Source organism: Rhipicephalus microplus, chromosome X (genome assembly GCF_043290135.1).
Source record: "Rhipicephalus microplus isolate Deutch F79 chromosome X, USDA_Rmic, whole genome shotgun sequence".
NCBI lineage: Eukaryota > Metazoa > Arthropoda > Arachnida > Ixodida > Ixodidae > Rhipicephalus > Rhipicephalus microplus.
Window position 1 is genome coordinate 441,790,656 of NC_134710.1, and position 144,179 is coordinate 441,934,834.

The following is a 144,179-nucleotide window of genomic DNA, read 5'->3' on the forward strand; positions in this document are numbered from 1 at the left end:
AAAGACTCATGACATCTACTCGAAAGATTCGTCACGTCACCGGCTACGAACAGTCATCGATTTACAAATGCCACCTGCCCACAAATGCCACCTGCCTATCATCGTTATAGACAGTACTAGTAGAGCGGGCTGAGCGGGATAGCGGGCCCATTGTGATAGCAGGATCAAAGTGCGCATGCGCACATACCTACAATGCCCGCACCGCTTGCCATACGAGCATAATCTTCACATTTATGTTACCGTGTTAGTGTGGTATACGTAGTGTACGTAACCACGGTGGCGCTTTCGGACAACCGCTTCTAAATGATTTTGGCATAGTTGTTTTTCGTTCTCGGCAAAGAACTGTTTAAAATGGCTTCGCTTGCCTTCAGTTAGCTTCGATGACGGAGTATTACGGATAAGCTAGCGCAGTTTATGGGATAGCTTCCTATTTCGAACGTCTCTAGACCTAAGTCGGCAACAAAAATGTTTTCTCGTCTGGTGCGTGGTTCATATTTATTTACTTTTATAATTACCGAAATAAACTTTTAGCAATGCGTAGCGCGGTGACAGAGGTAAACATTTTCGTTTTTTTCCTTTTTTCCCTGCTCTCTAACTTATCAACCTTCGGATAGGTGGCACGACTATCGCAGCTGGCGCACGTAAACCACGTAAACGCTATCCGGCTCAATCGTAAGTTGTTGTCCGAAACGAACGTTTGCTGCGTAGTAACGTCATTCCCATAACCCTTGCTATTACCCTAATGGCACGTTTTAAGTGTCTGATGGCGAACTCTGTTGATCACAGTGACGTGCTAGTCGCCCCATCAGCCCGCTGTCTATCCAGAGGTATTGCATTAGCATCGAGGCCCCGCCGTGGTGGTCTAGAGGCTAAGGTACTGGGCTCCTGACCCGCAGGTCGCGGGTTCGAATCCCGGCTGTGGCGGCTGCATTTCCAATAGAGGCGGAAATGTTGTAGGCCCGTGTGCTCAGATTTGGGTGCACGTTTAAAAACCCCAGGTGGTCAAAATTTCCGGAGTCCTCCACTACGGCGTCTCTCATATACATATGGTGGTTTTGGGACGCTAAACCCTACATATCAATCAATGCATTAGCATCGAGTCTTTTCCGATTCACCAACGGCACCAAGTTTCTCGCTGTACTTAACATTACAAATTAGCCGATTCTGCTTCCCAAGGGCACTGTTATAGTATGCAGCGTGGATAGACAAGCTGTCGCTGTAGTGGATACGAATTCGAGTGTGCTTCAATCGTGCTCATCAACATGTGCGCCGACTACTGAGCCCCTCGACAACGCAATCAGCACGGTTGGGACTCCACCACAAGCAGACGAACTACTGGCGCTGTTATCGAAGCATAAATCCTCTTTCGACGTACCTTCACACGCCCTAGAGCAGACTTCGGCAGCAGCTTATTGCACACACGCATACCAACGAAACTTCTATTGTTCGGCGCCGACCATACCGTGTCTTTGTTAGCGCACGCGAGACCATTGACAAACACCTTCCTGTTGTGCTCAAGCAAAACGTCATCCGCCCCTCCACAAGCCCTTTGTTGTCACCTGCCGTTCTCGTGCGCCAGAAAAATGGCTTGTTGCGATTCTGCGTCGACTACCACACATTGAACAAAACCGGAAAGACCGTATACCCCTGTTCTTGCATTCATGATGGCTTATATATTTTTCAGGTGAACAGTTTTTCTTCGTAAAAAAAGCTCGAAACTATTGTTCGGTCGCTATTGCCTAAATCCACAGTATATTTCGCCAAAATTGTGTGCAATCTTATCTGAACACACCCTACTACAGAAACAGCCACGAATTGACCTACGCCGGCTTTTAAATACTGAAAACAGCACAAATCTGGATTTCATCAGTTACACGGAGTTGCGTCATGGCAAAGGGCTACAAAAAATAACTGCTCTTGCGGGTTTTTGTTCTGTACTCTATTGTCTACATTTTAGCTTCGGAAAGAAACTAACTACCATGTAGTAAGAGTAAAGGGCCTGTGCAGTACTCTGTACATATCTCCGCGGCGTATTAGCAGTGATTATGGTGCTCGGCTGCTGATTCAAAGGTTGCGGGCTCAATACTGGTCACGCCGGTCACATTTTGATGGGAATGAAATGCTCAAATTTCGCGTAGTGGTGTCACTTTACAATGAAACTAAATTGCATAGCAATTTACCTCAGAGTGAAGGATGAATTTATGACATCTACAACTACAATATTATCAACGGTGGTGCCCTACATACCAAGAAATTAAGGTAAATGCACCAGAATACATGCGCAGCACTAGCACATTCTGAAAATTATACCGATGACGTCAGACGAACCACCTACAAATAATATCTAGTATTCGATCTAGCTGCACTAAATAAAGAACATTCCGTGCATCAAGAGACGCAATTAAATGCTGCTTGTTCGCTTATGATCTTACAAAAAAAAACCCTGGCCTGCGCGGAAGGCGCTGCACAGTCACAACGGAAGCTAAAAGAGCGGCCTTTCAGAGACTTTCCAAAACACTCATTGGGTCACTACTGAAAGAACACTTGCTTGATACCCGCTAAGGCATTAATAATCATGTTTTCAAATAGTAGGGCAGATTTCGCTGTGCTATTCCTCGTCATTCTTCTGACAAGCGCGGTATCAACTAAACACTTGCAAGAAACTTTGTGCCAATTGTTCATGAAGTGGCAGACGACGATGAGGCATCATGGCTGAAGTGGGTAGGCGGCAAAGTTAATAGCGGAACAACAACAAGCTTTTGTAATGGGTTGGATTATTGGGCGGCCCACTCGTTATGCCATTTGCATTGTGCGACGACTGGTTGTTCTTTTGCTGTTTTACTAAAACGCTTTATAAGTCGTATAACGCGAGTGCTTTCCCGAAATCAAGCGTGTCTAAGGCAAGTTTGCCAAGGTATAAGCACTGGTGTATGGCTAGTTCAGTGGTAGAATACTGGACTGGCACCCAGCGTAACCGGGCTTGAGCCCCACTGTGTGATATAAACTCTGATTGGTGCTAGGTTTTTTCTTTAATTTCGCCTGATGTGATTACGAACATCGTATTATCGTCCCATTTCATTAACAAGCATCCCATGCAAAATCATGGAACATGTCATATATTCTCATGTTATCAACTTCCTCGATTCCAATAGTTTCTTTCACACCTGTCAGCATGGCTTCCGCAAGGGACTTTCCTGTGAAACACAATTAGCACTCTTTCTTCACGACATACATACAAATCTTGACACCAACTTTCAGACTGACGCCATTTTCCTTGACTACGCAAAAGCATTTGATACAGTTCCACACAACAAACTAATACAGAAGTTATCCGGGCTAAATCTTGACCCTAACGTGTTAAGATGGATTAAATCTTTTTTAGCTAATCGTTCTCCATTCGTGCACGTAAATAATGAATCCTCTGAACCTCTCGAAGTAACGTCAGGAGTACCGCAAGGGTGCGTCCTTGGCCCCTTGCTATTTCTAATCTACATTAATGACCTACCACTAACTGTGTCTTGCAAAATCCGCATGTTCGCCGACAATTGCGTGATCTACCATACAATAACTAATGCTTCTGATCAACTAACCCTGCAACACGATCTGAACAACATTCAAGAATGGTGTGACAATTCGCTTCTCAAACTTAACCCCAACAAGTGTAAGGTTGTTTCATTCACTCGCCGCAAAAACCCTTTCCTATTCCCATACCAAATCACTAACGCCCCTCTAGAAATAGTACAGTGTTTCAAATATCTAGGTGTCACTCTGTCCGCCGATCTAACTTGGAATGCGCATGTCACAAACATTATCTCATCTTCAAACAAAATATTGGGATTCGTGAAACGTCATCTGCGTTGCGCACCTCAACACGTAAAACTTCTCGCATACACATCCCTCATCAGGCCAAAACTGGAATACGCCTCTGCTATATGGAATCCACCTCAAATTTACCTAATCAATGACCTTGAATCAATTCAAAATCGCTCAGTCCGATTCATACATTCGTCATATTCTTATGACATCAGTGTTTCATCCTTAAAAGCCCAATCTGGATTGCAGCCACTTGCCCTTCGACGCCGCATAGCCACTCTTTCCCTGTTTCATAAGCTGTTTCATTCCCCCCTCAACCATCCTCCATACGTCATCCCTCCGACGTACATTTCGCACCGCACCAGCCACCCCCTCCAAGTCTCCCGTTACCGCACTAGGACTGCTACCTTCTCCGCATCCTTCTTTCCGCGTGCTGTGAAGGACTGGAACGACCTCCCAAACCACGTCGTCACAATCACCTGCCCATCAACTTTCGCTAAAAATGTAATAACTCATCTCTGTCAGTGAAACTTTATGGCAATGTATATACCCACACCTATGTAGCATATTTTATATTTTGAATGTAGCAAAAGTTTTATATCCTGTATACCAGCCCCTTATGTGGCAAATGTTTTTTATATCCTGTACATCCACCCCTTATGTAATACCCCCTTGTGGGGTCTTTAAGGAAATAAAATATGATGATGATGATGATGACCGGCGGCGGTGGTGGCGGTGGACAACTGCGCGAGACCCGAGTTGTGAACAGCTTTCGCTGTAATTAAACCGCTGCACATTCCTGTGGGCGATGACACGAGTGGTTCTAAAAATCGATTTCCACGTCATGCGATTTAGCGGTGCTCAGTTGAAGCAGCAAAGCACGTCTGCCATCTCTGAGCCAATGGCAGGTGATTCACGGCCGTTGTTGCTGATGTGGCCCCCACTGCTTTAGTTATGTCTACTAGTGTCTGCGACCACGCAGTAAATTCGGGCAATTTTGGGCACAGCAAATGTGACGTGAGTCAGTTCACTTCTTGAGGTGGTTAATTTGAAGTAAGCTATTTCGATTCAGGCCACTAAAACTTGATTTTATTTTAAAGTAAGCCCTTCTTTAGCGCAAAAGGAACTCTCGGCGGTTCCTGAACCACCATTTGAACAATCAACGTCGACTTAAAAGTTGCTTTTAGTGTCTGTTTAAAAGGAGGAGGAGGAGGAGGAAGGGAAGAAATGAAAGGCAGGGAGGTCAACCAGACGCACGTCCGGTTTGCTACCCTGCACTGGGGGAAGGAGTGAGGGGATGAAAGGAGAAGAAAGAGAGAAGTGAAGGGCAACGTGTGTGTAGATGTGACCTTGTCCATTGCACGCTTATAAGCGGTCGCGTAGTCCGGTCGTCTTTAGAAAACTTAGCAATGCCCACGACCTTTGCTGGCCAGCGACGCGTAGAGCCATGAGCCAAGGATCTTCTCTTCGGAAAAAGGTCTACTGTCTAGTGTCTCTAATGTTTCGCGTAGCAAGTTGCGTTCGCTTGCAAAACGTTCACATGAACACAGTAGATGTTCTATTGTCTCGTCAGTGTCGCACGATTCACATCGGGAGCTATCCGCCATTCCTATGCGAAAGGAGTACGCCTTTGTAAAAGCTACCCCTAACCACAGGCGGCACAGTAAAGTTGCATTCTGGCGGGAGAGGTCCGATAGAACTTGAAGCTTTCTCGATGGGTGCAATTTGTGTAGGTGGCGGTTTCTGACACTGGGGTCACTCAGCCAAGTTTCCGACATGGTGTTAGTGAACGAGTGAAGGCCTCTTGCAGCGTCGGTTCTCGACAATGGAATTTGGGTTGTCTGGGCGTCCGCGTGAGCGGATCAGGCAGCATTATCTGCAAGGTCATTACCAACAATACCACAATGTCCTGGTAACCACTGGAACACCACGTCTTGTCCTTTCGATAAAACTTCGTGAATCACTTCTCTTATTTTATTCACTAGTTGTTGATGCTTCCTCTGTCGTAAAGCTGATTGCAAGCTCTGAAGGGATGCCTTGAAGTCGCAGAACACAGCCCATTTTTGAGGTTGGGCTTCCGTGATTTAAAGTAGAGCAGCACGTAAGGCGGCAAGCTCCGCTGCTGTGGATGTTGTCCTATGCGACAGTTTGAGCATTATAGTGACCTGGTACGCCATGATGACAAGATCACCTGTGGAGCTGTCAGCCGAGACCGATCCATCGGTGTAAATGTGGGTCCTCTGGCCGTATTTTTTGTTGAATAGCGACAATGTGACCTGTCGTAGGACCACTGTTGAATGACGGCTCTTGTTCGTTATTCCCGGAATAGTGAGGCGCACCTGTGGTTGTTGTAGGCACCACGGAGGTGACGCTGGTCTTGTTGCTAGAGTGAAGCCAAAAGGAAGCCATTCTGTATGGGCAGAAATAATCTTTGAAAACATCGCTTGTGGCCTTTGAAGTAGCACCACTGCAATGTGGTGACCAAGAACTCGGCAGAGGTGTCTTATGTGGGCTCTCAAATTGTCAGTGGTGATGTATATTTGAATTGGATGCTCTCTTGCGATCTTAATTGCCCCGTAGGTTGAGGTGCATCGCGGCAATCCTAAGCACACGCGTAGTGCTGGTCCTTGCAGACTTTCGAGAGTGCGGATGTTCGTCTTGCACGTACTTGCCAGTAACGGCAAGCTGTAGCGCAAAAATCCCAGAAACAGTGCCCTGTATAGCTGCATCATTGACCCTATCGATGTGCCCCAAGATTTTCCGCAGAGGAACCAGATTATAAGGACGATGGAAGTTAGCCTTTTCTTGAGGTAATTGCAGTGAGCACTCCACGAAAGGTCCCTGTCAATAATCACACCCAGGAAGCGATGGTTCTTCTGCTATGGAATATTTTGTGCATTGATGGTAACGGGTATTGTGTCATGGCTCTGCGAGTAAACGCAACCAAAGCAAATTTCTCCGTTGAGACGGAAAGACCTTGCTTGCGGAGATATGAGCATGTAAGGGTGGCAGCCTGCTAGACGGTTGCACGTACTTGTAGACGAGTTACAGCCGAAGTCCATAGACAAATATCGTCAGCATATATGAATATGAGGATAGTACTTGGCAAAATTTCGCGAAGTCCTACCATCACGAGGTTAAGTAAAGTGGGACTTAATACGGCGCCCTGAGGGATGCCACGGGAGGTATAGTAATTGGTGGCAGGTCCATCTGAGGTTTGTACAAAAAAGGACCTTCTCGTCAAGTAATCCTGGATCCATTGAAACATCCGACCACCGATTCCAACAGCTTCCAACGAGTCTAGGATGGCTTTATGTGTTACGTTATCATAAGCCCCTTTGACGTCGAGGAAGAGTGCCAGTGGTATGCGCTTGAGGCTCTTCTGTTGCTGGATAAATGTTGTGAGATCAATCACGTTGTCAAGAGATGACCTACCTCACCGAAAACCCGTCATGCAGTTTGGGTATACATTGTAGCGCTCGAGGTACCATTCTAGGCGTGTAAGTATCATTCTTTTCATGACTTTTCCTACGCAACTTGCGAGGGCAACAGGGCGAAATGATGTCAAATCAAATGGTGACTTTCCTGCTTTGAGTAGTGGCACAAGTCGACTTATCTTCCAATCCTGGGGAACAATGCCCGCCTGCCATGAGTGGTTGTAATAGCTTAACAACTGTCCCCTTGCCTCCTGTTGAAGGTTGGCTAGAGTGGCGTACGTGATGCCATCGGGCCCTGGTGAAGATGATCGTCGGGAAGCCGCCAAAGATGCGTCAAATTCTTCTATAGTGAAAAGATTGTCCATTTCAGAGATGCGGGGTTCAGGGATAACACTCCTAAGGGTGCCAGCAGACACGGCGGACACACCAGCGATTCGCGTACAAAACTCATTTGCCACTTCAAGTTGGGCGTGGCCTGAATGTAGGGCTAAAGCCATGAAAGGATGTCTTTGTTGGCGAGTCGAGCGCAGGCCATGAATAGTGCTCCAGATGCGTGACGACGGCTTTCGGGGATCCAATGATTCGCAGAATGATTTCCAGCGTTCCTGTTCAAGTTTGTCCAAACGTCGTTGGACTTTTTTTCTGTATGCGTCGTGCCAGCCTCAAGTCGCATATTGCTTTCGTCTGCGTGTATCTTCTTTCCGCCCTTCGGCGAAGCGCGCACAGTTTTTCCAGTTCAATGTCGAAATCTGAACGCTTGCCGGTGAACGGGAGGAGACAGGAAGCTTCCCTCATTGCCTCTTTGATGACATCCTCCAAGTTCTGGTCAGGGTCTTCACGGCATGTATTTTCTATGAGTCGCTGAAATTTGGACCGATCAATTCTTCGTATTGTGGTCTTAGGAAAGGAGTTAGTAAGCCTCCTTATTCGCATATAAGTTGGAATGTGGTCACTCCCATGCGTTTAGATGTCTCAAAACCAGTGCACTTGCGACCGGAAGTTTCTGGATACGAGAGTCAAATCGAGTGCTGTACGTAAGGCCCCGCAGGTATGTAGGACTGCCATCATTTAAGAAACATAAGTCATGCTTGGAGGCGAATGACACGAGGTTTCTTCCTTTAGCGTTGATCGTCGAACTACCCCAGATTAAGTGATGTGCGTTGAAGTCTCCAGTTATAACCCAGGGGTCCTTAGTTGACGCTAGTATGTCTCGTAGTCGGTCTTGTTCAAATCGTCCGGATGTTGATATGTAGACACCAATAAGTGTGAATGACACTTTTTGCTTTTTAACACGTAAGCAGACATATTGATTGTCATCATGCGACTGAACTCCATGATGCACATATGTGAAATCTGTGCGAATGTAAGCAACCACCTTGCTGCGTTTCTCGCACGTAGAAGAAACGAAAGATTCATACCCTAATAGTTTTGGAGGTTGTTGCAGGTTTGGTTCACATATAACTATTATAGGATTACGATTCTTGAATATATACTGACGGAATCAAGAGATGCGGGATCTCAGGCCTCTTGCGTTCCACTGCATTATCGACGCTTGTCGGAGCTCGTTGCGGAAGGAGAATATTGGTCGAGCCATGGTTGCTACTGGAGACTTGCAAATACTGGACTTAGAGCATCCAGTACTTGCAGTGCACTCTGAGCGAGTGGAGGCTTCAGGCTGCTGCACAGCTTTCGCATGGCATCCAGCAGTGTTCGAATCATTCTGATGACTTCTGTGTCCTCCTCAGGCAGCTTGTCAGCGGCTGGCTGGAGTGATGTGACTGTCGATGTGCGCTTGGGATTTGCAGGTGGCTGTGATTTCGGCAATGAAGGCCAAACTGACTCATCAGCAACAGTGCTGCTCGTTGGTTTGTTGACCGCGCTGGCCGCCTTCGGTCTGGGAGGCAAGGGCGGTGAGAGAGAAGGACGGTGGAGTGGTGCTTTCGATGCAGCGTCAACGGCATTCTTTGATGAACTGTGGTGACGATGACGCCTCTTTCGGACGGTCCTCGCAGCCTCTCAATGCGACGAACTGTCTCTGACCATTTGTTTCAATACCGCTATTTTTCTTTGGATTTTGGGGCATTCTTTTCACGAAGCTGCATGTGACCCATGACAATTCGAGAATTGAGAGTAGTTGCTTTGCAGTCATCCGCAGAATGGGCTTCCGCACAACGAGGACACACCATCCTATTTTTGCATACGCTTTTCACGTGGCCTATCTTCATGCACTTATAACACTGTAAGGGCTTCGGTATGAAAGGTCGCACAGAATGCCGAAAATGGCCCACCTTTACGTGTGAAGGAAGAGAGTTGCCCTTAAACATGATCTTCAAGCAGCGTGAGTTTCCCAAACGGACAACTTTTGCGATGACGCTGGCTTCATTTGCCGGTTTGACCAGAACATCGAAGTCGGAGATGGGAATGGCAGTATCCACATCGTAGATGACTCCAGTGACGACGTTAGAGCTCACAGGAATGTAGGAGCGAACTTTCATTCCCCCCAGCTCGTTGACGTTGCGCAGTATATTAAGTGCCGCAGCATGCAAAACGTCGATGGCCAATACGTTCTGACGCGTGTTCACTCTGATGTCTGTGATCTCATTTGGCACGAGTCCTTCCAGCATCACCGAAACCGATTGCATGTTGAGGCGCTTCATGTTACATGTTACCGTCCGGCACCTCAGGGACAAAAAGGATAGTGTTTGTCACGGGTCTCCTTGACACTCTGTCGTTCAACGTACTCGATGACAAAGATGTTCTGACGTTCCGCCTCTTCGCTTTACGGCTCAGCACCAGCTTAAAATCATCGTAGTCAGAAGGCTCTTCGCTGCTCATTGAGTAAACAAAAGTGCCCTCGCTGTCGTAGTCGCTGTAGAGTCCCGTACGCTTCCTGGATGCGGCCACCACCGACGCCGCCGTAACTGGCGGACATCCGTGGGGGTCCAGGTCCATCACCGACGGACACGGATGTGATATTCGCAAAGTTCACTTATAATTAGGTGAAAAAAGAGAGCACCTACTGAAACAGCGATCTGCTAAGCAATCACTTCGTCGTCGTCATTCCCACCAAACGCCAGATGGGCATAACTTCTGGAGCCCTTCACTGTGACATCTCTCAGAATCATATCGTGGGTTTGGAACAATTCTATTTAATTGGCATACCGACCAAGTTGAAGTGCTTTCTCATCATGTATTTAATATGAAATATTTTGCTATATATTACTAAGAAACATTATAGTATAACATGCCACTGGCCTGTGGCATGTTATCTGTTTGTCTCCTTTACTTTGTAAACGTTTACATCGTAGTTCCCTCTTCTCTCTTCTCTCTTTTTGTTCCCTTCCCTAATCTTCAAGTGTAGGGTAGCCAACCGTATGGCTTCCTGGTTAACCGCCCTGTTTTTTCCTTTTGTGTGTTCCTTCCTTCCTTGCTACACCATAATTACGAGAAGGAAAATCCCGTATGCTTTCCTTGGCTATCTTATCTTTCAGTGATAAAATATGTTGTGTGTACACTGTAAAAAAACTACTCCGAGGTCGGAGTAAAACGCCTGTCCTCTAGCGTCCCCCCTACTTGGAGCAATTTTCGCTCCGAAAATCCGGAGTAAACTTTTGCTCTGGCTCGCCGGAAGAATCGCGTGGTGTACCCGGAGTACGTTTAACAAATATTTCACTCCGCCCGACCGAAGCAATTGCGTGGCGTGGCCGGAGTACTTTTTCTTGGCAGTTTCCTCCGGCTGGCAGGAGTGATTACATGGCACCTACGGAGCATTTTTGCGGCTATCCGAAGCTTTTGTGCGGTACCTCCAGAGTATTTTGCGAATGCTATTACTTCGTCCGGAAAGAAAGAATGTCAGGAAGGTGTATCCGGACTTTTTTAAAGTGTTTGCTCCACTGTTTATTTATTGTATGCTGGTTGTTTCGCGCATTGGTTACATGAAGGAAGTCCCAATTCTTAAGCACGCACTGCAAAGTTACTGTGTATTCTTTTTCACGGAGCTCTAGCAGATAAATTCAAGAAAACACTTGAGTTTTTATAATTTCATTTATTGAAAACAAGCTGCCATTTCTGAATGACTACTCAACATTTGGGAAAAGGAGACCAGAACGAACAAACATGCAAAGAGCCACCAAAAAACATTTGGACAGATCCCATGAAATCAACAGCGCTCAAGTTTGAAGCGCAGCGCTTCAAAATAAAACGCCTAATGCTGCAAAACAATGCAAGACAAACGAAGTGCGCCCACCGAGAACAACTCTTCACCATCCCCGAAGGATCATCCATCAGGTCCATTGATGACAACGCAAGGGTTGAGCCGATTGCCTCCTGCATAATTTAGCTAAATATATAAACAGGAGAACTGCAGCTCATGCGAGAGGCACGGAAACTGAGAACACTGAAGCCAAGAACACTCAATAAATCCTATACAGTCTGGCAGTCTATAAGAAGAAAGAACTTCTAAGTCTTCCAAAGAGAGAAAAAAAAGCAGCAGCAAGGATACTAACCTCTCCCATCATCAACCCAGAAAATATGGCTAGTTTTTTTGAAAGGGTGTCTTCTTTTTTCTCTCCTTCTTTCCCTACGATATACCCTCCGTCTTTGAATGTTGAGCCAGGCTGCAATATGGGTTAGCTTTACTACCCCCCTCGTCCCCTTCATAGAAACGTCGATCTCTGCACGACTCATTCTGTGAAGCAACTCCTCTCCTTTTTTGCATTTCTCGTCTCTAGTATTGTCAGTTTCTTTAGCTGCTCTCTTCCTTTTCCTGGAAGAACCACGTCCCGCGAAGAGTCCAGTATACTTCTAGATTAATATTTCAGATACCACTTATCCAATTAAAATAACTTTTTCACAAGTATGAGTGCGTGCATTCGTTCTAAAAGTCTTTACCAAACAAATTGCCTCACCTCAAATCACTACATTTCAAAAGAATTCACACTGATTTCAGTTTTATAAGTTTTTTCTTACACGAATTATTATTACAAGATGTTTGATCTGCCGGGTATGAACTGGCTTGATTCTACGCATGATGGATAAGAATCCCGAAGTTCAGTAATATTGCTCACAATTACGTTTGACTTTCCCTTACAACTAGTCCGTGAAGCTACAAAATACGACAGCTCATCTTCTTCTATCCTTAATTTGGCACTCGATAGCAGCTCACTTGAAGGCTGTTCCGTCAGTGTAGAGAAAGGAATATCTGATCATAAGTTGCAATCTCTGTCTTGTCCTGTTTTAGCTACACGTTTTTTTGTTAAACCATCGGATAATTTCATCACAGATTACACGCATGTGGATGATAACACCATTTTAAACTATTTTGAATCGCGCTTTGAATATTTTTTTAAGGTGACGATGTCAATGAAATGTGGTCAAGCTTAAAAGAAATCGTTCTCTTTGGCGAGTAACATAATGTTCCGTTAGAAAAAAAAATACCTTAACAGAGAATATCTGTGGTTCACGAGAAAAGTAATTCAGTTAAAGCAGAAAATTAAGTGGTGGGGCAAGCGTGAAAACACGAGAGACCATTTAAGCCTTACGTCTAGCCTACGAGAGCTAATTCAAGCGGGAAAAAAGAGATTTTTTTTTAGTTACTCTACCATCATTCATGACGAAACAGCCCGAGATATTTTGGCGCTATCTCTCAAAAGATGACAGAGACATTTCAGAAATCAGGGTCGTGGGAGAAAGTATTACTGACTCGGCTGCCATTGCCAACAATTTTAACAAATTTTTCCTGTCCGTTTTTACGCGGACAGCTACGCAAGTTCAGTTGCGGTCACATGGTTACGATCGCCTTATGCCTGCAGAAGTATAAATTACTGAGGACGGAATTCTTTGCCTTTTGTGCAAATTAGATATGAAGAAATCACCAGACCCTGATGAGCTACCGAATACTTTCTTGAATAGATATGCTGAAGGGGTGGCAAAATATTTATGTCAAATTTATACTATATTGTTAAATGCAGCAGTTATTTTTGACGATTGCCGCTCCGCAACAATAGTCCCGGTACACAAAAACGGCTCCACCATAGCAATAAGGAACTACAGGCATGTCTCTTTAAGTAGCACTTGCTGAAAGTTATTCGAGCACAATATATTTAGGGCTATCATTACTTACTTAGAACATGATAAATTATTCTATGCACAACAGCATGGATTTATATCCGGTTTATCTAGAGTCACCCAACTGGCTGAAATAATTCTTGAGTTAATCAGCACGCTGAATATGAAAGGCCTGACCGATGACATAATTTTGGACTTCTCCAAGGCATTTGGCGTTCTTCCTTATCAGGACCTAGTAACGAAATTACTCGCTATTGGAATTCAACGGAAGGTTGTAACAAGAATTGAATGCTACTTGAGACACAGAAGACAGTGTGTCACCATAAATGGGTGTGTCTCAAATAAGTTGGAGGTGTACTCTGGTGTTCCGCAAGGCGCAGTCCTTGGACCTCTTTTTTTAGTTTATATAAATGACATTCATCTCTGTGTAGAGCCACATCCAGATTAAGCTATTTGCGAATGACTGCGCAATATACGCAGTCATAAATTGTGAAGAAGACCAAATTAAACTAAACAATGCTTTACACTCGATTGATGCATGATGCACAACGTGGGGATTGAAACTAAATCCTTCAAAAACTAATTTCATTGTGTTTACCAACAAAAAGAAGCCTCTACAATTTACATACTCTTTGGGAAATACTACAATCACGAGAACAGATCATGTTAAATATTTAGGCGTCACACTCACGAGTAATCTCAGCTGGGAAACACATGTCAAGAACGTCTGCAGGAGTGCACAAAAGAAATTGTCCTTTTTAAAGCAAAAACTGCGAAACGCTCCTCCTAAAGATAACAAAATGCAAAGAAAGCACTAGTGCGACTGAAGTTGGAGTATGCCGACGTTATTTGGAGCACTTGGCAGAAGTACTTCATTAAAAAAAAAATGAAAGAGTTCAAAATTTAGCTTTGCGTTTCATATATTCCGTGCACTTCCGGTATTCCAGTGTAACTTATTCACGTAACAAGGCTAACCTACAAAAACTTGAGCCGCGCAGGATTCTATCAAGACTAAAATTCATTTACCAGCTTTATCTTGGGGACTTCAAATTTTCATGGGAGCGTTACCTTCAGTATCCTAAAAAACTTTCAGCCAAAACGAATTACAGCAAAACTTTTAGGCAACCAGTTAGCCACATTAAGGTCCACAAGTTTGCTCTATTTCATCACGCGATCACTTACTGGAATTACTTGTCTGAGAATGTTTTAAACTCTGAGTCGTTGGCTTCATTAACAGTACAGAATTTATTGTAAATATTACTTTTTCTTGATGTGTGTGGCCTGCATATATATATGTATATATATATATATATATATATATATATATATATATATATATATATATATATATATATATATATATATATATATATATATATATATATATATATATATACGTATATTTATTTATATATGGCCGTTGCGTTGCATATAGTCCAGTAGTCCAGTAGATCCTCTGTGAGCGGTCACAACGTGGTTTATTTCGACGTTTCGGCCTGGAGTCTCACCTTCATCATCCTGATGAAGGCCAGACTTTAGGCCGAAACGTCGAAATAAACCACGTTTTGACCGCTCATGGAGAATCTACTGGACTATATATATATATATATATATATATATATATATATATATATATATATATATGTGTGTGTGTGTGTGTGTGTGTGTGTGTGTGTGTGTGTGTGTGTGTGTGACCCTATGATGAATGGGAGACGTGGCCTGGCTCATACGCCATGTTTATTTCATTGAGCACTTCTTCCTCATGTACTTCTAACTCCTAACCATCATTACTTTCTTAGGTTACAAAATTCCCCCTCCCCTGAAAGAATGCACGCGTTGCATAATACAATGCATGATGAACAAGCAGTCTTAGAACATACAAATAAAAGTACAAATAGGCTGTAGTTCCTCGTCAGATTGAAGTTCCGTAAAGTCGCACAAAGATTTCACAGGAGAGGGCAGCAATCCGGTGTTAGCATAGCTCTGGTGGGTGAGGCTGACTGTTGCATTCTGGAAAACACAAGTAAACCTTGAGCGTGGAAACTGATGATGACGCTGCTTGTATTCTTGCGACGAATGAACGTAATGGGAAGGCTTTGGAGCCCCAGCAGCATAACTTGCGTAGACGTCGTGATTTTTGTCTCGATTGGTACACATGTGGCGCCACCCGTTTGCGTATATCTTTACCAAGGTTGTTGCGGTGATTTTCGCATCCTTCCGGAATACAGGGTGTTGGTTTGCGCCTTTTCCGTTGTCATATGTGATGTTGTCTGAGTATTGATCTCTGCTGGAGAAAACTTACTCGACGTCTCTTGGGAAAATGTCTAGGATTTGATGCTTTCTTTGTCTCGAGTGAGACATCTTGAACATGTCGCTTTGGTTGAGTCGTTTGTAAACGTCTTTCTTGACGCCATGTGTGTTCTTCTGACGTCTCTAGAGTTTCGTGTCGAATAACAAGGTGCTTGACCTGGCCGATTTCATTGTGCTGGCCTTGCTGATGTTGCAAAAAGTGTTTAGATGGCAGCCTTTTTGAGTAGGACAATTCTTTCCTTGGCAACTTGACGTAGTTTTCAGTTGGTAGCTGTTGCAACGTTTTTTTAGGCACCGAAGTTGGTAGGACAGATTTTACTTGAGGAATATCAGAGGCGCCTGCTACAGCATTCATTACGTAGGTTTCTGGCACCTGGCAACCTGCAAGAGTTGCTTTCGAGCCTCCTGTGTTTGGGCTTTCAGATGGCTGTGCTCTCATTGGCGACACCGAAATAAGCGTGGTTTGGTCCGATTCTAGTTGAGAATGACTGTCTTTCTATGCAACGAACAATGCGAGCTCTTCTGGCACCTGAAACTAAAGTGTAGGTCCCGGGCTTGATGGAGTATGCTCCGAGCTTCTCTGCTTTATTCCGACCATAGTAAACGTGTGAGACGCGATGTGGTCGTTATGAGCGACCGAAGATCCATGCGATGAAAAAGCAGGAGGTTGGTCAATGCGGTAAGGCTGCTTTTGACTGTGACGACTGAATGCGGCGGTCTGTGGATGGTGGTTTATAAGCAAGCCTTCGTCGTAGTCATCATTGTATTCTTTAAATCGAACGATCATTTCTTGTTTGATCTTTTCCCATGGCTCGTCGTTATGAAATATGTGGGTGAGGTAGAATTTGAAGGCCTCACCGGAGACGTAGTCGGTAAAGTTGGCGACCATTTCCCGTTCCAACTATGATGCAGCAGTAGCATGGAGCTCGAACAGGTTGAACCAGTCTTGTACTGGTCCATCGTCCGCTGCTCCGGTGTACTTGGGGATGGGAAAGTCAGTCGATGATTCCGTCGTGATGCTCGTCGATGTGTACTGCTAGGTGCTGGTTCGGTAGTTCATTCATGGTCGGGGTGGCTTGCGGAGAACCTTGCCGATGATGTGCGACTGATGAAGGGGCTGGCAGGTCTCCATCCTGTCGACTCGTGTGATGCTATGATGAATGGGAGACATGACCTGGCTTATCCGCCATGTTTTTCCATCAAGCACTTCTTCCTCATCTACGTCTAACACCTATATATATATATATATATATATATATATATATATATATATATATATATATATATATATATATATATATATATATATATATATATATATATATATATATATATATATATATATATATATATATAAAGGCGTATGTGTGTCTATACTGCTGAGTGCTATGTCCTTCGACTCGGTATTTTGTTAGGTATCATTTTTAGGGGCGAAGCTCCTTAGGGCGTGGGCTGTGCGTGCCCTGTAGCCTGTATGTAGCCACCTCTAGTTTAGTTCTTGCAGTGTTCACTAGATGGCGGTACCGTCTCCTGTATGTAGCCACCTCTCGTTTAGTTCTTGTAGTGTTTACTAGATGGTGGTACTTGTAGCTGATGAGGAAAAGATGCAAGATGTTATAAACTAGAAAGCGGTACTTGTAGTTGATGAAAGACGCGAGATCTTATAAAAAAGGAATGATGTTACATACGGCGCGTGTCATTGGTTGAAGGCAATCTTTCAATTTAGTGCGGTGACGTACGCTAGGGGGAGCGATGTAATAAAATCGAGTGGGCAAAATGTACAGAGGATTCACGGTTTACAAGGTTTACCTCCGGAGCTTCGCCCACACATCATCATTCATTTCGTGGATATGGCGGAATTTTTTTTTCAGCTGTGCCGAGATATACTGTGTATTTTTATTTGTTGTCTGCATATATTATTTGTATTCACTCTTGCATGGGCCCAAAAAGGGCATGCAGTATCTGTAACTAAAATAAAAACTATGGCATTTTTTGTTGTTGCATATCTATTCAGCGCTCCAAATACTACTGTGACTTGATTCAATTTACTGAAGCTATTATGGCGTAAGTGCACCGCAAAAAAGGACGAGTACAAGGAAATTAACAACCACAAGCACTTGTGGTGTTCACTTTCTTTATTTCATCTTTCTCTGCGCTGCATTTATGCTACAATGAATCAGTATTAGATCGCTCACCTCTCCGTTTTTCTTTACTGAAGGTTTGTTACGAAGAAAAAACACGTAGTCAAAACAACTCATTATCAGAATTATGCCAATTTTTCACTGACAACTTATGAAAAGCCCAATGTTGTTCACAAGCTTATAAACTTAACATTATCCAATCTTAGCAATACGTGACAAAAATAACACAGGTAATTCAAGAAGAGCTCACTTATTGTTCTTTCGCCGCCACAGAACCACCAGGTCTCTCAACACTCGCGCGATCAGAATGTGTCGTTCGCTGCCAAGAACCATCACACAATTAGCGTTCGCATAAATACCTGCTGTTGTTGATAACCTCTATCGCTGCTTGTCGCTTAGGATATCTAGAAGGTGCTCAGAACGATTTCTTTTTCTCTAACGCGGCCGAACGTTTCGCACAATTCTCACTGCACCGGCTTGCTTGGCGCCATCTTGGTTAGTCAGGAACAGCCTCCCGATGGTGAGGCTGCCAAGGCACTCCTCGAACAGCCAATTTGTGCCGCTGAGAGACGAGCCGAAGTGATTGGGAAGCATCCACCAACGCAAAAGCGATGGGCCAGAGCATTTCCGGAGAAACACCCGGAGCATATTCAGGAGATCGGGCCCGTTTTCCTCCGGTTTTCTTCGTTCAACGCCCACCTGACGAAAACGGTGGAAAACGAATGTATTTGCTACGGTAAAATGCGGTTTGGGTGAGGCCACTGGAGCAGAGCGTGCGCATCATTCCCCTATTCCTCTCATCTGGCTATATTTTTTTTGTTTACAGTGCAGCAAAGCAAAACAAGCCCTTAAAATTTCTCTTTCTTTCATAGGAGTACAAATGCCGTTTTGTTGTTTCAAAACATGTGTTTATTTTCCGTATATGCAGCAAAGCAGAACGCATGACCCTCTTTTCCCCACCACCTCAAGCAGCCACAGCGTCCAGCGAACCTGGTGTCAACAGCAAGCAGACGACTACGACACCGAGAGTGAAGGATGATCCCACAGCGGAAGTGTGCATACTGACACCATTGTCTCAAAAACCAGGATACAGGTAGAGAGAGAATGCACGTAAAAGACCGGTGCACTAGTGCCATCCGCCGTGCTTGCTGAGCAGTCCCACGCCTCGGCTGCCGACCCCTCCGTAGAAACCAGAAGCTCCCCCTCCGTACAGGGCCCCGACGCCGTCGTAAACAACGCGCGGCCTGATGCCGCCGTACGACGACCCAGTCGGGCCGTACTTGGCTGCGAGCACGTAAGCCGGCGGGGAGGACGACCTTAGGGCCACGTCAGCTGGACTCTCACTCTGCGTGCCGGGCTCGTTGGTGTCGACCACGGCACGGAAGCCTGCTGCGTCGGCCGTGTACTTGACCTTGCGCTGGCCGCCTTCCGCCGTGGTGATGGTGTACATTCCCTGGACAGCACCATTTCCATCGCCTACCTCTTGGCGAGAGCTGGAACCGCCCAACGCCTGAGCGACGTAGCCGAAACTGTACGGCCTTGGCCGGTTGTCTTCGTAGGCTCTGTAACCCTGCACGAGACACGTATTCGCCAACTCAGGATACTTAGTGAACGTGTACGATGAACTTTTCCATCTATTTATCGTGAAGCCTATGTGCTAGATATTCACTGGAAAACAAGTAAGCTACGCTACGTGCAAATTTCAACGGAGATGTTATGGCACTCACTATGAGTGCATGGCATCCTCGTTAAGGATTTTGTTGTGTTTGTGGTTCGGCTACTAGAATCGGCTACTTACTCCACCATAATAACCGCCACCACCGCCGGCGACGTAGCCACGTCCAGCGTAGCCACCTCCTAACCCAATGCCGACTGCTCCGTGACCACCGAAGGCTTCACCACTGTATTCACCAGGGATGTTACCGGCCTTTGCCATGACGGCGAAGAGGGTGAATGAGATCACAGCCTGCATGTATTGGGGCATCAAACGCTTAAGCGAATGCCACAAAGGCATGTTTAGTGCCCCATTTACGGTATTAAAGAAATGTTCAAGTGAAGTTCTACAAACTGGCAGCTCAAGATTAGTGAGAATAATGCGAAGAATTACCCTGGGGTGGCAGGTTTAGGCAGCTTATGAGTGTGACTCCACAGCTCTGCATTACTTTAAACATGTCGCATAAAAACACCGTTGATTAGCGTATAGCGTGTCATTATTTTTTCAGAAAAGCAACATTATGATTGCAAGTGGCCTATATTGGCCATGTGCCTCGTCATGCGAGTTCAGCTTGCGCAGTCGTGAAGCTGTTATACTTCTTCCCCAACTCAAATCTGCTTAGTTATATCAAATGAATCGTATGACCGTTTAGGTCTTAAACCACGGCTTCCAGTTTATGTTTCTCTTCAATATACCTTTAGGCTCTCCCACCTGACGCGCTTCAGTTGTACCTTGCACGGACATTAGGAATTTTTGTTTGTTGATAATTTCTAAGGGGCATGCAGGGGGGGGGGGGTATCAACGCCCTGTTCCGCAAGCTGTTTAGTTGACGCAATGTTACTGATAACAAAAGTAGGTTTTCTGCGAAAGCTCTCGAGTTCATTCTAAGCCACACTTCGAATATCTATCAATTTGACTTCTCTGGTGGTTAAGTATAACGTAATAAATAGCCCCACAAACCTGAAAGGGCACAAATTTCAAATTTTATGCATGAACATGCGCCAAATTAGGCCCAACAGAACGCAGGGCATTTTATTTTTGTTATTGTATAGATCCGTCTAAAATGAAGAGAAGCCTGTTTTGATAGCGCTCTGGTCATAGCACCTATAAGCGCAGCGCATTGGGTAGAGGGCGCTACCTGTCTCTCATTTATTAATAGGCCCAGTTTCGAAAACATCGGGCACTAAGGTTATGAGAAAGTGAGATGCTAAAGAAAGACACTTTTGAAGGTTCATCAGAGCATGCAAACATCACTTTCAGACTGCGGATACTCTGGCCTCGTGATAATTGATTCGATTCCCCGGCGATTTTTCATCACGTCTGCTCAGCTGTGGCGTAGCTGTCGCAAAGAGAAGCTCCGTTGCATAGTAGCGATAAGAATACGCTTCAGTCTTCCAGCACATGATATTCTGTAATCATCAGGCCAAGAACGCACACGTGCTTCTCTCATGCCAAGGTGGTACTGCGTTTCTTCCAACGGCATTGCTACACTGAAAATGGATAAATGCAAAAATATGCGCACAGCTATAGTTCGTGAGTGATGATCCTAAACACTAAGCGTGCAAACACGAACTAATGCAAGAAGTCAGGACGCCCCCGCCGTTTGTGATGTCTTGATACTTTTTTTCTGTCCACGTTTGCACACTGCATTTGATTGAAAAGAATGATCTGCTTTCAAGAGGAATTACTTTACCTCGCTACTTACAAATAACGGACAATGTGACACGCACCGGATAACGCGGTAGAAACGTTCGCCGCATGCACGAAGATGAGACACGTGGTATATACACGCACGATAAACATGAACCGATGGCAGTGCCATAGTTCCCATAGTATTTGTCCCACAAGAGTGAATGGCGCCCCGCCATGCCCTTTCCGTGCTTCAGAGCCACTCCTCACCTTCCACATGGTTGCTCGCTTGAACCGCTGCGTGTGTTGCTGCTGCTGCTGCGGCGGTGGATCGATTGTGTCGTCGGTGGCTGGACAACAGCCGTTTTATACGATCCGCTGCGGGTGAGCGATGCAATGTGGAGAAAATGCATGCACAAATGCCGAGGAGGACGCGATACGCTGGTCACTCCCCTCTCTGTATTCTTCTCAGTTTCGGTGGCCGCCCTTGTTGAGCCGTTTCTTCCGCCTAATAGGAGCGCGCCGCTTCCACTGGTGGCTCGCCGTCACTCAGCGGCGACTCCCCGCGTGGTGCCGGAATCGCTAATCAGACTAGCACGCGCCGGCTGCATTGACAGGATTGGTTTGTGTCCTTATTGTTTGAGATCGTCTCATAACGACGCGGACACGACAACCAAGCGTCAATGGCAAGCGTCTCTCGCAGAATCCCGATTCTTCTAGGTGTCTGCGAGCAGCGCTTCTATCAAAAGTGCATATACACAAGAAAGAACTTTCGCCAAGTGCGCACATATTGCTTTTAATTAGGATGAATTAGCTGAAGTGGAGTAATACGTGCAATGGAACGACAACGGCGAATGACGAGAGATGGACGTTGCGCAGTCGAAGGGTACCAATCTGAGATTGCTCGGCATTGCTGTAGGGGACCATTGAATTACAAAATGGTAAATGTTGAAACGAGGAACAAAATGGTAGGGCAGGAAAATTGTCACTAGATTTTCTCGTCTTCGGTGAAAACTACGAAAGAACTGATTGAAGTAACAAAGCATAACTGTATTACATTGATGTGGCATATCTGTACAACAACTGTAGCGCAAAAAAGCAGGACACAAGAGTGGAACAAGTAGTGGCGATTTGTGTCTCCTTGTTGCTTTCTTGTATTATGTTACATTTCTCTGCTATCGTTATCCAATCATGCGAAACGGCTTCGATCCAAATCTTTTCACGTGCAAATGACACTTCGATATCGAACTTCCTTTTATTTCAGTATGATTCTCTGTCGAGTGGCACAACTGATATTCATTATGTATGATTGCATCCCGAGAGGTGTCTCGAAACTTTCCGCATGTAGGCTGATTTCCCATAACACGTGCGACCATCAATGTTTCTTGAAGCGAAAGTGCAGAAACTAGTGATTTTTCGGTTACTTCTATTGCTATGAATGCACATTATCACGCTGTTGTCATGAGGCTTAAAGCTCTCGTGGAAACTTTCGCTGCAACCTGCAGCCACCTCCATCGAAATCCCGTGGACCACTAAGAATCCGCAGTACACCAGATGAATGTTAAGCGCGAGACGTTAGAAGATGCAGTGGACATACTTACATATTTCGACGACCCATAGGGCGGACTCACGATCCGGTGCAAAGAAAAAAAAGTCAAGTCGAACGTGGTGGACATGTCTTTGTCGGACATTTACACACTCGCCGAAGCTGAAAATCTGGACCAAAACGTCCAAGGAACGGGTCTTACATGTGACATCTTTGATGAACCCAGAAATTCGAAATTTTCATCAAAAGGCTTACAAGCCTCATTCAGTTTCACATAAAGAAACCTAATGAATAAAAAGAGGACTACGGGGGGTAGAGAGGTCACTTCATTTGGGGATCAACTGATTCACTTCAACTAATCGTCCTTTTGGGGACTCACCGCAACGACCTCAACAGTTAATCATAGAATTATTAGTTGCGAGGGTGCTAAAGGTTGCTCTTTAAAATAGTATGGTTACTACTGTAAGAAATATTAGCTGATTTTTGGGAACAATCCCTAACAGAATAAATATTTCGGCAGTAAAGACTAACTGTTTATCCTGAGAGATGATCCTTGGGAGCGCAAATGTTACTATCGTAAGGACTTAATGTTGACCTCAAGAAATCATTCCTAGGAGCATGAATCCTACTCCTTCAGGATGAACTGTTAATACATTTGAACAATTTTTCGAGTGACTAATGATTTATCCACTGTTCATTTACCTGTAAATGCCCTGGTCATTTTCACCAGACTGCATGATTTTTTAGGTCAGCTGCACGTAACTCAGAACTACATCCATGAATGCGTGTAGGAAGGAAAAACTACAGAGTCCAATTTAAGTTTGATTGTTAGGTTTGCTTTGCATGGCTGTGCGGCATGGCTGGCGTCATGCTTTTGCTCGTAAAATGACTAAAAAGCTGCGTCTAAATCATTGCTACGCACTCGGTTGCACAGAAGGATATCCGCGTGTGCAACAAAATCACAAGTTATCTATTTTTAAGTCCCCAAATTATGAAGGTCGACGGATTCTTTGGAAGTGAAATCTCCATCGACTTCACAGGCCACTTGACGCCAATTGTGCGGTGTGTGTAAGTTGCACTTTGAACCCCCTTTTATTCTGAGAGACTACGTCCACATTTCCAATGGTGTTAAAGTGCGAATTTCCAGGGGAACGCGGACGCTTGCCCTTGATGTCGTCCCGACGATATTACCGAACCTGCCAGCATATTTGACGATAAAAAGTAAGGCTCCACGGACTCGAACAAAGCGGCGGCATCAGTGTGTGCCGGCTGAAGACGACGACAGAAAACGGCACCACAGTAGCAGTCCTTCTGCACAGCAGTTTGTAAATACCAGCTATGCAAGGTCTGCAGGCGTACAAGCAGATGGGACACACTCAAATTTCTCTCCTGTTGCGGGTGTCACTCTCATTTTCTTTTGCGGACTTGACCTGCCGTCAAAGTTATAGGTGCAGCACGAGTTTTCCGGGCTTAACGACGTGTCGTATGTAGCGTGCTCACTGAATCCTAGCACTCCAGAACTTTTCATTCAAAGAGCCGTATTCTTCAGTGCAAACAATGGAAGCGGTCAATGTGAAACATTTATGCTTGACAAACTAATTAGCAAGTCTAATTTAGAAACGTTTCGGGAAGCCTTGGATACCCTGCAGCTTGTTTCAAGCATCCCACTTTGTTGCGGAGCTGCAGAAACTTCGTTCTTGCCACCATCTAACTTTACCCTGTGTCTACACGCCCAGATGACGTCAGGAGGAAGAATCATCTACAGGGTCAAATGCATAGGAAAATTGGCAAAGATGGTCAGTGTACTACATGAAAATTTTCACGCATATAGCCTTAGCACAGAAGCGTCACACACTTAAGTAAACAAGCATTTCTGATTGTTTGGCTATCACGACAAGTTGACATCGCTTCGCGAGGTTTAGTGGTATTTCCCGAAAAAACTCGAGCTGTATATTGCAGTTGAGATTCATTTTGTGTACATGTGCCAAAAGAGGCCTTTTTGTTTTTGTTTTTCGGAAACTTCAGCTGTATGCAGTTTGGCTAAGAATACGAATACAATGATCTTTAAATTTTCTTTCAAGATCCCCATGCTTGTCGTTTAGCTACCTCCATTCAGCTCTATAGACAAGAAAATCACGCCAGAAAAAAAAAGCAGCAAAGAGGTCCTGAAACACAGTCAACAAGCTCCGAAGTGCTACCAAGCAGGTAAAGAGACTACAATCAAAGGTGCATTGTTTGGGCAACACCCTCTCCATAATGAAGGATGCTATAGCAGCAACAGCTGAACACAGCCTCGCCGCGGTAGTCTAGTGTCTAAAGTGCTCTTCTGCTGACCTACAGGTCGCGGGATTAAATCCCGGCTGTGGCGGCTGCATTTTCGATAAAGGCGGAAATGCAGGCCCGTGTGCTCAGATTTGGTTCACGTTAGAGAACCACAGGTGGTCGAAATTTCCGGCGCCCTCCACTACGGCGTCACTATAATCATACGGTGGTTCTGGGACGTTAAACTCCACATATCAATCAACAGCTAAAGACATTTTACAACAGAAGCTGCAAAGTCTGTTTCAGAAGCAACAGCAAGCGGTCAGCTAGTGTTTTGTAGCTGCGAAAAAAAAGAGCAGACATGGCATGATGTAAAATAAGGAATGAATGCTGGAGTGCATACTTAGGAAAACTCGCAGCCCCGAATTGTACAACTACATCCAAAGATCAAATGTACAACTACATCCAAAGCTTCCAGGAAAAACAGCATCCAGGAAGTATATATCAAGCTACATAACTAAGTTTGGCTTTAATGAAAACATTCTTCAAACGCTAAAAAAGACGACGTCCACAATAAACCCATTCTAGTGCCAGGGAGGTATTGTCATCGGCGAAGTGAAACATTCCGAGGACCTGTCTGTCGACACAGCTGGCAAGATCAGCGGTTTTGTTGACTTAGGTGTCTACACACCTAAAGAAAAGCAGCTGCCTTGTGGCCATGGTCTTGTGGTAATGTTTGTGCCCCTCGTTGGTAGCTGGATCCAAATACTTGGAACATTTGCCACACGAACGAACATCGAGCAGGAGCTATTTGCAAAAATACTCCTGGAGGCCACAATTTTGGCATAGAAAGTGGGGCGTTTTGCCAACTATGTCAGATGCGATGCCGCGACATGGCACAAATAGATGTAACGTATGATGAATGTAAAGGCAAGTTCAAAAGCAGGTACTGCTAAAAGGGTCTACTCTTCTGATGATAAGAGGTCCCTGTACTTCCTCTCAGATTTTCCCCACCTAGTGAAGAACATTCGAAACTGACTTCTTCAAACAAGCTGCCACCCGCCAGATGGAAAGGTGAGTTTGTTGTTCTATTGGAATACAACCTTCAGATCTCACTTGAACCTTTGGCTTTGTAAAAAGTGTCCAGCATGCAATATTTAAAAGCTAAAAAAACTATTGCCTGAAAATTTGGCAACCAATGCATAAATTTATTAATGTAACGTAAGTTAGTGTTCAAAGTGGATTGTTCTCTTCGCAAAGTAGAGTCAGACGCCTATTGTAATTTTTTGCTACAGTTTGTATGCTTTTGCCGTTAGGTAATTGGAGTGCATGCCACTTTTTTTTTCTCTTACTTCAGGTCTCTATTGGGCCACTACGAGAAGCTCTTAAGCTTGATGAGAAAAATCTCACCTTGAAAGCCATGCCTCGACTTACAAAGACCCACCTGGAGCCAAAAAACTTCGAGAAAAGGCGTGTGTGCCTCGCCTTCCAGAGTGTCAGCGCCAATTCCCTGAGAGGCCTTCAGCTTTAAAATTCGTAACTTGAGAAATATAGTGGAAACATTGAGCCTAAGCTGAAACTTTTCATGTATGTGCTTTTTTTAAACACACTTTGCCCACTCAAGCATTTCATGTAGTCTGGCAAAGCACAGGCTACGGTGAAGCTGCATAAAAATGTGAACGTGGCTGATTTTCATAGTGAACAGTTATAGCAACTCTTCAATACATATTTAACATGAACTAAAAATTATATGATGCACGTATGACCAACGACATTAACCTGTTGTGCAAACAATACATTAAGTGGATATACCACTGCGTATAGTGAAGTGTTTTTTTTTCTTTCAGACAAGTCGTGAGCATTATGACATGCATAATTCAGAGAATGCATCAAGAGCATATATTAGAAAATGCTCTTTTAGCTGTTGGGGTTATTTCTTCACTGTTGCATTTGCAGGAGGGTGAAACCTCTCATAGCTATTATGACATCACGTTTTTCGGCAGAATCTTTGAGGCCCAACTCTCCTGCAGTAACAGACCTTAAAGAATTCTTGAAATTCCTCTCGAGAGGGGAACAGACCTAATAAGCACTTCCTGAGTGAATCTACGACAGAAGAACTGAGGGTCACTATCACGAGTGTCTTGGGTCTTATTAGTTATCTGTATATATGCAGAGCTTGGCTATTCATACCTGTTCATGAGTCACTTAAGCCAAGAGAAACGTGAAAATCTTATTGGTATTGTTAGGCTATCATCTGGATGCAGCACTCATCCTACTCCGGAACAACTTCTAACTACCATTAATTGTCTAAGCTATTATAACCTCGCCAAGAGTGTTGCTGGATAAAACTTTCAAGAGAGAGTTGTGAGCGCACTTTTGACTGTCGCAGACAAGACTGCTAACATGCGCAAGCAGCATCAACTGATTGACGTGTTGCTTGATCAAGGAGACCTGTAAGATGTTGAAGGTTCGCTTCAAGAGTTCTTTTACGGCACCAGACCACCCATACGCCAATCTGCATAGAAATTCAAGGCTTACATACTATGTGGCAGGCTATATTGCAAAAAATGTGTTCTCAGAACAAAGCGCAGTGAATGTATGCATGAGCTACTGCTCTCTGCATCAGATGGCCAGTCCCTAAATGCTGCCGTTTTTAAAAAATCTTGTGACTTTGGTAGTCTTCTGTACCCTTCACTGAAACGTTTTTGTTTTTATTAGTGAACTTGAATACATTTTCATTGGATGCGTTAGTAAGAGTGACTTACACAAAGGCAGCATCTTGGATGTACTGGCAGTAATCAACAGCAGAAAAACAGGGAGTGTTGGCTGCAATGAGCATTGTAAGTGGTTAACGGCTATGTTGATTAGGTTTTACGTGGTCACACGTATGCATTTTTATGTTAAGGGTCTGAACAAGTCGCGGGATGAAAAAGGAAGAAGTACAAATCAACACCTGAAATTGAGTAGGATATGAATTGCTACAGTGGTTCAAAAATGTTATTTTTTGAACATTTTATCGCGGTTTGATGTTTGCCTGTTTCAACAGTTTTTATTTTATTTATAAATTGCTCATTCACTATTCTAAAATAATCAGTTTTTCTGTGGGAAGATACTTAAAGCTAGAAAATTCGCGTGTTGACGCCATGCAACACTTCCACACCAAATACCCTGAAGTCATAGATTTTGTTGGCTTCTACAGGGCCCTATGTAGTTCATAATCAGTAAGCATAGAGTACATTTATTCCTAAGGGCGCCATAGATCACACAACAAGCTTTAATTTTGTTGAGTGCGCAACGTCATCAGAATACGAGAAGTACTTCAATATCTGGGATTCCAAGAGTAGAGTTTCTGACTAGATCTCTAAAATAATCCTTTGAGCTTAATTTTTTTTTGTATGGATAAATAGTTGAATAAAAACATTGAAGAGTTCTCAAAGAAAACCTAACCCAAACCAATTTTCTGCCCACTTCAGTGTCGCTTGAAGCGTTTTTGCAACCATAACATAATTTTATTTAAATACATTTTTAACAAAGGTGACCTTAGCTCTGTCATTCAGTCTGCTTAGCTTTATGTTACGTTTTGTGTAAAGGCCCTAAAGTTTTATGCTTTTGAAAACTTTTTTATTGTCATTGTACTTTATAAATATGCAAACCTTGTATTTCATGGTCTCACTTATTTTTAGTAGTAGTAGTGTTGTACCTCTACAACTTGTGGTGTAGCACATATAAACTCGCACAATCGCCCACTATAGTGTTAAAAAAGACTCATTTCTTCAGTAGAAACATTTTCGTAGCTGCTACTACAATGAATGCATTCCAATCTACTGAAATAAAATATTTACAAAAGACGTTTTTCTGCAGTAGAAACGTGTTTGCATTTCTGTAGGTGCTGCTGTAATGAATGCATTCCATTTTTTTAAATAGAAAAGAGCTTGGAAAATACTCTCGTGTTATTCGGACTGCGTCAATAAGAGTTTTTTTTTTTTTGCTTCTGCCATGTGGGTACAAAACCCGAGGCAAAGCGCCTCTTATTCGATATTAGTTGTGGTGTTCTGCATGGAAAGGGCCAAGAGTCTTCCTTTGTTGTGCAAAATATTTTTTCTTTTTTTCCTTTTTTGCATTTTTATATGTACCGGCTAGCTCGTTTTGCGTAAAAAAGTGCTATGCGACAATAAAAAGCGCTCGGCACATTGTATAATCCATTGCGCCACTTATAGATGAAGTGGGGTAGGCACAAGCTTCAAAGACATTATTATTATCGAACAATTTTTGCTCAGACATATTTATGAGAAAGGAGGATCTTTCACAGAGAAGAAAAAGGAGGGAGATCGCACTATCAGCGCGACGGTGAGGTACCAACACAGAGGCGGAGCGCTTGCCAGCGACCCGCCCGGGAAGATTGCTCGACACTAGTGCCACCGCACTTTTCTACGCTGAAAGGCTCGCGCATTGGCAGCCATTTGCACTAATAAAAGTTCTAATACCCTCTGCACTGGCTCTTGTTAGCACCATTTTCAGTCACGTTAGCCAGGTGGCGAGCGCTTAGTTCGAGTCGTGAATCCAAGCACCTGTCCTGGATGTACGGACGGACTGACGGACGGATGAATGGATGGATGGATGGATGGATGGATGGATGGATGGATGGATGGATGGATGGATGGATGGATGGATGGATGGATGGATGGATGGATGGATGGATGGATGGATGGATGGATGGATCGATGGATGGATGGATCCGGCTGTGTCCTTTAGATCAGGCGGGGGCAAACGCCACATAGCCATAAGGTAAGTACTATCACTGTGTGTTTAAGTACTGAATTTCACTCACGCTTCCATTGTATCCACTAATCAGTTAGCCTCCTCCTGGTTATTTGTACCCGTTTAAAGTCTATTTTGCCTTCACTGTCCCTAAATTCTAATGCTTTGAAAACTTCGGCGCCATTACCTTCGACTATAGGGTGGTGCCTTTCACAGGACATTATCAAATGTTCAGTCGTTTCCTCCTCCTCTCCGCACGCACTACATACCGTCTATGTGCCTTCGTAGTTTGCTTGGTACGTTTTGGCCCGCAATACTCTCGTTTTAGCCTCGAAGAGCAGAGAACTACCCCGAGAATTATCGCAGATCTTTTCCCTTGGAATTTCCTGCTCAAAGGTTCGTTGGGTCTCCGGTCATTATTTCTTAAGCATTCTCATCTTACACATGTCCCTCTTTGTTTCCGTCACCTTCTTCTTAACCAATGTTTCCTTTCCGCTTGGTATTCTGCTGTTGTATAAATACTTGCTTGACCATTTTCGAGTTTGTTTCCTTCATTTAGTATCGACATTCGTCATGTACAAGTAACAGAAAAATTTCCTTGCGCAGGGCTCCTCTCCCATTTTATCCATCGCTCCTCAAATTCCATCTTGCTGCTAGCTTCCCTGCACTCATATGATGTCCATCTCATGTCTCCCTGAAGCCCCTCATTTTGGGTATTCCCGTGTGCTCCCAAAGCAAGTCTACCTATCCCACGTTGCTTAATTTCCAATATCGCTTGAACTTCTGATTTCATGCACAAGACCGCATTGCGCAACATCACATCCAGGACCATGACACCTTTTCGAATCCCTCTCACAACGTCATACCTGTTGTAGTTGCACAAAGCCCTAGTTTTCATCGCAGCTACATTTTTGGTGCACTTAGTCATTACGTATATTTCGTGCTCCCTTAGACACACAGCCCCGTTATTAATACATACACGCAAGTATTTGTATTTATCCACTATTTCTAGAATGACTTCCTGTATCTTATGCTCACTGCTTTAGTTATCATTGAGATCATGATTGCCAATTTTTCCTGCTGAACTTCAAATTTAACCTATCTCCCTCATTACCACAGATATCTATCAATCGCTGCAGATCTTCCTTGTTGCCGGCTTTTCATACTATATCATCTGCATACATCAATGCTGGTAATGACTGTTCAATGTGTTTTCCTTGCTTGGCAAAAGAGACGGTGAATCCGACTCGACTCCCCTTTAATTTGGCTTTTAGTCTCTGGAGATACAGCATAAATACCAAAGGTGACAAGGGACATCCCTGTCGAAGCCTGCGTTGTGTTTAAATGTTCAGATACCTGTTCTTCCCATTTGATAACTACCTTGTTACTTTTATAGATATCTTTTAGAAGACTAGTTATTCCATCTTCCACATTTAATGTGCCCAGTTTCCCCCACAGGTATTCTTGATTCACACTATCGTACACTCCCTTGATATATAGAAACGCGAGCCACAGGGGCCTGTGTCCTTTTTGCGCTATTTCAACACACTGCATCAAGGAAAACAGATTCTTCTCCAGCCTCCTTCGTTTACAGAACCCATTTTTTTAGTTTTCCGAGCACTTCCTCATTCTTCACCCATGTGTGTAGTTTTTTCTTTACTATCTGCATCACGGCCCCGCCACGGTGGTCTAGTGGCTAAGGTACTCGGCTGCTGACCCGCAGGTCGTGGGATCAAATCCCGGCTGTGGCGGCTGCATTTCCGATGGAGACGGAAATGCTGTGGGCCCGTGTACTCAGATTTGGGTGCACGTTAAAGAGCCCCAGGTAGTCGAAATTTCCGGAGCCCTCCACTACGGCGTCTCTGATAATCATATGGTGGTTTTGGGACGTTAAACCCCACAAATCAATCAATCAATACTATCTGCACCACCAGCCTGTACACTACTGATGTCAATGTTATACGACACTAGTAGTTTATATTGAATTTGTCCCCTTTTTCTTTGTAGATCATGCTCTCTATCTTTCATCTCCCCAATCTCCCTCCTATGCGCAGGGTAGCAAACCGGCTGCCTATTGGCTGCCTAACCTCACTGCCATTCTTTTCCTCCTGTTTTCCTTCCTTCCTCTTCCTGCTTAGTTTCCACCCATTGGGCGCTTCACCATTTATTATTCCTTTGCTTCCTGCCTCTTTTAATTTTTGCTTAGAGCTTGGTCCTAGTTTCTTTACTAGCAAGATTGCGATGCTGTCAGAGCCTGTTGATATGCTAATAAGAACTCTTTTCTCTGCCCTTTCCCACTCTCTTTGTCCCAATGGTGCCACTGAGCTAATTGGTCAATCCTCATCTCCGCTTTCTTGGTGTTTACAACTTTCTGTCATAACTCTTTTTATATATTCCATTGCCTCATACCCTTCTAGTCTGACCCCTTGAACTGTAGTTGTAAAACTCCGTTTCATCCATGTCTTATTACATAGAGTTGAGATTGTTCCAAAAACTTTGCAGCTGCCTTTGTATACTTTTTGTTTACTTCCGCCATCCATTGGGTCCCCTTCTACTAATCTTTGCACTGATCGCATTGGACCCTTGCCTTGTGCAACTCAAAAAGTTATCCCATTTTTTTTACACCATCTTCCGGTGGACCCCTCTGTTAAGCATACCTGTGTTCCCTGGACACTCCCTGACGCCTTAGCATGGCTCCCTTAACTTCCTCATCCCACCAGCTCTTCGGTTTGTGTCTGCTTTTCCTGTTTGATGTGGCTCATACCTTAGCAAGCTCTAACTCAAACAATCGATTTACATTCGTGTTCGCCCACTCTGTTTCAGCATCCTCTGCGATTATTTTCTCGCTATTTTTAGTTGCTATTTCTATTTGCCTTTCTGAATAATTATTAACTTGTGGTTGCTCGTAATGCCATCTTTCGAAAATTATTTCTCTTCCAAAACTCAGCTCGATACATTTGTGATCACTACCTGAGCTTCTGGACCCATATTCTATGTTCATCACCCTTAGCCGATCATTCAACCTATGTGACATTATTGCGTAATCTATCGTTGACTGCAGCCTTCCCACCACCCATGTTATCGGCCCTTCGCATTTCTAGGGGCTGTTGCAAATGATTAAATCATGCCTTTCACACATATTCATTAGCATTCTGGCTGTTGGGTCATGATATTCATCTATACATTCTTTGTGCACACTCATATCTGTTAATATGTTGTGTATCATATCTCTGTTGTGTATCAATATATTTACCTCGCAATCTTCTCCTAGCTCGTCAATGTCATTTCCTATGCACTGCACCATTTGTTGCTTTTCTTCTCTGGCTTTTGCCACTGTTCACAAGTACACAAAACCCAGAAGCGTCATTTGGCCTTCCACTTTCCTTTTTAGCCCTAAATATTCCTTGCACTCCTGCTTGACCCTTTGGCAGTCTGTACCTTTATGAATGAATGCCCCAATACCACTTCCGTTTCTGCTGACTTCTGTTCAATTACAATATTCCTACGCGTAGTCCGAATTGTTAGGAGGTTGTTGCGTGTCTTTAAGATGTGTTTCTACAAAACAATATACCATCGGCATCTCCTCCCTTAGCTTTTCTTATATGTCTTGCCACTTCAGCCTATTCCTGCCACCCTGCATGCTAATAACCCTACGTCTAAATTGGCACGGCCCTCGTGGCTACGTCGGTTTCCGCCCCGGACTCTACGTGTCTTAGATATTGGTGCCACTTTAGAATCTTATCTTTGTATACCACCTCTCAAAGAGTTCCCCTGGTAGTTTTTCTTGTTACTAGCTATTCTTGACCCCGAAGCACCCGCGTGCTCCCAAAAAAGCTGCTGCGCGTCCTGCAAGTCGCCAACCCACCTCATGATCTAGCCTTCTGTCGAAGTGAATTCTGTCTCGTTGAAAACCACCCTATCAATGCACCTACCTGTTTATTTCCACCACCTCAAAGCTTTTCTCTCGACTCATCTGCCATGTCTTGGTTTGCATTGACAACCACTTTTTGCAGGGTGCCGTCACGCACCGGTACCTCCAGTATTGTGCATATAACTACCTGCACCTGAGGAGAAATGGCGCGCATGTCATCGATCCCTTTCGCCAGTGTGGTCGCTAGTCCTGTGGTATCTTCATTTAAGACACCGTTTAAACAGCCTGCAATTATCACGAGTTTTCGTCCATCAGGCGTAGTTTTGAGTTTTGCGCTCACTTGCCTCATGACTGCTTGGAGCTTGAATCCTGGGAACGTTCTTACCGCAACCCTCACGTCGCCTCCTACCCTCTCTTTGATCGCTTCTGCACATTGATTTAAATTCGAGTCCCCAGCGATTATCACGTGCTGTGACTTTTCATCTGGAGCGTCCTGCACCTGGGGGTTACTTGCACATTTGACTCCGGTTGCTTCGTCCGCTTCCAGCCCCCCCCCCCCCCCCACCATTACTTCGCTGAAGCTGGGTCTTGCGACCATTGCACTGGTTGAACCTGTTTTTTCCAAACTTACTTGCTCGTTCTTCTTCGCCGTTCTGGTTGCCGGTGCCCTACCGTTCTCTCCATCGGCCGCTTCTTTGTTCACCTTCGCTAGTGCATCCTCGGTGGACTTGAGCCTTTTTCTCATAGCAGTCGTTTTCTCTTGCTCTGTCGCCAATGCAAAATCCAGCTCTGCGATTCTCATCAGCAGTTCACTCCAGGCAACCATCAATTTCTCCATTTTTTCCTCGACCTCACATCATCTAGACTTGGCGTCAGCCTCCATTCCATTCGCATCTGAACTTCGGTTTACTTTCAAGCCCACCCCACATCCTGAATATTTTACAGCCTTTTAAACCATGCCCTTTTCACACCAAAGGTCCTTATAAATTGTACAACTCAATAATTAGAAAACACGGCGTACGACAAACCCTGCCCTACGAAAAAAGAAAGTCTTAACTCTACTGCAAAAATTTGCGTGTTCGGTGTACGTGTACCTCCTCCCCTGGTGGGCAAGAGACAGGACAGGACAAACAACTTTATTTGGTCCTGAGAGGCAAGGCAGCGGGCCAACTATGTAGGTCCCCACCCAGCCGTTGGCTAGTCCCATGTCGGAACAGAGAGGCCATGCCTCTCCGCTCGTTCACGGGCCCTCTGGACAGCCTGAAGCTGGACGTCTTGTCTGGGGTCTGTGATTGCCGTCGTCCAGTCTTCTTCTGTTTTAAAATCCTGTAACGCAGGGCACTGCCAGAGCATGTGACTCAAAGAGCAAAATTCACCACAATCTGGGCAAAGTGGATCAATATCCGGATGAAGCATGCTCAGAAAGCCCCTAGAGGGGTAAGACCCCGTCTGGAGCATGCGGAGCGTGCTTGCTTGTGATCTGTGGAGCTTATGATGGGGAAAGGGAAAAGTCTGTCGCTCTCCTCTGTAATGAGATGTTATCTCGTGAAAAGAAACGAGAGGATCACTGTGGACGAGCTCTCCCGAACCCACCCGAGAGACCACCCCGTCGCGGCTTGTGAAACCTCGCGCACAGTCGTGGGCTATCTCGTTTGGGTTCAGGTGACCCGGCAGTACGTCTGGTCCCATGTGAGCGGGAAACCAGACTATGTGATGAATAACGTCTGAGGGGGGTTTGCTGTGGAGAATTCTGGCTGCCTCTGTGGCTATCAATCCCGATGCGAACGCCCTAACGGCCGCTCGGGAATCGGTGTACACCGTGGTGCGTTTCGTGTCCAGTAATGCCAGCGCTACAGCAGCCTGTTCTGCTACATCGACCAAGGAGGTCTTCACTGAAGCTGCCGAGAAAAGTTCTCCCCTGTCATTGACTACTGCCACGGAAAATCCGCTGCCGCCGGCGTGGCGCGCCGCGTCCACAAATGTCTCTGTTCCGGAGAGGTTCTTTATGAAAGCCCTAGCCCTCGCCAACCTACGACCTTTATTGTGTTGGGGATGGATGTTTCGTGGAAGAGGGTCAACAATAAAGGAATTCCTTGTTTGATAATCAAGCTGCGTAGTTTCTCCCTGATTGAAGATAGGACGGAGGCCTGCCGCATCGAACAGAGAGAACACAAATACACACACACAAACTAGTGAATACCTGGTGATTGACCCCCGAAAACTACCTGGTGACTGACCCCCTAACTTGCTCCTTCGGCGCCCTCTGGCACTCACATCGCCCAATTAGTTACTATTATGTAGTTCACAGCGATATTTTACAATTTTGCTGTGAATGCTAGAAGGACGAACGCCGCAGCTACGACGTTTACAAAAGAAATTTGGTGCCCTTTTCAAGCGAGTACCAGCGCCGCACTTTGACGCGTTGTTCCTCTATCTCCTCTCTTAGTGAAAGAGAAACAGCGTGATAAACGAGCGATCAGAGAAACAAGGGCACAGACGGAGGGCTGTATGTGTCCTCGTTTGTCTGGTCTCTCGTTTTTCGTGCTCCTTCTTTTCACTATGCCATATCAACAGACCCAAGCAACCACTTTACTTCCTGGTGCCTCGCACCTACCATCTGGTACTTTGACTTTCCACTTCCCCTCTTAGACGGGCGACCCCTGCCTGTGATTACCACTCAGAAAACTAGCAGGTGCAGTGTTTATAGGAAAGGCTCCATCACTCAAAAAAACACCAAGACCTCTAGAGAGCCTGGCCAATTTGTTATTAGTTCAGAAGGGTTGCTTATCGGGCTAGTTTGTCATCCATGAACGTAGTGTGTATTATCGCAGTACATAAAAGAAAGGGACACAACACATTAGTGTAAGACAAAAGGGGTGCCTACTTTTATTGATTGACACGGGAGCCGATATATCTGTTATTTATGCGAATTTGTGTTCTCGTCTACGTAAGGTTGCAATACTTTATACTGGCGCTAACTTAAGTAGCGCAAATGGCTTTCAGTTGTGGCCAATCATCACAGTCCGTTAGAGTTTTCATTGATGGCTTTCGGCACCATATTCAGTTCGCCCTGTTGTCCTTTTGCGCTTATATGCTTATTTTATGTTGGTACTTTCTGATGCCACTGCTTCCATCTCTTGTCAAAATTGACTCATACATATGCGAAACAGCATAGGCGTAGTCACGGGGTGGCACACCGGACGCATTGCTCCCCCCCCCCTAAATATTTCTGGCTCCGCACCTGCCAGAGACTGATGACATCTACCCAAAAGATTCGTCACATCAGCGGCTACGAAGAGTCAACAATTTTCAAGTGCCACTTGTCCACGAGCACGTTATCACCATTATAGACAGTTATAGTATAGCGGGCTTACTGTGATAGCGGGATTGTAGTGCGCATGTGCACATACGTACGTTATCTGTACCGCTTGCCATACGCGCATATCTTTCACATTTAAAGTTACTGTGTTAGTGTGGTGTACGTAGTGTACGTAAGCATGGCGGCGCTTTCGGACGCCTGCTTCTAAATGATTTTGGCGTGGTTGTTGAAAGATTCAGTTAGTTTCGGCAAACGATTGTTTAAAAAGGCTTCGCTTGCCTTCAGTTAGCTTCGATGACAGAGTATTACGAATAAGCTAGCGCAGTTTATGGGATAGCTTTCCATTTAGAACGTCTGTAGACCTAAGTCAGCAACCACAATGTTTTCTTGTCTGGTGCGTGGTTCATATTTGTTTACTTTTAATATTACCGAAATAAACTTTTAGTAATGCGTAGCGCGGTGACAGAGGTAAACATTTTCGTTTTTTTCCTCTTTTCACTGTTCTCTAACTTATCAACCTTCGGATAGGTGGCACGACTATCGCAGTTGGCGCACGTAAACCACGTAAACTCTATCCCGCTCAATTGTAAGATGCTGTCCGCAACGAACGTTTGCTGCAGGGTTACACCATTCCCTTAACCCTCGCTATTACACTAACGGTAAATTTTAACTGTCTTATGTCAGACTTTATTGATCACAGTGACGTGCTAGTCGCCCAATCAGCCCGTTGTTTATCCAGAGGTATTGCACTAGCATCGAGTCTTGTCTGATTCACCTACGGCACCACGTTTCTCGCAGTACTTAACATCGCAAATAAGCCGATTGTGCTTCCCAAGGGCACGGTTATAGTATGCAGCGTGGATAGACAAGATATCGCTGTAGTGGATACGAATAGTAGCGTGCTTCAATCGTGCTCACCAACAGATGCGCCGACTACTGAGCCTCTCGTCAATGCAATCAGCATCGATGGGACTCCACCAGAAGCAGACGAACTACTCGCGCTGTTACCGAAGCATAAATCCTTTTTCGGCGTACCTTCACATGCCCTAAAGCAGACTTCGGCAGCAGCTCATCGCGTACACGCATACCGACGGAACTTATATTGTTCGGCGCTGTCCATATACCGTGTCTTTGCTAGCGAACGTGAGACCATCGACAAACACCTTTCTGCTGTGCTGAAGCAAACGTCATCCACCCTTCCGCAAGCTCTTTATCGTCACCTGCCATACTCGTGCGCATGGAAATTGGCTCGGTGCGATTCTGCGTCGACTACCGCACATTGAACAAAACCAGAAAGACCGTATATCCCTTGCCTCTCATTCATGATGGCTCAAGTATTTTTCAGGTTAACAGTTTTTTTTTGAAAAAAAAAGCTCGAAACTATTTCTGTTGCTATTGCCTAAATCCACAGTAAATTTCACCAAAAGTGTGTGCAATCTTATCTGAACACACCCTACTACAGAATCAGGCACAAATGGGCCTATGCCGGCAACAAATGCTCTTAAATATTGTAAACAGCACAAATCTGGATTTGATCAATTACACGGAGTTGCGTCTTGGCAATGGGCTACAAAAAATAACTGCTCTCGCGGATTTTTGTTCCTACTCTTTTGTCTACATTTTAGCTTCAGAATGAATTTAACTACCATGTAGTAAGAGCACGGGACCTGTACAGTACTTTGTACAAATCTCCGTGGCGTATGAGCAGTGATTATGGTGCTCGGCTGCTGACCCGAAGGTCGCGGGTCAAATACCGGCCGCGCTGGTCACATATTGATAAAGATGAAATGCTCGAATTTCGCGTAGTGGTGTCACCCTAAAGGGAAAGTAATGTCGCATAGCAATTTACCTCAGAGTGAAAGTTCAATTTATGACATCTAAAACGACAATATTATCAACGGCGGTGCCCTACATACCGAGAAATTAGGGTTAATGCACTAGAATACATGCGCCGCAGTAGGACATTTAGAAAGTGATATGGATGACGTCAGATCAACCGCCTACTAATAATCACTAGCAATCGTTCTAGCTGCAGTAAATAAACAAACGTTCTGTGCATCAAGAGACGCAATAAAATGCTTCTTGTTCGTTTCTGATCCTAGAGAAAAAAACCGCCGGACGTTACTATAAGGAATGGCTTGAGTGGTTCAAAAATTCAATTTCCGCTTGGTTAAACTGGGAAAGTCGTGCTTTCTATCGGGGACTAGTTAAAGCAAAACACGTCTACCATGTCGGGGTCCATGGCTGCAAATTGATTCATGGCCGTTGTTGCTGTTGTGGATCCCGCTGCTATAGTTCTGTCTACTAGTGTCAGCGACCTTGCTGTAAAGCCGGGCAATGTTGTGCACGACAACAGTGACGTGGGTCGGTTTGCTTCTTGAGGCGGGTAGTTTGAAGTGCTGTAGTCAATGCAAGCCACTAAAACGTGATTTTATTTCAAAATAAGCCCTTCTTTAGCACAAAAAATCACCATAAGGTTACCGAACCACTATTTCAACAATCATTGTCGACCTAATTGTTGCTTTAAGAGTTTTTTTAAAGAACACCACATGGTCAGTATTTCCAGAGCCCTTCACTGCGGGGTGTCTCATAATCGTATTGTGGTTTTGGGACGATATATCTCAGATATCATAATTTGTACCATGTACACTTCTTTGTTCGCCTCTCTACTGGCTATAACAACAAATCAGAAGTGCTTTATCTGCATGTACTTATTACGAAGTATTATGCCATAAAATATTATGAAATATTATAGTAGAATAAGATGCCACCGGCCTATGGCATGTTACCTTTTCGCCTGTTTTACCCGTTTACATCGTAATAGACCCTTTTCAATAAAGGGTGGGCCTTGTGCCGAGGACGTAAACTACAGTCTGCCGCCATTTTGAGGGCACCGCAGCGGACGACGCAGGCTGTGTGTCCCAGCGACACTGATGCGCGTTTTTTGCAGCACACACAGACACCTCTTTTGTTCCTGCTGGACGCGGACTGCGTCTGGAAGGGACGCCGATAAGAGGCTCTTGCAGGCTGGATCCATGCATTGCCAGTCATAACAAGCCAAACTGCTTTTCCAACCCGTTGAAGGGTACAAAATATTGCTTATTGTGCACCAAAAGCAGCTCAGAAGGCTTCTCGGAGAGTACTATGAGCTCGTTCAAGCTAGAAAGCGGTGAGATGGCAGCGGCCGATACCGAGAACTAGCCGCCAACACAAACATCACAGCACTCACGCATTTGACGGCTTGCTTTCCATACCCTTATGATGGGGCTAGCTATCCCACACTCCTTTGCGAAGCGAAACTGGCAAAAAGCTCACCGTCCAGTGGCGTATTTAAGATAAGGGTCTATTTCGTCTTTCCTGCTCCCTGTGTTTGACCCTTTGCCTAATCCTCCAGTGTAGGATAGCCAACCGTTTGTCTTCCTGGTTAACCACCCTGCCTTCTACTTTTGTCTGCTTCCTTCCTTCCTTCCTTCCTTCCTACACTGTAGTTACTAGAAGAAATCTCCCGTATGTTTTCCTTGGCTTTCTTATCTCTTAGTCCTAAATATTGTTGTGTCTAGCAAAGCAAAACGAGCCCTCAGAATTTTTCTTTCAGTCGTCAGAGTACAAATGCCATCTCGTTATTTCAAACCATGTGTTTATTTTTCGTACATGCAACAAAGCAGAGCAAATGACCCTCTTTTCCCCACCACCTCCAGCAGCCGCAGCATCCAGTGAGCCTGGTGTCAACAGCAAGTAGACGACTAAGACACCAGGTGTAAAAGTCGATCACACAGTGGAAGTGTGCATACTGACACTATTGTGGCAAAAACCAAGGTACGCGTAGGCGTAGAATACACATAGAAGACCGGTGCACTAGTGCCAGCCGCCGTGCTTGCCGAGCGCTCCAACGCCTCGGCTGCCGAGACCTCCGTAGAGACCAGTGGCCCCGTATCCGGCAGCTTCCCCACCATAGAGGGCACCAACGCCACCATACAGAGTGCTCGGCCTGACGCCGGCATACGACGACCCAGTCGGGCCGTACTTGGCTGCGAGCACGTAAGCCGGCGGGGAGGACGACCTCAGGGCCACGTCGGCTGGACTCTCACTCTGTGTGCCGGGCTCGTTGGTGTCGACCACGGCACGGAAGCCTGCTGCGTCGGCCGTGTACTTGACCTTGCGCTGGCCGCCTTCCGCCGTGGTGATGGTGTACACTCCCTGGACAGCACCATTGCCATCGCCTACCTCCTGGCGAGAGCTGGAACCGCCCAGCGCCTGAGCGACGTATCCGAAACTGTATGGCCTCGGCCGATTGTTTTCGTAGGCTCTGCTACCCTGCAAAACACACGGATTCACTATGTCAGGACACTTGGTGGACGTGCACGATCAACTTGTCTGTTTTTTTCATCGTGAAGCCTATGTGCTAGGTAATCACTGGAAAACAACAAAGCTATCCCATGTAAAAAATTTCAACGGAGATGGTATGCCATTCAGTATCAGAGCATGGCATCCTGGTTAGACGTTTGTTGGTGTTTGTGGTGGGGCTGCTTCAAATGGCTACTTACTCCGCCATAATAACCGCCACCACCGCCGGCGACATAGCCACGTCCAGCGTAGCCGCCTCGGAACCGAGCGCTGCCTGCTCCGAGACCACCGAAGGCTGCACCGCCGTATCCACCAGGGATATTACCAGCCTTTGCCATGACGGTGTAGAATAGGACGGATGAGATCACAACCTGCATGTATTGGGGCGTCGAACGCTTAGCGAGAGTCAGAGAGGCAGGTTTCGCGCGCCATTTATGGCATTAATGAAATGCTCAATAGAAAGCCTTCCAACTGGCAGCTACAAACCAGTGGCATTAACGGAAAAAATTAATGTGGGATAGCGAATTTAGGAAGCTGAGGAGTGTGACCCCACAGCTCAGCATTATCTAATGACGTCCCATACAAAACACCATTGATGAGTTGATAGCGTGCGATTATTTGTTCACAATAGCAACATTAAGATTGTAAGTGGGCTGAAACAGGCATTCGCCTCGTCATGTGAATTCAGCTTGCGCAGATGTGAAGCTGTTATACTTCTTTCCTAAGCAGAATCTGCTTAATTGGATTGAACGAAGCGTATGGCTTTTTAGGTCCTGAACCACGGCTTTCAGGTCGATGGTTTTCTTCTACATACTATAAGTTGTCTCACCTGAAGTGCTTCAGTTGTACCCTTCAAGGGCATTAGGATTGTGTTGTTTGTTATATGTGTGTGACATTCAAGGGGGGGGGGGTACCAAAGCCCTTCTCCGCAAGCTGCTTAACTACGGAAATGTTGCCGACAAAACACGTAGGTTGTTTGCACTGTTTTCAGAGTTCTTTTAAAGCCATACTTAGAATGTCTATCTATTCGCCTCCTGTAATTGTTGAATATAAGACCCCAAAGAGCAACACAATCTTAGCAGGACACTAATTTCATACCTTATGCGTGAACATGCGCCAAAATAAGCCCAACAGAACCTCGGGCATTTAATTTTTTGTTATTGTACTTAGTTGTTTAGAGTTAATAGAAGTCTGCTTAAATAGCGCACTGGGCATAGCGCCTATAGTGACCACGCACTGTTCGGAGCCCTCTACCTGTCTCTCGTTTATAAATAGGCCAACTTTTGCAAGTATCACCCATTAGGCGTATCAGACATTGAGATGCTAAAGAAATACACTTTTGCAGGTCTATCATTGCATGTGCGCTTTTTACACTTTCAAACTGCGGATACTCACGCCTGGTGGTAATAAATTGGATTCCATGGCGAATGTATAACACGTCGGTTCAGCTGTGGCGTAGCTGTCACAAAGAGAGGCTCCGTTGCATGGTGCCCATAAGAACACGCCTCAGTCTTCGAGCACATGATATTCTCTAATCATCAAGCCGAAAATGCACACGTGCTACCCTCGTGTCAAAGTGGCATGAGACTACTGATCGCGTTTCTTCGAATGGCATTGCTACATTGCAAAGGTATAAATACGACAATGCGCAAATAGCGCACCTGTAGTTCGTAAGTGATCATCCTAAATACTAAGCCTGCAAACACGGACACATGCAAGAAGTCAGGACGCCCACATCGTTTGTGGTATCTTGACTTTTTTTTCTTCTGTCCGCGTTTGCACACCCCGTATGTTAGAAAGCAATGATGTGCTTTCAAGGGAAATAATTTTGCCTCGCTACTCACGAATTACGGCCAATGTGACACGCAGCCAATAGCGTGGTAGAAACGTTCGCCGCTTGCACGAAGATTAGACACGTGGTACATAAACACAAGATAACCGTGAACCGACAGCAGCGTCATAGTTCCCTTCAATATTTTTTCCTCAAGGTGTGAATTCCGCCCCGCTATGCACTTCCCGTTCCTCAGAGGCGCTCCTCACCTTCCACATGGTTGCTCACTGGTGCCGCTGCTTGTGTTGCTGCTGCTGCGGTGGTGAAATCGTGTTGTGTCCTCGGTGACTGGACCACAGCTGTTTTATACGATCCGCTCCTACATTGCACTGAGTGATGCTTTGCAGCGGGAATTTATGCGGCAATGACGAGGAGGACGCGATGCCCTGGTCACTCCCCTTTCTGTATTCCTCTCAGTTTCAGTGGCCGCCCTTGTTGCGGCACTTCTTCCGCCTAATGAGAGCGCACCGCTTCCACGGGGGCCTCGCCGTCACTCAGCAGGAGTCGCTGCTGAGTGACGGAATCACTAATCGCGTGGTGCCGGAATCACTAATCCGACAAGCACGCACCGGCAGGATCGACAGGGTTGGTTTGTGTCCTTATTGTTTGCGATGGTCTCATAACGGCACTTACACGACAACCGAACGCCAAACGTAAGCGTCACTCACGGAATTTCGATTCTCCTACGCGCGTGCGAGCAGCGCTCCTATCGAAGGTGTATATACACAAGGAAGATGTTTCGGCAAGTGCGCACGACATCACCATATCGCTTTTAATTAGGACGCATATAATGAAGTGGAGTGATACGTGCGAAGAAAACACAACTAAGGATGACGAGATGTGGTCGTCGCGCAGTCGACAGATACGAATCTGAGATTGCTCGGCATTGCTGAAGCTAACCTTTGAATTACTAATTGGTAAATGTTGAAATGAGAAACAAAATGGTAGGACAAGAAAAATGTCGTTAGACTTCAACACATTCGGTGAAACGGCAAAAGGACTGACTGTAGTAATGAAGCGTAGCTGTGTAGCATTAAAACGGCATATCCGTATAACACTTGTAGCGCGAAGAAGCACGAGACAAGAGTAGAAGAAAAAGTAGCGCTTTGTGTCTCTATATATCTTTCTCGTGTTCTGTTTCTTTGCTCAACCATTGTTATCTCATTAGGTAAAACGGCTTTGATCCAAAACTTTTCAAGCACAGATGACACTTCGGTATTGAACTTGCTTTTATAGAAATATGATTCTTTTTCAAGTAGCATAAGTGAAATTCATTACGTAGGAATGCCTTCCCAGAGGTCTCCCTCAAGTTTCTTCATGTAGGCTAATTTCGCCTAAGACATGCGACCATCAATGTTTCTCAAATCGACAGTGCAGAAAATAGTTATTGCACGGTTACTCCTATTGCTATCACTGCACACTATCATGCTGTGGTCACAATGGATAATGTCATCCTGGAAACATTTGCTGAAGCCTGCCTACCTCCATCGAATTCTAATGGACCACTAACAATCCCTCGTACATCAGATAGATGTTATGCGTGAGACATTAGAAGGTCCAGTGGACCTCCGTACTTATTCTGATGACCAATAGAACGGACGAACCATCCGGTGCAAAGAAAAAAACGTCAACTCTAATGTCATGAACATCTCTTTTCGGACATTTATACGTTCAGCAGACTTCAAAATATGGACCAGAACGTCCAAGGGACGAGTCCATACTGTGGACATCTTTATTAAACCCGGAATTTAGGTCTTAATAAAAGACTTAAATGCATCTTTGGTTTCACATTAACAAGCCTGATATAAAAAAAGGACTAAAGGGGAGGTTACTCCTTTTGGGGATCAACGGATTCCCTACAACGAATTGTCTTTTTGGGTACTGGCTGCAAGAGGAGAAACAGTTAGTCCTAGAAGGGTAACTTACACGGGCCCTAACGGTTGCTCCCGAAAAGAGTAATGTTTACTACTGTAAGAACTAATACCTGATTTTAGGATACGATTCCTAACAGAGTAATTATTTCGCCCATAAAGACTAACTGTTCCCTTCAGAGATGATCCTTGGGAGAGCGATTGTTTCAATCATTAGGACTAAATGTTGATCTTGAGAAATCATCCCTGGGTGCGTGAATGCTACCCTTTCGCGATAAACTGTTAATCTGTTTAAGAATTTCTGAAGCAACTAGTGATATACCCAGTATTCATTAACCTGTGAATGACCTGGCCATTTTCACTAGACTGGCATGAAAGGTGCACTTGACTTTCAAGGCTAAAAACATTTATTTTCTCCAAAAGTGTTTTACCTTGATTATGCATATTCCGGCTAACGTGGTGCATGCGAACGCCGAGTGCATACACTTAGGATGACTGCACGCCAAGACTTTGGTAATTATGTCGAATGTACCAGTTAAACTTAATCATTTGTGTTGGACGTGCTCCTGCCGTGGATGTCTTTGTCTTAAGATATGATGCTCACACTTATGCGACTTTTCGCAGTCAAACGGTACCATATGATTATTAGGGCACCCATTGGTGTACGCAATAACACAGTAAACAAAGAGAAGCATAGTGCATATGTAATTGAAGGTATAGCATCTGAAGCACTGAAGTTCCTAATTATGAATAGGTGTTTGATGGCGCCGTCATGTTTTGGCTTTTTCCAAGTTTTAGAGGTTGTATGCTATTCTACTGAAAAACCAAACCATCTATTCAGCATTCTTCACTTGCTTTATTGTGCTGTTGTTTTAACCAAAAAGTACCTCAAGGCAGGTATAAAAGTCTCACTGGTAAAGGTTGCGTGAGAGAGAACGCATCAGCACTCGGCACAATATCCACAGTAGGATTTTCAGCAATAACTATGGATGCCTCCTGTGAGGCTCAAGATATTTAATGGAGATCCCACAGATGTGCAGTGATCGAAAATGGTTGAAGCTTTTGAATATAAGACGAAAGAGGCAAAATAAAAGGCATCATCACCACGGAGGGAGAGTTTTCCAATTCTTGAAGAGAGGAGGGGTGATATATATATATATATATATATATATATATTGTAACATACTAGAAAAAGGTAGAGAAGTAGAGAAGAGAAGCAGAGGAAGACGAAGAGTCTTGGCACGACCGCTGTGTGCTGCCTCAAACGACCGTCGTTCACCTACTGTAAATAAAACCATCTTATCACAGCTCGCTGTAACAGTTGTGGTAGAAGTGCGGGGTAATCGACACCCGAAGACGGAAGGTGAACCGCAAGTTCTTCGACGGAGCCGTCGCATTGCTGGACTTCCACCGAATCCATCTGGTCTGGACATGTCCCACAACGCAAATGAACACCGACCCCTCTCGACTTCTGCGCCGACCAGTTCGGCTCCACAACTGAGAGATGCTCGTCCCTTTGCCGGCAGACCAGATGAAGACGTCGAGGCTTGGCTCATCCATTACAAACGGGTGAGCGCCGCTAACAAATGGGATGCCGCTTCTCAGCTTTTGTACGTCGTGTTCTTTCTGACGGATACTCCATTAATGTGGTACGAAAATCAGGAGGAAACGCTAACGACGTGGGACAGATTTGTTTCTGAAATCAAAGAGCGCTTCGGCGACCCAACAACGATAAAGAAAAGAGCAGAACAGACGCTAATGCAACGTGCTCAAGTGCCAGGTGAAACTTGCACGACCTACATTGAGGAAGTCAAAAAGCTATGTAGGACCATTGACTCCGGAATGTCTGAGGAAGACAAAGTCGGGCACATTCTAAAAGGAATCGCCGAGGATGTTTACAGTTTCCTCATCGCGAAAGACACATTGACATCTGTCACCGATGTCATTCGTCATTGCCGCACTTTTGAACAACTAAAGACGAGACGCATCACGCCGAAGTTCGGCAGGCTACCCAATGTGACGACCATCGCGAGCATAGACAGCAACCAGGCGCTTGATCTTGCAACAACAATCCGGCAGATAGTACGTGAAGAACTCGGCCTGTACGCGCAAGTGGCAAACCGCCCAAGCACTCATCCCCCCTATCAGCCACCAGAGTTCGAGCGAAACGTTGCTTCATTCTCCTCGCACCGAGTGGCGGAGGGCTTTGAGGATTCTCATGCCACACCTCAGTATCAGCCACGTCTATACGATAGAGGCCCTGCCTATGACGCACGATCACGACGAGCACGGCCACATTCTTATATTCAGGGCTGCGGCAAGGACAGTACCAACCCTACTACCAAAATATAACTTACGACGAATACAATGAATTCCAGAGAGTGGCAGAAAACCGTTGTTTGCGTGATAACGAACTTCCTCGCCGACAGCAGCGGCCCAGGATTCGTTCCATTGAATATAGTATAAACCGTGATCTTCCCGTGTGCTACAACTGTGGTTTCACCGGGCATAGCGCTCGGTATTGCCGCCAACTACGCCGCCAATCACAAAGGACACCAGCCATGTCTTCGCCAACAAGACCCGGTGCTTCATATGACCTGCGGACAACCGACTTGTTTCCAAGGGACCGTTTTTCGCGCGAGACCAGACGCAGTGATTCGCCAGCATTCGAGCGGAGTTTGACACCACCATCCAACCGTTCTCGTCGCTCACCATCTCCTGTGCGTCGTTCTTTTCCGCCGCCGGGAAACTAGCATCCGCGGCCAATGGAGGTGAGGTCGCCGGAAGGTCTTTTCAAGATATGCCTCTGCCTATTGTTATGATAAAAAACAAAGTGAATGTGTTGATTGATGGAATACCGACGATGGCGTTAGTTGACACTGGGGTGACTGTGTCTGTGATGAGCCTCGCCTTCAGAAACCGCTTAGGTCGCAGAGTTATGTTTTCATGGGACGATACAATCACTTTTCGTGGTGTAGGAGGCGAGTGGCTTAATCCTCTTGGTATATGTGTTGTCAGTGTTTCATTGGCTGGAATAGTATTTGTATCGGAATTTCTGGTTCTATCTCGTTGTTCACACGATGTCATTCTTGGTATCGATTTCCTGGAGCAATGCGGTGCTTCCGTTGACTGTGGTAGTGGAGAAATATCACTAAACAATTGGTTTATACCGTGGCTTTCCGAAGAAGACTGCCGTGGCGAAGACAGGAACACACTTAGTGTGATTGATGAAGTGATAGCACCATCTTGGTGCCTGACACCCGTTCGAGTCTCTTCTACAGCGGTTGATGATGCTTGTGTTGACTTCGTAGTGGGGCCTCTACGCAAGAACTGTTTTAAGAAGGACATACTTGTGGCTTATTCTGTTGTGTGCATGACAAAAGGAGTAGCAACATTGTGGGCACTGAACTGTTCTGCCACGCCGGTTGTGCTTCCTCGCGGAATGAAGATAGCTCTCTTTGATGAAGCCTCATGCAACTCGATAGCAGCAATAGCTACGGACCTCCTTACCTCTTCCTCTGCTTGTGATATTCGCCATAATGAAGATCTAATGCTCGCTATGATCAGCAAGACTCTCAGTACAACGGAATGGCAAGCGCTGGTGCAGGTCCTTTCCCGGCATGTTGCTGCTTTCGACTTCAAACATAGAGATGCACCCCTTCAGTTACCCTCGTCCCGCGCTCGTCACAGAATAGACACTGGCTCTGCACACCCCATCCGCCAAAAGCCCTACCGAGTGTCATCCTCTGAGCGCAAAGTTATCGCCGAACAAGTAAAGGACATGCTGAACAAAGGGGTCGTGCAAGAGTCGTCTAGCCCGTGGGCAGCCACGGTCATTCTTGTCAGGAAAAAAGATGGTTCCTGGAGATTCTGCGTAGATTACAGGCGTCTAAACACTGTGACGAAGAAAGATGTATATCCCTTACCGCGGATTGATGACGTCATAGATTCCTTGCATGCCACTTCCTATTTTTCAACGCTTGATTTGCGGTCAGGTTATTGGCAAATACCTATGGAACCCGGCGACAAAAAAAAGACTGCTTTCGTAACTCCGGACGGCTTATTTGAATTTAATGTCATGCCTTTTGGCCTTTGTAATGCTCCAGCCACCTTTGAAAGATTTATGGACACAGTATTACGTGGTCTAAAATGGGAGATATGCATGAGCTACCTTGACGATGTTGTGATCTTTGGTCGTACGTTTGAGGAACATAACAACCGTCTCAGTCTTGTTCTCGACTGCATTGAAAAAGCTGGGCTGGTTCTGAATTCTAAAAAATGTCGCTTTGGCGAACGTCAAACTCTCGTGCTGGGGCACTTGATCGACAAGGATGGCGTCAGAACCGATCCTCGCAAGATAGAAGCAGTGAGCTCTTTTAAATCACCGCAGTCCGCACGAGAACTTCGCTCATTTGTCGGCCTATGCTCATATTTTCGTCGTTTTGTTCCACGATTTGCGGAGATCGTGTATCCGCTGACAAATGTCTTGCGACAGGATGCAACCTTCAACTGGACACCAGAGTGTGACGCCGCATTCTCACAACTTAAGTTTGCACTAACGTCAGCACCACTGTTGCGTCACTTCGATCCATCTTGTCCGACTGAGGTCCACACGGACGCTAGTGGTATCGGTGTAGGTGCGGTGCTTGTACAACGTCACAATGGCGCAGAGCATGTCGTGGCATATGCCAGCCGTTGCCTGAGCAAATCAGAACGCAATTACACAGTTACGGAACAGGAATGTCTGGCAGCTGTTTTCGCCGTACAGAAGTTTCGTTGTTATTTTTACGGGAGGCCATTTAAGATAATTACCGATCACCGTTCGTTATGCTGGCTGGTCGGTTTGCGTGACCCCTCTGGCCCCCTCTGGCCCCCTCGCACATTGGGCGCTGCGACTTCAGGAATACGACTTTACGGTGTCGTACAAGAGTGGCCGTCGTCACGCTGACGCAGACTGCCTCTCCCAGATTCCTCTTGCGACTACTGACTGCGATGCTGAGAATTTCGACGACTGCCTTGCTGCTGTTACAAGCACGTTCCCCAACGCGGCTGATTTCCAGAGAGAACAACGCAGCGATCTCAACTTGGATCCTCTTTTTGCCGCCGCACGTGCCTCCCAACACAGCGGTCGCTTTACTACCCGAAACAAGTTGTTCTATAAAACTAACTACTCCAGATCTGGAGCACGTTTTCTTCTAGTTGTCCCCGAGAGCCTTCGCTCCGATGTTCTACGTGCCATGCATGACGATGCGACGTCCGGTCATTTCGGCTTCATATGAACGCTAAACCGCACGCAGGAACGCTTTTACTGGCCTAAGATGTACGAAACGACGAAGCGTTACTTCGCTAGCTGCGAGACGTGCCAACGTCACAAGCGCCCGGCCACCGCTACACCAGGTTCCCTTCAGCCGTTAACACCACCCACAGCACCTTTTGAACAAGTAGGAATTGACATTATGGGTCCATTTTTGTTATCTAACAATAAGAAGCGTTGGATAATCGTCTGCGTAGATCATCTTACACGGTGTGCCGAAACCGCAGCTATTCCCTTTTCTACCGCTGCATCCGTGGCGGACTTCTTGCTTCACTCCGTGGTCCTTCGCCATGGCCTACCGCGTGTTATTATCAGCAACCGTGGCCGCCAGTTCACTGCCGATGCCGTTGAAGAATTACTACGCATGTGCACAACACAGTTCCGTCATTCCACACCATATCACCCGCAGACGAATGGCCTCGTTGAACGGACTAACAGAACGCTGATCAACATGCTTGCCATGTACGTTTCTTCCAGTCACAAGAACTAGGATGAAGTGCTGCCTTTTATCACGTACGCGTACAACACGGCAAAACATGAAACAACGAACTTCAGCCCATTTTATCTGTTGTACGCCAGGTTGCCACTAAGCCCTCTAGACACTTTCTTACCCTTCATTCTACACAATGACGACTCTGTATCAAACACCCTGTGCCTCGCGGAAGAAGCCCGTCGAATCGCTCGTCTTCGTACTCTGGCCTCTCAACGTCGTTCGAAGGAACGATACGATGACCGTCACGAACCGGTTTTACTCAAAAAAGGTAACTTGGCGTTACTTTGGACACCGCAACGCAAGCGTGGATTGTGTCAAAAGCTTCTGTCACGATATTCAGGCCCATTTGTAGTTTTGGAGCGTCTAAGCCAGCTCACTTACGTAATGGCTCGTCTTTTGACCAATGGTCGACGATCGAGCAGAACGCCGCTCACTCACGTTGCTCGCCTGAAACCTTTCTACCCTCCTTGTGCATTATAACTCGCCCTACGGGCTTCGTCTGCTTGCGGGGGAATGTAACATACTAGAAAAAGGTAGAGAAGAGAAGCAGAGGAAGACGAAGAGTCTTGGCACGACCGCATTGTGCTGCCGCAAACGACCGTCGTTCACCTCCTGTAAATAAAACCATCTTATCACAGCTCGCTGTAACAATATATATATATATATATATATATATATATATATATATATATATATATATATATATATATATATATATATATATATATATGTGTGTGTGTGTTTGTGTGTGTGTGAATAAAAAGAAGACAAGTTGAAAAATAGAATGTTTCATTTACGCTTCGGCTGGCGGAAGGCCTATGTCACAAAGACAAGAATGACTAAATATATATACGTATATATATATATATATATATATATATATATATAAGTACACGTGCTACGTGACACCAAAAGATGCGCATAAGAGTGTTCTCACACTCGTCGTTTGGCCTATAGATGGCGCTGACTGTCACTCCTACTTCTAAATTCACATATAAACCCAAAAGAGTGAATGGAGGGAAGGCCGCTGTGGTAGCTCAGTGGTTAGAGCATCGAACAAGTTATTCGAAGGTCGTAGGTTCGATTCCTGCCCACGGCTGGGTATTTTTTCATCCACTTTTCTTTCTTCTTATTTACATTCCATTGGTTCTAATATCTTCCCCTGTACATTCCTTGGCATTACTGTCTGTTAGATCTCATTATTATTGTATTAAAACACGGAAAAACGAGCCCCTAGGTATAAGCTTCTTTCTCTTATATATATATATATATATATATATATATATATATATATATATATGTTGGAAAGAAGTGTACCCTTACGGGCTCGTTTTTCCGTGTTGTTGACACAATAATAATAAGATCTATCAAACCGAATTGTAATGCAATTGTGAAGGGAAAAAAAGTCGGTGAAGAGATAACTTGCCGTGGGCAGGATCCAATCCTGCGACCCCCGTATATTCGAAGGTTTTCGAAGGTCGCAGGACCAGTTTCTACCCACAGCAAGGTATCTTTTCACCCACTGTTCTTTCAGTATATATATATATATATATATATATATATATATATATATATATATAAATATATTTATATATATATATATATATATATATATATATATATATATATATATATATATATGCAGAAGAATAACTTCGGTTGCCGCAAGGTTATAAATATGAAAGTAGATGCGCTTTCACATAACAACTGTTTATTGTGCCGACGTTTCGACAGGAACCCTGTCTTTTTCAAGGCATAATACTATTTACACATGTTCCGTGCCTTTTTATATCCTGTCGAGACAGGAGGGGAGGGGTCAATTGAGAGAGAGAGAGAGAAAGAGAGGAAAAAAAAGAAGAAACAGCGAAACGGGAGGACAAACATTAAATAAAATATAGAAAATCTAGGAGAAGAAGCAAGAACGACACGGCGTAATTAGAAAGGGGCAGCATTTCAACAGAGTAGGGCAGAGGTAGATGAGGAATGTCATCATTGTCAACAATACCTCCCCCGCACCCACACTTCCCCAAGTGGGCAGGGAGCCGCCGTTTTTGTATTTCACCTTTCCGTGTAGTCCGCTGGCGGCTCGTTCCTCTTTGAAGTGTATGACAAGTTATATATATATATATATATATATATATATATATATATATATATATATATATATATATATATATATACTGCTGACGGACTGTTGACCATCCTGCCTCCCAGCTTGTCCCTGCCTCATAACCAACATATTAAAAGACTTAAATGAAGAGAAGCGATCGTAAATAGTCTCCTGTGAAACAGCTGTGAGGCAGGATGGTCAACAGTCCATCGGCAGTGAAATAGAGCCTGAGCCAAGCTATAAAGGAATAATCCGTGCCAGCGCTAGGCAGCCCGAAGGTGGTGCGAGTCCCCTGGGCTCCCTTGCGCTCTCCGCCTATAAAAACACTTTGTTTTAAGTAAAATTGTCATCAATAATAACGAAATATTAGGCTTCCTAATGTGAAACCAAATTATACATATGAGTCATTGAATGAGACTTGCGCCACTTTTATTGATAATCCAACTGTGGCATAGACTTAAGCGCAAAGGCGAAGGTGTTGGTAATGAAAAACGTACTGCGAGACAAAAGCACTTGTGCGCTTAAGAATACCTGGCGTGACAAACCGCTGCTTGAGTATGAGCAGATTGATCAAAAAACTATAAAAACAGCCAGACTTTAAAAAAAATCGCGGAAATTATATAGATGTTCGTTTTATCACCAGGAGAGTAGCACCGAGTAGAAACATTAGTGTACATTCAAGTCACATAACACAAAATACAGTCTAGTATTCCTTCACTAATTGAAGTTATCTGCCTCCTAATGTGCAGTGATGTTAACTTCGTTTCCAGCAAAATTATGTTAGGAACTCTTTTTTTTGCACTCATTAGGCAACAGTATATAAAATTCTAAATAAAATAAGAGGTCGATCGGCCATCCTTTGTTCCATCTGGCTGGAATCACCCAGCAATGAACACAATGTAAAAAGTTTATTGGAATGCACCCCCACAAACTTTTTCGATGTCTTACATTCATTCAATGTATCGCCAACAAAAGTTCTTTACAAAAACAGACTATTGACACTTGTATAGAACGTATAATTTATGTGGCTGTGGCAGGACGTGTTCATGGAGCAGCAATACGGGGCTAAAACACTTATATGATATTATAAGACTTGGTGAAGGCACAAAATTCATATACACTGTAGAGTCACGAATGCACTGTGTTTTGTAGAGGGAAGTCAAGCTTAATAGGCTTGGCGGTAGCAGCACTGTAAATAATCTAGAACCTAAATGAATATTCTGTGACATAAGATATATTAGCAAGCACTTGATGGTTATTTTGAACAGATGGCTGAATAATGGTCTCGCAAAAGGGCGGCATTGCAATGCCGTCAACATATTGATATATAATGCAAACCGATGGCAAATGAAGGCTTAAACTAGAAGCGATAGTTGCATCAGTTGATGGTTCATGTATGGATGTAAAAAAAAAAACTTGCAACAATATAGACCGAGACGGAAGATACGGGGTAAGCGTGGCACTCTGCCTCCTCGTCATTATTCATTTTCTGTGCTTCGAAAAAAAAATTCCGGCAAAACCGATTCGGGAATTCTTTTGTTTGTACTCAAGAGGCAACGATATATAGAATTTTGAAATAAATTTAAGACGTTGACTAACCATGTTTTTCGCGATGTTATGTGGAATCATCCAGCAATGAACGCAATATTGTACACAATTTATAAGCACCTTTTTGTTTCTTCTTCTGTCTTTGTCTATATTTATGTGCCGTTTTTACATCCAAGCATGAAGGTTTAAAACCCACTTTTACTCTGCAGTGGATATGAGCCATGAGTTGGTGAATTCAATGCTGACAGTTGCCCAGCGTGTAGACACATCTTCAATGATCAGTGCATAAACGGGTAAGGGACAAAAAAGCTGAACAGAGAGAAGCGCATCAGTATAGGTACGCATACAGGACAAACAGAAATTTAATTAAAAATGTAATTTTGGTGTTACGCGCACAAATTTCGCATAGAGGTGCAATAAAACTTGGAGGACCCTTGAGCTTAGCCTTCAAGTGTTGCGCGCGATAGCGTAAACGGGCCCATTGTGCATCGTCTTAAAGTATGCCCCGCTACCGCGGTAGCCTAGCGGATAAGGTACTCGGCTGCTGACCTGCAGGTCACGGTATCGCATTTCCGCTGCAGCGGCTGCATTTCTGATGAAGGCGGAAATGATGTAGGCCCGTGTGCTCAGATTTAGGTGCACGTTAAATAACCCCAGGTGATCAAATTTGTCGGAGCCCGGCGTCTCTCATAATCATATAGTAATTTTAGGACGTTAAACCCCACATATCACTCAATCAATCAACTACGTATAATACTCTTCTGTTTGCAAATTGGTGATGGACCCCTGGACAACCTTTTTCGAACGTGGCACGCACAGTTGCTCTCTTTGTTGTGAATGGGCAGCTTTTAACCACCCGCTATAGTTGCAGAGTTGACATGTTTTGACGCTTGGTAAGATTCTACAATTTGGAACAACAATGAAGAATGATGATACGATGATTTGATATGTGGGGTTTAACGTCCCAGAACCCGCTTCTGATTATGAGAGACGCCGTACTGAAGGGCTCCGGAAATTTAGACCACCAGGGGTTCTTCAACGTGCACCAAAATCTGAGCACACGGGCTACAGTAGTTTCACCTCTATCGAAAATGCAGCCGCTGCAGCCAGGATTTGAGCCCACGACCTGTGGGTTCAAAATTAAAAGAAAAAATGAAAGAAGGCAGAGGAACGTTGATATAAAACTCAATAAAAATGATGAATCCAATCGTGTGCACCTAGAATTCCACGTAAGTATCTAAGACTGAATTTGTCAGACAAGCAGTGTGCATATCTGCGTTGTACGGGCTAATGTTGACTGACGTGGCTTTCCACATCAGTCACAGTCACATCAATTATCAATCAATTTATTTTTGTCATTGGTTTTTTGTTAAGTTAGTAAGCTTTAACTATGACACGCTGTCTGCTTGGCACACCATTTTTTTCAATTAGTCTGTTGTGAGTCTGCGTTCGTCTGTCTTTTTTGCTTCCAGAAGACAAACGCGTAGCAAGTTACCCAGATCGCTTATAACATGCACTCAGGAGACTCCACTGACTATATGACACTCTTTTGGCGTTGGTTTTTTTTTACAAAGAACATTCAAGCATGACATGGCTCTGTTGTAGAACACCACCTTGTCATGCAAAAGCCTTCAAGTCAAAGTGGACTATTGGGCCAGCAGATTATTCTCGACGAAATTGTACTGTAAGGTAGACGACACGATTGCCAAGCACATGGAGACAAGTGTAATAACCGTTTGCTTGTCATCCTTGTTCTTTACCATGCAGTAAACAGCGAACTTAGATTCAATCCTTCTGAATGTTGATTATGTGGTCTTGTTCTTTCATTTCCGAAGCGCTCCCTAAAACACTTCCGCAATGCGGAGCTTCTTCCCACTGGCTACAATGTACTTGTCCGAGCGCACTATTGCTTTTGCCGTAACGCTTCAGTGATCAGCAGCAGGCGTGTCGCAAACTGCCTGACGCAAACGTAACCGACCACCGAGCTTCCATAAGAAGGCGGGACGTCCTGGTTTTGAATAAAGTGGCCTATCACAAGTCGACCTCCATATAGTCGAGGCAAGGTAAGCCTTGCAGATTTGTGGTCCCCGTATAATGAATACCCCGTAGAACGGGTAATGCCCCTGAAAGCGCGTATGCTTGGGCGTGCCGAGTAATGTCTCAACACTCGCGCACACCTGCTTACAACGCCCGGACGGCGTGACCAGTTCTTGTCACGCGGCCCTGTCGTCGACGGCGCGCCCCATCCAACTCTCTTCAATAGACACCCGCTTGCACGTTATGCGACAGCTTTCCTGTCGCGTTGTGGGGCGTCTACATGCGCACGCTCACTGAGACGTTTACATTTTTGTCATGGCTGACGACGCTTTGAGGTCATACTCTTTAAACAAGCCAAATCGTCACAGGACCGATGAAGAGGAGGGAGAACACAGAACGAATAAAGGGCATGCTGTTTGCCGAGTTAGTTTATACTTTTTTATTGCGATAGCCATTATATTGACATTCTTGGTCGTAATTTACCGCTGTCATCACGTTTCGCAGCACGTCCTCTCACGTGGCGGCATCGCTGAAAAGGGTCAGCACACACCACTTCCTCCAAGAGGCATAAATCTTCATCGATGCGAAATCGTTTTCGCGGCTTGCACAAGGCAGGTGACGCTGAAGCGGCTGAAGCCGCAGCTACAGTGTACTAGAAGGGGGCAGTGGAGGGAACGAGGTGGCCGCACCGCATCTCGTTTGATTCTCCGGCAGGTGACTGTAGTGGCGGTGCTGTAGATCTCAGGAGCGGCTGCATTGGGAGCGCGCACGCCCGAGCCTGCGAAAGCGTATGAGTGCTCGTTTTTAGCACGTTTAATGCGTTTCTGAGCCTTTATCACTGGACGCACCTGCTACGCGCCATGGTGCACGAGTGAATGTGCAGGCACGCCGAAATTGCATCGATACATTCACTCTTTCTAGAGCCTGCCAACCCACACAGAAACAAAAAAAAATGTCGATCGGCATTTACACGGATCCGCCGAGCTTCACATTCAATCAGCGTTTTGAACTGCGTTGCATCGCAAGTGGCTACTGGCGAACTACAAAGAGAGAAATGTCGAAACCGTGATTAAATTATACGCATGTTTTGTCGGCAGTCGTTACAGTTTCCAGAGCACAGTGTTTCTCATATGAGCCTACATGCGCTCAATTGTTTTATGAGAAACCCGAGTATAAGTAACGTTTTCACAACATTAATCGGTGACGACTCTGTTTTATCATGCCAGTTTTGCGGACAATAATAATTATTGCTTTCCGATAAACTTATTAAAACAACACACAAACATATGAAAAAGTGCCAATTTTATATATTGCCCGTCTGTTAATCTGCGTAAATTCAGTGTAGGTTATCATTTTGTGTCAGCAGCTTAAATTGTGCTGCTTTATAAAAATATTCTATTTGCATAACGCCATTGCAAGTGAGCAAATTTGTGGCGATGTTTTGTATTACACGCGTAATTCGATTAATAAGTATCAAAATAGTAGGCAGGCCGTGGTGCATTTTGTTTTGAGAAATTTGCCTTCCTTGTATATTTCCACAGTAAACACACACACGTATATATATATATATATATATATATATATATATATATATATATATATATATATATATATATATATATATATATATATATATACGTATATATATATATATATATATATATATATATATATATATATATATATATATATATATATATATATATATTGTAACAGAAGAGAATGGACACCGTATCGACGAGACTGTGGATGAAATTTATTTCAAACCAGCAGCAGCAGCGTGACCGGTTCACCAGACACCGAGCGGAGACCACTCTTCGTCCTCTTTGTCAGGCACACACGCGCATCGTCCCATGAAATGGCAACATGCATGTAGCATAATCCTTGGCGGCAGAAGCGCCATCTCGGCGCATCTAGATATCAACGTCAGCGGGAAGGTAAGGCTTCAAGCGTGCCACATGTAAGATATCGGTGGTCTGTGGGGCTGTTGAAGGCGATGAGGCAGCAGGGGTGATTTCGTATGTCCCAGGAGTAACCTCACGAAGGAGTCGATATGGACCTGTGTAGCGGAAAAGACGTTTTTTTTTTACAAGCCGACTTGACAGCACCAATAAAGCGGGAAAAAAGTGCACGTCGCGGTGCGTTGATCGTACAAACGCCGCTGGTTCTCTTGAGAGGCCAGAAAGCGAGTGCGGGCGAATTCGCGTGCGTGGGCAGCCCGAATGATAGCGTCGAGGGCATATTCGCTGATCGGTGTCGCGGTAGACGAAATGAATGTATCAAGGGGTAATGTAGGTTCTCGGCCAAGCAACAGAAAAAATGGGGAGCAAGCATCAGTGTCATGGCCAGAAAAATTATATGCAAATGTCACGTATGGCAAAGCAAGGTCCCAGTCAGAGTGGTTGAAATAAAAATATTTCGCACGCATGTCTGTAAGTGTTCGATTCAGATGCTCCGTGAGTTCATTTGTCTGCGGGTGGTTATGACGTAGTGAGCTTGTATCTCGTTTCACATGACTCAAGGATATCGGCTATGACCTTTGATAGAAATGTGCGGCTACGGTCTGTAAGAGCCGGCATGTTGCAGGATCACGTCCTTGAGGAGGAAGTCGGCGACCTCTGTAGCGCAGCTTGTTGGAAGTGCACGTGTGATAGCATAGCGCGTGGCGTAGTCTGTGGCCACAGCTATCCACCTGTTGCCAGAATAAGACAAGGAAAAAGGGCACAGGAGGTCTAAGCCAACGTGAGAGAAAGGTTCTGACGAAATGTCAACTGGTTGAAGGTGGTCGGCATGAAGTGTCGATGGGGTTTTGTGGCACTGACAATAATCACAAGAAGCAACGTATCTACTCATTGATCGTGAAAGCCCTGGCCAAAGAAGCATTGCCGAATCCGGTCGTAAGTGCGTGACACGCCAAGTTGACCGGCAGTTGGAAGGTCATGGAGTTCGTGGAGAGCTGCCGAGTGGAGGTGTTTTGGAATGCCGAGCAGTTGGGCTGGTCCATCTGGGTAAACGTTGGGGTGGTATAGGACACCATCGTGGAGGATAAATGAGTGATGGGACCTATCGGAAAATGGTGATTCTAGATGTTCGATTTTAGCACGCAAGGATGCATCACGGCGTTGCTTGTCACCGATGCGGGTCAGTTGAGAAACGGAAAAGCTGCAAGTATCAGTATCTGGTGAATTGGTCCAACCGCTGCTGCTAGTTTGAAATATATTTCACCCACAGCCTCGTCGATATGGCGTCCCTTCTTTTCCGTAACATGGAGGGGAAACGTTCCCTGTTCTCACCACTAACCTTCACAGTGGCCGCACCATCCAGCCTCCGGCCATGGCTTCCAAAGATAACAAACCGTCACCGCCTTCAGCTGGAGCGCCAGCTACTACGTACCTTGCGATGTCCCACTCCCGTGATCTCGGTACGTTCTCCGCCCAGCCTGGCCTTTACGTCGACTACTGGCCCCGCATGTACGAGCCCATTGGCCTGTCCCAGCGATGGGACCCTACCATGATGCTCGCCAACATAATCATTTACTTGGATGGCACACCCCGTGTATGGTTCGACGCTCTTGAGGCCGAGCTCACCAGCTCGGACATCTTCAAGGTACGATGACGCGACATCTTTGGTGACGCGTCCGGTCGACAAATGGCCGCATGACAAGAACTCACCACTCGTGTACAGTCATCAACCGAGTCGTATGTCTCGTACATACAGGACGTGCTCGCGTTGTGCCGCAAAGTGGACGAGCAAAAAACCGAGAGCAATAAGAAGGGCCACATACTTTGAAGACGCTTTCAACTTGCTCATGTACAACAATGTCACGACCGTCGATCTCATAATTAAGGAATGCCGCCGCTTCGAAATGGCCAATAACCGCTGAGTTCTGCCTCAATTTTTGCGGCTCCCAAACATGGCTGTCACGTCAACCTGTACCAATCTCGGTGGCACACCACCCTTGCACGAGAATGTTAGACGCATCATTCGGCACGAGCTTAAAGCGGCTCGTCCGGCGCCGTTTCATCCACTTCCACTACACCAGGACACCGTGAAAACACCTCCTGCTGTGTCAGTTATTCAGGCAGTCGTGCGGCAAGAAACGGCTAACCTTGGTTTTCTTGTCGCCTGCTCCGTATCCCGACCGGACTACAGACCGATGCCAATGAATGCCCTACGCCATGAGCCATGCTTTCTGCCCAGATCCCGCAGTACGACGGAATGGAGAACAGCAGACAACAAGCCAATCTGCTTCCGCTGTCGCCCAGTATGCCATGTCTCCCGCTACTTGGACGCCCCCGCCCCCCCCCCCTTTGGAGCAAATTTTCTTCTCGGCCATACGTGGGTATCCGTTGGTATTACCTTGCTTCCGACGCACCCAACAGTAATATATATATATATATATATATATATATATATATATATATATATATATATATATATATATATATATATATATATATATATATATATATTATAAAGGAGATTTATTGAGCCGAAAAGTTGATGCTTGGAAGGCTTGGAAGGCGATGCCGATGCACCAGCCGCAATTTCGGAGATCGAGCCGCTGCTGCACCCTCAATGCTGCTGCCTCTGCGCCGGAGTACTTCCTATTCTTTACAATGGCCCCGCGGAGAAAAAAAGGAGCCATCCTGGCGACGACTTAGTCCTGTGCAGGCGGCGTTGAACCATGGTACTGCTTGAGCCTCTGGACGTGTACAACCTCGCGGTTGCGAAGCCGCAAGTCTGACGGTGGCGTAGGAGGCTCAATGAGGTAATTTACTGGCGAAGTTTGTTCCAGAATACGATATGGCTCATCGTACTTTGGCAGAAGTTTGGAAGAAAGCCCAGGTGTGCGATGCGGCACTGACAGCCACACAAGAGCACCCGGAAGAAAAACGGGAGTTGAGGTCTGGGCATCATGAATTGCTTTTTGCCTGTTTTGGTCATCGCTGGTAAAGCGATGAGCTAACTGGCGACATTATTCTGCGTGTCTGGCGGTGTCCGAGATCGGTAGGCACTCGGACGCGTCCGGTCAATAGGGCAGAATGGTGTCAATGGTGTGGGAGGGGTGACGGCCGTAGAGGAGGTAAAAAGGGGAGAAGCCTGTTGTCGCTTGCGTTGCCGTATTATAGGCGTATGTAATGAATGGGAGGACTGAGTCCCAGTAAGAGTGATCAGGCGTCACATACATAGATAGCATATCACCGAGAGTGCGATAAAAGCGCTCGGTAGCCCCATCGGTTTGAGGGTGTTAAGCGGTACATGTGCGATACATAAGCGGTACATGTACATGTAGGGGGGTAAGCGGTACATGGTGGTAAGCGGTACTTTGGACAAGAAGGCGCGGCCACGGTCACTAAGGAGTTCTTGAGGGCCTCCATGACGCAACACAAAATGACGCAGTAGCAAAGTGGCAACTTCCTGTGCTGTAGCCGTTTGAAGAGCAGCGGTCTCAGCATAGCGCGTTAGGTTGTCAATAGCAACTTTTATTCACCTGTTGCCAGTCGGAGTCAATAAAAGTGGCCCATAAATTACTATTACAACCCATTCTAAGGGTCGGGAAGGGCATGGTAAAGGCTGCAGTTCACCAGCAGAGGCGTGTGGTGGAGATTTTCGGCGCCGACATTCAGCACAAGAGCGGACGAAGTTGCGGACGAAGGCATATATACCACACCAGTAGTAACGATGTCGAAGCCTTTCGTAGGTCTTGAAGATTCCTGCGTGGCCACATTGTGGGTCAGCGTTGAAAGAGGAACAAATCTGCGACCTCAAGGTTCGTGGAACGACGAGCAGCCACTTGCGTCCCTCTGGTGCGTAGTTGCGTCAATAGAGAAGCGTGTCACGTATCGAGAAATGTGGAACTTGGCGCCGGAGCGTTCGCGTCTTCGGAAGTCAGAAGTGTCGAAGAGATGATTGAGAAGAGACGCAGTCCACGGGTCATTGCGTTGTTCGATAGCAATGGTGTCAAAGTCAAGAGATGACAATGTGGAATCGCAAGCGTAGTCAGCTATGGCATTCTGGGACAGGGGGGAATGGGAAAGGGCGTCGACGTCAACATGCTTCCGTCCTGACCGATAAACCACGCGTGTCTTAATCATGAATTTTCAACGCCCAGCGAGCGAGGCGGCCAGATGGGTCTTTTAACGTCGAAAGCCAGCAGAGCACGTGGTGGTCGGTAACGGCGTCAAAAGAACGACCATATAGATATGGGTGAAACTTTCCAAGGGCCCACACAATGGCCAAGCACTCATTTTCTGTGACGCTGTAGTTGCTCTATGTCTTGATAAGCGTGCGACTAGCGTATGCTACAACGTATTCCTGATGCTCCGGTTTACGCTGTGCGAGCACAGCACTCAGGCCTACACTACTGGCATCGGTGTGGATTTCAGTTGTAGCTTCAGCATCGAAATGGCGTAGTTAGGGTGACATCGTGAGAAGCCGTCGCAATGTGGTGAAAGCCTCGTCGCAGGTAGGGGACCAGGATAAGAGGTCTTTACAGTTGCTGAGAAGTTGCCAGTAGCCTGACCACAAGTCTAACGAGGAAAAGAACTCGGCACCCCGTAAACTGTCCAAAGCATCGTCAATGCGCGGTAGTGGATAGACATCCTTCAGCGTGATCTTGTTCAATTGCCGGAAATTGACACAGAAACAAATAGAACCGTCTTTCTTTTTGACGAGGACCACCGGAGACGCCCGTAGGCTCTGTGAAGGTCGAATGACGCCTCTGCGAAGCATGTCGTCTACTTGGTCAGCAATGACGTGGCGTTCCGTAGTGGACACGCGATATGGTCGTTGTCGCAGCGGTGAGTGAGACCCAGTGTCGATGTGGTGTTCTACTGCTAAGGCACGGCCGAGAGATGTTTGTTCAACGTCGAAAGAATGGCGGTAGCGCTCAAGAATGGCGAGGAGTTGTGAACACTGTGAAGATATCAAATCTGCAGCGATGAATGGTTGAAATATGTTTGCCGACGTTGAGTCAGCGGCTGAGGCGACAGCCAGTTCAAAGACGGAGGTAGAAGGCACCTCATCGGGGACGGATATAATTCTGGTAGAACTTATTGTCTCGACGTGGCCAAGGCACTCGTGACAAAGTATGGATAAAGACGACGACTCATGATTACAAATTGGCATTGTGGTTGAGCGTTCTACAAGGTCGAGAGCAGCAAAAGGCAGGGGGAGGGCTCTTCGGGCGACGAAATTGGAGATGGAGTGAAGAAGACCGTGCCATCGGATATGGCGCTGCTTGAAACTGGCACGAACGCAAAAGAGCATGGAGGGATGTAGGTGTCATCGCTAACGACAAGTTTAGCGGCAGACTGGGTGTCGACGGACGCTTGGTCATCCAGTGAGCAAAATTCAATCTCAGCCCTAGCACAATCGATTACGGCGTTATGACGCGACAAAAAGTCCCATCCCAAGATAATAGTATGGGAGCATGATGAAAGAACCATGAGCTCTATCGTATACAGAACGTCCTGAATTGTATCGCTGCTGCCGCAATTCATCGTAGCTTTGGCAGAGGCTATTTACGTTGTTAACAGTGGTCGGGCTTTTCGCCAAGAGCATTTGAAAAGCGTCGTCGTCAATCCCTTTGAAGATGTGCTTACATTTTTCAGCTTCCGTCATTGTGGCGTTCACGCGTCTGCACAAATCGACGACGTCTTCTATGCAACTAGTGAAGGTTTCACCCGTTTCTTGTGCGCGTGTGCGTAAACATTGCTCGGCACGAAGTTTTCGGACGGCAGGTCGATCAAAGACTGCTACAATCAACGTTTTGAATTGCGGCCACGTTCGGACGTCTGCCTCGTGGTTTCTAAGCCAAAGGCTGGCTACTCCCGCGAGGTAGAACGACACGCGTGTCAACTTGTCCGCGTCCGTCCATCTGTTTAAAGCGCTCACCCGTTCGAAAGTCGAGAGCCAATCTTCAACGTCGTTGTCATCTGTTCCACTGAAGATTGGAGGCTCCCGCTGAGGAACACTGCCTGGACAGGTGGCCGGAAGAGATGGAAGCGTCTGCTGATCGGCGTCCGGCATAGCAGAAGGTAGCCGTCGTGAACGGAGTTCCAGGATGGTAGCGGGAAGGTGTAGGGGACGGTACCCTGCACCTCCACCAATTATAAAGGAGATTGATTGAGCAGAAAGGTTGATGCTTGGAACGCTTGGAAGGCGATGCACCAGCCGCAATTTCCGAGCTCGAGCCGCTGCTGCACCCTCGATGCTGCTGCCTCTGTGCCGGAGTACTTCCTCTCCTTTATATATATATATATATATATATATATATATATATATATATATCGCGGGGGAAATTCAATGGATCCCGTGAAATTGCGGTAGAAAAAGAGGTCGACAAACGTGCGAAAACACAAGCTTTACTAACGTTTCGGCAGGTGGGCCTACCTTTGTGACAGTGAATATATATATATATATATATATATATATATATATATATATATATATATATATATATATATATATATATATATATATATATATATATATATATATATATATATATATATATATATATATATATATATATATATATATATATATATATTGTAAGGACGAGAAATAAGACACAACGCCTTTGCTGCAGGCCGGCTGTTCTTATTCTGCTCCCTCTTCGTCGTCTTCCGTCTCTGTCAGGTATGCGCCGAGCACGATCGCCGCTTTGTCATCATTACACTCGGCCACGCTGCAGCTGGTCTACTCCTGTAAGAAAAACACAAACCAATGTCACGTTTGCCGCCGTATGCAGTTCTTCATCCGCGACACATGCACCGCAAAGTTATTCCGTTTTCTCTTGTCTCTGCGCGTATCAGAAGCTGTGGATCGTACTCGCCAAGTGTTATCTCCCAAGCGCTCAGAAATAATGTAAGGGCCGTCGTACTTTGGGTGCAGTTTGTTTGAAGACGATGGCGCACCTCGCTGTAGCCACACCTCATCACCTACACTGTATTTCGGCGCGGGACGGTGGCGTCGGTCGTAGTATCGCTTTTGTGCCTGTTGAGCATGCACAATCCTCCTACGCGCCTCCACACGGATATCGCGACAAAGTCTCTGGCGTGCAGCGGAACGCCCTACTTTAACGGGAGTGTCCAAACCGAACGTAGCATTCAGTTGCGGGAGCTGACCATAGACAATCTCGTAGGGGCAAATTCCTGTGGAGCTGTGTGCCGCCGTGTTCACTGCGTACGCAGCTGCTTGGAGATGATCATCCCAGTCGGCCTCACCTCGTTTGTGATTCTTACAGTACGGTGCGAGTCTAGCCTGGATAGTCTGGTTCGACCTTTCGGTCAGTCCGTTCGCCTGCGGATGGTATGCCGACGCGAAGTGATGGTCCACTCCAGCTTGTTGTAGGTAAGTGCGGAGCTCGCGACTGCGAAAGGTGGTCGACCGGTCGGAGATCAACTTGTTAGGAAGACCGTGTCGCCATTCGAAGCGATCTTTCAGGAATCGGATGACATGGCTAGCAGCAAGCGAAGGCACGGCCGCGACCTCTACGAACTTGGACAAGTAGTCCACAGCGAGTATAATGTAACGATTGCCCGCTGTCGTCATTGGAAGAGGCCCGATGTGATCTATGCCCAACGTGTGGAAAATTGTCTCTGGAGGCTTGATCGGCGTAAGAAGTCCATGTCGAGCTCCAGGACGTCGTTTGTGTTGCTGACAAATCTCGCAACTGGCAACGTATGAACGCACGCTTTTATCCATTTTCGGCCACCAAAAACGTTCTTGTGCCTTGCGTAAGGTGGCTCTGTAGCCAACATGGCCTCCCTCGGGAGTGTCATGGATGGCGCGTAGTACGCTCGATCTTAAGGTGTCAGGAATGACCAGGAGATGACACTCGGTGCTTTTATCGGCCCAGTGACGCCGATACAGCGTTCCATTACGTAAGACAAACTTGGCATTGCGTCCCGCATCGCCAATGGAGTCTATAACGGATGCGAGTCTTCCATCGGCTTGCTGAGCCTTGGTCACGTCCTGTTGAGAAAACAGGATCCAGGTTTCTCGATTTCGTGTGGAGAACTCCTCGATCGGATTTCGCGATAAAGCGTCCGCAAGCTGATTTTGTGCTCCAGCACGGTGACGGATGTCGTACGTATAGTCTTGGAGCCGAACAATCCATCGGGCAAACTTGTGCTTGAGGTGCTGCTTCTGGAACATCCACGCAATCGCGGAGTTGTCTGTTACTACCGTGAAGTGTCGGCCAAACAAGTAGTGGCGGAACTTTTCATCCACACTCCATACTACAGCCAAACACTCCAGTTCATTCGAATGATAATGCCGTTCTGCGTCCGATAGTTTACGACTGGCGTAGCAGATGACGTGCCCACGCCCACTCGAGTCACGTTGAAGTAAAACCGCCCCCAGGCCAATCTGACTCGCATCAGTATGGACTTCTGTCATCCAATCTTCATTAAAGTGGCAGAGCACCGGGCTATGTGTAAGCTGGTGTTTGAGGGTTTGGAAGGCGTTATCCTGCAAAGGACCCCACTGAAATTGGGCGTTTTTCTTCAGTAAGTCCGTGAGTGGAGCAGCAGTTGACGCAAAGCTCGGTACAAACTTGCGCAAGTATGACGCCATTCCTAGGAATACCTGGAGCTGTTTTATAGATGTTGGTGCAGGGTATTTGGCAACGGCGTCTATGCGTTCAGGCAAGGGTCGTACGCCATTATGAGATATCTGATAACCAAGATAAGATATTGTCGTCAACCCAAACTGGCACTTCTCGCGGTTAAGTCGAAAGCCGGTGTTGTATAGCCTCTGCAGAACCGTGTCGAGATTTTGTAGATGTTGTTTTTCTGTTTCCCCGATGACTAGAACGTCATCGAGGTACACGACGCAGGCACGGTCTATCAGTGTGCCTAACACTGTGTTCATGGCACGCTGAAAGGTGCTTGGAGCAGTTCGCAGACCGAACGGCATCCGATTAAACTCGTACAAGCCAGATGGTGTTCGGAAGGCCGTCTTAAACTTATCTTCTTCAGCCACGTTGATCTGCCAATACCCTGCTTTTAAATCTAGCGACGAAAAGAACCTCGCTTTTCGTACGGCGTCAATAGCGTCGTCAATGCGTGGCAGCGGGTACGAGTCTGGTATGGTGTGCTTGTTCAGCTCTCGGTAGTCAACACAGAATCGGAGATTGCCGTCCTTTTTACGGACTAGGACAACAGGTGCTGCCCACGGGCTAGAAGATGGCCTGATTATGCTTGCGGCAAGCATTTCTTGCACCTGCTGGTCAATTAATATCCGCTCTCGTTCGGCATATCTACGTAACGGTATGGACACCGGCGGATGATTGTCGGTAGTAATATGGTGCACTAGCACGCTAGTTCCGGGAAGCTGAGTAGTAGTATCAGCGAAGAGCGATGCGTGCCTCTCGAGTATTGCGGGAAGTGTAAGTGGCGTCGTCAGCTCACCTTGGGATTGCGCCGGAGGCACACTTGGAGCCACAGGATGGAGGTTGACGGTACTTCCTTCCACCGTGAGGCGCACTTCCCCGGAGAGCAGGTAGTCGGCCCCTAAAACCATGTCTGTGGGCAGGTCGTCGAAGACGGGCACCGAGGACAAAAACTTGCTGCCGGCCTCGGTGTTGAGTTGCAGGTTTAGGGCACCGACCGGTAGTACGTCGCCACCGAGACCCCGCAGTGGTGGCTCAGTCCAAGGCTGGAGAGGTTCGGAGGCGTGGCGGCGAAGCAACGCCGTACGTTGAGCTCCGGTATCAACGAGAGCTGTCAGTTCTCCGATGCCGTCGACGCGGACCTTGAGGGTTGGAAGTGGGCGTGATTGATATTGCATCGCTTGAGGTTGGCTTTGTGGGCAGCTTTTATACCCATGCCCGATGCGGCCACACGTATAGCATCCGCGTCTCGGTGAAGCTGGCTCCTTTGGGCCAACTGCAGCCGCCCGGCGATGAGACGTGTCCTGCAACTCCATTGCCTGGCGTACGAAAGTGGAGATGTGGACTGGGTGGTTGTAGGCGGACAAGACGGCTGCGTGCGTCGAGTCATGGATCCCGTCGATGATGTACTGCCTGGCTGCGGAGGAGGTCCACTGTATATCGCAAGCTTGTAAAAGGTCCAGCTTGTCGTAGATGTAAGTCGCGACGTCCTCGGTTGCACCTTGCCGGCGTGACCGCATGGTCATGAAACGGTCGTCGTAAGCGCTCGGAAGCGGCGCAAACGCGGACATCAGGGCCGCGCTCCATGTTTGCCATGTAGCGTATGTACTGCCTTGGAAACGATGCCACGCTTGGGCAGATCCTCGCAAACGTCCTTCAGCGACCGACTTCTTAATCGTGTCGCTCCACGAGTATTTAAGGGCAACCGAGTTTATCACGCTTACCCAGTTGGTAGGGTCATCCTTGAATCCATGAAAATATGGAATTTCGTTCTCGTTGAACGATCCAAAAGAGGCGCAGCCAAACCCGGATGTCTTGAGCTCTTGGGCGAACAGAGAGAAGCCTCGAGAAATGGCCTCGCTGCAGTCATGATGCGGTGCCGCCGTGGAGGCTTGGACGCCGTCCGTGATCGGTGGGGAGTTCGAGAGCACTCGTCCACTTCGAAGTGTAGTGGACGCAGGGATATCGGGGTCAGTAGTTCGCGACTGCGCCATTGTAAGGACGAGAAATAAGACACAACGCCTTTGCTGCAGGCCGGCTGTTCTTATTCTGCTCCCTCTTCGTCGTCTTCCGTCTCTGTCAGGTATGCGCCGAGCACGATCGCCGCTTTGTCATCATTACAATATATATATATATATATATATATATATATATATATATATATAGTCTAGTAGATCCTCCGTGAGCGGTCATAACGTGGTTTATTTCAACGTTTCGGCCTAGTGTCTGGCCTTCATCAGGAATAAAGATACAGTTTGTTGGTGCTCAGCTTTATACAATCTCAAATCAGAGGGCAAGGAAAGAGGGAAAAAAAGGAAAGAAAAAAAAGAAAAGAAAAGGAAAGAAAAAAAGAAAAAAGAGAAAAATAATATACGGTGGACGCCCCTCGGGTGCCCCCCTTCAACTTTTCCTTCCACTTCCCCCCTCATCTCTCTCCCCCCTCTCCCCTTCACCTTTCTGATGTCAGCGGTCTGTGTATGTTTCCGTTCACTAGCGCATTCCTCCCGATCAGACGGCCCTTCCTGGCACTGGCGGTTCGGTGTGGGGCAAAAAAGAGCTTTTCAGGAAGTCCTGAGCCTTTAACTACTCGGGGTCCCGTAAACAATTCGTCGTAGAAGGACGGGGGCCGCGTATTGTGGCAGAGGCTGGTCAGCGGGCATTTTAGGAAGTTCTAAGCCTTTAACTACTCCGCGCCCTGTCAACATTTCGTCGTAAAAATAGGGGTGCCCCGTATTGCGGTAGGCTGTGCAAGCGCATGCAATGCGAATTCCTGGCCCGCTTCTAAATTACGCGTGTCGTGGGGGCCTCCCGGCTGTGCACATGGTTGCTGTTGGGCATGTCGTGCATGGCACAATTGATTGGGTAGTAAAATAAAACAGAAAACAGACGACAGCTGCACTTAGGAAGAGTAGTTACACTTGGAATTGTTTTGGGTTGTCCAGTGCCCTTCGCAGCTGCAGTGCCGTGAACTCAGTTACTAATTTCATTGTAACCGTTATTGTTTTCTAATGCTTTAATTACTGCAAGTGTACCAGGATTCTCATTTATTCCTCTATCGAGGGTGTTAAATTGGTGGATAAGGTATGACTCTCGTTGTTCACGTTCTCGATTTGATTTAAATCCCGTCTCTAAGAGCGTTACTGATAGTTTCTCGAATGCATGGTCGGGAAGATTGAGATGTTTTGATAGAGGTAGACTTGGGGCTGATTTTGCATGGGCTCTGTGATTATTGAAGCGAATCCTAAATGGTGTTTCTGTTTGTCCGATGTACTGCATACCACACACGTTGCATTCGAGTAGGTACACCACATTAGAGGAATCGCATGTTAGGTTTCCTCGTATGTTAATCGAAAACTTGGATTGCGTGCTGGTTGCTTTGTCTGTTTCTCGCATCGCCTTACATACAAGACATTGTGGCTTTAAGCAAGGGCGGCATGAATTATTCGGGGGTGATGTGTTAATTTGGGAGTGGACAAGGGTGTCTTTGAGGTTACGTGGTCATCGGTAAACGACGCCTGGAGCGGATGGGAATGCGCGTTTCAGACGTTCACTTTGTTCCAGAATAGTGTAATGTCGTTTAAGGATTTTGTTTACATAGGGGAAGTTTGTGCTGTAAATCAAGCAGAGGTTTGTTCGTTGTTGGTCTTCTCCTGGTGGTCGCTTCATAAGTAAGTCTTCACGCTTTAGTTTTCTCGCTTTTTGAACAGCGTCATTAATTACATGTGGGGGGTATTTTTGTTGCTCGAGCATAAGTTTTAGCCTCTGTGAGCTCGTGTCAAAGTCAGCGTCTCTAGAGCAGATTCGCTTAAACCGGTGAGCCTGGCTGTATGCAATACTGTTTTTACAGTGGCGTGGGTGATCGCTTTGGTAATGAAGGTATTGTTGTCGATGTCGATCCGTTGGTTTGCGATATAGGGTTGTAGAGAGCTTCTCTTCTTCTATCGTTATAGTAACATCAAGAAAATTTACGGTAACTTGCGAGTATGTGTGTGTGAAGTGTATGTTCGGATGTACAGCATTGTAAGTGTCTATAAAGATATATATATATATATATATATATATATATATATATATATATATATATATATATATATATATATATATATATATATATATATATATATATATGCAATGCCCCTATGCCCCTTAGCACAGCTACTATTTTTAGGCGGTGCATTTCTCGCCCGACTACGTTGAACTTCAACTCGTTTTGAGCCCTCACACTGTCGAAAAGGCGAAATCTACAGGCGCATTTGTAGAGACTTGCTATATTCAGCTTCGCCAACTGTAAACAATTGGCGCAGTTCTACCCATGGCAGATTTTTTTTCATTTTTTTAGGTGATGGGCTTTGCAGCACAAGCCTAACATGGCACTTGGTGGTCGCTGTGGATGCGTGTAAATATTTTAGTATACCCTGAAAAGTTAATTTACGAAAACATTTCGTGGTGTAGGAGGTTCATATTTTCTTCTTCTTCCTTCTCTACTTATGGTTTTCTGGTTCGGCGTGCGTGTGACGCAGTATTTAATTTTTAGTCTCACAGTTTGCGGAGCACAGCTAACTTCCATTAAATAAGCTCAGTTATGTTGATTATTGTAGACGCCTAACTAACAATGAAAGAGTTAAGAGAGAAGAAATCAGTATAAGACACACCCTTTCTGAAATTATTTTGATCTCTCACAAGGGCTTTTATGGAGCTCAAATTCAGTAGTTTGGCGTGTCATACTTCAAGGTCGATGGAGTCATGTGCTAGATATGAATGATTGCAGGTACGAAAAGATCTGCATGAAGAAAGCTTGAAAGAGGAGCCAAAGCGCATAGCATTTCCTGCACGCGGCGCGCAGCTATTTTAGTACTTTTAACTGCAGTGCCGCTGCTGCGTGCAACGCGGAAGGGATCAGGAGGCGAGGCGCGGTCACGCTACTCAACACTTCTAGTACACTCTACCGTAGCGCTCGCGGAAAGCGTGCCGTTACAGCGGGTATGATAGAGAAGTGTAATGAGCGACAAGCCGCGCCTATGGAGCGCTCTGAAGCCTCTGAGGAGGAGCCTTGTGGGGGCGCGCGCAGTCGTTTATACGTTGTTGGCACGTTTCCGACAGTTTCATCGGGCGCATTCATCTTCGTTTTTTTTCATTGCGGTAGTACTCTCGCTATAATGCTTCTGTATGCACTCTCAGGGCACGAAACAAAAGTCATTGATTCATCCTGGGGTGCACTACAAGCTACAAGTCAGGTTGTTCGACGTTCCAAAGGACGAAGCTGTGCGCAGTGGCGGAGAGCGATCCCGCGCGCTGACAAGCTGCTTCAAGAAAACTTGGCTGTGTGCGAGCTGCCCTTTGACGAGAGGTATAACTCCCGGCACTTCGAGCTGTTTGTTAACGTTTAAACTGTCCGCAATAAAAGGGGTAGGCCCATAGGCGTGCTTGCTGTTAAGGGGGGGGGGAGGTTCATTGTAGGACGAGCCCCGTTCCTATTAATTCAGTGTATGAGACAGATTTTGCGCCCGCCTTTTAGATGGCAAAAAGAGTGCCCCGCCACCTAGTCAATGTATAGAGCAGATTTAGCGCCTCCCTCCTAGGCGACTGGGAGGATGGGAGGGGGGTGCCCGCCCCCTTCACCCCCCTTGTGCGGACTCCTATGGGTAGGCTTTTCGGAGAAGCTCTTCGCATTTGTAGACGCCCTTGAAATCCCCTTTTCAAAGTGGTTTAGCTACAGCGAGCCTTACAGTGACAGCTTGAAAGAGCTTGTTTCCTGATAGAAAAAAAAGATGTCACACTGGGCTGCGCACAACATGGACCGAGCCTCACCAATGAAGTGATCATGTGTTTTTCTGCTCTGTCATTTGCGTCCTTACACAAAGGCACTCCAACAGGAACAAACATCTTCCCGAGAAAAGAGGAAGTACCTGAAGCTCAGGCACGTCACCATGCTCCCAGCCGAAGGGAAAGAATGTTCTATGGGGTGCTTGTGAACTGTAAAACTTTTGGAGGCATGAAAAAAGACGCGCGACTAATTATTATGATTGCATTGTTTTAAACACAGATAATGAGTCACTACTCGGAAATGCGTTGCACGACCAGTGTGCAGAAAATAAAAGGTTTTCATTCAGATACCACTAGTGATTGTCGTCTCTGAGTTTGATGTAACGAATGATGGGGCTTTATTTACAAATTAGGGCTTAAGAAAATATGGCTCGGTGTGGAAGGTTATAAGCAATGGCTCACATTTTAGTTCATCGTTACATTCTTCTAGCACTTCACATCGATAAAATGTTTCAGTGCCGTCACGCACTCACCTTTAGCACCCTGTCGATATTTCAGTTGAGTCACGCATCCGCGTAGGCATCCTGTAATTCCAGAAGCTAATTAACATATTTTCTTCGTTGCCATTTGAGACCATGTGTGGTTAATTACCGTTCTGCACAGCGCATTGCCGGCTTGAGTGACGTGGTTGGATATGGCTGTACCCTTTAGATCGGGCGGTGGCTAGCGCCACAAAGCCGTACTACCTAATAAACCAAAAACTATATTTATTTTTTTTCCTTAAAAAGTGAGTTTGAGGATTCGTACTTTGCAGTGAAGAGTTTAATTTTCACTCGTGCCTTGACTTAAGCCACCAATCAGATAACCTCCTTCTTGTTAAGTCTACCCGCTTAAAGTTTATTTAACCCTCCCGGTTCCTAAACCCCAGTGCTTTGAAAAACTCTGCGCCATCATCCTGAACTATAGGGTGAAGCCCTTTACCGAACATTATCAAGTGTTCGGCAGTTTCTTCTTCCTCTCCACACGCACTGCATACTGTGTCTACCCCTTCATATTTTGCCCGATATGTCTTGGTTCGCAGTACTCCCGTCCTGGCCTCAAACATTCGAGAACTACCCCGAGTATTATCATAGATCCTTTCCTTGGCAATTTCCTGCTTAAAAGCTCGATAGATCTCTAGTGCGGACTTCTTAATCATGCCCATTCTCCACATGTCAGTCTCCGTTTCCTTCACTTTCTTCATAACCGATAGTTCTTTTTGGTTTGACCACCTGCTGTTTTCTAAGTATTTACCAGTCAACTTCCTCGTTCGCTTCCTCCATTTTGTATCGACATTCTTCATGTACAAGTAGCTGAAAACCTTCCCAGTCCAACGCTCTTTCCCCAATTTTCTCAATCGCTTCTCAAGTTTTATCTTGCTGCTAGCTTCCCTGCCCTCAAATGATGTCCATCCCATATCACCTTGTACTCCCTGATTTGGTGTATTCCCGTGAGCTCCTAAAGCAAGCCTATCTATGCCACGTTGCTTAATTTCTAATCTTGCTTAAACTTCTGATCTCATGCACAAGACCGCATTGCCGAACGTCAGCCCTGGAACCATGACCCCTTTTCATATTCCTCTCACAACATCATACCTATTGTAATTCCACAGTGCCCTATTTTTCATGACTGCTGCATTCCTGTTACCTTTAGTCGTCACGTATATTTCGTGTTCCCTCAGATACTCGGTCCCATTGCTTATCCATACGCCCAGATATTTGTATTTGTCTGTTATCTCTAGCGTGAACTCCTGTATTCTAAGCTCACTACCTTCGTTGTCATTGAAAATCATGACTGCTGACTTTTCTTTACTGAATCTAAAATCTAACCTATCTCCCTCATTACCGCAGATGTCCATCACTCTCTGCAAATCTTCCTTGTTGTTGGCCATTAGCACTATATCATCTGCGTACATTAATGCTGGTAGTGCCTGATCAATAAGTTTTCCTTGTTTGACTAAAGAGAGGTTGAAGCCCAGTCCACTTCCCTCTAATTTTGCCTCTAATCCTTGTAGGTACATCATGAATAATAAGGGTGACAGGGGGCACCCCTGCCTAAGCCCCCGTTTTACCTCAGCAGGCTTGGATACCTGTTTTTCCCACTTTATAACTACCTTGTTACCTTTATTGATACCCTTTAAAAGATTAAAAGATTAGTGACTACATGTTTCACGCCTAGTGTGTCCAGTATTCCCCACAATTCCTCTTGAACCACGCTATCGTACGCTCCCTTGATATCCAAAAATGCTAGCCACAGGGGCCTGTGTTCCTTTTCTGCTATTTCGATGCACTGCGTCAGTGAGAACAGATTGTCTTCTAACCTCCTGTGTTTCCGAAACCCATTCTGCCGTTCCCCTAGCACCCCCTCATCCTCTCTCCACGCCTGCACTTTTTCTTTATAATCTGCATCGCCAGCCTGTAGACCACTGATGTCACTGTTATAGGACGGTAGTTGTTTATGTCAGCTTTGTCCCCCTTTCCTTTATAGGTCATGCTCATCCTGCTAAGTTTCCATCCATCGGGAGCTTCACCATCGATTATTATTGTGCTCACTGCCTCTCTCAAAGCCTGCTTAGACTTCGGACCTAATGTCTTTATCAGCTTAGTTGGAATGCCATCTGGGCCTGTTGATGTACTACTAGGAACCCTTTTCTCAGCCCTTTCCCACTGTTGTTGTGAAAATGGAACCATTGCACCACTTGATTCGTCCTTGTCCATTGTGGTGCATAAAGTACTTCTTTGCTGAAATTTTTCTTTCACCCGTGTTCTTATACATTCAGTAGCTTCGTCCCCTTCTAGCCTAGCACCTTGGGCTGAAGTTATAAAACTCTGCTCTAGTCTCGTCTCAATTCTTCGGGAGTTCAGATGGTTCCAAAATTTCGCAGCTGCCTTTCTATCTTTTTTATGTTCTTCTGCCAGCCACTGAGCTCCCTTCCTTCTAATCTTTTCATTGATCAGAAGGGACGCATCCCTTCTACAGCTTAGAAAGGTTGCCCATTTTCTTTCAACATCATCTGTCGGTTCACCCCGCTGCTTAGCATGTCTGTGTTCCCTAGAGGCTTCCTGACGTTTTGCTATGGCTCTCTTAACTTCCTCATCCCACCAACTTTTGAGTTTGTGTCTTCTTTTCCGGGGTGACTTGTCACGCGTCTTAGCAAGCTCTAGCTCAAAGAGTCTAATTAGATTCGTGTATGTCCACACTGTCCTATTATCGTCCGTGATTACTTTCTCAATTTGTTTAGTGGCTATTTCAATTTGCCTTTCTGGATAAAAATTTTCCTGTAGTTGCTCATCTTGTCTCTTTCCCACTTTCACTGCTCTTCAAAAACTTAGCTTGATACGTTTGTGATCGCTACCCAGACTTCTGGAGCCACCTTCATCTATGTGCATTCCCCTGACCTTATTATACATCCTATGTGACATCAGTGCATAAGCTATCGTCGACTGAAGCCTTCCTACCTCCCATGTTATTTGCCCTTCACACTTCTCGGTACTGTTGCAAATGATCAAATCAAGCCTTTCACACATATCCATGATCATTTTGCCTGTCGGGTCGGTATACCCATTTATATCTTCTATGTGCGCATTCATGTCTCCTGGTATAATTATCTCGCACTCTCTTCCTAACTCCTGAATGTCCTTTGATATACACTCTACCATTGCCTGGTTTTCCTCTCTGGCCTTTGCTCCCGTCCACAAGTACACGAAACCAAGGAGTGTCATTTGACCTGCCACTTTCCCTTTTAGCCATAAATGTTCCTTGCACTCCTGCTTGACCCTTTGCCAGTCTGTACTTTTATGAATGAATGCCCCAATACCACCCCCCTTTCTGCTGCCTTCTGTTTTATTACAATATTCCCACGCTTAGTCCGGATTGTTCGGAGGTTGTTCCGTGTCCCTGAGATGTGTTTATACAAAACCGTATACCATCGGCCTCTCTTCCCTTAGCTGTTCTTCTATCTCTTCCCACTTCAGCCTGTTCCTACCACCCTGCATGTTAATATACCCTATGTCTGAATTGGCTCGGTGCTCGTGGCTACGTCTATTTATGCCCCGGACTCTACCTATCTTAGATATTGGTGCCACTTTGGAATCGTATCTGTCCATACCACCTGTCGAAGAGTCTCCCTGGTTGTTTTCCTCGTTACTAGCTATCCTGCACCCCGAAGGGCTATATATCCCCAAAAAAGCTACTGCGCGTCCTGCAAGTCGCCAACCCACCTCATGACCTAGCCGACCATCGAAGTGAATTCTGTCTCGTTGAAACCCCCCCCCCACCTATACACCTCTCTGTTTATTTTTACCACCTCAAAGCCTTTCTCTCGACTCATCCGCCATATCTCTTGGTTTGCGTTGACCACCGCTCTTTGCAGGTTGCTATCACGCACCGGTACCTCCGGTATCGTGCATATCACTACCTGCACCTTAAGAGAAGTGGGGCGCATGTCATCGACGCCTTTCACCGGTGTGGCTGCTAGTCCTGCTGCATCTTCATTTAAGACATCGTTTAAACCGCCTGAAATTATCACGAGGTTTCGTCTATCAGCTGTCGTTTTGAGCTTTGCGCTCACTTGCCTCATGAATGCTTCCAGCTTGCCTCCTGGGAACGCCCCTACTGCAACCCTCTTGTCACCTCTTACCCTCTCTTTGATGGCTTCTGTGCATCGATTTAAGTTCGAGTCCCCGGCGATTATCACATGCTCTGACTTTTCAGCTGGAGCGTTCTGCACCTGGGGGCTACTTGCACCTGTGACGCCGGCTGCTCTGTTCTCTCCCTGCCCCACCACTACCTCGCTGAAGCTGGACCACCATGTGGCGCTGGCACACGTGGATGGATGGATGGATGGATGGATGGATATGGCTGTACCCTTTAGATCTGGCGGTGGCTAGCGCCACCAAGCCGTAATACCTAATGAACCAAAAACTATATTTATTTTTTTCCTTAAAAAGTGAGTTTGATGATTCGTACTTTGCAGTGAAGAGTTTAATTTTCACTCGTGCCTTGACTTTAGCCACCAATCAGATAACCTCCTTCTAGTTAAGTCTACCCGCTTAAAGTTTATTTTGCCCTCCCGGTCCCTAAACCCCAGTGCTTTGAAAAACTCTGCGCCATCATCCTGAACTATAGGGTGAAGCCCTTTACAGAACATTATCAAGTGTTCAGCTGTTTCTTCTTCCTCTCTATACGCACTGCATACTGTGTCTACCCCTTCGTATTTGGCCCGATATGTCTTGGTTCGCAGCACTCCCGTCCTGGCCTCAAACATTCGAGAACTACCCCGAGTATTATCATAGATCCTTTCCTTGGCAATTTCCTGCTTAAAAGCTCGATAGATCTCTAGTGCGGACTTCTTAATCATGCCCATTCTCCACATGTCAGTCTCCGTTTCCTTCACTTTCTTCTTAACCGATAGTTCTTTTTGGTTTGGCCACCTGCTGTTTTCTAAGAATTTACCAGTCAACTTCCTGGTTCGCTTTTTCCATTTTGTATCGACATTCTTCATGTACAAGTAGGTGAAAACCTTCCTAGCCCAACGCTCTTCCCCCATTTCTCTCAATCGCTTCTCAAATTTTATCTTGCTGCTAGCTTCCCTGCCATCAAATGATGTCCATCCCATATCACCTTGTACTCCCTGATTTGTTGTATTCCCGTGAGCTCATATTGCAAGCCTACCTATTCCACGTTGCTTAATATCTAATCTTGCTTGGACTTCTGAACTCATGCACAAGACCGCATTGCCGAACGTCAGCCCAGGAACCATGAACCCTTTCCATATTCCTCTCACAACATCATACCTATTGTAATTCCACAGTGCCCTATTTTTCATGACTACGATGGCGTTCCAGGCACTGCGATCAGACTCAACTCCGTCTTTAAGGTATAAGGCAAAAATACTTGTTTATTTAACTGCGTTCGGAAGTGCTCTGCTGTCACTTGAGCGTCCCCGCATCCCTCGCTCGCGGTCTTCTTCTTTCTCGTTTCCTTGTCCCAGCCCAGAACGTGAAAAATAATCAACATTCCCGGCCGCGCAAAGTTAAACTCATAGTTCAAGTTATTACAGTCTTTGTATCGGCCTGATCGCAAGGTGACCGCCTTGCAACTTGATCTTGCCAGAACGAATGAGACCGTCTGCACTGCGGTACACTTCCGTGACCCTTGCAAGCTTCCATAGCTGGCGTGGCGTGTTGTCCGCAAGCACGAGAACGATGTCCCCTTGCTTCAATGCTGTATTTGATTTCGTGTCGGCAAAGTGTGCAGATCGTAATTGCAACAGGTATTCTTTTTGCCAACGCTTCCAAAAACTTTCAACCAGCAGCTTCCTGTAGATGTGTCTACGTATGGCGTCTGATCGTTTGGAATTACTGTTGACTTCGTCAGCGGTCGCATATGGTATGGAAGTCAATCTTCGTCCAAGGAGAAGTTCGGCTGGCGTCAAAGTGCAAGGTTCTCCTGCATCTGTCTCGATGAAAGTCAGAGGCCTAGAGTTTACGACTGCTTCGACCTCCGCCAGCACTGTCGATATTTCTTCGTAGTTCAGACGAGCTTTGCCAATAATTTTTCGCAGCGGAAGCTTCACTGATCGTACACGGCGCTCCCACCATCCACCCCACCAAGGAGCATTTGGTGCTATAAACTTCCACAAAATGCCGTTGGTGCTGAGGTGACCAGCGACGTCCTCTTCAGAGAACATTCGGTTTAGCCGCTTTATGTCTGCCGATGTCTTGTGAAAGCTTCGTGCGTTGTCAGAACAGATCACCCTAGGTAATCCTCTCCGAGCTGCAAATCGTCGTAGGCACAGCAGGAAAGCCTCGGATGTCATTTCCGAGACAAGCTCGAGAAGCACGGCTCTAGATACGGCGCACGTAAAAAGTGCAACGTAGCACTTCGTGTCCCCTTTCTCCGTGCGTGCGTACAGAGGGCCCGCGAAGTCGACTCCTACAACTTCGAACGGGTTCGTTGGTGTCACTCGATGACTTGTTAACGGAACAGTCTCAGCCGTTCCAGGGCCCGCACTGAAACGCTTGCATATATTGCAGCCATGCAGCACTCTTTTTACCAAAGAGCGAGCTCGACAAATCCAGTAGCGTTCCCGAAGCTGCGTAAATGTATCTCTAACTCCTCCATGTAAGACTTGAAGATGGGCTCTGTTTGCCAAAAGTGCCGAAAAGTGGTGGCTTGACGGCATTATGATTGGGTGCTTGACATCTTGTGTGGAATGCATGAGGGATAAACGGCCTCCAACCCGAAGAATTCCGTCGTTGTCTATGTAAGGGCGTAGTTCAGCGATTCGAGATGTAGACTCGACTGGTTGGCCGTTGGTCAAAGTGGTGAGTTCTTCAAGAAAGCCTTGCTCTTGTGTACATCTTATCCAATACTGTTCAGCGTTCAGGATTTCTGTTGCCACGAGATGTCCTGTATGATTACTTCTTTTTCTGCATCGGTCAGTAAATCTGAAAATCCACGCAATGACTCTGAGTAGGTGCTGAAGCCTGCTGTACCGTTGAATATCAATTATCGGAACTGAGAAGCGGGTCATTAGTGCGATGTGGACTATTGTGACTTCACCTTGGGTGGCTTCCGCTATGTCTAGTTCACTGAACTGTAGAGGCCATTCAGACATTGGTTTAGTTAGCCACTCGGGACCATGCCACCATTTTGAGCTGCACAGCAGTCTTTCAAGCGTCGTGCCACGTGTGAGTAGGTCAGCTGGTTTGTCCGTTCCAGGACAGTATCTCCACTTTGATGGATCTGTAGTGCACCTAATTTCATTGACTCTGTTGGCTGTGAACTGTTTCCACTTTTTGACGTCACCTTTTATCCATGACAACACAATGGCGGAATCTGTCCACATCGTGTAGTCAACTTGAACATTCCTCAAAGCGCTTTTCACGTATGCCAACATTCTTGAGCCGATTAAGGCAGCCAGCAGCTCCAATCGCGGCAGCGTTGTCTCCTTAATGGGTGCTACACGGGACTTCGCAATCAACAGTATCGGATCCTCAGGACTTGATACGACGTATATCGCTGTTCCGTATGCCGCTGGACTGGCATCGCAGAAAACATGTACTTGAAGCACATTGGTTTTCCTTGCTCCGCCGCCCAGATAGCGAGGAACGACGACGTCTTGCAGTTGCGGCAGCTGGATGACCCAATCATTTCATTCTTTTTGCAGGTCATTGGGTAGGACTTCATCCCAGCCAATTCCTTGTATCCACAGTCTCTGAAACAATATTCGTATGACAATAGTATATGGTCCTACAAATCCCAACGGGTCAAATATTCTTGATGCTGACTGCAAGACAAATCGTTTCGTACCCGTCTGTGCTGTCAAAAACCGGAGTAGATTTTCAACCGAGAAGTTGAATTCATCCTTCGCAGGATTCTAAACCAAACCCAGGACCTTGACCGACGTTTCGTGAAGAACGACCATCTCATTACTAGTAGATTCCACTTGATTTTCAAGCGTGCGCATCAAATTTGCTGAATTCGTTGTCCATTTTCGCAATGACATGCCGGCTGATTTCATTATTGTGCGCGCTTCTCGGCATAGTTTAGCGGCTTTCTCTTCTGTGTCGGCACCAGCGACTAAGTCATCCACGTAAAACGACTCGGCAAGAGTTTGCGCTGTTTGTGCCATGACAGCCGGTCCTCTTTTCACGTGGTAGAGAATAGTAGCTGTGAGCAAAAATGGGCTACATGTAGCTCCAAAAGGCACTCGTGTCATCCTCCACTCTTGCAGCTTTCCCTTGAATAAATATCCTTCTGCAAACCAGAGAAAGCGGAAAGCGTCTCTGTCATCCTCCCGAATCGCAATTTGAAGGAATGCCTTTTCTATATCTGCGATAACTGCCACCGGGTGCGTTCTGAAGCGCAGCAGAATTTGCACGAGGTCTTTGTATAAGTTGTCACCCTTTTGAAGGCAGTCATTAAGGGACTTGCATTCTTTGGCATGTGACGAAGCGTCAAACACCACTCTCATTTTCGTCGTCAGTGCTTCTTCACGCATGACTTCCTTGTGCGGCATGTAATATAATTTCGTCACCTCTGCAGGTACGTCACTGGCTACTTCGGCGTGTCCTGCCCTCAAGTACTCCCTTATGGTACAGTCATACGTTTCGAGCAGTCCTTTTCTGGAGTTGAGACGGTTGACAAGCTTGTCCAGTCGAGTAACGGCTACTTGCCTGTTGCTTGCAAGCTCGAAATTATCCTTCCAAGGGAGGGCCACTTCATATCTTCCATTTATAAAGCTAATCGTTTGCTCAAAATGCCTCATGGTGTTACTCATTTCAGGTGGCTTGTTTATCGTGTCCGTAATTCCTATGTTTTCAAGTTCCCAAAACGATCGCAAAATATCGTCGGAATCGATAGCTTGGGCTTTTAGCACGCACACCATAATTTGGGAAGTAGTTGGGCGGGACACCAAGTGCGATGTGCTTCCCTGGAAGGTCCATCCAAGCTTGGAGTTCAGTGCGATCAATGATTCGTTGCCTTCGCACCATGAAACTTCGCCGGTCAACACTTTCCACATCTGATCAGACCCGATAAGTACGCTGATGCCACTCTTAGTTATGATAGATGGTTGTTGGAGCTCATCGGCAACATCGTTTCCCAGCTTCTTGAAAGACGCAACGAAGGCTACGTCCATTGCAGTCTCTGCGATGTCTTGGCAGATGCTTGGGATCTCTATTGCAGTTAAGACTACTTCCGCGTCGGAAAACTCGCTTCGCAGTCGTAGTTCTACTATGCGACGCCTCTTATCCTCTTGGTCCGATGTATTTGCGAAAGTATTGAAGGCTATTCAAGTTGCTCCCACGCTTTTCAGCTTGAGGTGCTTGGACAGATCTTCAGTTACGAAAGTCCTCTGACTGCCACCATCGAAAACGCCTCGTATGTAGCGGCAGGTGTCATCATTGATGGCCCATGCTCTGGAAGTCTGAAGAAAAACGGAAGTGGTAGAGTCTTCCTTGACGGGTCTTTTTCCAAGTGATGCACAGATTGTCGTAGTTTGTTCGTAGTTCTTGTTAGCATAGTCTGACTTTCTCGAACACCTATCGGGATCGCTCATGCTTGTAGCGTGTCGAGCTTGGCATCTGGAGCAGGAAATCCTCTTTTTGCAGTCCCGTGCCCGATGTCCTTTGGTGGTGCAGCGGAAACACCTTTTGTCGTTGGAAAGCAGTTCCTTCTTCTGCGTCAGTGACAAGTCAGCTGTGCAGGCTTCCGATTCGTTATGGCTGGACGAGCAGAATACGCAGTTGTCCTTTTTTTTTCTCGTACCGAGTTGCTGTGAAGCACAGATGACGTCGGTTTCTCACGCCGAGAGTACGTCGACTGACTGGCCACGGGGAGTGTTCCATGTTCTCGTCCTTTGGCATCCTTAAAATCACTCTTCTCCAGGCTTTCCAGCTCGATGCACAGGAAGTTGAGCACACGGTCCAGCCCCACGGGTGTAGCTTCAGCTCTCGAGTCATATGCCAACTGGACGGCACATGATCGATGATACTGCACGACTATATCCCGTGGAAGACCGCGCAGTAGGATGTCGCAGAGCATTGACGAAAATGACGACTTGTGCACACCCAAAGTCTCCAAGCCTCTGATATTCACGAGAACTTGGTCGTACAAGCTGCGTAGCGCTTTGGTGTCAGTCGATGAACGGACAGGGCTTAACATCCCTAGCTTGGCAAAATATTCTTGCTCCAGGCGCGTCTTGTCCCCAAATCGCTTCTGTAGCATTTTGATGGCGTCACTGTAGCAACTTTCTGTCGTCGGAAGGCCCGCAATTATTGATCCAGCGTCTCCTTTAAGATACAGTCGCAGGTAATGAAACTTCTCTGTGGCAGTGATGCGATTGTTACTATGAACAATTCGGTAAAATTGTTCCCAAAATTCGGTCCACTTGCATAGGTCTCCAAAAAAAGGAGCTATTGTCAGTTTAGGCAATTTAACTCCAGTTCCGTCTGATGGTGCTACAACTGTCTGGGCAACTGTTTCTTGAGTTCCGGTCGATGTCCTTAGCATGCGATCTTTCTTGCTGAGAATCTCAGCGAGAATACGCGTAGCGACGTCCTCGTATTGTAAGACAGCGTTATACTCGACCTCGAACTCTTCGTCAAGTATATGCGGCCCTCTGACCTTGACATTGTGCACCGTGTCCCGACGAAGGTCAAGGAAAAAAAGAATGTTGTTGCCAGGTTTTGCTCGCGTTCGAAGAAGAATGAATTCATTTCTAAGGCACGTAAAGCTAAATTGTGTCTTGGGGATCTTGGTATCTCTTCTGCAATCAACAGCCCTGTGTACGTGAATGATCACCGAACGCCATCAAATAAATCCTTATTCACCAAGGCTCTAACTCTAAAGAAAGCCAATAACTGGAAATTCTTATGGACAGAGAATCGTGCAATTAAGGCAAGGAAAACTACTGACAGTCAGGTTTACGGCATTGCTAAGGAATCTGATCTCTCTTTTATAATCTAGATATCCCTGTTTTTTTTTACGCATACGCTATTGTTTTCTTCACCATCGCTGTATCTGATTCACCATGTCAGTTTACCTAAATACTTCGGAGTTGGATCATTTTCTTTTTAACAGCTCATGTTCGCTTATTCATTTCAATGCTCGTAGTATGCGGAAACATTACGACGACATTCAAAATCTTCTCTCTACAATCACAAAGCCCTTTCCTATCATTTGTATCACCGAAACTTGGCTTTCAGACGCTGATAAAAATCTTTTCGGCTTCCCCAACTACTCATCTGAATACGCACACAGACCATCAAGCAATCATGGTGGAGCAGCCATCTATGTATTATCAAACCTGGCGTTCAAACGACGGCATGACCTTGCACTAAATTTACCTAACTGTGAAGCTGTATGGGTAAAATTTGATCATTTGTTGCTTAACATCGACAACAAAAATTTTATTTTGGGTTGTATTTATCGTTCGCCCTCTACCTCCATTACTGATTTTTGCAACGCTTTAGACAATGTGCTTGAATCAATATCATCAGAAAATAAAAATGTAGTTATCGTTGGTGACATGAATGTCAACCTGCTTGATACCTCGTCCGCTAACTTCACGACATATTCTAGCTGCTATCACAGTTATGGTTTTGAATGCCTAATTTTTGCCCCGCCGCGGTGGTCTAGTGGCTAAGGTACTCGGCTGCTGACCCGCAGGGCGCGGGTTCGAATCCCGGCTGCGGCGGCTGCATTTCCGATGGAGGCGGAAATGTTGTAGGCTCGTGTGCTCAGATTTGGGTGCACGGTAAAGAACCCCAGGTGGTCTCAATTTCCGGAGCCCTCCACTACGGCGTCTCTCATAATTATGTAGTGGTTTTGGGACGTTAAACCCCACATATCAATCAATTGAATGCCTAATTACCCAAGCTACACGTCTTTCTCGCGACGGCGGATGCTCACTGATTGATCATGCGCTATCAAACCTTCTGGTCGCTTCTGAAGCAGGCATTCTTACCAGTGATATCACCGACCATTATCCCATTATTCTTAAAACTATATCAACTCCTATTTGTCGTTCCGCATGCTTTCATAAACTTGTTTTGGATAAGGAAGCACTTATCGAGAACATTACGAAATGAGACTGGCTTGCTGTAAGGGAAACCGACGACCCTCAAGAAGCATTCTCGCGCTTTTTTTCTTTACTTTTACATTACTTCCATTCCCATTCGCATAGGAAAAAATGCAAGAAGATCATTGTGTCACCTCAAAACCCATGGCTAACTGATAAATTACTTAAAGCAATGCGCAGATGCGAGAATCTTTACAAAAAAACCAAGAAACAGGCTTTCAATGTTAAGCTAAGAGCAAGGTACAAGAAATACTGTAACAATCTCTGTGCGCACTTAAAAAGAGCAAAAAGAAAATACCTCGAACAGAAAATATTGGAATGTGGAAGTAACTCCGATAAAAAATGGAAATTAGTAAATTCCTTTCTAAATAGAAACGGTGACCGAGGAAGCATTACTTCAATAATTCATAACGGCATTGTGCACTCAAATCCACGTTACATTGCTGATACATTCAGTGACTTCTTTTTTTCGAACAATCTGCCATCGGACCAAGTTTTAAATTACGAAATCACTCGCTTACCCCAGTCTTTATATTTGTTCCCCACTTCTGCCGATGAAGTAACCGCGGTAATTCGGAATCTAAAAACCACTAGCGCTGGTCTAGACGACATCAGTCCATCACACATAAAGCTGATTGCTCTATCTATATCTAACATTCTTGCAGATGTCATTATTCTAATATTTAAAAAGGAGACTTTTCCTCGCGAACTTAAGCGTGCTAGAGTTACCCCAGTATTTAAAAAAGGAGACCGATCATTGGTAACGAATTACCGGCCTATACGTGTGCTCCCGTTCCTCAGCAAAGTAATTGAGAAATTATTTGAAAAGCGCCTAACTAATTACCTTCGAAAGTTTAGCATTCTTACTGATTTTCAGTTTGGTTTTCGAACAGGATATTCTACTGATCTCGCTTTATTATATCTTACTGAATTTATAAAGCAGGCGATTGACGATGGCAGTTTAGCTGGATCTGTTTTTGTTGACCTAACAAAAGCCTTTGATACTATTAACCGTCAGATACTCTTCATAAAACTGGAAGCAATGGGAACATGTGGTCCTGCTCTGTTATTTATTCGCAGTTATCTCCTTAATCGAAACCAAATGGTCAGTATTTCCGGTACCTACTCCAAACAAACAACAACGAACATAGGAGTACCACAAGGGTCCATTCTGGGCCCACTTTTTTTTTTAATCTATATCAACGATCTACCTAATTTTATCATACACTGTAAATATTTGCTCTAAGCTGATGATACGACGATTTTTAGTTCCGATAATAGCATAGACTGTTTAATAAATAAGCTGAGCACAGATCTTCGCAATATACTACACTGGTGTAAGCTAAACAAATTACAGTTCAATCCTCAAAAAACCCAATTCATTCTCTTTTCATCACATCAGCGATTGCTAGTAACGGATCCCACAATTAGTATCCCAAATCATTCGATCCACGCTAGTAATGATTGTGTTTACTTGGGCGTCAAACTAGATAGAAACTTAAAATTCCACTCTCATATTTTAGATGTCAAGAAAAAGCTGTCTTATGGTATACGCATCCTCATTTGGTCTCGCCCTTTTTTTTCACGTTCCATTCTCTTGTCACTATACTACGCATTTATTCATTCTCACATCAACTACTGTAAACTACCTGGGGCACTACCTACAACACTCACCTCGCACCATTACAGACTGTTCAAAACAAAGCAATTAAAATAGTCACTTCTAGTTCACATTACACCAATTCAAAACAACTATTCTACAGCTACAACATCCTTACAGTGCGCGCTATGGTTAAGTATAATCTAGTCATATGTTTATTCAAGCATATCAATGAGCTATTTCCCATTTTCATCATCCCATCCTCCTCATTCTCAATACCAACAACACTAGATTTGCTTACCACAAAAACTTCATCTTACCGAAAGCCCGGACTAACTATGTCAAACAAACCGCTCATTTTAGCTCACTTTCCATATGGAATTCACTTCCATCCATCTTAAAAATAATGAATCCACACTCGTTTGTAAAAGAATTAAAAAAGCTCTTTGTCAACCAATACAACACGTAGCACTTCATTCTCATAGCCCATAAAGCATGCTCTCACACACGTATATATGTGTGTATATATATGTGTGTATATATGTATGTGTATATATATGTGTGTATATATGTATGTGTGTATGTATGTGTGTATATATATATTTTTTTCTTTTTACATCTCGTGTTTACATGGTTTCTTTATATTATGAAATGTGCTTGATCACCCATATCATTATGATTATTGTAATTTTTCCCTTCCTGTCGAAGCTATGCTTTATTTGTTTTTATGTTCATCATGTACAGGAGGTCCCAATTCAGTCTCCGACTATGGGACCTCCTTCTGTATACTGTCTGTAATGACTTTACTTCATAGTAACAATAAAATTTGATTCTGAATCTCGTTGTTCAGGTTTTTAAGCTCTTCGTTATTAGCCTTCAGCCTCTCATATATGGAGTTGAGCTGGTCATAGGAGGCAGAGTCGTTAGCGAGGAGCTCACTTGCCTCGTTTATAATCCTCGTGTTCTGTGCTCGCCGCGACGTCCGCTTCGACTTCAGTCGCTCCATGCCGCTGCAGTTGACTGGTAGCCGTCCGTAGGGTCCTGGTTTTCAATTCCGGTTCTTCGGCACCAATGTTTAGACGATGGCGTTCCAGACACTGCGATCAGACTCAACTCCGTCTTTAAGGTATAAGGCAAAAATACTTGTTTAATTAACTGCGTTCGGAAGCGCTCTGCTGTCACTTGAGCGTCCCCGCGTCCCTCGCTCGCGCTCTTTTTCTTTCTCGTTTCCTTGTCCCAGCCCAGAACGTGAAAAATAATCAACAGCCCGATATGTCTTGGTTCGCAGTACTCCCGTCCTGGCCTCAAACAGTAGAGAACTACCCCGAGTATTATCACAGATCCTTTCCTTGGCAATTTCCTGCTTAAAAGTTCGATAGATCTCTAGTGCGGACTTCTTAATCATGCCCATTCTGCACATGTCAGTCTCCGTTTCCTTCACTTTCTTCTTAACCGAAAGTTCTTTTTGGTTTGGCCACCTGCTGTTTTCTAAGTATTTACCAGTCAACTTCCTGGTTCGCTTCCTCCATTTTGTATCGACATTCTTCATGTACAAGTAGGTGAAAACCTTCCTAGCCCAACGCTCTTCCCCCATTTCTCTCAATCGCTTCTCAAATTTTATCTTGCTGCTAGCTTCCCTGCCCTCAATTGATGTCCATCCCATATCACCTTGTACTCCCTGATTTGGTGTATTCCCGTGAGCTCCTAAAGCAAGCCTACCTATTCCACGTTGCTTAATTTCTAATCTTGCTTAGACTTCTGAACTCATGCACAAGACCGCATTGCCGAGCGTCAGCCGAGGAACCATGACCCCTTTCCATATTCCTCTCACAACATCATGTGAACGTGTGCCAGCGCCACCTGGCGGTTTTATCCCAAGGTGTTACGCGCGAGCCGGCGCGTTCATCACACTTTTTTATTCTAGCCACTGTAGTGTCGTGCCCGGAGGCAGCCGTCTTGAAAAGAGCGAAATTGCTGCACGCACGAGAGGGAGCGCGCAAGTCGTTACCCTTCCGCTTTCAAAAACAGCAGCGACGAACCGCGCTCAGCTTATAAACGCCGTATGGCCGCACGCCCGGTTCCACTCCGTTTTTCAGGACCGTTCCGGTTTTCAGCTGGTCTGGAGACGGAGGCTGCTCACGGTGGGGCCGCACGAGCGGAATGCATGAGCCCGCTGATTGGCCAACGCGAAGTTCGCGAAGTGCTGGCAACCGTTCGGCGAAACAGAGGTGTTCGATGGCGACTATCATCAGCAGACGACACAAAATGTACACTTTCGCCCTTACGGGTTCAATTTAAACGAAGTACGTGCACTGTTACGTTCTGTTCTGCAGCGGCATGAGTTGCATGGTTGCGGTCGTGGACGCTAGAAACTCTACAGAGAGGCCTTAACCTGCGTGATTGTTGATATTCACTTAAGCTGCCGTATCTAGCATGGGATCAGCCCATCTGCACTAGGTGCGGTCTGCGTGACATTGCCGTGCTTGAACGTGCCCGCGCTTTAGCATGTTAGAACGCGGCGTTCCCGCACACGTTTCAAACCAGATTATTCAAGTAGGCACGCTGACGCCGATCAGCCATCAATTGCGAGGTTACAGACATGTAGGTCGAGACAGACAGACACAAATCTCCCCCCCCCCCCCCCCAAACCCTACTCCTTTGGAGCAGCCCCGCGGGCTGCTGTGCGCAGCGCCGGCACGATGTGACAAGGCCACGAACCAGGGCTCGGCAACCTACTGCGGTCGGGTCTCATGCGCGCGCTCCCGCGCGACGTCCAACCCCCCCCCCACCCCCTTTACCTTGTGAGATTTTATCTGAAGGCTAACATAGCAGTTTTGTGCTGAAGTAGATTTTCGCTTGTAAGTTTTATTTTTGTAAATTGCAGCTTTGTGACATTTGTGCTAAAAATACCTAGCACTTATATGTAACGATCTATTACAGTGTTTTACATTTTTCTCAATTAGCCATTTTTTTCCTTTTACCTGTGCTGGATTCCTCATCCTACCGAACTGGGAATGTGAGAGGAGATAATTGCAGGTTGTGCAATCTTACGACTCATACACAGACCAGTGGGCAAGCGCATATTTCATACTGTCGCGACGTGAAGACAGAGGTCATATTTTAGGAAGCTGAGAAAGCAGCAGCAGGTCGGTCTTTTTATTACCCGCGTGCCAGAGAGTTCCCCATCTTTCTTTTTGTTGAGTTCTACATAAAACTGTCTTGATCGCGTATGCACTGTCACCTTCGTCCTTCTCGCAGGACGCACTAGACAATATACTTAACATAACGAAAAGTAAACAATGTGAGGCAGCATAAAGGCAAATATTTCTACAATGCACACAGACATTGTTTCGATGCTCCCTTTACTTAGAAATATTCACCCCAAATGACAGCAATCATATGACAGTGTACAGTGAATATGGAAAGAAAGATGAACGACATAACATCTACAGTCTCAAGTGTTTCCCATTTGTTTTTCAAGCAGTTGTAGCCTGAATGGTAATGAAAAGCAGTTAGTCATCCATGATCCAATGAAGATCCATACTAGCAACAATTCTTTTACACCAACGTCTGAGTGTGATGACAACAGCACGCTGTACTATTCATGTTTATCACCAACCCACATGTACATAGCTCTTCGCAATGTGCCAATTGTAACAGATGTCGACCGACGCGATACTAAATCTGAGCTGAAAACACCAAGGGAGATGACAAACTGCCCATTTCATTGATGTTTACACAAGTCAACTATGTAATCAATGAAATTAAGGAATTCGAAGGGCTCGTTTTTTTGTTTAACTCAACCTTACTGAAAACCAGAAGATAAGTAAGCTGATGAAGGTATGGGGATAGTTAACTGTAATATTTTAAGTGTATCGTAGCCAATGTGATGTGGATGTGCATAACAACAAAGTGGACGAAAGGCAAGTTCCACCGACAAGCACCAAACCTGCAAACTTCAAATGATGCACCTCTTCTTCTACCATAACTAAAGTTGTATAGCATTGCCCACATTATCCAAAGTGGCAGGTTCAGTCACTGTTGGGGGCAAGTTGTCTTTCCATCCAGTTTGCTTTATGCACATACATACCACAATTATACCATTACAACGGTACAATTTCGGTGCCCTGTACCTTTCCTTAGCTTAACAATTTTCTGGTTTTTATTATCCTGCATACGTGAAACTGGGAATTTCGCAACAAGAATGCAGCAGCACCCGAATGATTTCATGAAGGGCAATGCAAACTTGAAAGCCACAATGAAGCATCACTTGAACACTAACTGTGTCTGAATAAATTAATTTGATGGTTATCACATCTAACTAAATTATCCAGTCCAGCCACTAATAATGCATATGAACAATGACAAATTGAGGTGTACACATTCAACAAATGCATTTTTAATAAGATGGTTTTTACAACTATACATGTTATTTCAATTGTTTACTTGGGTATCCTATTTTCACCAAGCATACAACTACGATGTCATTATGCCTTCCCTTGTTGTTTTTATGCGTACAATTGCAACACTATATGTTGTAATTCTATCTTTTGTACAAATGTACAAATGTGCGGCTAAGTGGCATTATTGATGATTGGTATTTTGCTTGTGTAATTACTTCATAAACTATTTCTTATTCTGCTAGTATGGTTATTTGCTTTTGCTGGTACATATCCCTGTATTGCTCCTGCAATGGTTGGTGCAAGCTTTTACCCGATCTTCTGTTTTTATTTACTGCACTTGATTCAGTGAAAAGTAAACAGCAACTGACTTACTCGGTGTTGGTAAACAAATTTTGCAACTCCATATGACACACTGATCTTGAAATTTTGAAATGATATGAGAATTGGCTGTGTCACCAATGTAAATATAGTTTTCCTTCAGATCCATCTACGAATATTCAGTCAAAATAACTTGACCTCTGCGGTTCGAGACTACATGTAAGAGAATGAAAAACAACATTATTGAAATAAAGACTGCTCGGTTACTATGGAAGGGGCCAGGGCAAGGGAAGATTCGTGCGGGTTCTGACACTCTCCACAGCTTCTTCATGCTTGAACATTTTGGGTTGCACTAAAGTATTTATACGGCTTCACATCAACTACTTTTGGCTAAAGTTAGCCGTTCACCACATAAACAATGCCCGAAAAAATTCTTGAGTTTAGCCATGCGTCGAACACCTTTTGCAGGGCCCTGTTGGCTACTGCAGCTTAACGGTTGCCAATTGGTTTCCAATTACAGATTGCAAAGCCACGTCTACCATGGTCATATGTTGGGTCTCTTGTTAAATGATCGCAAGACGACTCTTGCCAGACGCTGCCTGCACTAGTAGTTGGAGTTATTGTCTCACTAACTGAATAAGTTAGGAAGGTGTTTGCATCGTACTGGCTTCTGCGCAGGGAACTGTTCAGGCTTGTTGCCATTTTGTGTAAACGTACGAGTTTATGTGACGTGGGATAAGGTCCACATAGATTCTTGCTCCTAGATAAGGTGGCTTGTGTGTGGTTCAATTTTATCATACCTAAGGCATTGAAGAGTAACGTAGTCACATTAAGGTGGAGGGCCCCGGGGGTGTTTCACTGAGTCTCGTGCTCCATCCATTTTGGAGATCAGTTCCCATTGGCTACATTTTACATTTTACCCCCTCCCCCCTTAGGTGCACTCAATCCTGCTTTGTCAGCCAAACTATCACAATTATCTGCGAGTACTTCACTGAATTAGTAGAAATGCAATATAGTGCATATTATGAAGCCACATTGCTGACGCACTAGTAATTACTAACTTATTCCTTAATTCGTTGCCTGCATTTCGCCTGAGGGTATTGCAGAAAGAGGGTTCCAGCAACAATAACATACGGACTGCACGAAGTGTAACAGCGCCTACAATCCCAGCCTTACAAATCCAAACACATTGCTTGTGTAACATAATTAATGGTCTGAACGTTGCTTGACCGTTATGAAAAAAACAAAAACAAAAAACATATAGCATTCAAATTGTAACAAACACAAAATACGCACAGATACATTGTTGATTGCGGTAGTAGCTGCTCACAAAATACATAAATACTCTTCCATGGCATTAACTCCAGATAGTTCAGGGTAAACAAAATATGAGTGACATGTAGCTTGCACAACTTCAATCAGCAGTTTTTATATTGATTCACAGCATGAAAGCACAAAAAATTTGGCTAAACCTTGGTCAGCTGGGTTTTTGGTTTAACGTGACAGACAGCAACAAAACCTATCGCTTTTTTCTTTAGCTAACAACTGTAGTAGAAAGAGACAAGCCCCGGAGCATGAAGTTATCGACCTCATTTACTTGCACTGCAATTTCAAAATGAGTCTCACAAAAAATACATGGCTGTGCATCATATTGGCACTTCAGGATGCTGGAGCTGTTGTCTAAATTAGAAATTGTTTTTCAGAGCATAACTTGGTATACTAACTAGTCAGTATACTCAGTTACACTCATTTGAAAGACATGAGTCAGTATGAGTGCGTGGAGAGTGAGTAAGTAGACACGAGTATGAGTGTGAGCGAGTACTCTCAAGTGGGAGTGGGCATGAAGCAAATTCAATCAAAAATACTTTCATCCTGTAATACAGAAAGAACTGTGATGAAACTCTGTCTTCATAACAATGAATGTTGAGAAATTTGATCACACGTAAACTTAGCAGCGATTAACAGAGAACTATCTGAGCGCAAAAACACCGACATGAGCTTACTGAGAAGCTTCTGCTGTGATACTTTAGTTGCATAATTTAATCCAACAATTTCGTGCAATGAGCAATGAAATTCAGCCTCATGGCATGATGCAATTGTAGTGGCACTACACATGGCTTGAAGTCTTCCATGTATTGCAGCTTAAACCTTACCGTGTGTGCTGACCGACTATTGGGCGTCGCTTCTCACCTGCTCTCTTAATTCATATGAATGCATTCACAATTTCACATTGCTGGCAGCACTTGGGCAATATGTTTTCAGAGAGGTAGTGACACATGTATTTATACTTTGTTTTTACTGTTATTGTGTTCCGCTAAAACCTTACTGTTGCACTTTTTCTCTCGTAGCAAGCCACACCTTCATGTATTGCAACATTCTTAAATCGTGTTCATCATTTCAACACTCACCCTAACAATGACGAGCTGAGCTAATCGACACAGTTATACCTCTTCTACGGAAAGCAAGGAGGCCTCATTCACACTGAAAGAAGTGCTTAGGACGCCGAATTTAAGATACTCTAAATAAGATACACCAGTTTTTTTTCTAAATTTTATGATTAGGATTATCATTGCTTTACTAGCAGTGGATGCTGGTAGATGTAAATACCCCACCCCCAGGCTTTATTAACTGGCTCGTTTGTTCCTGCACATTATTATATAAAATTTCAGCTGGACATGTTCTGCACTGAAGGCTGGAGCCGTTGTGGCATTTTCAGTGCTGCAGTGAAATCAATCTTCTGCATATTCACCAAAAACATTTTGCTTATTGTATAAATACATATGGAATCAATTATGAAAATAAAAGAAAATCTGTATTTTTGTAATCCTTCTGTTAAAAGGTTTGGGAGAAAAGGGGCGATACCGATTACAAGAATGGTAATAATAGCACGGTACATAACCAATCACTTAAGTAGTCCTGGAATGTGCAGTGACTCAATAATGAAAACCTAGAATAATTGTTTGCTATATCCGATCTTGACAACTGTACTCATCACTGTAATGTTGGTGTGATGGTAGCTTAGCAGGCAAAGGGTTGTGCTGCTAAGCATAAGGAAACGGGTTTTACTCCTGGTGATGGTGGCTGCATTTCAATGGGGGCCGATAGCAAGAGCACCAGTGTACTATTGTGAGCAGTGTGAGAGAACACGAGTGGATGAACAGAGAAATAGCTGTTGTCGCACTGTGCTTTATTATCACAATAAATTCACACGCAGCTAGTGATACAATCAGCACTAGCAAGGTGGCAGTGGCAACGCTTAATAGAATCATGGTTCTCTTTAACAGAGAACATAGCGCGTGCTAGATGAACAGAAAAACTAAGATGGCGCGTGGCACAAGGATCTTGGCACTTTTTCATTGGAATAAATGGCAGCGTTGAGACGCACTGATGAATATCTCCAGGCGTATTCATGCCGAAAACCCGTTCACCTACGAAAGATGTCTTCGTATTTTACACCCTTTTCAGTGTTTCCATCAACTGCTGCAGTGAACCACGCAACAGTGTGTTTGAAGCTATTTGCGACGCATTCCGCGTTCACTGCCGTAGTGCTCACTATATTACTTATTTTGGGTTAATGTTTAGGTTAATGTTAAAAAACACAAGGAGAATATACCACAATATCCCTTTACAGCGCATTATAAACGTACTATGGCTTTTGTGCATATTGTCCCAGATGATATGTTAGTTTAAGTGGCTCATAATTGTCCAACAAAGGCTTCATTTATATTTTACGAGTTCGGCTGCTGAATTATTTGCAAACAGTACCTGATAAAATACAAAATTTCCATTAAATGACTGTCTAGATTGGGCTCTTTATGACTGTGATCGTCCGAACACACCTGATTCAGTTCAAAATAAGAATAGTAGTCCAGCTATTCGAATGAACTAATTGAATTCTTACACACACATAGCTTTCTACCAGAACACAAAATATGTAAACATTAAAATCAACTTCACAGTCCTCACCAAATAATTGTTCACTAGTCATCTGCTCTCACAAGTGCCTGTGCTATAAGCCCACACAATTACGTGCCTGGAAGAACTGAGAATTTATGATTATTTATTGTGCGAATTGTTCTATTCTGAACACAAAAACCATACGCATGCTTATCGTCCAGTTCAAACTGATGTCCACATATCAAAAATGAAGGTACCCGAAATTCAAGTGAAAATACTCGTACAAGTAGTGTATAGACCTGTCAGCTCACGCAGATTAAGACACTTAGTAGTTGCAGGTCACCAAAAGATGTACTTGAACCACACAGGTAACTAACTTTTCAAACAGATAGTACGTGGGAATATGCTCAAAGCGTGCCACAGAAATACCCTCAAAGCGTGCCACAGAAATACCCTCAAAGCATGCATTTTGATAAAGATAGGAATGAAAGATGGCAACTGTGAAATAAAAATAGCTGCAGCTCTGTTTAGAAAAAGAGGAATAACAAAACGCATGCTTGCCTGAGCATTGTGAAATGACGAATTTCACTCTGCTGAGAGTGTGGCTCTAACTACGCAGAATAGCCTTTTTTTCTAAATTTTATGTACAAAATTATCACAGCTTTTTAACGTCTACCAGCAATGAATGCTGGTAGATGCAAACAAACCCCACAGGATTTATTCACTTGCTCGCTTTTTCCTACACATTATTCTTTAATTTCTAGTTGGTGCTGGTAGATGTAAACAAACCCCCACAGGCTTTATTCACTGGCTCGCTTGTCCGTGCACATTATTCTTCAAATTTTAGTTCGACATCTTCTGCACTGATGACTGGAGAAGTTAAAACACTTTCTGTTGTGTAATTAAGTGTATTCAATCCTCTGCACATTCACAAAAAAGTTAGCTTGTTGTATAAAGGCACATGGAATCAAATATAACAATGAAATAAATCAGTATTTTTAATTGCTTCCGACAAGAAGTGTGGTTGGAAAAGGGGTGATATTGATTACGACCATGATGGAAATAGCGCAGTACATCACCAAACACCTACGTAGTGCTGGAATATTCAGTGACTCATTAATGAAAGCCTAGAATAAATGTTTGCTGTATCAGACTCTTTGAAAACTGTACTCATCATTGTAACATGGGTGTCTGGGTAGTTAGCAGGCCAAGTGTTGTGCTGCTAAGCACCAGGAAAGTTTTTCTTCTTGTGATACTGCCTGCATTGCGATGGTTGCAGAGAGCAAGAGCATCAGTGTATTATTGGGAGCAGTATAAAAGAGAACGCAAGTGGATAGGAATGGCTGTCGCCGCACTATGCTTCATTATCACATTAAATGCACAAACAGCTGGTGATACAATCAGCTGCTGTTTTGTATCAGCACTAGCAAGAAGGCAGTGGCAAGGCTTAGTAGAACCAAGACGCTCATTGTTAAAAACAGATAACGTAGCGCACGCTAAAAAACAGAAAAACGAGGAATGAAGCGTGGCACGAGGATCTTTGCGCTTTTTCACTGGAATAAATGGCATTGTTGAGACTCGCTGCTTGATCTCTGCTGGTCTATTCGTCCAGAAAACTCGTTTATCGACGAACGAAGTCTTCGATTTTACACCCTTTCCAGTGTTTCCATCAGCTGCTGCCCTGAACCATGCAACAGCGTGTTCGAAGCTATTTGCCATGCACTTCCGTATTCCCTGGCATAGTGTTCATAATAGTATTATTTCAGGTTGGTGTTATAGAACACGACGAGAATAAGCCACAATATCCTTTTAGAGTATGTAATACATATGCTATGCCTTTTGCGCATAATGTCAAGGATGATATGCATGCTGCTTTACTGGGCTTAGATTTGTCCGACAAAGACTTCGATTATACTTTACAAGTTCGGATGCTGCATTATTTGCAATCAGAACCTAATGAAAGTATACAGTTTTCATGAAACAATCGTCTAGATTAGGCTTTTCTATGAATGTGATCATCCGAACACACGCAAGGCCGAATTCACAAAGCTTTCTCTTGGCTATAGCATTTTCTTAGCCAAGAATTCTCTTATCTGGAGGGATTACTATAGCGCAGGTACGAATTTAACTTATTAGGCACGTAAGATGGCGAGAAGGACAAACTATAGCTGATGAAACGACAAGAAAAGAAAGAAGTGTCAGCCGATAACATCAAGGTAGCACGCAAAGCGTCTAGCATCGAGAGTATACGATGATAGCTAATGATTTGCTGCATCTAAGTTTCAGTTCCGCGAGCGTCTGCTACAGCGCTTACCGGATGCCGCGTACGTTGTAACAGACGTTTTGGTGTGCCGTGGAAAGCCAACCACTCGCCTTTCATCAACAACTGTAGCTAAAAAAGAAATTGCTCGAAGGCCTTAAGCCATCGAGCAATCAATGCACTACCTCGCCAAGTATAAGTAAACAACACTCCAGGTGCACCACATCAATGAAACCACGCATAAATCGATTCATGCAATGTTTGAAAATGTGCTTCAAATGTCTTCCCCTGTTTAACGCAACCAGTTACCTGACATTTTAATGAACCTGCGCTGCTACTCAACTAATCCGGTGTAATCGAGCCCGGTAAAGTGGTGAACGTAAAGGTGTTTTGTACCTAGACGTAAAAGTTTGCCTTTCTTACAATATTCTTCGTACGAGACACAGGAGCGACTTTCGTGCCTGCGGACGAATTGTGCAGAAATAGAGAACAACAGTAATCAAATGAAATTGTGAGCGGAAATTTGCTGGTTCCATGCACCGCAGCATTATTATAAAGACGGAATGCGAGAACGTGCATACGCTTAAGCTTAGATATGTGTCTACGTAAAACGAGGGAGACTCGTCGGGAGGTGTTTCCGTACTGATGCTTTCACAAAACACGCTGCAAACATTTCGTCCAGCGTTGTTTGAGTGAAAAAACAAAGCAAGGGACGTGTATACAAGTCTTGAACTCGACAGACGTTATCACACGTTCAAAAAGGACAAAAAAAAAGAGAGAGAGAGACTCTCATTTCGTCTCCACGAAAGCTTGAACTCGATAGATAATAGGGACAATTTTCTGACCCAGCAGACGTCAGGGAAAGTTTCCGCCAAGCAGCGTCAGGTGCTTGGAGAGCATAAAAAAGTGGAGTACGCGTTATATGGGAGTGACAGCCACTCAGAAAGCGAGATGAAGTGTGACTGTTCTTATATGTGAGAATCAATGCTAATTAGGAAAGATGAGTTAATGAGCAAAAAGTTTCCTAAATAACGATAATGGAAGCAAACTGAGCATTCATCTAGTGAAAGTGACACTAGTGACAGTGAACTCATAATAGTTGATTAGCGTTGTCACAGGCCGATATATATTTTTATTTTCTTATTTATATTTGGCAAACTATGAGAAGGTAGTCTACGTTAGAGCCGGCTATCCCAACGTCATGACAGTAATGTACAAGAATAAATAGCGCACGGTTATACTGTCACACGTGGCGGTTTCTATCTTCTAGTAACCTTGGGCAAACGCATTCTAACTATTTTTTCTATTTTTGACAAAGTTTCACCGGACGTTTTTGCATTTGGCTTCATTCGAAGGAATGACGATATATCAGCAATAGGGCGAATGCAAGCACTGCTGCAGTGGACGAGCGGTTACAGCGCTCAGCTACAATCTAGGAGGTTACTGGTTTGATCCGCAGTGTCACCGAGCACATTTTTTAAGAGGTTGCCCGGCCTGAGATTATGCGTGGCGACCAGTAATAATTTTTTGGTAAAGTGGCTTTCGCTCTTACTTCTTTCACTCCCCTTTTGACCCAAAAGCGCTGTGCCATGCTCCATTATAAATTACATGACAGGGTTTATAATTTTTCCCTCCATCCTCTCTTATTGTAAAAGTGCCCATTGCTGAAATACCAATATCCTACCTGGTATATTACTTTTCATGTGTTTGGATATTCGGCCAACGATCAGTCGTCACGGTGTTTTGAAGAAAATCTACACATGCAGCGAGCTAATTGCTTGCGGCCAAGTTGACTGCTTCTGTCAGGACACGTTTTCGGCTAATTAGGTGGGCATCACTACATGCAGCAAGGCCAAAGAGCACGGGCAGTTAGAGAAGACACAGAGTGATTAGTTTGTGTCTTCTCTCCCGCTATCTGTGATGCTGTGCGCTTCAGTGTAATGTCACTATCAATGATTAAAATGAACTATAGCAGTTAATCGAGTTCTGCTGAGAGTGTCCCCTATTGTCCAGAACGGATAAGAACAATGGCAATTTGATTTGTGTCATAGAGAGATACTCTGCTTTTGATTACTACAATAATTTTTTAAATCGAAGTTCATTTTTATAACAACAGTTCAAGTACAGATAAAAGGTGCATGGACAAAATTCGTGAATTCAGCGTGACTAGGTTCGTGACCTTAATAGTAATTGCCAACCGGTATTACACTATGCATAAATATCCCACACATATAAAAGCATGGGCGATAGCATGTTTATTGTGATTAAAATTGATATGTTGAAATCAAGATATTCGACCAACGCAATGTGTACAAGATATGCCATGTAGAGCAGCTATGCTCTAAACTAATCTTCGCTGGTTGGTTCCATTTTACCCAAATTTTGCTCATTACTGTACGTTGGCAAATGAAACAACTTCTTTGAAAGCACATATTTGTGTAAGGTTAGATTTATCTTTATACAGTAAAAAATAAATTTATATGTATAATGACTCAGAAGAAAAAGAACTAGAAACAAATTCAGAAAAATAATTACCAAACTTACTCTTCAATGATGAACGAATTCTCATTTCAAAAAGACACACACACACACACACACACATTCATACATACACTGAGGTGTAAATACTAAGATGAATGGCTATAAAACAACAATTCTAATACACTCATTTTGAATATACAGAAAGTAACTTACGAGAGAAATCCGCCAGCACTGTCATGTCTGAAATCGGTGTTTCTTGAACCGTCTCGGAAACGCTTGATGCATAGTTTCTGCTGCTGCCTAGTGACAAGCAGTTTTTATAAGAAACACAAGAATAAAACCCTTGACAATGTCATGCTAAAGAAAAGGGCTGTGCATCAATATTTCACAAATGTCTGCAATATTACTCTGTTTATTCACATAGCTTGACTCCTTCACAACACACTAACAAAGCATGTTAGGAGACTTGGGCTGAAAGGCGGCACAGCGCAAAGAAATTCTAGACAATACATGAATAATACAATTTTAAGCTACTACGCTCCTTGGTGCAAACAGTGTTTATATTGACAGCTATAGACCTCATATTGTTTCCAAATAACACTCCTCAAAAAGACTTCAAAGTTTGCACATCTGCACAGTTCCCATACAGCTGTCTGTCAGTCTGCTTGAAAAAAAATTCACTTCACTGGTGGGCAAAGGCAGTACACTAATTATATGAGGTGATGCTCCAGTGCACTGTATATATGTCTTGCTGCTGGCCTCAACTGCGATGTCACTCAGCACATATGAGTAAAATCACAACTAATACTATGCACTACAAAGTAATTATGTGTCGTTTGTATGAAACAGGGACCACAATAAAAGAACATAATAACATTTACCTTCACAGAGTTCAGAAAATGTAAATACATTTCCTTAGAGTTTTCACAGTTCATCTGAGGATAGTAATAATGGTTGTAAACACATTGTTACTTCCACTAACAAACTATTTCAAGATTCCAGCTTCAATATTAGAGTATACCAGTATCTTTGTTGGGTTAAATAATTGTACAGGCACCTAGAAAAAGATAAGTAAGTGCATACTATAGCTACATATAAATTAAAATGAATATTTCATTTCAATAAATATTTTATTTCTATTGAGTAAAGCTGCATCGATGATAGATCACTTGCATAGTACACAATTACATTATGAATAAACATATCCGGGAAAAGTATACATTAAAACGTTACACTTACACAGTAGAAACAGCAAAGTAGACTGTTCAAGGATGGGCAGGCAGTGGGATAACAAAACACAAGCACTAAAGTTTATTGTTAGATATACTTGGAGTAGGGATGATCCTCTTGCTTCAAAATAAAATATTCCACATAGATTCACTTCCCAGAGCTTATACACTGATGGCATCATTGGTGCTATACAAATGAGTGTACACTGAAGGATTTTATCGACTAAGTACAAGATTACCGCATCCATGGCTTTACTTCTTGTATTACAAAGAACGCAAACACAGTTACCATTGCCGACCATGGACGCTGTGATTGATGGCAGTTAAATGCAGAGACACGTAGGCACTTAACACGCGTGTTAAAAGCTTCAGCTCAAAAATATTTGCCCACTAACAGTACAGCAGCCTTTAAATTCGTGTCATAGTTTGGTATCTTTCATGCAAAATTTAAATAATTTGGAATGCAAGCAAAGAAACTGCTGAATAATGCGCTGCTAATAAGTTAAGTTGCAGCTGTGCAGAATGTCACTACGCATACAATTCTAACTGCTCCTGACATCACATTGTGCTCTTTCTGCTGTCGTAAATTTTGAGCAGGAGAACAGTCACTGGCAGTTCCTTTCTACTTGTTGGTCTTCTGTGCTCTGTTCTTGATACACTGTACATGACCGTGGATCACCGGATCCCTTGTTACTGCTGGAACTTAAAAAACTACAGATCAATGTTACAACCATGCTACATGCAAGAGTGCACAGTTGTTAAATATCTGCTCATATTTGCAGATGTCGTATTTTCAGAAGCTGATGACAAGCCTCAACACACACACAAACAGTGATGACTGAAAATATATTTTATTATGATACAAGATCCAAACTACAATGTTATGGATGAAGGCATGAAACTTCTGCCAAGCATATTAAGCCAATAAAGTTTCTTCTATTTCGACTCTACACTAGGTGCGAAAAGCAGACCACAAATAGGTTCACTAAGAAACGCAAGTTAGACTGCAATAAAGCACAGCAGCTAATGTTCATAACTTTAAGGCCGTCTAACATAGCTCACCATACTGTGTATAGGAGCAAATGGGCAGTCTAGAAGACACAAAGCACTTGTGGATTATGAGTGTGCTTGTTGCTGACATATTATGCCGAACGAAGAAAACCTTTCAAAAATGCACTTCATCAGGGCAAATAATCATATGCAACAAACACAACGGACTCCTACAGGTGCAACCTACACTCACCGTTATTGTTCATACCAGTGTCTTGCCGGATGGATATGCTGTGTCCTGCACAAAACATCGAAAGAGTGCTCCATGACTTGGCTTGGATGTGTGCTGGCTGCATCGCACTGCTGTGGAAGTAGGCTAGCCACAGACAGAGAGATGAGGAGCCTTGGCTTTGAAACACACTGAACGTCACCTTTAGAGACCAACAATACATACTTAGGTCAGGTACAATTTGTAGAAAATAATATATCACTATGCAATCGTGGTGAACACGTTCGGCTGAAACAGAAGAAGCCACAGCACTGAGAGAGAAAAAGCTGCATGAAGTAAAAGATGCAGTCACTGGCCCTATGTCGCCTGAGGCTTGTTCAATAGGTCTTTCTCCTTGGAAGTTGTGAACAGCCAGGCGATTTTCACCCGCTTGCTATTTCTTTCCAGAGCACTTGATCCACAGAGGTAGTCCCAAGCTCAAGAGCTCAATAAGGAATCAAAGTATATGTGCTCGTATAAAAGCACAAGCTTTCGAGCCTCAGAAGATTGGAGTTTCATTCATAGGCTGCAGGCTTTCAACTTTCAACATTCTCAATTATCTCGCAATTTAGTTCTATAAATGTTGAATAATAATTATGTGTGAGAATAATACCAGTATCCACTGCAAGCAACCATGCTTGGGTGTCCAATTTGTGCACAGTAAGTGCTGTTAACTTAATCGTATGTAATAAAGAAAAACTAACCTTGCAGCCAGCCGTTAAGCAGTTTTGTCCCCTCGAAGCTCCCAAGCAGATCGCAGTCCTTCAAGATGAGGCTGCCATGCTTGCTTCCAGGCCACATCCGCTGAATGATAACAGTCCCAGCAGTGCCATAGGCTTGCACAGTTGGGGAGCACCTGTCCTTCCTATTTTTGTACAGGTGCTTCAAGTCATGATGAGGATTGATGTGCAAGTGTGTACAACCAATGCATCACAGGACCTTAACAAACCAATCTCTGCAATCTGTGAAAAGCCAAAAACGAGGTAATTAAGAACAATCATTAAAAGCACTCACTTCTAATACTTATTTGACGAAGCTATCACTTCGTCAAATTGACAAAATCTGCTATAATCACTTTGAATTAAACTGAATCCTCATGTAAAATTTTTGTACCACAATATACATGTCTTAGTGAAGTATAGTGCTACCACAGTGGTAATCGTCTACAAGACTAATTTTCCAAAATAACAGAAATTTCTTCAGTGCAACCTGGCTCCTGGAAAATGAATTCACAATAACTTTCCAACTATCAAACGTGGTAAATCGACAGGCCCAACCTTCTAATCAAACAAGAGTTCACTTGTATCAAATCACAAAAAAACTTCTGATGTATTTGCTCCATAATATATGTATTTATATAACAGTAGTAGTAAATTTTTTATGCTTCAACTTACCATGGGGAAACATTACATCTGATGGGCTTAAAAACTTGCACACGTTACAGTACTGCGTGAATAGCAACAAATGAAATTCTGCAAGGTCTACTCACCGGTGGCAGCATTTAGAAGCCGTCGGTGTCATGAAGGACCTAGTGTGCTCTACGGCAACAGGCAAAGGACATCTGCTGACTGGAAGCTGCCGATGACAGCAATGAAGGGCTGGCCAGGCGTGCACGTCCATGGATATAGTGTAAGAACTCGCCATAACCGGCTGTTGTCAAGGCTCTAGTGCCGTGCAAAACGATGGCCAGACGAACTAGGAAACCTGTAGTTAGCCGGTATTAGCCTACAACTTCATCCAAAGCAAGGGACCGGTGAAATCTTTGCACTTCCTGGGGGCCGGAAGGAAGCTTGACGTTCATGGGCTCTCGCTGCTTATAGATCTCTCATGTTCTAACCAAAAAACAGTCTAGGCACGCTGCCAAAGTAACACGATCCACAACAGAATGTAGCATCTCGCAGCTTTGGTTAATCACATCACAGCGCTAGGACTATGGTTATCACAAAAAGGAGAAGTGACGAGTTAACAAACAAGAGCGTCAAGTTCCACCACCGAAACTTCGCAGGGCAAAACAGTTATCAACGCTGGTTTCAATTTTCGGTCACATGAGCACAGCTTCTTCACAAATATTGGAACGTCAACACAGTACCACTGTTCACAACTAACATCGTTTCACTCCCGAACACTAGATTGCTCACATGAAAATATAAGCGTACGGGCTAACCAGTGGCGAAGCAAGAACCGAACACAGCGCGTAGTTCATACGTTTCCGTACTACTTGGGGTCACTCAAGTAACGTGCCAAAACGCTGTCAATCCGAAATGTCGCACAGTACCCAACAGAGAGACTGGCAAGTCAAGTGAACGAACTGTTATCGGCACACAAACACACATTGCAGGCTTCTCGAGTGCTAGATGCCGTCGATACGCCAGCGCTGATCCCCGCTTGATAACCACACCGACGCACGGGCTTCGCTGCGCTTCACCGTACACCATGGCACTGCCGCAGCTTTCCGCACTGCTTACTCGCACCGAAAGAGCTGCCGTAATCACAACGCACCCGGTCGAACGCTGAAGTAACTCATACGAGAAGCGTTTGCTGAAAGTCGCACAAACCGATATGCTGTTTACGACGCCATGTTGTTTTCGACAACTGCGCAGCACGTAAGAGAGCTTTTAGAAAGTACTTGCGCAATTTTCACGGCGTGAAAAAATTTGCTCTTATGTGCGAGGGGCGTGATATGACGAACACGACAGGCGTGCCAGATGAAAGAAGTGTTTTGGCAACGTCACGGAGTGAGCTGATGTAGAGGGTATGGCTTCACAACCAATCACAAGCTGTGCCTGGCGGCCAAGCCGTCGTCTGCTAGCGCTTGTCGTCTGCTTCGATCAGAGCACGCGGCCGGGGATTCGCCTTCGCAACGCTATTTCCATGTAAAGTGGTTGCTGCGTCGCATAAAATACATGTCAGTGGCTCGCTCTACCTTTGAATGATGTTCATGCACCAAGTTAAACGGCTGGTAATTGTCGCAGGGATAAATTCAGCCAAGGTTTGCTCCAGAATCGTGAGGGCTTGCATATTTCCAGTGTCATACAAAGTTACTAGGGTCATTTTATTCCAACTGCTTGCCATATTATCACGGTCCATATCGGTTTCTGAACAGTGAAGGCCAAAACGCTTGATTTGCTTGTAGTTCCATGCGTAATCACGCACACCCCTAATACGCTCCGGTTTACAAAGTACGCGCCGTTCCGGATCGTACCAAAGTGTATCGACAGCTGTATTTCAGAGATAGCACCCAGTGGACAGTTAGAGCCAATGGAAGTACACTAGAGCGCAAGCTTTAAGAACCACTCACTAAAAAGTTCCTCATTTTTATTTCCAATTGCGTGCAAGGAATGTGCTCCCATTAACCTCTTTGGTGGTAATTTCTACCAATTAGGCAAGGATCTCGAGTCCTACTCTTAATTGGATGAGATGGGGCGCAACACAACAACACAACAAATAAGGTTGATCCTATGCCGTGCCACGTTCGAATGCACAGGCCATTCATGTAGCACATTGGTTTTCAACCAACCACAAATCTTTACATGCATAATTTTTCGCCATTGACGCCAAATAGAACTCTTCAATTACTGCGACTTCGCACTAATTGGACGACGGTGGTTGTCAATACCATCCAGTGCGTACAAGGGAGACAACACACAAAACTCAAAGCGCTGAAAGAAATAAAAACGCACCAGCAGTCATCAGGCAGCCATTCATGGGTGTGAATTAACTCAAATCTAGCCAGGGCACCAAAGTATACCGCCGCGACTGAAGGTTCTAAGTAGCCACATGGTTCCTAAGAGTGGTACGGACCACTCGGGTTTTTTGCTTAGGCATGCTGTTTTTACGCACAATTTCGCTTCGTAAATCCACTTACGAGCACTTTTCGGTGACGTAAGCAAATATAGCAACTACATCATCATCGCTGACATGTTCCCGGGCAGTCACAGCGCACTTTATTGCAGCGGCCAATGTGACAACGATGGCCTCTTACGACGTTTTTTTTTTTGGTTTCGTGAATAGATTTACGCAACAGAATTTCTCTTTCTCTTGCGCGAAAATGTTTTCGTAAGTGAGTTTTGTGAATCCGGCCCCTGATCCTGTTCTCCAAATAAGGGGAATAGCCCAGCTATTCGAGTGACCTAATTAGATTATTACACACACATACCTTTCTACCAGAACACAAAGATATGTAAAACATCAAACTCAACTTTACAGTCCTCACCAAATGTGTTCACTAGTCATCTGCTCTCACAAGTGCCTGTACTAAAAACCCACACATTTAGGCACCAACAAGAACCGAGAAGTTATGATTCTTTAGTGTGTGAAATGTTCCAGTCGGAACACAATACCATACCCATGCATATCATCCAGTTGCATAACATCCATGTATAAAAAATTAAGCCACCCAAGATTCAAAGTAAAACACTACTACAAGTAGTCTATAGACCTGTCAGCATATGCAAATTAAGCCACTTTGTAGTTACACCTCAACAAAAAATGCACTTGAGGCCCACAGGTGAGTAACCTTTCAAACAGATAGTACGTGAGAGATGCAGATAAATCCAGCTTTTATAGTTTGATCAAGAAGAGCACATGACTGATTACCTGTATGGAATAATTAGTAATACAAACAAATCGCATGATGCACAACACATAAAACAGCCCCTAAAGCTGCTGCAAACTACTGCAGGTATATGCCAAAGGACACTATCAGTCCTTCAAAAGCTATGCCGTCACCATAGATGAAAACAAACAGCAACATAGTTCAGAAACAATAAAACATGGATGTCAGCGATGAACAGGCAATGAAACTAATGCATTTCACTGTGTACTTTAGACACCGAACGCAACAAGCGATACGTTCCACGTTTGTGTTCAATGAGCATGAGTCCAATGTAGATTTCACCTGCATGAGACTACTTGAGGAGTTAATGGCATGAAACACACACAATTGACAGTACCTGACACTCACGTACAAAGCACACTTTGTGCCTTTGTATTGGGTGATATTACATCCAAAACCTAGCACTTCCCTGCTGTTTTTCGATGAATAATAATTTCTCAAATGCTGTATAATTTTCGTACTAAAATCACAATAACATCAATATTAGTTTCTTTTATACAGATGGCGATTAGGCCTCAGCTCATGCTCACTTCATGTGTGCGTCATGTTTCAAGTCGAATACACCTGAAGACGTCTAATTTCAGTGCTCTTTTCTCAGCCTATCAGCGACAGTGCGAAATAGCTCATGAGAATATTTTACTGGCATGAGTAGTTTTAGGACACGGTATCCAGCACGAGGTGCAAACGAAATTGGTAATCAAAACGTACTGGAAGAAGCCTCCAAGAAAACTGTTTGGTTAATACGGGTCAATTTTGTTTGCAATAAATAAAAGGTTCGTGGCAAAAAGGTACGCCAATAACAATAAAATGAGCAAAAGCCAACCTGCAAGGTACTGGAAAGCTACAGTTTCGGCAACTTGCTTGGCTTTTGTAACTATCATCATAACTGCCATGAAAGTTTGACATAAGTTGTTGTGACAGTTGTATGTTAACAGATTTTATATTGAACACACAATTTTGGTTAGTTATACTGTAGTTTTCCTTATATGTATATAGCCTTCGAATATAATATGGAAATATGTAGGGAACCGCAGCATTTTTTTTCACTTGACTATCGATAAGGTTTCTATGTGGTTAAGAAACAGCAAGAATACTTTCGCATCACGACTTCCCTTATTTGAAATTTTCTGTGTGTGTTATTTTCACACGTTATACATGAACGCTGCCCTAAGTTGTCATTTATGACTCCAACATTCTTGCACGTATCTAATACAGCACTGCATGAAAGCAAAGCGTGCAAGTGTGGCAAAAAATTCTAACAAAACATACGCGAGCTAGACAGCAAATTCAATTTGATGGGATTCCTGTATCGAGATGCCAGATACGCAATAAAGCTCCACTAACACCACCTATTCATGGCATATTCCAGAGCACACAGACACCGCAAATAACTTTTGCGTCGAGCACTACTGCAGAACATCGCAGGCTCAAACCCCGACCGGTATCTCGTGAGCCAACTTTGTCAACTGGGGACACGATCGAGCACTTCGGACACAACGTGGTCACCACATCTCATTGCCCGCGGCAAAGCAGCGAACACTCCGCAGAACATGTCGAATGACGGCAATAAAGTTTATCACCGCAGATTGTGTCATCACCCAGTACTCCTCACGAATGAACCACGAACACGGCGCACATACAAATCACAAGCGCTGCTTGCAGCAATCGAACACTTTTGACGACAAGTATGTGTCATCCGAAGATGACACCTGCAGATGTTGACGTTCCGTTTTCCAAGTCAAAGCGAACGATGGCTCGAAACACACGAAATCGTCGGTCTCCGAACATCGCGTAAACACAACTCTCCGTCGGGTTCCATCGGCGATCGCAGCCAGTGACGAGAGCAGGAAGGTTGCGCCGGCGTGCTGCCTTTCGATGAAAATATGCGCAGATGCTCACTAACTCTAGTAGTAATCGCAAAAACGCCCAAACAAGCTTTTTTTACGCGGCTACCGACTAAGCCTTGCCACTCGCTTCGTCGCTTCAGCCTAGCGCCATGTTTCACGACCATATTCGATTTGCGTGATGACGTCATGGGCCACCGTTTCTTTTTTTATCCAATCAGCAACCTAGAGCGCTTGCGGGCTCCTCCTCTCCCAAAGCTGTCGCCGCATCTGGACCGGTTGAAAACCGGGCCCTCACAGAAAAAACGGAGCGGAACCAGGCGTGTGGCCGTACCGTGGTTTGGCCTTCAGGCTGTTCGTAAGCGGACCGTATTTCCCGCTCCGGTAACCCGCTTAAGGCCTTAGCGGAAGGCGCATGCGCACTCGCGTTCCTGCTCCGCTTAGCTGCTAAGCGGAGCGGGAACGTCAAACCTATAAACGCCAAACAAAAAAACTCTTTTTTTTCTTCTTCCGGCTCGGAGGCAGCGTGTCGTCACGCATGACCAGACCAAACAGTACTGACACCCCTCTCTTTTCATCTCTCCTTTCCATTCCTGTCTTTTTACCATGACCCATCCCCCATGTTGCATTCTTGGCGTGACTATCTGAGAGAAAGGCAGTTACTGGGACGCAGTTTTTTCATCACTTCCTTTTCTTCAAACCCACTTCGAAGAGGCAAGCATGCGGGCCATCAAAAACCGATAAGATGATGATGGTGATGAAGATATTGTGGCCAACTGTTCGCAATGAGTGGACGTGGAATCCACGCCCTGGCCAAACATGCAGCTCTACTTGCTACCAGTTTTTCATTAAAACGGTTGGAACAAAAAAAAGGAGGCGGATAAAAGGATAAGGTGGGAGAAGCGAAAAATCACAGCATATCCACGAGGGGAATGATGACAAGTGGGTTGAAGCAGACGGACGGATGGATGGATGGACGAACAGACACACGGATGGATGCATAGACGGACGGTCGGACCGATGCACGGACGGATGCAAGGATGGACGGACGCACGGAAGCATGGACCAACTGACGGATGCTTCGCCCCACTTATCATCATTCACTCCGTGAATATGCTGTGACACTGTTTTTATTGACATGCACTGCAATGCATCTGGTTAATACGACTACTATGACTATGACTGCGCGGGGCATAAGACTCACGGCGTAAGGGGCTTCGCCCATAGAAACAGTACCGTCTATTCTACTATTCGGGAGATGCGGCCTTCTTTTCTTTCTATTCTCTTCTTTTGTCGGTTACGCGTGACTCATGACAAATTTAGACTAAGAGTAGCTTCGCCCCTAAAAGGGAAGAACAAGAACCGCTCAGACTTAGCAGCAGTCAAGATTGTCTCACCGCTGCAACAGCCGCTCCCCAGCATTCGAGGTGGCCCTTTGTCGCTGCGACCGCGATTTTGTCTACACTACGCCAACCGTACTCTCCGCCGGCCTGCTCGAAGCTCAGAAAAGTTTCCAGCGAGGCACTATTCGTCATCTCTGTGCCAGTGCCCTCATACTGCAGTACAACATGTTTGATTGTTCCGCCTGGTTCCTCACACTTACGACACCACGCATCACTCACAACCTTGTTAATTGTCCTAAGGCACACAAGTTTGCTGATTGCACCAGCTCTCGTCTCAAATAGCGGCTTGCTGCCAAGGCAATTGTCGTACAGGTGTACCGAGCCAATACTGTTTTTGTGACACCGGTACACCACTAAAATTCATGGCAGGAGAGGGTTCGGCAGACTCCGTCTCTAGTTGACCAGACAGTGCCGCTCATGGAATTCATTCGTTGTGCATCGTTCTGCACATGTTTCTTACATGCTCGTGGATGACAACTGAAAACGCCATCGATTGGGCTACACGGAGGATTAGCGAATTCCTTCCGTGGATTAGGTGCGAAGAACAAGCCTGGAGCAGAGCTTCATTTCAACAAGACGACTCAATGCTTTAAGGCAATACCGTGGAGTGGCGAGTTCAGCGAGACATGACGATGGTTCAAGGTAAACTGCATATGCGCATGCTTGTCCTCCTTATGATAGCTTCGGGCACACCAGTGCCATCTCAACCGTGTCATTGCTAATACTGGTGTCGACATAGCCTAGGTGGCTGGTGTTTTGTCGGTGCGATTAAGGCGGGGGACCATCACCGTTGGCGGGCGAGGTAATTAAATGTGCACTCAAAAACAGACGAATCGAGCCGCGCACAATGTCAGCACGATTCATTGGAACTCACAATCTCGTTTTCATCTGCGAAGTAGAGATCTGGCATATAATCTGCATGTTGCGTGTGTTAAATCAACGAGCCCAACCACAATGATATATGTGAATAAAACATAATGGCAGAACTAATGCAATTGGGCAGACAGTGTGGTTATTGGTTGGTACGTGCACTTCGTATTCACATCATTGCTGCGTAGTACTCTGCGTGAAAACAGTAAGTAACAATTCATTTCGCTTCCCGTGCAGAGTTTTCAAGTGCTCATTTGCGATTTCGGGTTCAGCAGGTTTTCCTTCTCGTAGAATTGCCACAGTATCAAAAACATACGCACCTTCGCGCACTTAGGTTAGGATTTGATACGGTTAGAGGGTCTCTAGAGACGCGTGGTGTGTCTGCACTGCTTTTCAACAAATCTGGTTCAACGCTGTGTTCAAGCTGCCGAGTATTCTGGTAGCACATGCGTGCGAACAAAGAAATGGTTCAATTTACCCCCCCCCCCCCCCGTAATGTGGTATCGTTTTATTAATTTTTGCTATTTGAGGCTGAGTAATAAATAATGATGTTCTGTGCTAAAGAAACAGACAAACACTGTTTTTGCTTACAGTGGTCAGTACGTTGTTCAGGACTCCTTAAAGTCTCTCTAATTGTTGTTTTTGTTTTGTTTTGTTATCGTGGCCTTCGCAATTGGCTCCGAGAGCGTGCAGCCGGAGAAAATCACGGGAGGTAAGCACGAAATGCGCGGACCGAACTTCTTGCGTAGATTCCGCAGTGCTGCACCTGATATATGAAACAAAGTACAGTTCCTGAAATCATACACACACACGCATACCAGTGCCCCCACACGCAGACTCTGAATGCTCGGTTTAGAGCCGGTATCGGTGGAAGTTGGGCCTTTCTGAGCTTGAGATACAGCGTCGCAAAGCTGCAACATCTCCACCGATACCGAGTGGACTTGTTTTCAATCGAGCACACTACATGCCTGAGCGCGTATCTCTGTTTCTACGCTGCGTTACGGCGTGAGTTAAGTTATCGGAGAGAAATGGTCAGGTCTGGCGCATTTACACTCAAGTAGTCAGCAACGAAGACGTGTGAGTAGTCGTCCGGGAAAGTGCCAGCGATAGTTACGCGCAGTCATCTTCCTTGCATGTGTACTTTAGTGAACACTTATCAGCATTTATTCGCCAATAATATTGCAGCAATATTTGAACAAACTATTTACTAATTTTCTCGCAATAATCTTTCTCTTATGTCACTTGAAAACGCACAACGTGTGCGTAAATGTCTTGTTTAAATGTGCAAACCCCGTTTCGAAGAGAGACCCAAAACACTGTTTCTGTGACTGAGCAGAAAAGAATCAGCAGGGATGAGTACTTTTGTCTTAAATAGCTAGTAGCACCTGTATTTTTATGGCAATGAAATGGGACCTTTTCAATTAGAGTGAAAAAGAAAAGAAAGTTCAAAGGGGGATCAGTGCAGGCGAGCGTTCCTGCTGAGTATATATATATATATATATATATATATATATATATATATATATATATATATATATATATATATATATATATATATTTATATATATATATATATATATATATATATATATATATATATATATATATATATATATATATATATATATATATATATATATGAAATTTGCATTAATCACGTCCAGTGACTCTACGGTAATCCACCGCGAAGAATCTGTTTCATCCGGGACAACGTTGAAAGCAGGCTTTGACATAGAAATGTGTATCAGAGCGTTCAGCGAGTTTGTCGACAGCTCGTCACACAGCACCACGACGGTGTTCATACGCGACTCACTGCCAGAGGGCTTCTGGCAGCAAATAAGGTAGTCAACCACAACCGTATTGGCCATATTCATTCCAGTTTCCAAGAAAGAAACCTGCGTTATATATACACCGATACAACACCAGACAAGACATCTGGAAAGCCGCTAAGAAGACGCACCACGCCCCCTCGGAGTCCCACGTGACTTTGCTTAAGTAGGCTGCTCCGAGCTGCCTGATGGCTTTTTATTTTTTTTTCCTCTTCCCCCCAGGCGCGTCGCGCCGCAGGAGCAGTCACTCTTTCTCCCTCTCTCTTAGACAGGGAGCACCCTAGCTTCTTTCACTTGTTCATTGTTTTTTTTGTCTTTTTTCCCTTTGCGGGCGCATCGCTTCACCTCCGGTTTCTCGGCGGTCTTCCGGCGGATTGCGTGTGCTGCGTTTGGTTTCATACGCGCGTGCGCGAGACGAGCGATCGAATGCCTTTCACTGCCCTTCTTTTACGCCCTTTCTTCTGTCTCTTTAATTCCAATTCCCCCTTTCCCTGCGCTGAACCGTAGAGATGCCCTCATCGAGAGAGACAGTAACGGAACAGCGTTTATTTCTTCATTTTTCCTCTTTTCGAAGTCACTTCGATGGCGCTCAATGAGGTCTCAGAAGAAAAGGGCTTCCAAGATACCTCTCCTCTCTCGACTCGCTGCATTAACGCCGAATATTATTATTCTGAAGAATGTGAGTTGTACAGAAAGCGTTTTCCGCGTAAGGTGTGTTTTCTGTAGCCAGTTTCCTTACTTTCCGAGAAAAACCTGTGTGTATGGACGCAAGAATGGTTACTCACATGGATGTTATTCTCTGGGCAAACTGGAAAATTACAGTGATGAACTTTGTTGATAAATTCATGAAATAATTTGGTGATTAAGGCATCGCAGTCTTTATTCAATACTGGTCGGTTTTGTCATACAGAAGGATAGCAGGAGCAGGACGTTCTGACTGAGAGACCTTTTTTTTTAGTATTGTTGTCTTCCTCATCGTAAGTGTCAGCGTATCAGTGCTTCCACAAAATGTGCCAGATGTCGAGCAAGCTCGGAGTCACTGGCTGCGTGTGTTCGTTGATATTGCCACTTCTCCTATCCGTTTACCATCCTGTAGGTCGCATCGATTTCCCCTAACTCGTACAGACCTTAACTACCTTGTGGACTGATAAAGTGGTCACTCAACCTTCTTACTTCGAGGCTTCCAACTGGGCATTGTTGTTCACTGCAGCACCTTCACAACAACAACAACAACGACGACGACGACGATGAATGCAACAACAACAACAACGATGACGACAACAACAGCAACGACGATAACAACAACAACAACAACTGAATCAGTAATCACAAAGATAATCACTGATTAAAGCGAAAAGTGCACATGATTTCTTTTTTGCAACCACGCTTGTAATGAACAGCACCGTATTCGATTCCTTTAAAAATAAGCACAGAACGAGCATCCAAAGGGCATAATTTATGATAAGGTGTAACTAGCGCACAGCGTGTACTGCATGTCTTTCACGGTGAGTATAACTGTCGCACAAACTGCCGTAGCCATTACAGCTTGTGACTTCTACTTTACTTGCCTCACTTATATAAAATAGCCAGCGTACGTACCCAAACATCATCGGTAAGCTTCAGCTACGTTAGCATGGATATCGCAAAAGTGTGTACAACCGAGACCACAAAGCACTTGGTACTCGTCACCATCATGGTAATCAGCCTGACTACTCCAAAAGCAGGACAAACACTCTCTCATGTTCTGCCAACCTGATCCTGGGCTTGCAACTGCCACGTTATAAGTGCAAACTTCTTATTCTCGTCTGCTGAGCTGACTTTTTCTTCCTCTCTAGCGCGTTTGGCTTCTCTTGGAATCCTTTCTGTGATCCTTAATTACCAATGGTTATCCTGCCCACGCACTACATGCCCTACCCCTGTCCATTTCTTCATCTTAATTTCAAATCTGATACCCTTAACTACCGTTTCTTCTCTGGCCCTCTCGGCTCCTTCTTGTCACTGAGGGTTACACCTATCATTTTCCTCTCCATTTCTCTCTGTGTCAGCTTTCTTTGCGAGCCTCCAGGTTTCAGCTCCATAGGTTAATACAAATAACATTCAGCTGGTATATACCTTCATTTTGAGAGATAGTATTAAACTACCATGAATGATTTGAGAACGCTTGCCATACATGCTTCAAATGACCCTCCCTTATTATTCTAGTCTATTGAATGTCATCATTCGACTCCTTGATTATCACTTGCGCTGAGTAGACGTATTTCTCGACGATTTCCAGTGTCTCGCTACCTATCGCAATGTGGTCTTTTCTTGCGAGGCTGTTGCACATTACCTTAGTTTTTACAGAATAATTTTCAAGCCTACGCCTATGCTCTTCTTGTACAATTCTGCCTTATCAAACTTTTTGCGTGATAGTGGCCTATTGAGTAGGCTACATCACCCCAGCTCACTTTTTTTTTGTTTCTCTTTCGCGCGTCTGTTTCGCTCGTCGCTGTCCGATCTTTATTCCCCTGTGACGTCCCCGCAAACACGGACCCAACCCCGTTCCTTTCAGGATGTTTTCGCTCGTTTCTTAAACCCACACATAAAAAAAGGAAAGAAAACCTTCGGTGTAACGAATGGGCATTCCGGAGTGGAGTACCTAGAAGGATTATTTCTACTGTTCTCACCCCCCCCCCTCCCCCCGCGCAAACACGAGGACCGGGCGATGCCTTGTGGTCTACAGACTGTGTGAAAGTGTACGGTGGCAATAACCCGCGCGCACCCTTCAGATTTGTGGCATGGGGGAGCAGCAGAGCACCTTTTGTTGGTTCGAGGAATGCGACCCTGCCGCATCGCCTGTGCCAGGTCCGGTCTAACTTTCGGTCAGCCTCCGTGGCTCCAGGGCTCAGTACTGCGTTCTGCGCGGATGGCCACCCGCGGCGTTGAATGACGAAGAAGCGGCAGCTACGGAGAATTTCGCGGGAGACACCGAGCTGATTGGTGACGTCGAGACTCGTTCTGAACATCGGCTCATCAAGTACCAGAAACCGGGACAATTGGTTCGGCTGAAAACATTTTGGCACAACACTGCAAACTCCGGACGTTGGCCATTACAGACGACGCACCTTGTCGGAAGCATCAGGACCATTGTTTGCCCGTAATTAAAGTGTCTTTGGACGGCTCGCCCATCTCTCTCCCTGAGGCCTGAGTTTGTGCATTGTTACTTGCTTGGCTTTGTTTGGGTGAGGGTTTTCTACTGGTGTGAGCCGCGAGGGCGGCCGTCGAAGATGATACACTTCGACTGACAGAGAAATGTGTCGTGTCAACAGTGGCAATTGGTTAGGTGCCACGGAGGGGCGGAGTCGGGTCCTACAAAAAGGGACTACGAGACAATACGAGGGGGGTCGAAGAGATACGATGCAATAAGCTCGAGAAGGTAGAGAGACGGAATGGCAGAGAAAGATAACGGTGCGAAGAGATAGCGATGAGAGGCGATGAGATGATGACTAGGGCAAGGACGGTACGATGAGGAATGAAAGTTAGGGATAGGAGGCGAGTGAATGGAACGTTACGAAAGAGGACTAAGATGGAAATCACTGAGAGGCACGACGAAGGCGACGATGACGAAGACGACGAAGACGCTGTCGAATTGGACAATGACCCCAGGAAGAAGCCCTGAGCCTCGACTCGAACGGCGAGCTCCGAGGCCCCCGTCAACATGGACCTTTCGTGAGACGGTCTTTATGCACCTTATTTAGATTAGCTTTGCGGAAAGGGAGGCGGCGTGTTTAGACATTGCGGGGTTTTATTCATTAATAACTTCATCATTTGTGTCATCGTGTGTTTTTTATACGCATACCCTTGTATTGTTGCAGTTTCTTTATGTGCCTGCCCTGTGTCGAACGTCACAAGTGTCTAAATCTTGTGTTATAATTTTGTGTAGTGGTTGATGTACGCGGGTATACGATGTTTGCCGTTAGAATTAAATTTAGTGAATCAGTAAACAGAAACAGGTCGTAGCGTCTCTTCTTCCCGGCCCCAGCACAAATCCCTGTATGTGGAAAGTGATTAAGACACATAGCCAAGAGGGAACCAGATAGACAAGGGGTTGAGTGGTCTTCCCTCTTTTCGGTAGTCGGTGGCGTAACGGGAGACGTCTCACCCCATTCTCCCTTCCCTTAATGCAGGGTAGCCAACCGGATGCTCTGATTTCTGGTCAACCTCCCTGCCTATCCCCCCCTTTTATTCTCTCTCTGTCTGTGACCATCAGTGGGGAGTGATCCAAGCTAAAAAATCACATCAAATCAAGTTTTATTGTTTCTTAATACAGTGTACAAGGAGAATATACAGCAAAAAATCCCGTAGTATACCCTGAAGTGAGACCTCCCATGAAATGTAAACAGTAGTATTTGATTGGCAACAACAGTGGCAAAACTAGCATATATAAAGGGTTACAAAAAATGAACTACACGTACAAATAGAGACGATGCTAGCATGAACTACGCAATTGCAAATGTAAAATGTAAAAATATATATCTATATATATAAATAGCACAACAAGATAAAGAAACAAGAGACTGAAGAGAGAATGACATGGCGAGGCAGAAACCAGTTAGGAGGAGAGTCAGTGTCGCATAACTATACTTTTTTTCATTGAGGGCGAAATTTATGTGTTTTTGAATTTTTATTAGAAATGGCAATGTATTTCATAATGATATGGCTGCAAAGTGAGCTCTCTGTTTGCCATAATTAGTTCGCACTTGAAGCAAAATGAAGTTGTTATGCTGCGCAAAAAGAGTTGGGTTAGTGTTTAGCAAAGATGATGAAGGAATTAAAAAAATGACGTTTGTTCATTATTTATATTGAAAAGGAAAGTGTCGACAACACCGAGAAATTTATTGTCTTGTAGCAACTATTTAGCATTGTAGGTGGGTGGACTAAACGTGATTAACTGAATTGTCTGGTTCTGAATGATGTGTAACGGTTTTATGTGAGTGGTGTACGTTTTACCCCTTCAGGTTATGCAGTAATTGTTGTGTCAGTGTACAAACGTCATATAAAGTGAGAGCAAAACTGTACGTGAAAAAATAGACGTGTTCTGATGAGGATGCGTATTATTCACGAATGCAATGTCACCAGTGAGTTGCAGGTTACCAAGGCACTCTGAATTTTAAGCAACAGAACATACTCCTTTGAATCGTTGTTTGCAGCTATTTTCAACAGCTTTGCTTGATAACCAGTATCGAAGCAAGGTTATGCGAGTACATTTTTAACGGAATAGCGTCAGAGAGAGTGTTTCACAGATATTCTGTTGTAGGTGTCAGCTTCGTTAGCTGTAGGTGAAAAATCCATGTTGTCTGTGAGCGAAATTTTGAAATCATTGCAAATAAGCAAGTGAAAGCGTTCTGTAATACACAAAAAAGTGGAGAGCTGCGTAGGTACCCGTGGTACTTCACGGACGCGTAGTGGTACTACGCCCAATCGAAAACACCAGGACGATGGCGTTGTGGGCATTTAACTATACATTCCGTAGATATTCCAGGGTAGTTTGAAATGGTTGAAATTGTTGCACGCGCCAACGTTTCATTGCTTCCGGTGCGGTGGAAGGAGATGCGCGGGGCCACAGATTACGCTGCCGCGTTCCACTCTTGTAGGCGAAGCTAATGCAGTTTTTCTCTTTTTTGTGTTTTTTCTTTATTCTTCCTTATTGCGCATTCAAACGCATTCTGAAATCAACTCCCGCTGACCAGCGCTGGGGATACACGCACAAGAACGTGACAGCCGGCTTGCTTGTTTTGCCTTTCTTGTCAGCTTGCAGAGAGCGTCTTCGTGACGAGACATCGCACGGCGACATTAATGTCGCCTCCCTCGAAGGTATCGACGCGAAAGACTGCAGCGTGCTTGTTTAAGCAAGTAGACGGAACAATGCGTCCGCTATTGTGACTTGTATTTCGCTACACAAGCTCACACGCGCGTGCTTTAACCGACAAAAAATACCCGTATAAGCAAATATTCAGATCATATTTCATACGGGACAACTTTCATGAAACTGTAAAGTGATCTGCGTTGGGCGCAGTGCGACTGCATTTGACATGTCAGTCACCTCACGGCAGTTATTTGGACGTCCACCCGCTGGCCGAGAGACTTGTTTCGCTGAGCGTTCACACAAATAAGGCAGTACATTATTGCGTCGCATATCTAGCTCATGACATTTAAGTAAATGACAGGAACGAACAAGCAAAGCATCTAAGGGCTTCGCACCAACTATGATGCTTGAAATAAATATGTTTTTCTTGCTGGCATGTGCTTGTTCTTTGACAACAGGTGACGAGGCTAGTAGGGTGACGCGCACTGTCAGGCTCGCAGACGCAGAGTCCTGATCCGATGTGTGGAGGCAGTATTCTTCTCCCGCAAGGATCCTGAAATACTGATACAAAATAATCATAGATTATTATTATTATTATTATTATTATTATTATTATTATTATTATTATTACTATTCTACCTACAGGGCTTTACAGCGTTGTAAAAGGAAAAGGAAGGGGTAAAAACAAAACACAAAAACTATTCAACAATAAGAAAAAAGAAGTCATGAAAACAATTAGGTACTATCGCATGAGAAACGTTTAATACATATTACAAAGAAGACGCTAAGGCATGACGGATTGCGTCAGGCTTAGTATTACTGGTTGATGCTGGCACAAGACTCCAGTCACAACATGTGTTAGGAAGAAAAGAATGAGAAAAAGGTGAAGGTGTTACTTCGAGGTATATGTTTTTTGTTCGAATGATCTATGCGAGATGAGATGAAAAGTGCAGGCTGCATTAGGCGCGATTTCGGATTTTGATTTTTACTTTTTAAAGACGTGAGGGCGACATATTTTTCAGCACATGACAAGGGAAGGGAAACTAGGCGTAATCTTCGTGGCAGTTACACTGCATGTTCAATAATAGTTGTAAAGAATGAAACGTGACGAATGCTTTTGGGTAGCCTCTAACCTGTTGGCGAGTGTTACGTGGTCGGGATGCCCTAAAAATGCGGCATAATTCAGTAAAGGACAAATTTATGTGATGTACAGCTGTTGTTTTTTTAATTTTGTCAGAGAATTTTAGTTTTAGGTAACCAACCATGCGATTAGATTTGAATGTGACGTGGTTACTGTGGTTGGACCATGATAGCCAGTTATATAGTGCACACTAAGATACCTTTAGGAGTGGACATATTCAAGTTCGGTTGGGTTCAAGCAGTAGAAAAAGCTAGCGATAAATGTGCGCTTACGTGAAACTCCCGTTGCTTTACTTTAAAAATGCTTAGTTTCATTTTCTAAATGTTACACCAATATGAACTGTTGTTTAGGTCTGTTTGAGAGGCTTCGTGGTCGCTATCATCAGTTATTTTGCAGTATATTTCACAATCGTGCGCGAAGAGGCAGATAGGGGAGGATATGTTATTATGTCTATCATAAGGTAAATAAAAAAGTAGTGACTCTAAAACAGAACCTTGAGGTATGTCGAAACGCACGGGTTCTTCAGAAAAATATATCGTTATCGTAAACATATTAGGCACGGTTAGAAAGAACTTTTTTATCCAGTCTAGTATCAAAGGGTCAATACACAAGCAACTTCATTTTAGTTGCAGCAGTTCGTGGTTCGCATTGTCAAAAAGCCTTGGAAAAATCTAAAGAAAAATACAGTCAATATTCGCACCTGTGTCGAGAGCAGCATGCTTTTCAGTAGTATCATAAGTTGTGTTTCGCACGAAAAAAACTTATGGAGACCATGCCGGGAGTTTTGAAAAAAACTATTCAAATACAAATATTTAACGAGGTTAGAGTAAATTATGTGCTTCATTAGCTTCCAAGGAAGCAAGATGAGCAAAACAGCACGATAATTACGGGGGTTATGTCTTTCGCCAGACTCATCAAGTGAGATTACCTTAAAGGTTTTCAAATCGTTTGGTAGATAGCCGTCTTGGATTAATTTAGCAAATATTCAGCCTGAATTTATGAAACTACAATCTATAGTTTTTTGAAAAAATTTACAGTTGATTGATTGATTTGTGGATTTTAACGTTCAAAAACCACCATATGATTATGAGAGACGCCGTATAGTGAAGGACACCGGAAGTTTCAACCACCTGGAGGTTTTTAACGTGCATCTAAATCTGAGCACACGGGCCTACAGCATTTCCGCCTCTATAGTAAATGCAGCCGCCGCAGCCGGGATTTGATCCCGCGACCGGCGGGCCAGCAGCACGGTACCTTAGCCACTAGACTATCGCGGCGGGGTCCCAGTTGATTGAGTTTAGCCCACGTGATGATGAGCGCTTTAGCTTAATAATAAATATCATAACGCCAGGTCTACCAAAGGTAATGTGATTTTTAGGGGGAAAGTCAAAATTCTGTATGCATGGACGATTGTTATTGATGGAGTCAGAGGAAGAGGAGGTAACGTTTTATTCAGTAATGCAGCACAGTGATGGTTTCGCACTGGGTTACCGAGTTTAACGATAAGGCACACAGTGAATTTGTTTTTTTTTTTTTGCTTAAATACGTTCCAGAAGTGCTTTGGGTTTGTTTTTAACAATAGTAGTGTAGAGTGAAAGAAATGGTGCTTGGCACTTTTGAGAGCATTATTGTAGGACGTACCTGCTCCTTGATAGACAGACCAGCGTTCGGCGTCTCGCGATCAGTTTGCGGCATTGAAGAGCCAATTTTTATTCAATAACCTTTTAAAGAGCCTAGAATACCAAGGCGCGTTAGAATACGGTATATAGTGCTTGAAGGGACGTGTTGAGCAGTGAGTTTAACCACTTTTACTTTCAATTACTGCTATAGTGCTTCCACGAGTTTATAAGAATGAGCTAAAAATTCATCTAGAAAAGAGCATAGACCAAAACAAGTAGCTTCAAAATCCAGTTTGCTGTAGTCTCTTATCTGTTTGAACTGTCTGCGTAGATTAGGCGCAAGAAGGGTAATGGTGAAACTAAGTACGTCATGATCACTCAAGCCAGGTGTGTGTGCTACAGAAGAAGTCATATCACGATGGGATGTTAGAATCAACTGGAGCCGTGACACCGAGGTAGGCATTGCAAATGTTGGTCAGTATAATAATTGAGACATATAAAAGTCCAAACATGCATGAAGAAAACTGTTGGCTTCAGCAGATGAACTAGTGGGTTCGATAATACGTGGTGTTTAAAGTTCCGCAGCCACCATTTGATTATGGGACACGCCGTAGGGGATAACTCCGGAAATTTCGACTACCTGGGGTTCTTTAACGTGCACCCAAATCTTAGTACACAGGACTACGGCATTTTCGCCTGCATTGAAAATGCAGCCACCGCAGCCGGGATTTCATGCCATGACCTGTGGATCAGCAGACGAATAACTTAGCCACTAGACAAACGCTGCGGGGATGAATGAACCAGGGAACAAGTATGATTCTTTTATGATTGATATATGGGTTTTATCGTGAAAAAACCGTCACATGATTAGGAGATACGGCGTAGTGGAGGGCTTCGGGAATTCCTACGGCCTGGGGTTCTGAATGTAAACATTCGACAGAAGTCCGTCTCGTTGGGTTTGAAACTGGGAGATAATTTAGACCGCAACCAAATGTTTTGAGGAAACCCGACTTGGTTCCTTCCTCAAGGGTGAATGCGGGTAGTACGTAGCATCGGCATCTTCAAAGCACTCGCGGGGCGGATAATGACCCCCCCCCCATCTCTCTCTCGCTTTGCCGTGGAGCCCAGCCCGTAAGTGTACACTGGGGGAAGGTTTCCGAGAGAGTGGTTGATGTTATGGGCTGTCCTCTGCATGTGCCAAGACTCGGGTAATAACCTTTTCCTTCAGTTCAGATCGCTTTAAAGGCTTGCCATCGCTTCGAAATTTATCCGGTGATCTAACGTCTCAGCATGTTCGGTGACTGCGCTGCGCTATTTGTAGAACTTCCAGACATCGTTGGCGTGTTGCATCAGTCGTTCCGGTAGGTTTTTCGTCTCGCTGATATACGAAGAAAGGCACTCGGCACAAGGAATTTCGTAAACGACACCGGGGGTCTAGTTCATTGTTGGCCGGTCTTTCGGGCGGAGGAGGAGGCGGCTCAGTGTACACGAAGGCACGTGCGCGATGCGCACCGCTTGCTTCTTGAAGATGTGCGCCAACATGTCGCTGATTCCCTGAACGTATGTAACCGGTACGCGATTCGGGGGGCTGCCCATTAAGGTTGATTGGGGTTTTCGTATCCTCTGTTGCTCGGCGCGGTGGGTGGTGGCTCGAATGAAGTTTTTTGTGTATCCGTTTTTTCTGAGGTCCGTGATTACGCGAGCCTCTTCTTTCTTTGGCTCTGTGTCATTGGAGCATAAGTTCTTAGCTCTCTCGAGTAGCGTGGTCACAACCGAGGCCATGTGGCAGGTGGGGTGGGAAGAAACGAATTGAAGGTAGCGGCCAGTGTGAGTTGGCTTCCTATGAACGGAGAACTCCAGGCAGTTGCGCTTTCTTGCCACCTGGATGTCGAGAAAGGGCAGGCAGTGGTCACTTTCACACTCGGTCATGAATCGTATGGCTGGGTGCACGGAATTTGGGTGTTGTCTGAAGTTTTCAACTTTAGACGTCTTAATATCCGCCCCGCGAGTGCTTTGAGGACGCCGCTGCTACGTAGTCTCCGCAGTCACCTCTGAGGAAAGAACCAACTTGATTTCGAAACGTCGGGTTTCTTCAAAACTTTTGGTTGGTGTCTAAACCATTTCCCAGTTTCATACCCAACCAGACAGACTTCTTTCGAATGTTTACATTATAACGGGGTTTATTTGCAGAGCAGAACGCAGAAGGCGAAGCAGTCAGCAGCGTCCGGCCAAGCGCAGCAAGCACGAGCTTATGCTGATGGCGATGCCCCTGAGGCGCCGAGAAATGCCACTGAGGCCCCTCTTCTTCAATACAATCGCCCTCCGCAGAAAAAGGTGCCATCCTGGCGGATTAGGGAGAAGAGACTACTAATGGGTCTTTGTATAGCTTGAGGTGAGAGACGTGGACAGTGTCGCGGCCGCGGTAGCGTAGGTCTGTGGAGGAGATGATGGGCTCCACGATATAGTTGACGAGCGACGTTTGCTCTACAACGCGGTATGGTCCGAAGTATTTGGAGAGAAGTTTTGCGGAGCGGCTAGGTGAAGTAGCAGGTGCCAGAAGCCATACCAAATGAACCAGGTGGGAAGTTTTGAGCCGAACGGTTCCCCGGCTGATGGGATTGCTGCTTCCACTTGTCCTTGGTAGAAAAAAGAGCTGGCAAGCTGGGGGCATTCTTCAGCATGTTGGGCAGCTTCGAACAGAGTTGTACTTTCGGACTCTTCAGGCTTATATGGAGGAATAGTGCCTGCTGTATTGGAAGGTTCTCGTCCGCATTGAAGAAAGTACGGGGAAAACCCAGTAGTAGCTTGTACGGCAGTATTATACGCGTAAATGACAAACGCGAGAGCTTGGTCCTAATTTGAATAATCAGAGGCGACGTACACCGACATCATATTGCCAAGAGTACTATTGAAGCGCTCCGTCATGCCATTTGTTTGAGGATTGTACGCTGTATTTGTGCGGTGCACGATTCAGCATTCGTTGAATAATGCCTTTAAAGCGTCAGAAAGGAAGGTACGGTCTCTGTCCCTTAAAAGCTCACGAGGGGCACCATGACGCAGAAAGAAATGTCGCAACAGAAACGTTCCAACGTCACGGGCTGTGGCAGTCGGCAACGTGGCTATTTCGGCATAGCGTGTCAGATAGTCTATCGCAACAATAATCTAGCGATTACCAGCTAGAGTTGATGGTAGTGGTCTGTAAACGTCAATGCCGATGCGATCAAAATGTCGACTAGAACAAGGAAGAGGTTGTGATGGGTAGACTTGCCCGGAAGGTAACTTTCGTCGTTGGCACTTAACACACGAGCGAATAAATTTCCGCACGTAGTTATACATGCCACGCCAATAAAATCTGAGTCGAAGCTTAGCGTATGTCTTGAAGAGGCCTGCATGGGCGCACCGTGGGTCAGCGTGGAAAGCTTCAAAGATAACAGCTCGAAGATGGTGGGGTATCACAAGGAGACACTTGCGACTGTCGGAAAAGGTAGTCGCGTCGACAAAATTCATCCCTTAGTTAAAAGTTGCTAGCCTGGCGGCGGAGAGAGCGAGACGGCAAAAAAGTCAGAGTGTCAGTAAGAATGCTTATGAGGCCACAGATCCAGGGATCCTTTCGTTGTTCCACCATCATGTTGCGCAAGGTGGACGACGAAAGTGCAGGCTCGAGGGAAGAGAGGCTAACACCTTCATCCGATATGGGTGAGCAAGAAAGGGCGTCGGCATTCTTGTGCTTACGACCGAATCTGTAAGTAACGCGGATGTCATACTCCTGAAGTTTGAGCCCCCAGCGAGCAAGACGTCCAGAAGGGTCTTTAAGTGTGGATAGCCAACAAAGAGCGTGGTGGTCAGTGACAACGTTGAATGCGTGACCATACATTTAGAGACAAAATTTTCCAATGGCCTAAATAATAGCTAAACACTCTTTCTCGGTCACAGAATAGATATCCTCGGCTTTCGTCAGAGTTCGGCTTGCGTAGGCGACGACATATTCATCAAACCCTGCCTTTCGTTGCGCGAGCACAGCGCCAAGTCCAACACCGCTGGCATCAGTATGAACCTCCATGGGAGCGACAGGATCGTAGTGGCGGAGGCCGGTTGGTGAAGTTAGCAGGTGGCGTAATTTGGTGAACACATCGTCGCATGCTGGTGATCAGGCGGAAAGGTCCTTGTCGCCGCTAAGAAGGTCCATAAGGGGCACACATATGGAAGCAAAATTTTGAATAAAGTGTCGGAAGTATGACGACAAGCCGACAAAACTTGTAAGTTCCCTTAGGTTCTTTGGCTTCGGAAAATCGGCGACTGCTCGAAGCTTGGCGGGGTCGGGAAGTATGCCATGCCGCGATACGACGTGGGCAAGAATGGTGAGCTGCCGGGTACAAAAACGACACTTCTTGAGGTTGATTTGAAGGCTGGCGTCGGTGAGGCGTGTGAGGACGTGCTTGAGACGATTTAAATGGGTGTCAAAATCGGTGGAAAAGACAACTACGTCATCGAGGTAGCATAAACATGTGTTCCACTTGAGGCCTCGTAAAACAGTGTCGATCATTCTCTCAAAAGTGGCTGGAGCATTACAAAAGCCGAAAAGCATAACGATAAATTCATATAATTTATCGGGTGTGATGAATGCTGTTTTCGGTTGGTCAGATGCTTCCATAGGAACTTGCCAGTATCCAGAAAGTAAATCCAGCGCAGAAAAATATTCTGCTCCATGCAAACAGTCAAGGGCGTCGTCTATTCGTGGCAACGGGTAAACGTCCCTACGAGTGATCTTGCTTAGGCGTCGGTAGTCGACACATAGCCGAATGGAGCCATCTTTCTTTTTAACAAGAACGACCGGTGACGCCCAGGGACTGTTAGAAAGCTGTACAATACCCCGCTGGAGCATGTCAGCAACCTGGTCGTCAATAACTCGGCGCTTCGACGCTGAGACTTGGTAGGGCCGCTGCCGTAGAGGCGTATGGCTTCCTGTGTAAATCTTGTGAGATATGTTCGATGTGCGACTGAGGCCAGAAGTTTGGCTGTCCAAAGAAGTGCAAAACTATTGCACTTCTTTGGACAGCCGGTTGACCAACTGGCTTCGCTCTGAAGAAGACGTTGCGACATCTATGGAGTGGTGGAAAGCGTCAAGAAGTGATTGGTCAAAAACAGAGTCAGAAATGAGTGAGCTGAGGTCCGTAGAAAGCAAACTAGACGGAGCGTCAAAATTTTGACCAGGCACTGCGCCGTGTCGCCTGTAGGCAGACAGAAATTAGGTGCCTTCTTCCTTTGCCTCATAAACCACTAACAACAACAAAATTTGACGGGCGTCGATCGGATGCACGTGACGGAGACATTCACCATGGAATAAAGGTAAAGGCTCTTCGAGCGTGTTGTACACGAGCGTCTTCGTGACGCCATGGTGGAGAAAAAGGAGAGCAACTGGCAGTGGAGAACATTTGCGTTGAATGAACAGGGCAGAGGGCGTAAATAGAACATCACCGTCGGAAATAGCGTCACACGACACAGTCACAAGCAGAGAAGAGCGCGGTGGTACCATGGTGTCGTTAGAAACAGACAGTCTATAATACGGCAGGGAGGCTTCGACAGCGGGAACTTCAGGAAGTGCAGATAGCAGTCAATGACGGCATTATTATTTGCACGAAAGTCCCAGCCGAATATCATGTCATGAGAACACGAGGGAAGCACTACAAATTCGACGATATATATAATCCCTTCGATGACGACTGCTTTGGTAACGGCTGCGAGAGGTGTTACACTTTGTGCATTAGCCATTCTTAGAGACCAGATATTGGCTTCAGAAAGTTGCGGAGTTTGTGGCACAGGTGGACGCAAAGGACGGATAGAGCGGCTCCGGGGTCGACAAGCGCCATGACGACGATGCCATCGACGTACACTTCAATGACATTAGCTGGACAGGGGCGAGGACTTGTGCTTGGCGATGGGCACGCAGTTCGTGCCTCGGGAACTGCGGCCGTTAGTTTTCCTGATCGGTGGTTCCGGAATGGCGACGCATAGGAGAAGGCGAACGTCAACGTGGAGATGGAGAGCGGCGGCTTCCGCCGACTGGACGATAAGGAGAAAAGGAAGAGGAAGGAGGGCTTGAAGGCGTAGAGAAAAACGGGGAGGTCGAAAGAGGGCATTCGTCGAATGTTCGGAGCAGCCTGGCGTCGACGACAATAACGCACCACGTGGCCAACACTGCCGCAAGCAAAACATATCGGACGGTTGTCGTAGGTCCGCCGTTGGTCAGAGTGGGCGCCGAGTTGCGGCTGGGGGGGGGGGGAGGGCAGAAAACTGAAGCCGAGGTGGTATTGGCATAGGCGGTGGTGAATAGGTCGGCGGCGAAAAGGGCGGCGGCTAATACATAGGTGCTGAATGGAAACGAAGGCTGTCGAGGTCGAGCAACGGCCTCTGCGTACGTGAGAGGTTCGGTGACTGGCGACGGTTCACGGGCGGGAGGGGCGGAAGGAAGAACTTGTGCGACCTGGTCTTGAATGAAGTCGTGGAGCGTAGACGTCAATCTGCGTGGTTGATGGGGTACGCAGGACATCAAGGAGAGTTGACGAGCGACCTCAGCTCAGATGAACTCTTGTATCTTGAAGAAAAGAGGGCCACGGTCTTCTCCTATGCCAAGGGTTGACAGGCTAGAAGAGTCGTCGGGCGCCGAGGAACATCAGTTGGAAAGACGTTGCCTGCACAACTCGTCAACACTCTGGCATAACTCAGTAAGTTCTATGACAGTGCGAGGACTCTTAGAAAGCAACATTAGTAAAGCGTCATCCTCAATGCCCTTCATGATGTGCTTGATCTTAAGCTCTTCGGACATCGACCCACTTACTCGCTTGAAAAGGTCCAGAACGTCCTCAATATAGCTTGTGAAATTTTCACCAAGCTGCTGGGACCGAGTATACAAGCGTTCTCCGGCACGGCGTTTGCGCACCTCAGGCCGTCCGACAACTTGTGTGAGGCTCGTTTTGAAGACAGACCACGTAGGGAGTTCCGCTTCGTGGTTTATGAACCACAGCTTGGCCACGTCCGACAAGTAGAAGGGCACGTAGGTCAACTTGGCAGTGTCCTCTCATTTGTTGTGGGTACTCACTCGTTCGTACATAGAAATCCAGTCATCAACGTCCTTGTCTTCTCTGTCTGAGAAAACAGGGGGATCTCACAGACGCAGAGAACCAGCGCAGACGACAGTAGGTGGTGCCGGTGGAGGAGTTGGAGCGGCGCTTGTGTAGGTAGGCATAATGAATTGTAAAATGAAGATTCTGAAGTTCCAGGGTGATCGAAACTCAGCAGACTCCACCACTTGTAACGGGGTTTATTTGCAGAGCAGAACGCAAAAGGCGAAGCAGTCAGCAGCGTCCGGCCAAGCGCAACAAGCACGAGCTTATGCTTATGGCGATGCCCCTGAGGCGCCGAGAAATGACGCTGACGCCCCTCTCCTCCCTATCGAAAAAAAACGAATGGTGGGCATGGTGTAAACCACCACCCACCATTATAACGGATTAATGTAGTGGGTGAATGGTGGGAAATGCCCACCATGGCGCATGGTGGGATATGGTGGGTGCTGCAGTGCCGGCAACGCTTGGGCGCGAAATAGCGTCAGAATCACCGTGACGAGCTGCCACAAAAAATAAAAAAGAATTCTATAGAAACTGTATACAAACACCCGTTCCGTAAAAAAAACATGGTGCCACGGAGGATTCAACGTGCAACCTGCGGATTCCCATTTGGAGACCCTAACCACTGCGCCATACGAACATGAGCTTAGGTATGTGTTAAATAGTTACTTAGCATACAAACTTACGGTTCAACTTCAGTTATGTTTGTCGTGTACACGACATATACGAGATCGGCAACTGCTACAAAAAATTGCACATTTAATAAACACAAGCAACTGCTGCCTGTAACGATTGCCACTGTGTTAGTGGCACCAGTGCTATTTTTTTACAATTCACAACTGCAAGAAAAAAAAACCAAGTGGACTGGGGAGCAGGAACAGTTTACCGGTGGGGTCTGCCAAGTTTAATATCCGTTTCGCGCTCGTTCTAAAGGGCGACATCTGCTCACGCTTTATGACGCTCCCAGGCTCATTACATAAATAGGCCCACCTAATTTATTTTTTTGAGTATTGGGACGCTTTTCGCGCAATGTAGAGGGTGGTCGTGCCAGCGCAATGCTGTAGCTCTTTCGTTAAAGCAACAGCTACATAACGGCTTGGCCAAAACGAATGCAGTGTGCCGGAAACATTACGCTATCATATTGGTTCCCCAAGCATACGAATTGCCACGTCTGAGTTCTCGCACAAAAGCTAGAGAAGTGGCGGCGAGTGCAACCGGCGGCTGTCGGTGAGAAGAGACGTACGTTCTCTGCGAGTGCTTGAATCGCGTCGCATCAATGTTTGTTTCTTCTTGAGCGGACACCATACGCAATGAAAAGTGCTTTATTTAGGTTAATTGATGCCATGGCTGCGCTGTTTGGTGATTCTTAATCATCGAAATAGTGTATTCTGAAACCCGGAAGCACGAACAACACAATTGTATGGACTCGGTCGGCAGGCCTAACGTTTGGTGGAAATCATGGTGGTCGCACATGTAGAGTACAGATCCCAGCTTGGTACACTATATAAATTGCCCGCCATGATAAGCCCACCCATCATCTGCTTACTGCTTCCCATCATTATCGCAATGGTGGGCAGAGCTTCTCAGCTTGGTACACCATGTGGCCAACCATAACAAGCAGCACCCATCATCTGCTTTGTGCTTCCCAGCATTATCGCAAAGGTAGGAAGAGTTTCTCAGCTTGGTACACCATTTGGCCCACCATAATAAGCACCACCTACCATATGCTTAGGGCTTCCCAGCATTATCACAATGGCGGGCAGAGTGTCCCATTATTGCCCACCATCTAGCCTCTGCTATCCACCATCATTTCCACTTTAACCATCATACCACCCAGTATGTCCCGGCATATCCACCATATTTTTCCCTACGTCTCACCATATTCATCATAATTTCCACCATGCCCTATAATATTTCCACTACGTCCACCATGTTTTCCAGTATCCACCATGGCAATTTTTTTATTGAACTTCACTACAACTTTCAAGTCAATTGGCCAAGACTTTGGACACGATAGCATGGCGTTCGTCAAGCGCTACATGCGCTATAAGGAAGGCATCGAAGTCTTCAAGACTCATCTCGACCTCAGCCACACCAGCAAAGAAAGGAAAGTTGCTCTTCAAAGCCTGCGCCTAAAAGAACCTGTCTCGACCCCTGAAGGCTTGGAAGTTGTCACGAGAGCCAAACAACGAATGATCAACGCCCGTCTTCATGATATTAACGCCTCTCTGCGGAAAAAAAGAATTGGACCTGTTCTTCGCCAAGCGTCGACTTGAGCAGCGCATCCCTGAGTTGATGTGTGCGGTCGACGCGTTCACGGACTCCGTTGCGGCATCGACAGCAAATATGCACCGGACCACTCAGGATAAGAAACTCTCCCACCTGTTGGACCCGAGTTCCACCCAAAGCATCCAAAATTCCAGGTTTGTCACCAATATTTCATCTCGTCCTCTCACTGATCGGCAAACTTTTGTCCTGGCAAAGGGACATGACTATAACATGTCAACGACGCCCCGTCTACCGAAACTTCTTGCGGCTGTAGAAGAAGCCGTCCAGAGCGTGAGGCCGGGCGCCAGAGAAGAAATTAGGCTGAAATCAATTGGGATCCTTTCGAAATGACTGTTACAAAGAAAAAAGGACTTGACCAAAGAGGAGAACCAAGCGCTTCGGGAATTCCGACGGGATCGGAGGATTGTCATCTAGCCCACCGACAAGGGCAATTCGATGGTGGTGTCGGAACGCGGGAACTATGATCGGAGGGTTTCAGCTCTTTTAGAAGGGGGCGCATACACGCAGCTAGTAAAGGACCCAACAAAGCCAACCTAGACACAGCTAAACAAGCTACTCGCAGAAATTTTCAAGCATTACCCGAATCTCAGAGCACTTTACCTGCGACTAATCTGCCGTAACAGATCCACACCGAGTTTCTAAGGACTACGAAAATTCACAAGCCTGACGTCCCCCTCCGACCGATTGTAGACTTCAGTTCCTCCCCATGCCAAGCCCTTTTAAATTTTCTACACCGAATCTTCGCACCACAAACACGGAAGACACCAACCCATGTCCGTGACTCCAGCCAATTCGTGCAGCTAGCGTCAGATGCGAGCATCGACGATGACGAGAGCCTGGTCTCATGCCTGGGACAAGTTTCCTGCCTTGATATATAACATTGTAGTTCTGCACTTGCATGATAATAAAATATTATTTCAGTATTGAATGTTTGTGTAAGTGTTGAGACTTCATTTCTTTTTATTATTTCTGCAAACTTGTTATTAGCTTCTCAAAATACGGCATCTGTAAATACGAGCAAATATTTAACATCTGTACACTTTTGCATGTAGCATGGTTGTAACAATGATCAGTATTTTTTTAAGTTACAGTAGTAACAAGAGATCAGGTGCTCCACGGTCACGTACATTGTACTTCGAACAGAGCACCGAAGACCAACAAGTAGGAAGGGACTGCCAGTGATAGTGTTCTCCTGCTCAAAGTTCACGACAGCAGAAAGAGCACATTGTGATGTCTGGAGCGGCTTGAATTGAATACACAGTAACATTCTGTGCAGCTGCAATTTAACTTCTTAGCAGTTCATTATTCAGCAGTTATCTTTGCGCTCGAGCATTCCAAATATGAAGTTTTGCATTGAAGATACCAAACTATGACAGTAATTTAAAGGCTGCTGTAGTGCTAGTGGGCAAATGAATTTGAGCTCAAATTTTTAACAGGCATGTTAATCAAAGCGCCTGTGTGTGTCTGCATTTTACTGCCATAAATCGCAGCTTCCATACTCAGCAATGGTAACTGTATTTGCATTCTTTGTAGTGCAAGAAATAAAGTTATTGATGCGGTAATCTTGTACTTAGTCATAATAATTCTTCAGTATACACTCGTTTGTATAGCACCAATGACGTGACGTGTGTGTAAACTCTGAAAAGTGCTTCTATGTTAATTGTTTCATTGGGAAGGAAGACGATCATCACTACTCTAACACTAGATTTTAATACTTGTGTAATGTTATCCCACTGCCTGTCTGTCCTTCAAGAGTCTACTTCTCTGTTTCTATTATGTAAGTGTAACTTCAGTAATGCAGTATTTGCTCGGGTAGGTTTGTTCATAATGTAATTGTGTACTATGCAAATATGACTTATCATCTATGAAGGTTTCCTAACAATATAATTAAAAGTATTTATTTTAATTTATATGTTGCGATAGCTTGCATTTACTTATCTTTTTCTTGGTGCCTGTACCATTGTTCAGCCCTACAAAGGTACTGGTATACTCTAATATTGAAGCTGACCTCTTAGAACTATTAGGTTAGAGGAAGTAACAATGCGTTTATAACCATTATTACTATTCTCAGATGAGCTGTGAAAATTCCATGGAAATGTATTTACATTTTTTGAACCGCGTCACGGTAAATGTTGTTATGTTCTTTTATTGTGGCCTCTGTTTTGTGCAAATGAAACATAATTACTTCGTAGTGGCCCGGTATTAGTTGTGAGTTTACACATATGTGCTGAGCCACATTGCAATTGAGGCCAGCAGCAAGAAATACATGCCGTGCACTGGAGCATCACCTCACATACTAAGTGTACAGTCTTTGCCCACCAGTGAACGGATTTTTTTTTTCAAGCAGACTAACCAACAGCTGTATGGGAACTGTGCTGATCTGCAAACTTTTGAGCTTTTTTGAGGAGTGTTTTTGGGAAATGAAACGGGGTCTGTAGCAGTCAATATAAACACTGTTTGCACCGAGGAGCATAGTAGCTTTGAATTGTATTATTCATTTACTGTCTACAATTTTTTTGTGCTGTGCCGACCTTTCAGCCCAAGTGTCCTAACATGCTTTGTCACTGTGTTGGGAATGAGCCGAGCTATGTAAATAAACAGAGTAATATTACAGACCTGTACCAAATTGTGATGCACAGCTCTTTCCTTTAGCATGGCATTGTCAAGGATCTTCTTTGTCTGTTTCTTAAGGTGAAAGTGGGCAGCAGCAGAAACTACGCATCAAGCTTTTCCAAGATGGTTCAAGAAAGACAGAGCTTAGACATAACAGTGCTGAGAGATTGTTCTTTTACAGCCGTTCATCTTAATATTTAAATCTCAGTGGATGTACGTACGTACGTGCGTGCGTACGTACGTACGTACGTATGTATGTATGTATGTATGTATGTATGTATGTATGTATGTATGTATGTATGTATGTATGTATGTATGTATGTATGTATGTATGTATGTATCATTGAAGTTAGAGTCCGTTTATCATTGATGAGTATGTTTGGTAATAATTTGGCTGAATTTCTTTCTTGTTCATCTTCTGAGCCATTATACTTCTCAATTTCTTTTTTCTACATAAAAATAAATGTAACCTTTCACAAAATAAGTGCATTCGGAAAAGTTGTTTCATCTGTCAACGTGCAGTCATGAGCAATAAATTGGATAAAATGGAACCAACCATCAAAGTTTTGTTTAGAGCATAGCTCCTCTACGTATGTATGTATGTATGTATGTATGTATGTATGTATGTATGTATGTATGTATGTATGTATGTATGTATGTATGTATGTATGTATGTATGTGTGTGTGTATGTATGTATGTATGTATGTATGTATGTGTGTGTGTATGTATGTATGTATGTATGTATGTTTGTATGTATGTGTCTTTTAAATGAGAGCCCGTTTATCATTGATTTTGTACACATTGCTTGGGTCGAATGTTTCAATTTCAACATATCAATTTCAATCAGAATAAACGAGCTATCACCCGTGGTTTTATATGTGTGTGATATGTATGCATATTGTAATACCTGTTAGCAATCACTATTAAGGGCACAAACCTAGGCAAACTGAATACACGTATTTTGTCCATACACCGTTCATCTGTACTGGAGCTGTGGGTAATAAAATATAAACTTTGGTTTAAAATTTATTGTAGGAAGCAAAAACAGAGTATCTCTCTATGACGCAAGTCAGTTTGCCAGTGTTCTGTCCCCCTCTGGAGAATCGGGGACCCTTTCAGCAGAACTCGATTAGCTGCTATAGTTCTTTTTAACCACTGACAGCGGCATTACAATGAAGCGCGCAACAGGACAGGTAGCACGAGAGAAAACACAAACTTATCACTCGGTTTGTGTCTTCTCTATCTGTTGGTACTCTTTTGCCTTGCTGCAAGTAACGATTTCCACCAAATTAGCATGAAACATGTCCAGTCAGCTTGGCTGCAAGCAATTAGCTCACTGAATGTTTAGATTTTCTTCAAAACATCATGAAGACTAACGGGTGGTTGAATATTCAAACTCGTGAAAAGTAATATATCAGGTATAATGTTGGTATTTCAGCACTGGGAACTCTTGTGATAGCAGAGGATGGAGGGGGAAAACACAGACGCTGAATTTTGTAATTTACAAAGGAGCACGGCAGAGCGCTTTTGGGTCAAAAGGGGAATGAAATAAGAGAGCGCGAAAGCCACTTTCTCAAGATAGGACTATCCGCCGCCACGCATAATTTCAGGCGCGGCAACTTATAAAAATAAAAAAGAAAAACTCTTTTAATTACCATTGACTCTCACATCTAAAGACAGTCACATTTCATCTCGCTTTCTGTGTGGCTGTCACTCCCATAAAACGCGTACTCCGCCTTTTTATGCTCTCAATGCATCCGACGCTGCATTGCGGAAATTTTCGCTGACGTCTGCTAGGCCAGAAAATTGCCTTTAATATCTGTCACTTCGATTTCAGGCTTTTGTTGAGACGAAACGAGAGCATCTCTCTCTCTATCTCTCTATCTTTCATCCTTTTCGCGCGTGTGGTAATGTCTCTTGACTTCAAGACTCGTATACACGTGCCTTGCTTTGTTGGCTCACTCAAACACCACTAGACGAGATACCTGCACCAAGTTTTGTGAAAAGCATTAGCACTGAAACACCTCCCGACTGGTCTCCTTTGTTTTACATAGACACATATCTAATTGCAAGCGTAAGCATGGTCTCCTATTTCGGCTTTATCGAAATGCTGCGGTGCATTGAACCTGCGAAATTGCACTCACAATTTCATTTGATTACTGCTGCAGCATTCGACCGCAGGCACAGAAGCCGCTCCTGTGTCTCGTAATAAGAATATTGTAAGAAAGGCAACCTTTCACGTCTACCTACAAAATATCCTTACGTTCACCACTATGCTAGGCTCGATTACACCGGATTAGTTTAGTAGCAGCGCAGGTTCGTTAAAATGTAAGGTAACTGGTCGTGTTAAACAGGGGAAAACATGTGGGGTACATTTTCAAACATTGCATAGATCAGTTTTTGCGTGGTTTTATTTATGTGGTGCACCTGGAGTGTTGTTGCATTGTACTTGGCGAGATTGTGCATGGATTATTGCTTAAGACCATCCAGCAATTTTTTTAGCTACGGTCATTGATGAATTTCGGGCGCTTGGCTTTGAACCACACACCTAGGTGTCTATTACAACGCGGCATGGCGTAAGCACTGTAGCAGACGCCCGCGGAACTAAAACTGAGATGCAGCAAGTCATTGCCTATCATCGTATACTCTCGATGCTAGACGCTTTACGTGCCACTTTGCTAATATCGGCACACAATTCTTTCTTTTCTTGTCATTTCATCGGCTATCGCGTCTTCTTTTCGCGCTCATAAGTGCCGAATAAGTTAAATTCGTACCCGCGCTATTGTAATCCTTCAAGATAAGAGAATTCTTGGCGAAGAAAATGCGTAGTCAAGAGAAAGCTTTGTGAATACGGCCCCTGATGTGATACAGCCGCCTCTAGAGCGCATTGACATCGACTCTTGAAGTGTGGGTAAAAAGAGAGGAACATCTTCAGGTCTCCAACACTTTTTCCGTGAGAAAAAAGCTTCAGGGTGATATCATGCTGGGAAACGTGATTTGAGGCCTCTTACTTCTGCTCATTGTCGAAGCTTAAGCCTTCGGAAATCTGGTTCGTTGCCGGCAACAATTATGTTAACGTCCTTGAACATCTTCCGCTCGAGGACCGAAGTTACTGGATTCGCCTTTTCAGAGCCACCGTTAGTAGCAACATAGCGCGTGCACTCATCGATGACAACCAAAAACGCTTGCATTTTTCGTACGCCCTCACCTTTCTTCTTGATTTCGGCAAAGCCGAGGTGCTGTACTTTGAAAGATACATCAGACTATTTTAGTAACGCCATTTCATTTCCACCTGGTCTACACTTTTTCTTGAAAACGTGTCATTCAAAGCATGTTTTGACCTAATTAGGGACATCCTCTTTCATGTTCTTCCACGTGAACCTTGCAGTTAGCTTTCTGTATGTCTTCGAAATAATCTGCGTCCCTCAGATACTGAACTCTTATAATAGAGCCGCAGACTGATCGCAACTTCGGTTTTAGACGCTTGTACTTTTCCGTTTTAAATTAAAATTTTCCGGCTCCTTCCCTAACCTTAATAAGCTTACGCACTCCACTCCAGTTTCTTGTGATATATGCAGTCTGGGCAAGGCATCAGCATTTTGGTGATTTTTTTCCCGAAGAATGAGCTGCCTCAAACGTTCACCCTTGAACGTCACTCGTCCATCGTGCAATTCACCGCTTTGGCTGTGCGAGATCAAGCAGATAAGTCAAAGCCGATTTGTCGGTGAACAGTTCAAAATATTGACATTCCAAGTCTGTCCTGAAATTTCTCAAGACCATAAGCGTGGCTAATGCTTGTTTTTCCGTGGTGCAGTAATTAGCTTCCGCTTTAGTAAACGTGTACAAACTATCTGCTCACTTGTAGTTGTCTGACCGCAGGCTCCTTTCAACTCTTTGGTAGACACAAGCCCCAGTTCCATAGTATGAAGCATAGGTGTAGAGTTCAAAGGGTAAGGTGAAATCTGGAAGCGTCAATGCAGGGTCAGGCGAAATGATGGTATCCAGCTCCAAATTAGCACACGTTCGCATTCGTCCATCCAAAGCAATTGAATGCCCTTTTCAGTTAGGGCTGTGAGGCACTTGGTCTTCTTGGCGTAGTCTTTCTCAAATGCTTGCACGTTCCCAGCGAGTCTTAAAATATCACGCAGTGAATGGACGTCATAGGGTTTCGGAAGAGACTTCATTTGTTGCATGTTTTCTTTTTTAGTACTCTCTGTCATGCCGTCGAAACATCTACCGAGATATATTATAGTCCGACAAAAGAACTCACTTTTATTTGTATTGGTTAAAGTCTTGCGTCACTAAAGGTTTGTAACACCTCTGAAAGGCAAAGTACATGGTCGCAACACACAACAATATCATCCTCATTGACATCACAAAATTTTAGAATAAATGGTTTTGGTACGATGTTCATCATTTTCTGAAAAAAAAATGCGCCGGAATGCTTCCACCAGAATGCGAGGCCATTGTATTTATACACATGAAATGGTGTAATGAACGCCGTGAACTTCTACGTGTCTTCCCTCAGAGGTACTTGTCAGTATCCTTTGCAAAAATTATTTTCGGAAAACCATTCACACTCGCTTGTTTCATTGATGATCGGGTCAATTCTCGGCACTGCAAAACAGAATAGGTCTGCCTACCGGGTTATCAGCCTGGATCTGTGCATAAGCGAAAATATTGATCTTCTTTAGGCACTATGGTAATTGATGAAGCAAACAATGACTTAGATGGTCTGATGATGACCGCATCCATCATACCTTGAGTTTCCTGCCTTAAGCAAATTTTTTTGTCATGACTCATGGCATAGGTTTTTTTTTTATTATGTTTTTGTCACGCAGTTCAAAAATAACTTCAATTTCTGTGTTAGTTGGGGGTAAAAGCCAAAAAACACAAGATTCCCATACTTTGACGTCTTCCTCGGTGCGCGCTACAATCTTTGGCTGCTTTCCTACAATTCTAGAGAAATTTTTGACGTTGTCAGTTGTTATAACACCTTTCCACTGTATGTTCATTTGTAGAAGTTTCATATCCGGCTGGAAGAGAAGAAAATTAAAATTAACACCAGGCGTTACGAGGCATTTCGCTCTTACTGTTTGGGTCTCAATGACGCTTCTGCTTCTGTCCATTTCATGAGCTCTCTTGAAGTTTCGTGATAGCTGCAAATCCTGATTGGTTTCCCTGGTTGCATGTCACTAATGGTTATTATCGTCTCGCTAGTCAGGCTCACTGAAGCACCTGTGTCGATCAGCGCTGACAGGTTCGCACCATTAACAACCATATATCAGGGAAGAGTAACCTATAGACCGACAATAAAAAGTATCTTGCTTTAGTACGATTCTTCAAGTGGTACATTCATCTCATGCAGTTCATGTGATGCCTGATATGTGGCGTCACTAATCGGAATGAGAAGACACCTTGTTTAGATGATCTTGCCTCGTTTGGCACAGGTAGTGCATCTTTCAACCCGAGGGCATCTGTGGAGGCGGCAGTTGTGTATTTCATGCCATAAAGTAGATCCTCGCACAATACAGGTGGTTCTATTTTCATTTGCTTTTAATATTTCTCATCAACCTTTGAAATTTAAGAAGCACGATGCATGACTCTTGAAGATTCCGATCAGCATCGTAGAGTAAATGTTGCTTGATGAAGAAATATTCACCTTCGTCGCCACTCCTTCGTTCGTACATGATGGCTTCGTTCCACAATTCAACTGCGTTTTTTCTGAACGCGGTGACAAAGGTGCCCTTCCATGACTTCCACACATGGTGTTTATGTTTATCAAAACGCAAGTCTGGCGTCACCAGAAAGACATGCCCGTATATTTCGTATTTTGTCACAATGCTTGTACAAATGAGTCTGATAACATACACACTTGAATGCTTTAAATTAGTCATCCACACTTGAACTGCTTTCAAACGGGTCGGGGTTTGCCGTTATGTCCTGCCTGATGTCAGCATCGTCCAGAGTGCTTGTTGCTGCTGTAGTTCTTGTTTTGCACCATTGTCTCCTAAAAAGCGCCTTCTACCAGCTTGTCCTGTCGGTGACTGCATCGGAATGGCTAGAAAATGGCTCTTCACTGAAGTTTATCTTTTTAATGTTTCGAAAATCGGGAGAGTTATACTAATCTTCACTGTCCCTCTGGCCATAACTTCGCTGATTGGCTCTGTGACGCTAATAGTGATGGACTCAATTCGGCTCAGTGTTTTCATCTTTTTGGGCACCACAACGAAGCTCTCGCCATCCATTTCGTAGCCTGCAATCAGTGGATGGCCATCCCACTCTGTGAAGTACAAGTTTAGCCACATCTTCCGGATCCTGTCGGGCTGTGCCAAATATGAAGTTTCAACTACAGCAGCTTGGTATCAGCCATTTACTGATATTCCTCCAGTCCTCCTCTATCTCTCCTTCTACTCGCCTCCTCTTTTCCCCCTTGGATCGCTACATTCTTATGCACGTTACTTTCACCCACAACACAGCGGTACAAGAAAGCACGCAGGCGGCACTTTTCCCGCAGGTTTACGGAAGGAACCCCACAACAATGGTCGACGTTATACTGCCTGACGACACCAGAAAAAAAACCTTGATGTCACCGTGGGATTTCAGAGCAGCGAAGGCAGAAAACGTGCCTGTCTGTCTATGCAAGAATTGCCAGGAAACCACTGACAGCCATTGTACCAACTTTCGACAACGCCACGTAGCATACCCGCCCGACAACTCTTTTGCATACGCTTAGTAAAAGCGTTCAAGTCACGGCGATTATTTTTTGAACATTCGCTTTTGTGCTTTTGTTTCATCACGTAGATTGTCCCGTTCGACCAATATAACAGGAATCGCAGTTTTTGTATTGCATCATAAAGGTTGCTCCTGAAACTCATTTTCTTGTAGTGGATTTTCCCCATTGACAACCTTGTTGCGTAGCTCATTTGCTGGCATAAGCCTAAGTTGTACTAAGAGAATAATGGGGACAAAATTTTACGTAAACCTCGAATGCTGGCCTGTTTTTGATAAGCTTCATCATCTGCTGGGTGAGGATTCAGCACCCTTTTTCCATTTTCGTGCATAAAAGGGGAAAGATATTCGTTGTTCCTGTTTCCGGCTCATTGTAAAAATCGTCTTTTGCAGTTTGTCTTCACTAGAGCAAAGTAGGGTACACGATGCGTCTATGACGACACAACAGATGTATTGTGCCCGATAGGGTGGCAGGGTGCAAAGTCAAGATACTGGACATTGGTGGTTCAGTTCACGGCCGACGGAAGACATAGCGCCATTGGAGCGACGCACAAGTACCTCGGGCAAAGGCTGTGTGTTCACAAGTACCTCGAGCTTGTTGCCTTGTTCAAGTTTCAAGTGAATTGCAATGGGGTACATAGTAGTGCCAACTTGGAAAGCATAGATTGGTGAAAAGAAATAGGAGGCAGCAGGAAGGTTGGGCACTGGCTCTATGGCATTCGAGCGATGTAGAAACTGGTTAAATGTAGCAAGATACAAAATCACGGTGCAAGAAAACTTCCAATGCAGCTTTGAACTCTGCCAAAACTTTTTGCTCAAGGCCTTCTTCGAGAATACAACATTGAAAAGCGCGTAAAAACAAGAACGGACTTAAGAAGGGCGACGTAGACTACAGAGCTGTCCGTGTCACTTCCCTTTAGTTCATTCGTGTTTTCCCACGCTGTTGAAAGTGTTTTTGGCGATTATTTATCAACTCGCCCAAACGCTCACTTTAACCCAGTGCTTATTTTACAAGGATTTCATTCGTCCCTAAGGAAATGAAGTATATTCTTTACTTTGAACACAAACACAGTATCGTGCCGTAATATTGACTTAATCGACAATGACTTCCAGTTCATCTGAGTGAACCCATAAGCGATGGCAAAACATCAATATTTCTCTTCACACTAGGTGAGTGACCATGTTTATTTCAAGGTTCTTTGCAGTACACTTTCGGCAAAAGATTTAAAGAGGCGATGTATATATGCATTCGGGAGCTAGAAAGTGTTTCTCGCTTGCCGTTTTCCTTGAATCTGGTACGTGGGTACATTAATAGCTATAAATACACACATGTTTCATTCATTTGTTTTTTGGAAATATTCCACGCTAACCGTGTACAGGATGTGAGAGTAGTTAGCAAGATCCAATGAAGCGACCATAGAATGGTAAGAGCTCAAGTTCACCTAGATTTAAAAAATCAAAGGGATAAACTGATACGTAAGATACGAATTAACGAGCTAGCGGTGAGAGGGCAAGTACATGCATTCATAGTTTCGCTTAAGAATAGATTCGCGGCTCTAAACGAGGTAACCGACGTTAGCGTTGACTCAACGAACCATAATCACACTAGTATCCAAAGAGCGTACATCGGAAGTCCAAGGTACAGTCACTAGGCAGGATACTGACAAACTCTCCCAAGGGACGAAGAATCTCATCAAAAGACGGCAAACTATAAAATTCTCGAATGCAACCGACCAAGTAGAGCTAGTAGAGCTATAAGCGTAAAGTAGCCAACATCAGAAGGTATATAATTGAGAGACTCTAACAGCCTGCAAAAAGTGACAGAAGACCGACACCCTTATTCACAAACCTAAGTTAAAGTTATCCTTAGAATTAAGTCAGCCATAGTCTTAAGTTCACCCACAACACGTTTCAAGAACCTACCTTGCACTTTCTGCGGAATTTTCGTCGTACTTGAGTAAGGCTTGGTTAAGGTAGCGTCTTAAAAATGTGGCGTGGAATGACAACATTGCGTATTCCGTTTATTATGCGGACCACAAAGAAGAAATATTGAACGGCACAGCGTACGCATACAACTCGCCGCCGCGGCGAGTCCTAAACAATTGACAGCAGCTGGTTGAGACCTACGACAAGCAGGCTTTTGTGCCGCCCCGCTTCACAAAAAGTGGTTTGAAAAATCTGCTCTTTGTGCTGTTTCTGCAGGAAAATATTTATGGTAGTGAGTTCGTTGTGCCCCGTCTTATGCAGCTGCTCATGGCGTCACGCTTTCATGGAGTTGGCACGTTTCAACTTCGGAGCGACGGCTTTGTCAATGTCTCGTAGCCGACCGTGTCACGAGTATGCAGTCGAGCGGATACCTGCTATGGTTACAAAAACACTATTTCCCGTAACAATCAAACTTCCCGAAGTGGTGCAAACAATTTTCTAGTAGCGTGATTGGCCACTCACAGATGCATAGTGTGTCGATTGTTGAATTATCTCACCAGCTGCTTCAACGTATTTTGTTTTTTTTTCTTAAGCACACATAAAATCCATCAAGACGTCGTCACTTCGTCGGTGAAGTTCACTTCAGTGCACCGTTCGACAATAAATAGAACTTCGTAAAAGATGCTGTAAAACTGTTCAAACTATCAAATAAATCAAGTAAAAGAGAAGGTGCCCAAAAGGGGTGCCCGTGTTTTGCATGTTCTTTGGGCAGTGTTCGTTCCTCCATGCGCTGTTAGAATCATGATTAATCCGTACCAACTTGCTGAAGTTTCAACTCTTTATACATAACCTTCATGTATTACGTGAAGGCGTTTGACTCAGCCGAGATATCAGCAATGTGGCAGGCACTACCGAATTAGGACATCGATGAATGCTACAATAACATACTGAAAGAAATCGACTGCGGATCCACAGCCACCATAGTTCTCCGCAAAGAAAGTGATAGAATCCCAATAAAGAAGGGTGGAAGGCAGGGAGACACAATAACTCCAATGCTATTCACCGCGTGTTTACAGGAGGTCTTCAGGGCCCAGTACTGGGAAGAGTTAAGGATAAGAGGTAATGAAGAGTTTCTTAGTAACCTGCGATTTGCGGATGCCATTGCTTTGATCTGTAACTCAGGGGACGAATTACAGCTCATTACTACTGGCCTAACACGGAAAGCAGGAGAGTAGGTCAGAATATAATATGCATAAAACTCTTGTATTGTCCAACAGTCTTGGCAGCAAACAATGCTTTGCGATTGTTGAAGAGATGCTTCCAGTTCTAAAGGAAGATGTTTAGTTATGACCAGTAGCCACCGCAGAGCCACAACATTACAGGGAAAGAACTGAAAGAATAAGGATAGAGTTGATCCCATTCCACACGCATGCTCAAATCATGAATGGTAATCTAC

General features: G+C 44.9%; 3 protein-coding genes across 6 annotated transcripts; all 3 read right to left on the minus strand.

Annotated features, from left to right (window-relative positions):
* Positions 1 to 17,775: 17,775 nt before the first annotated feature.
* Positions 17,776 to 21,463, minus strand: LOC119161694 (uncharacterized). Its single transcript, XM_037414232.2, has 3 exons — positions 21,381 to 21,463; positions 19,566 to 19,733; positions 17,776 to 19,337 (listed from the first exon to the last, which is right to left on the minus strand). Exons 1-3 carry the CDS (start codon positions 21,387 to 21,389, stop codon positions 18,894 to 18,896), a joined length of 621 nt encoding a protein of 206 aa, XP_037270129.2. The 5' UTR covers positions 21,390 to 21,463; the 3' UTR covers positions 17,776 to 18,893.
* Positions 21,464 to 40,483: 19,020 nt separating this feature from the next.
* LOC119161811 (uncharacterized) lies at positions 40,484 to 43,457 on the minus strand. Its single transcript, XM_037414322.2, has 3 exons — positions 43,251 to 43,457; positions 41,411 to 41,581; positions 40,484 to 41,180 (listed from the first exon to the last, which is right to left on the minus strand). Exons 1-3 carry the CDS (start codon positions 43,257 to 43,259, stop codon positions 40,722 to 40,724), a joined length of 639 nt encoding a protein of 212 aa, XP_037270219.2. The 5' UTR covers positions 43,260 to 43,457; the 3' UTR covers positions 40,484 to 40,721.
* A 13,381-nt stretch (positions 43,458 to 56,838) lies between these two features.
* LOC142776609 (uncharacterized) lies at positions 56,839 to 109,513 on the minus strand. 4 transcript variants are annotated; one of them, XM_075880556.1, is made up of 5 exons: positions 104,365 to 109,513; positions 103,580 to 103,837; positions 102,861 to 102,905; positions 100,602 to 100,688; positions 56,839 to 57,192 (listed from the first exon to the last, which is right to left on the minus strand). In XM_075880556.1, exons 2-5 carry the CDS (start codon positions 103,674 to 103,676, stop codon positions 56,990 to 56,992), a joined length of 432 nt encoding a protein of 143 aa, XP_075736671.1. In that variant the 5' UTR covers positions 103,677 to 103,837; positions 104,365 to 109,513; the 3' UTR covers positions 56,839 to 56,989. The 4 variants fall into 4 exon arrangements, 3 of the variants coding, with proteins under 3 accessions (XP_075736671.1, XP_075736672.1, XP_075736673.1); XM_075880557.1 differs by having other exon boundaries at positions 102,861 to 103,038; XR_012887674.1 differs by having other exon boundaries at positions 57,157 to 57,192; positions 100,602 to 100,684; positions 102,861 to 103,038.
* Between the last annotated feature and the right edge of the window lie 34,666 nt (positions 109,514 to 144,179).

Coding starts and splice junctions, on each gene's coding strand:
- LOC119161694 (XM_037414232.2), bottom strand. Junction 19,338..19,565: donor GTGGCGGTTATTATGGTGGA/GTAAGTAGCCGA, acceptor TGTCTCGTGCAG/GGTTACAGAGCCTACGAAGA.
- LOC119161811 (XM_037414322.2), bottom strand. Junction 41,181..41,410: donor GTGGCGGTTATTATGGCGGA/GTAAGTAGCCAT, acceptor TGTGTTTTGCAG/GGTAGCAGAGCCTACGAAAA.
- LOC142776609 (XM_075880556.1), bottom strand. CDS start 103,676: ATGTGGCCTGGAAGCAAGCATGGCAGCCTCATCTTGAAGGACTGCGAT. Junction 102,906..103,579: donor GCTTAACGGCTGGCTGCAAG/GTTAGTTTTTCT, acceptor TGTTTTGTGCAG/GACACAGCATATCCATCCGG. Junction 100,689..102,860: donor CACTGGTATGAACAATAACG/GTGAGTGTAGGT, acceptor GCTTGTCACTAG/GCAGCAGCAGAAACTATGCA.